The sequence below is a fragment of the Gallinula chloropus genome, assembly GCF_964237585.1.
Source record: "Gallinula chloropus genome assembly, chromosome: 4".
NCBI classification, from domain to species: Eukaryota; Metazoa; Chordata; class Aves; order Gruiformes; family Rallidae; genus Gallinula; species Gallinula chloropus.
In genome coordinates this window covers 16,564,275-16,708,453 of record NC_140088.1, presented here as the reverse complement: position 1 = coordinate 16,708,453, position 144,179 = coordinate 16,564,275, and the positions used below count along the sequence as shown (strand labels likewise).

The 144,179-nt window shown below is 45.8% G+C and overlaps 4 protein-coding genes across 6 annotated transcripts in view; 1 reads left to right on the top strand and 3 right to left on the bottom strand.

Annotated features, from left to right (window-relative positions):
* Positions 1-9,630, bottom strand: part of LOC311191908 (acyl-CoA (8-3)-desaturase-like) — a gene marked incomplete at both ends in the record, with an annotated part of 13,667 nt that extends 4,037 nt beyond the window's left edge. Inside the window, 6 exons of the mRNA XM_084264230.1 lie at positions 1,039-1,099; positions 2,638-2,766; positions 2,941-3,042; positions 3,411-3,608; positions 5,167-5,277; positions 8,971-9,630. Of these exons, the coding sequence (XP_084120356.1) occupies positions 1,039-1,099; positions 2,638-2,766; positions 2,941-3,042; positions 3,411-3,608; positions 5,167-5,277; positions 8,971-9,630 (1,261 nt within the window). The remainder of the gene's footprint in view (positions 1-1,038; positions 1,100-2,637; positions 2,767-2,940; positions 3,043-3,410; positions 3,609-5,166; positions 5,278-8,970) is intronic.
* Positions 9,631-27,758: 18,128 nt separating this feature from the next.
* SLC39A9 (solute carrier family 39 member 9) lies at positions 27,759-42,826 on the bottom strand (the record flags this gene model as incomplete). Of its 3 annotated transcripts, XM_084263734.1 has the most annotated exons (7): positions 27,759-28,128; positions 29,852-29,986; positions 31,605-31,690; positions 32,308-32,376; positions 34,706-34,897; positions 39,070-39,178; positions 42,725-42,826. In XM_084263734.1, the coding sequence occupies 7 exons, from the start codon at positions 42,818-42,820 to the stop codon at positions 27,898-27,900; spliced, it is 918 nt and encodes a 305-aa protein (XP_084119860.1). In that variant the 3' UTR covers positions 27,759-27,897. The 3 variants fall into 3 exon arrangements, with proteins under 3 accessions (XP_084119860.1, XP_084119858.1, XP_084119859.1); XM_084263732.1 differs by lacking the exon at positions 32,308-32,376 and having other exon boundaries at positions 42,725-42,820; XM_084263733.1 differs by lacking the exon at positions 34,706-34,897 and having other exon boundaries at positions 42,725-42,820.
* Positions 42,827-43,663: 837 nt separating this feature from the next.
* On the top strand, positions 43,664-52,827 carry ERH (ERH mRNA splicing and mitosis factor). Its single transcript, XM_084262885.1, has 4 exons — positions 43,664-43,727; positions 47,437-47,524; positions 48,544-48,664; positions 51,079-52,827. The coding sequence occupies exons 1-4, from the start codon at positions 43,725-43,727 to the stop codon at positions 51,179-51,181; spliced, it is 315 nt and encodes a 104-aa protein (XP_084119011.1). The 5' UTR covers positions 43,664-43,724; the 3' UTR covers positions 51,182-52,827.
* Positions 52,828-68,651: 15,824 nt separating this feature from the next.
* GALNT16 (polypeptide N-acetylgalactosaminyltransferase 16) lies at positions 68,652-137,732 on the bottom strand (the record flags this gene model as incomplete). Its single annotated transcript, XM_084262676.1, has 15 exons — positions 68,652-68,789; positions 75,074-75,190; positions 76,549-76,690; positions 77,696-77,779; positions 78,764-78,856; positions 79,769-79,895; positions 84,041-84,144; positions 85,181-85,265; positions 86,215-86,302; positions 88,635-88,756; positions 89,830-89,895; positions 92,599-92,666; positions 99,328-99,426; positions 103,029-103,204; positions 137,523-137,732. The coding sequence occupies 15 exons, from the start codon at positions 137,730-137,732 to the stop codon at positions 68,652-68,654; spliced, it is 1,719 nt and encodes a 572-aa protein (XP_084118802.1).
* Between the last annotated feature and the right edge of the window lie 6,447 nt (positions 137,733-144,179).

The window sequence follows — 144,179 nt, the reverse complement described above, 5'->3', positions numbered from 1 at the left end:
TCTTCAGCAGGACAGCCTGCTACTATGTCACCTGTCAACACATGCAGTATTGCCTTCCGTTTCCTTACGGAGAGCTAGGACCATGGCTTCTTTTAGGAAAGAGTGAAAACAAAAAGGGATGTGGGGAGTCCCAAAAAATAACAAGGACAAGGCCCCAGAACCTTAATCATCCTTGGCAAGAAAATAACTAACTGATATGGGTTAGGATGCTGTATTAGCGGCTCTAGGTCTGTCCATTAATCTGATAGTGCTCCCAAACCTTAACTGACTCCCCATTCGATTGTCCAAAGGAACAACAGGAAAACATTAAAAATCCCTTGCCTACCAAGGATTTTAAGTCGCAAGAACTCAAACTCAACAAAATGGACAACTCCTTTAAAAAACCCAAACTAACAGAAAAGCAACACAACAAAACAACTGGAAAAAACCTCACAGACTGGTATTTAAATTTGGATACTACTGAAAGGTGTGGTACAACATTGTAACTCAGAGCCACTGTGGAGGACATCAAAGATCTGGAAGAGGATCACCTTCCTAAACATTGTAGAGTTGCATAGCTGAGATATGCACACCTGAAGGAACCCTGCTAGCTCTATCTAGTCACTTGAGAGATGCTTGATAGTTCCTGCCATCTGTGGAGGTCAAGGGGAGGGAAAAAAAAAAAAAAGAAAAAAAAAAAAAGAGGTAGGTCAAATTAGTAACACCTTGAAAGTACACCATACTACTTTTCTGCCCTGGAACAAGCTTAAGCCATTTGTCAAGAAGGGCACAGAAACCTAATCTCACATAGGATCCTATGATAATTCAGTCTGGAAAACTTCAGGAACTGAGAGTAGCATCAGCTATGAAGCCAGATCAAGTTACTTGGGGTTTTTATCCAATCAGTTCTTCAACTCATCCAAAAATCTAGATGCAGACTGATTATGATGTTCTCTGATGCAGGCACCTTAGTTCTGCTTAAGTCCTACAGCTCAGAAGTAAGATCTACAAGCCCCTTTAATACCCTTCATGGTATTGCAGGAGAATGGAGGTACTCACTGATGAAGAAATATTTGTGTTGGTGATTGTATGGCATGTATTTTTTCTTTTTGATCCCAAGCTGTAAAGAAAAAAGCAAAAAAATACTGAGTGGAAATGAAGCAATTTGCACGGGTAGCTTGCTGTTTCCCATTCCTTCTCACACACTTCCCATGACCCTCAGTCCTACTGTCTCCCTCTGATGTACCTGTCCTATTAGTTTACATACATAATATGCCTGTTGTATAAATCCTCATTCCATTCATGTATGGCTTTAGTGCTGTACAGCTTTGTAAAGGCCTTCAGAGATAAACCATTAAGGAACCATATGACTTTTCTCTAATAGGAGAAAATAAACTGATTGCTGAAAAGTAGTTCTAGATATAGTTAGGACAAGCCAGAAGAGAGGTAACAGCCTGTAAGAAAAACCTGCATTGGTATATAGAATTATACAATCACCTGGGTTGGAAAAGACCCTTTAGATCAAGTCCAACCATAGCCTAACCCTGACGAGTCCATCTCTAGACCATGTCCTTAAGTACTTCATATAGTAGGATATCTGCTGTTACGGATACCACCATTGGCTGAGTTGGAATGAAATGATGTAGTAAAAACTATATGAGAACATTTCACCCATTTAAAATATGGTGTGTTATGATAAAAAAATTATTTGAGGGTGGATACAGGTGAATTTTAGCTGTTGAACTTCCTTAGTTTTGTGTTCTTACCACATTCATAATTAATTTACTTAAGTCTTAGATGTTTCAATGCTAAGTTATGTCATCAGTCAAAAATAGCCATATGCATTTTCTCTTCCCCCTCCCCATTTCTTCTCCAATCCTGTACACTTAAATACAGCTTCATGATGGCAAACATCTTCCAAGGAGAAAAACATTTCATTTCTGTAACTGCTCTGACAGGGTCTGGAGAACTGATAGAGTTATAGAACAAGGGAAAGGGTTCAGTGTTCATCTCGGGTTGTCAGCCCTGGCAGTGGCCTAGCAACACAAGTTGAGAACATCCTGTGTGGTCAGATGCCTTCTGCCCACAAGAGAGACCTGCCAACAACCAGGCCTACAGAGCTCCAGGGACTGAATGATTATTCAATCCTGCTGTGCTGGCTGCCTTTCACAAGCAAGGCTTCTGCCTTCTCCTAGAAGTTATAGACATGTCAGAGACATCTGTATCTCTGAGCCTTGGACAGTATTACTAATGCAATAACCCCATGCCAACTGAAGACATTCTTTTTATTGATATTTAAAAGTTATCAAATAGTCATTAATTACTGAGCTGTTCTATTAAGTCATGAAGTTCCTATAACTATTAATAGTCTTTTTCCAGGTGGACTTTCCACACTATATATGATGTACACACATCACATCTCATTGATTTACAAACACTTTTCAACCATTCCAGAAATTCTGAAAGGAACTTCATGTGAACTATGACCTGCTGACAACAGCTGAAGGAAGTAGACACAGATGAAGATGACATTCCCTGAAAAAACATCATCAGTTCTCAGTTTTAGATCTTTAAGGTATGGAGTGATTTTTATTGACTAGGGTGTTGTTCCCAGTTCCTGGTATGTGAGCAGACACACATGCACATGCACATACTGACCTCCACAGAGAATTTCTTCCCCAAAGTAAACAAGAAAGGGTGCATGTCAATATCAGGATCTTTGTGGAAGCAGTTGGGTTTGGCATGGTGCCGGGAGTGCAGAAGAGTCCACCATTTGGCTGATGCCCCCTGTTTTGGTGAAGAACAAAGTGGGAAAAGTACAATGCTTTAAAAGCCAGAATCTCTCAAATTCCCCTTCCTCACCCAATGCTACACACAGTATCTTCCACAGAGTCTCTAGAACACACACTTTTACAGGAAAGCCATCAATTCCAATAAGTTTTTCCAGGGTCAGGTACTTACTATCAAATGGCACATCACAAACTTATGCAGCAAGTGGTTCCACTTGGTCTTCCTGAATACTGAAAGGTGTCCTAAATCGTGCTGAAACCATGAAGCCTGGACCTGGAAGAGGAAAAAGAAAACACTGCAGGGGAGAAGAGGAATAAGAGAACAGGACAGTGCCAAGATTTTTCTTGGACATCGCTCCAAAGTCCCAATCAGAAAGAAAGTATGAAATCCTGATATTCTTAAGGGTTCCCCTAGAATATATCTTGCTGAAAGAATCCCAGACTAGGCTTAGTGGGACCTGCCCACATGCAGAATTTCTTCTTGACCTCTTCTGTAAGCAGATGCCATATAGTGGTAGTTCTCTTATGACAAAGGAGAACTATGCCAAGTAAGGAAATGGAGGACTACAAAACTGCAATAGTATTCTGTGCATGGAAGTTGTTGCAAGTCCATGTGTATGTGCTGTGAACTTGGTTGCTTACCTGGGAAATGGTCAGCACCAACAGAGAGACAGTGAAGGGCATAACGGATGTCCCAAAGTAGAAGAGAATGAGCCAAGCAGCAGTATCCAACAGGAGGATGTGAGCGAGGTGCAGGAAGAAGAAGAGTTGATTTGGCTCCAGAAGTCCCATTTTCTCAGCAGTAGCACGCAACTCACGGAAGTCTTGCACCAGCATTTTCTGTGGAAAGCACCAGTGTTACATGTTCTCTGTTTCTAGAGTGTAGCACTGCAGCCTCAAAAGCCAAGGACCACTTTAGTGGCAGTAAGAGAGTGCAAAGGATCTGGACAAATGCAAAGAGCTGCACTTGCACACTCACAGATGTTTTCATTGCTCTCACACATCTTCTCTGTCTTTGCCCGATGAGGTTCACAGAACAGAGGAGCAGCAGCCACCACAGAATACAATGTCTGTACCTCCAGCCCCCAAGACTGTATCTTTAGTGTTTCCTCCAACATTTCTTGGCAGTAGCATAGGGCTCAAGTGGAAGTTTTGTACAGAGGAACCTGTGCTGTGTGTGCACGAGCATAGCCTGCCATCTTGTGGTAGGCCTTTCAGATGAACCAGTTCCAACAGATCACTCTATGTCTTCACTTTACCCTTTCCCAGATTAACAGGAGAGGGTAGATTACCTGCATGAAAAATGGCACCTACAGCCCAGCTGGCCTCAGGCTGGTGGGTACTGAGGAAAGAGGATGGAAGAAGAAAGGAGCAAAGCACAGGTGCTAGACCAACCCAGCTTTGTCCTTGCCAGCTCCACATATAAGAGCAAAGCCCAGTTCCTGTCTCTGTGCAACCCAGCCCACAAAGGAGCTTGCCAGCCTGCTTTCCCAGTCATTTAGGGGAAATGGAGTTTCCATGGAGCAAGGCTGTGGTGCAGGCCAGCTATTGGATCAAGTAGGCAAGGCAGGGCCACAGACAGGTAAGAGGGTTCATGAGGTTTCCACCTACACGGGAAGCATGGCCCTGCCATTCTGGGACAGACAGAGTGCTCCAGTTTGTGTTTGTAATGCCCGTTACATGGGGCCAGGCGTTGTCTTGCCCCCCTCCAGCATTGGACTATGCAAAGGAAAATTCAGGGCAGCCTAGAAGGAATGGGGAGAGCAGTCTTGGGTAGTGGGAAGCAATGAGGGCCATACAGCCCAGGGAATATTTGTAGTCCAAGACTATTCCCAGGCTGTTGCCTGTGCCTCTCTCAGGTTCTCTGACGTACCAGGTTGGTCACTCACAGCATCATCCACTGTGGTTCTGTGAACGATCATTCTCCAAATGGCCTTAAGACAGCTACAAGGAGGCTGTCCAAAAGGGCAATGCCAATACAGCTGGTGAAACTTAATTCAAGGCTAAAACATTCTACTTGCAGTCTCTCCCTACAAATCCCTACAACAGAAAATTTGCTATCAGCTGGAAAGGATTACTTTGGTTTTGATTAGTTGTTTCTCAAAGCAAGGGAATGAAGGTGATAGCTGTGGTATTCATGAGAGCAAAACAAGGCTCTGTTATTTATGTAGAGTTGCCGGGGTGAGAGGAAAAAAATCATCTTCAAGAATCCCATTCTCAACCACATGATGCAGATTTAGACTAATATTCATTATTGTTTCTAAGTAGTAGCATAAAAAATCGTGAAGAACCTGGATCCCATTGTTCCAAGAGCTACACTGAAACAGGTGTACAAGGTCTAACCTCAAAATATTTCCCTTTAATCTATCTTTGATCTGATTTACAAGCTTAGACTTACGTTTTTAGTGGGCTCAATACTGGGTTGATCTGGTGCCAGCTCCCCAATCTGCAGTGGCTTCAAGTACTTGCTCACCAGAACCTTGTCAACATGGAACGCTACAAAGGCATCCTGCAAATGCACAAGAGTAAAGGAAGTAGTAAGAAAAACAAGTGCTGTGGTACTAACCTCAATCCACTGTGCACACTAAGACATTCACTGAGGAGGAACCACAATGGCAATGATAGCATCTCCCCAAGTTTTTGTTGACCTTGTTCTTCTTATGTTTGTCCTATGCTCTTAAGTGAGATCTTATTTCAGCTGGGAAATGGAAGCGCTCTGACTTGCACTACTAATACAGGTATGCAGGCTCCATAACACAGAACTGAGTACAGTTGTATTACATACACCAATAGCAGAGTCTAGTTCCCTTCTCTTTCTTCTTCCCCCTTCTCTCAATCCCAGTATTAGTGACTCTTCCATCTTCCTAGACATCCAGGTATGCAAAAGACCTTTCCTAACAGCAGACCAGAACCTTCCTTGTTGTGCAAATGTTCAAAAGAGAAAACTGTCCTTTAAATCCAACAGCTTAGAAGAAAGGTGTGGTTCCTCTTATGCACGAACAGGAGGGATTTTCACCTTTCAGAAATATATCCTTTTCAGAGGCTGCATTCTTAATTTCTCCATAGTCATGCAAGAGAATCAAGGCTTCTCTTATATTAAAGATACATAATTACAGGAAATCTAACTACAAGAAGCCATAAAAGAAGGAAGAGAATAGGTGACAGTGATGAGAAGCCCACTTAAGGAGCAGAATCAGAACAATATGCCAACCAGCTCTAGGTAGAGAGCCCTACTCCCAAATTAACAAAGACAGGAAGCATTTCATCAAGGACCAAGCGACACAGAGAACTTTCTATTTTTCTCCAGTACTTGGAGGTATTCAGAAGGAAATGAATGGCAGGTCACAGTTCATGTGCTCCACATGGTTAGGTGTTACTGCTCTCTCAAAGACACGAGTGAGAAAAAGCAATGGTGGGATAGCCTCTAGGCAGGGTTGGGGACAGAAGGGACAGGATGCAGAAAAGCAGAGGAGACAACTGCACTGAACGCACACGAGGGGGGCATCTGGAGCCCTGAAGATGAGTTCTGCATTGGGTCCGTAGGAGAGGAACTTCTCCTGAATATTCTCCAGCCACAGAAAATTCCTGTTGTACATCCATGCCTTTGACGTCTTCATCTGCTTGCACGCCTGGTTTTGCACCATCTTTCATCCAGTTCAATTTAGTCACCCTAAACGGACCAGAATCGGTGCTTTACTGCCTTGCAGACCCAGAGGCACTCTGTGCAAACCTTTATTTCATCACACAACCATTCTTAATAAAGTGGTTTAGCTAATCTATCCGAGAAACTGCTACAGAGTTTCTGTCCTCGGTTCCAAAATGACATAGGTTGGGGCAACTGCATGACCGACATCTAGGCATATATGTAACATATGGTGGCTTTAAATTCCAGGCATATAATTTCTATCATTGATGAACCCCAAAATCTGCAAGCAGCGTCTCTGAGAAATTATCTACTGCAAGTACCTCGTTGTTTCACAATGGTGTAACACCGAACATTTTTAGAGTCTCCAAAATCAACCAGATTTTGCCAAATTCAGCCAAAAACTCCACTCTCAAGATTGTTGCTGCTGTTTTCTAAGTCAACCCCTTCCTTAACCCTGCTCTTCTACACTTTGTGAGAAAACACCACAACAGCACTAAAAGGACTCTGCAGTTTTGTGCAATGTCACCCTTACTAATATTGTGCCATTAATCACACTCATTTTTCCATCCCTCGGGTTTCTTTGCTGGACAAGAGTCTTCCATGTTTTTCATCTTCTCCCAAGTTGGCATCTTTCAAGGCTTTATGCTCTTGGTACAACCTTACATTCAAATTAAGATTATTTTTTTAAATTTTTCATGTTATACATCCAAAAGATTAAGCAAGTGACCCATTCCAACATGCACATACTTCACTAAAGTCTTATGGATTTACTTAATAAATGCTTCTTTCACCTTGCTTTGTCTCTGCCCCCTGGACTAACTAAAGAGCCTATTGAACTCACGCTGTCTCATGAAGCTGCTCTCCCTCAACAATGAGGAGCCACAATGTCCCGGGTTATTTTCCCCACTGCAGCTCAGCGTGGTTAGAGCCAAGGTTGCTCTACCTCAGCCTGTATGCACGTTACCAGGGTACACAGGAGAGTGCAGCTTGTTAGAGGCAGACTAGTGCCGACACGGCTGCCTCCACAGGGGATTACACAAACCTTCATCACAGTCACATCTACAGCACGTGTTCCACGTTTTACTCCCTTCCAAAGGCTTTGCTGATGTCAAGATGCACAGCTTGAAGGTGTGCAGAGTTCACACAGGGTGAGATTCTCCAGAATCACACCGCATGCACCAATGAGCCTTGGAAGAAATGCATATTCTGAATGTTGTGCCTTGTTAGAAGGGGATTATGCTGTTGTTATCTAAAAGAGCTGAGCTGATGAAGATTTATGTGTTGTTCTGCATGTCTGGAGCAAACTAAAACTCCTTATTAATTTCACTTACAGCCCTTGAGCTGGAACTTTATCATACATGCTTAAAAAGAGAGAGAGAAAATAACCAGGCATTTTTCCTTCATGGTACACAGACTATTTAATGTACTTCACGCTTGTGTTTGAAGGCAGTTGAGCTGGTGTCACACAGAACTGGCTGAAGTCTCGCAAGACTTAATGATTTGGGCATGGAACCAACCTATAAAAACTAGCTCAGATTGCAGAAACAAAATATTTGTCTTCTTCAAGTTCATTCGTCATCTGGGCTGAACAGCATCCTTAAAATGAAAGCAGCCTGACAGTGCTAACCAGAGCAATAAATGATGGGAAATACAGAATGCCAAGTTTAGCTAATACAGAATTTGAAATTTAAACTTAGTGAACTGAAAGTTACTTTTATTTCCACAAGTCTCAAACATCCCTTAGGTGTGGAAGATCAGGAAACTATATTTTTTCTTTCAAAATACCCAACAAGAAAAGACTCACATTTTTCACATCTGTGCACAGATGTTGCTTTACCACTATTTTCTCCCTTTCCTACATGTACCAGCAGGCAAGAACTCCAAGGAACTCACTGAAGGCTTTGGTGTGCGTTTACCACAGGTTTCCATGCCACCTGGAAATTGCAGTCTGGCTGGGAAACTCCACGAGCAGAAATCTTTTTGCCCACAGACCAGCTCGCCAGCAGCTCAACACTTGGCAACTGATTGTTTCAATTTGGATCATCTCAAGGGTCAAAGGGGCTAAACACGAGACCTACGGAAAGTTTTCTGGAAGGCTCAGCTGCCTTCCTTTGCCTCCCCTCCGGGTGCCGCTAATCCGGGTGGCATTTAGGGACACCTTTCCTAAGGGCACCTTTGTGGAAGCAGCTACCGGAGTTGCCGCAGGGCTTGCGGCGGCTTCTCCGCCCTACCCAGGCGACAAACAATCACCGCAGGTCGCTCTTATCTGGAGATAAGAGTGATCCTGAAGACTTCAGCTGGGTGAGCAGTTAGAGTCTGGCTTCCCCACGGGCTGAGCCCCTTTAATCGCCCGTTCCCAGGCAAAGCTCGAACGCGGCGGGTGACACGACATAGCCCCGACCCTGCCGCTTACCCCAAGCCCCACCAGCTCCCAGCGAAGTCACCTCCGAGCTCCCTCTGCACGATGCTCGCCGGATACCACTCCCCTCCTCCCCGCATCCCAAACCCAGCCCCGACCCCTCACCACCCGACCCTCCCCCCCGCCCCGCCGCTCACCGTGGCGTCCTGCCCGGCGTGGCTGCCGATGAGCCGGGCCCCTCCCGGGTGCCTGCGGTAGAAGCTGCTGATGTCGTACACCTTCCTCTCGATCACCAGCCAGCGCTCCTGCGGCCGCGGCCCCCGGCCGATCCGCTGCCCGATCTCCTCCCAGGTGAAGAGCCGCAGCGCCGGGCTCGTCGCCGAGCCCGGATCCCGGCCCCCATCCCGCTCCTCCCCGGACCCCCGCAGCGGTACCATCCTTCCTCGCCAGCCCCAGCAGCCTGCTCCCTCCACGGCATATAAAGGGTGCAACACGCCCACCCCACCCCTCAGCTCCCGCCCTCCTCCTTCGCCCATCCCCGGCAGGTCGACAGACAGGTTTCGGGAAAGGTGAGGGATGTCGGCAAAGATGCGGGTAGAGATCCTGCACAAGCTCCATCTGCTTTGGGTTTCGTCTCCCCCCACCCCCCGCCCAAGAGCGCTCCTTCGCGACCCCGGCCCTGGCAGCCACGGCGCAAGGGCGGCGTGCAAAGCTCGGGGTAGCCGCAGGTAAGGGCTCCCCGGCCGCCCAGGGACGTGGCTCGGTTGCTGGCCCTGCGCTGGGCTGGGACAGCCGGGGACAGTCCGCTTCGAATACGCCTCTGCTGAACCCGTTGGCAACCAGAAAAATCGCGTCATCCCGCGGCTTAGTTTAGATGTTACAGTCCCTGAATCTCTGTGGAAGAAATGAGTTAGGCACGTTCTTGTGCCCAATTAAACACAAAACAACCCAACCTCCCCTTCCCCCCAAAAAACCCAAACCAAGAACAGAAGTCAGTATTATATTTAGGGCCTGACAAAAACCCGGATTTCTGTCTTTCTAGTTCTCCGGCAATCACAAGAACGGAGCAGGGAGGGGGAAGGAGGCTTCCACAGGGCCCTTTATCGCAGCTATAGCCTCTCAGGGCTCTGCACTCGATGCTTGTTACCTTGGAGAAGCCTGGGATGGCACAAGCCAAATGTTATACCAGGTTCTGGTGGTAGGTTGTGAAACTGCTTTTTCTCTCCCCACACCCACTTCTTGTTTGTGAAATTATCAAGTAAATTATTGACTTGGAGACTCCAGGAAATCAGTATTAATTGCAAACCAACACCTAGTTCAGGTTTTCCTACCTTTCTGAACAGCTGCAGCACTCAATGTAATTCTCTCTCCTTTAAAACAGACCACGTGGTCTTGAAAATAATACAAAACTGTGACTGAGCTCATGATTTCTTTATTCCATAGAACACACATTTAAGCCCACATCAGCATCAGCCCAGATGGACAAGCACACAATTAGGATAGAGTTTTCAGAGCATGTGGTCAAAGCTGAAACTAATTTGTCTGAGTTACTTTTGATGGTTCACAATACATTGTGTGTATTCATTCCTATACATTTGTAGCGTATTTCTCACACATCTACTTGCATTTCCCCCCTTCCCCCCAATATTTATTTGATTTTGGAGTCTGCTTGGGCTTGTAAGGTTCTCGTTTGATAATAATTCTTCAGTCTGTATTTCAAGTTGTAAGTGCTGATGCAGAGAACCAGGAGCAATCTCATGCAGCTGTCACGGTCAATTGTTGGTTAAATAGTTTACGGATCTTCCCCCTCAGAAGAAAGTGTGAAAAGGCTAAAGCCCAAGTCTCAGCCCAGCTCCCAGTGACAGCCAACAAAACCAGATGCCTTAAGAAGGCGTTTGTCGTGACGGAGGGAAGACAAGGATATGCTCAATGTGAGTGATCAGCAAGCTTTGATTTATTATGGCTAATGGCTTTCTTTTATACTATCATTAATACATATTATAATTGTTACTAATGCATATTATAATTACCACAACTTGATTGGTTCTTGGCTAAAGGTTACATCACCCGCCTTGTGCTCTGAGAACTGTGCTTCCTTCTCATTCTCGGGAACAGCAGATCCTTGAAACATGCATCTTGTTTCTACTTCTTGTTACTGTGTAACACAGCTATGACCTTCCTTTCTATCCTTGGCGTCAGGATGGTACAAGGCCTACTCTTGCTATTAAGTTTCATAGGAAACTGATACTAAGTTACACAGGACACTGCTTGAACAATTGCTCCATAGAGCCATGGCCTTGCTTCTCATGTAGCCACTCTCCCACAGGCGTTTACAACCGTTATAGGTTATAATTATTATAAAGTTTATAGTCGCTGCAATCAATTTGTTTTTTTGCCTCTCCCATGGCACAAGAGGCAGTCAGGAAGCATCTTTCCCTTCTTATTCCTGTGCTTTGCCATCCCTTATGCTCATGTTCAGTACCTTTTTACAGAATACATTTTTATAACATTTGAGAGAAAGGAATCTCCAGTTCACCAGTACACACCTCTGGAGTACAGCAGGACTTGTCCCTTTTAGCCTCCTTCCTACACTGAATGCTCAACCTTGAATATTCAGTGGAAAAGGAGGAAGAATTCAGCCCTCCTTGTCCTGTGTTCCTGCACCCTCACCTGCTTTTTCTGACCCTAAAATCCCACACAAACCTAAATAGCTTTAACAGCATGGCTGCGACTTCTCCTATTTCATCCTTTTTTCACCTTTCTGAGGACAGTCAGATGGCCAAGGCAATCTGGCAGTACACAAGAGAAAGAAGTTCAAATCTCCCGAGATTTTACCTCCGCATCACCTTAGCTGGAGCTTTAGATTCTGAGAAGTGCCCTCAAGCCTCTGAAGAGGTAGCCAGGCTACTGAGTCCTGCCATGGATGGGTGTCAAACCCTCAGATAACTGAAGCTTTAGTTACCCAAGAATGAGCCACGTGGTCTGTTCAGAGGAGGAATTATATGTCACATGGGTGGTATGGCACTCGGGACAGTAATATCACATCAGCCTGGAGACATTACCCTGATAGAAACACTAATAATGGTAATAATAACAATAATCATATTTGCTATTGTATCTCCTGGTGCTTACAATGGAACAATATATTCGATAGCAAACGGCTCATTCATCTGAACCACAGACACTACATCAAGTTGCCAGCTACTCAGCTTTTTACTGGACACCCTCCCCCCACTCCCCGACGTGAATCTAAACATAGGCATCCCCAGTATTGCAGCACTCTGCTCCCATGTTTCACAACCTGTCTTTTCACAATGAAATATCTTAGATGCTAAAAAGATAAACCTAAAATTACAACTTGGTATCTATTTGAAATCTACTTGTTGTCTCATATATCCTGTGTTCTTGTGCTCTTGTAATGCGTTCTTCCTTTCCTTGTATCAGGGTGAAGTGGACCAAAACTGCATTATGATCCTTTCTGGAACTCCTGTGTTAATACATATGTCATCAACCAAAACAAGGGGGGGGGGGGGGGGGGTTGGGGGGTGGGGGGCAGGAGGGAGGGGAGAGGGGAGGGGAGGAAGAAAAACAAGGCAGGGCTGAATGGATCGTTGTACACAGGCTAAAAACTGAACGTTGATTTTTCCCAAACTGGTCTGTTACACCTCATAAGTAGTTCAGTTATTTGCTACCTCCAAAAGGAACTTTTTTAGTTCCATTTCTGCATGCCATGGACATGGCAGATTCTTGAACACCAGAGGAACATTAGCTAGCTGACTGACAGCAAAGCCGTGGGGAGGTCAAGCACCATCATATTTGTGTAAATGGGAACTTTTTCTCTCCTGGTGGCAGAACAGAAGAATTAATTTGAGTTGGAAGGGACCTGAATCAGAGAATGTGTTAGGTTGGAAGGGATCTTTAAAGGCCACCTAGTTCAAGCCCCTTGTAATAAGCAGGAACACGTTTAACTAGATCAGGTTGCTCAGAGCTTCATCAAACCTGACCTTGAATGTCTCCAGGGATGGGGCCTCCACCACCTCTCTGGGTAACCTGTGCCAGTGTCTCACTACCCTGAGTGAAGAACTTCTGCCTAATGTCTAATCTAAACCTCTCCTGCTGTCATTTAAAACCATTGCCCCTCATTCTGTCACTAAATACCCCTACAAACAGCCCCTCCCCAGCTTTCTGATAGGTCCCTTCAGGTACTGGAAGGCCACTATAAGGTGTCTCCGGAATCTTCTTCTGTTCAGGCTGAACAAGCCCAACTCTCTCAACCTGTCTTTGTAGGAGAGGTGCTCCAGCCCTCTGATCATCCTTGTTGCCCTCCTCTAGACCCGCTCCAAGAGGTCCATGTCCTTCTTGTGCTGAGGGCTCCCGAGCTGGACGCAATACTGCAGGTGGGGTTTCACCAGAGTGGAGTAGAGGGGAGAATCACCTCTCTTGATCTACTGGCCACACTTCTTTTGATGCAACCCAGGATGCAACTGGCCTTCTGGGCTGTGCTGAGGAACGCCGCTGGTGACTGGTTGCCATCCAACTGCAGCTTCAATTGATGGGTCTTCTTGTTGTAGGGTCATGAATCAACTGTAGGAGCCCATTTGTGTTTGAAGTATCACTACTCTTCTTCCATGGTTAAGGAAACTTGGCAGGGCGGGGTCACACACACGGGTGCCATGTGCATTTGGAAAACAGAATGCAAGGTGGTAGTTGTTTGAGAAAGTCTTTTGTGTGCCCATATAGGAGGCAGTATTGCTGCAGCCCCCCCTTAGCCTGCACAAGTGCTGAGTGGTCAGAGTGCAGCATTGCCACATGGAGCACAACCTCCATGCAGGGACTCTGCAACCAGTTCTGACACGTGGGAAATGCCCCAGTAAGAAAAAGAAAAGGAAAGACAAAAGGAAAAGGAAACAGAAAGGGAAATTGAAGTGGAAAAGGCAGCGTGCTGATTGAACAAGCCAGAACAAATTACAAATGGACAAAATAAAAATAAACAAACTAAAGCCTGATTTCTAACGCTGTGATACACAAGAGGAGAAGGTGAGCTGTATCCAGGAGCAATTAGTAACAGCCTGTAACTCCTGCTCTTTTTTTTTTTTTTTCCTTTTCTGAATCTTCTTGCTCGTGTGGTGCAACATGTTAGAGGAGTGAGAAGTAGAATCAGCTACTTCTTGGAGTTTACAGCAACAAGCAGGAAAGACTGCCATGGTAGGGACTTGAAAAGATCCCAGTGCTTGACTGAGGGATTTTTTTTATTATAAGGGTGATGAGACAGTAGAATAGGTGGCCCAGAAAAATTGTGGGTGCCCTATTGTTTTTGTTGGTCATTGGTCAAGCTGACAAATGTAAATAGTAATGGACTTGAGCACAAGAATAACAGAACATCTCTTACACTCTTTATAGCTTTCATCAAAGTTGGTTACTGAAGACTGCCAAAATCCTTAGAGGTGGCATGTCATGTGCACAGAAAACAAATCCTAAGCACACTGATCCATATTCCCCTCCAGTTCAAAATACTGCAGCTGTGGTTGCTTCCTGGGACTACTCAATGACCTTGAACTCTCCTCTTTTCCGCAATGAACTGAAGATCATATTTTAGGGGAAAGACAACCAGTGGCATGGAGCTTAATCCAAATACTTCCTCCAGAGCCACGCATCAGAGGCACATAATTGTAGCAACAATGGTGCTGGCAAGGACCTTTAGTACATCTTCAGAAATTCTTCATTGCACTGAAAAGATGCAGGTGAGCAAGGCTTTGATGGCTAATGTCTCAGTAGAGCAGCTGATGTGGCACAGAGCTGATGCTAACCATATTCTTTCCAGATGTTCCCCAATATTTGGGTGTGCTCCACTGGTAAATTAGCACTGTGTTCAAAGGTCCTCTTGTTAATGACACAGCAAAAGTCTCTCTGTGCTACTTTGCAGAAATTTCTGAAAAATTAAACAATGTATCCCAGTGGAGGTCAGTAAAGATAAAAAAACCCTCACTGCATTCTGGCTGAGACACTTCTTATGCTCAAGTCTAGTAGCTTTCTGGTGCACCCCACTCCTGGTGGTCCCATAAACAGTTGTGCTATGGCTGCAGCGTTCACATGGGACACCCATCCTGAAACTCAGCTATAGGGTTTTACAGTATGAATGGAAGGGTGGCATTGACAGAATTGCATCCTTGCATCTTCATATGATGTAATGTCTTCTCTCATTGTAACAGATCTTATCTACTGCCCCCCTAAAAGCATCGGTGTATGACTCAAGATTTGCAGCACAGACTTGCTGCAGAGAAAGAACGATGTAATCTCTGTTCTGTCATACCACGTTACGCCCTTTTTGGCTAGTACAGCTGATTATGCCCTGTTTTGGTGGTAACTGCACCCACAATCATGGGGTGGATACCTTAACCCATTGAACAAATTATGGAAACACACTGAAGCATTCTCCCACCAACTTTTCCTCACTATTAGCAAACTTAAACTCTTAAGAAAACCTCTCACTGTCCCTATTTACTTCATTACAACTTGTTTTTCAAATCAACTAATCACCGTACTACTATCTGAATCAGACCAGAAGTTCCTTGTCACAGGTTCAGTGCTGAAGAGGCACTAAGCATGTGGCTCTGCATGTCTGAACAAGTCACATAAGAATGTCAAGATGAAGGAGGAGCTTCCCAGAGCCATGGAAACTCAAAACATATTTGGAAGTCATGAAATACCATACCACAAGAATAGGGAAGAGAAGAACTTGAGCAAAATATACAAACATCATATATTCTTCATGGCATAGTAGTTTGTGGGAGCTATTACTACCTAATGTGAGTGGGGAAGGATAGCTCATTAAGTACCTGCAAAACTTGACTTAATTTTTTGAGTTTCTCTCCAATTGAGGCAACACAGCTTAAAAAACAGGCATACCCCTAACCCTCTGCTTCCCAGTGTATGTTAGCATGGTCCTGTCAGCAGGACAAGTGGAAGATAAGCTGAGAAAGGTGCTGAGTACAGAAGTTACGGAGACGTCTGTACTCACTTGCCTAAAGTTGCTGCGTAACAGATTTAGTAACATCAATGGGGAAGTGATTTCTCTCATCAGCCTTGTTTCCTACACCTCAAACTTTAGAATACATGACAGCCATTTCCTTGCTTTTGCGACAGAGAACAGAGAGGGAAGATGTAATAAAGGACCATGTACCACTTCTATGTAAAACCTACACATTGAATTTAGTGCACGACCATTTATTCCCACAGGAACCAGTACTCTCTTACTGGAACAGGTAGAAAAATCAGCAACTAAAAGCTTTATCAGTCTACATAATCTTCCCTTATGTTATCCTGCTCCTTGTAGAGACTCACTGTTCTACAAACCCAGACACCTGAAATGCAGGAAACAAAGTATTTCAAACTTGGTCACATGGAGAATTGAAAACAGGATTAAGGTTATGCCAAATCGTTACATTATTTGAATGAGGTCTAAGCTACCAGCCCCTCTCTCCCCCCAGACATGCAGGCATTCTTTCTTTATTCTGGAATTGCAGTGAATAGAATTTGTCTGTATTTTCCCAAATATTTAGGTTTAGATTCATCATAATTAACTTTAGGTGTTTAATTTCAGTTAAATGTCTATGTTAGGAGGCAAGATAGACTCCCCCTGGCCAGTGCAACGAGAGATCCTCTTTAAGTGAGTGACTCAACTTTTTGTGGCTGCAGCTTTCCCCATTCAGCTTACTGCCCCGTCTCAGAATTCAGATCCTTTAAGTCTTTTGGCCAGGATCCTGGCACTAGGCTTTACCTCAGTAACCCCCATGGCAAGAGCATCCCTGCTGCAGAATGGCTTGAGAAGCAAGGCCACGGGTCTATGGAGCAGTTGTTCAAGCAGTCGCCTGTGTAGCTCAGTAAGACCAGGCCCCACGCCGCCTCGGTGAGAACAGAAGGGTCAACAACCGGCCAGTGTATTCTTGTGTACCGTGCAGCAAGGCCACAAGATGTGGGAGCAGGAGGTGTGATAAGGATTCAGCGCTCCTGGGACTGAGAAAGAGACACGATTCCCAGACTGCAAGATGGGTGGGGTATGTAAATGTGACCTTTAGTTAAGAGCCAATTAGAGCATAGTGGGTGTGGCATGTGGTAGGAATAATATTAAAGGACGTGTGTGCTGCAATAAAGTTGAGGCTGCTTTATCAATCACATTGATTGTCTGCATCTTCCCTCTCGTCGCGTCAGGTGGCGCCCGAACAGCCTGGACAGGGCCCTGGCCAGGGGACCCGGAATGGACCGGGACCCGGAGCGGCGAGAGCTTGGGGAAGGCACCGGCAGCAGCGACCGGGGAGCAGATCAGCGAATGCCGGACATGTGCGTCTGGTCAAGTGCTTGAGACCGGCCCGGTAAGCAGGGGCTCGCCGTGCGACCGGCCCGGTAAGCAGGGGCTCGCCGTGAGACCGGCCCGACAGCGGGGGCTCGCCGTGAGACCGGCCCGACAGCGGGGGTTCGCCGTGAGACCGGCCCCACTGCAGGGGCTCGCCGTCCAAGGAAGGCTACAAACGCGGGAATGCTGCCCGAGCAGGAGCTGCCGGAGAGTCAGCATCCGGGAAGAGTCTCCATGGAGAGCGAGGTAGCCTTAAATTTACTATTGCGCTTTTTAGAAAAGCGGCAAGTAAAGGAAATCAACTTTAAGAACGAGTTAGGAGGTTTGGTAGCGTTTGGAAAAGCACAGGGGTTTTTCAAGGACACAGAGACATTGTTTCAAGTGTCAGAATGGCGGGACTATGGGGAAAAATTGTGGGACATGGTAATAGACGACAAAAAGGAAGCGAAAAAACTCATGAAGCCATGGCGAGCAGTTATAAATTGCATCAAACAGCACCAAGCAGAGAAGCACGTAGCAGCCGTGGCGCCTGTTCATTTGGACGGGCAGGGGGGTAAGCCAGGGAAGTTAGTTTTGGGGAGTGATTATGTGCCCACCCCCCCTACTGGCCTGTCGGTAAAGGTTGAGCCCCTTAAGACATCAGGGATTTGTGAGGGGCCAGTGCCCTCTCCTGACGACTCCCCGTCGGAAGGTGAGGAAGTTGAGTTGCTAGAGGAGGCAGCGGCCAGGCAAGTAGCGCCAGGGACAACGAGGGATAAGCCGGGGCATAGAGATAGACCTCGGGCGCGAATAAGCCGAGTGAATTGGCATGCAATTTCACGAATGGCAGTGGAACACCGGGACTATGACACATTAGACGCCCTGGGTGACCGCTTTGCCTTCCCTGTCGTGTATCGTGACGAGGGAGGAGGTAACATTACGGCAACGTATAGTCTACTGGATTGGGAACTGTTGACCCAATTGCGAAGTAGCATCAGTGAGTCTGGTCTCCACAGTGAGCCGACTAAACAGATGCTAAATTGCATCTGGGCCAGTGGCATATTGTGTCCTGAAGATATTAAAATCATCATGAGAATGATTATGTCGCCCTCACAGTTAATGCTGTGGCAATCCCATTGGAATAGGCTGTGTGACATCTTTGCACACACTCGTCCTCCCCAGGACCCTTTGTATGGCGTACAGCCGGGTCAGCTTATGGGGGTGGGGCGATACGCTACAGTGGAAGCCCAGGCTCGCCTGGGTCCAGAGATTCTCACCGAGTTGATGCGACTGGCTCGCGATGCTGTGTCTATGGTCAAAACTACGCCCCCTGCACCCTCGTATATGTCTATCAAACAAGGGAGAGGGGAGCCTTTTGCGCATTTTGTAGCGAAGGTCACCGAGGCCATCAACCAGTCGGACACGCAGGAGTGGATGAAAGGGGCCATGCTAAGGGAGTGTGTTATACAGAACTGCAATAACGCCACGTGCTCTGTGATAACAACACTGCCATGGGATGCCTCGGTAGAGGACATGTTAGAGAGGATGAGCCGAGTCCCGGTGGGGGCACAGGCAGTGCTGGCTGAGGCAGTCAGGGAGGCAGGGCAGCATCTTGTGCAAGCCCAGACTGCAGCCCCCGCAGCCCTCGCCCCTCTCCGCACGGAAGGAGCCCAGCAGGGGAACGGCACCCCTGAACCCAAAGACTCCACGTGTGTTCGCTGTGGACAGAAGGGTCGCACGAAACGAACTTGCCGACGACGAGTGCGGTGCCAGGGTTGCGGTGCCAATACCCACAGCACAGAAACCTGCGGGCAGCGGCCGGCAAACGGAACCGAGCGCGCGGAGCCGCGGCGCGCCGACCCCAGCCGCGCCTCACGCGGCGACAGCGCCACCTTGTGGCTGTAGCCGGCCGGCCAGCTGCAGCCCGCCACAAGAGGAAGCCTCGGCTGGGCCCTGGCAGCCGCAACAGACATTACGCTGCTCGACAGCCGCCCCCGGGAGATTCCTTCGGGAATTAAAGGCCCGCTGGTTCTAAATGGGCAACCTTCTGGCGCGTTATTGCTCGGCCGATCATCCAGCGGCCTAAGAGGTCTTTTTGTGTTGCCAGGCTTAATTGACAGCGACTACCAAGGTGAGAGCAGCGTAGTGGCTCAGACAAATTCTCCGCCGCCGCTGCACGTCAGAAAAGGGAGCAGAACTGCACAGTTTATTCCCTTGCAGCAGCTGGTCAATTCCGCTACTGCGCACTCCAGTCGTGAGAGAGGCCCAGGAGGGTTCGGCTGCGCCGGCGGCATGGCGTTGCTCACCGTACTGATGGCCTCTCCACCAGTAGTCCCCGCGGTCCTTCGACGTGAGAATCAGTCGTTGCAGTTGGACGTGTTGCTTGACACAGGTGCAGACCTAAGGATTGTGTCTAAGGCAGTTTGGCCTCGACACTGGCCACTCCAACAGGTGATGGGGAGTGTGGAAGGCGTCGGGGGGTCTGCTATGGTTCAAAGAAGCCAAACACAGGTGCAAATCACCTTGGATGGAAGGACAACTGCTGGTTTTGTCACCATCATGCCTTTGCCAGCCAAAGTTAATGCATTGGTTGGCCACGATGTACTGAATCAGCTTGGGGTAGTGTTAACCACTGATACACATTTTTAGTTGCGACCACTGCATGGACTTTCCCCGATTCCTTTAAGGTGGCTGACAGATCAGTGGCTGCTTGGACAGGAAAGTCTGCAACAAGCTCACGCTCTAGTATCAGAACAACTACAACAAGGACATATAAAACCTTCAATCAGTCCATGGAACACCCCTATTTTTGTTGTTAAGAAAAAATCAGGAAAGTACCGCTTGTTACATGGCTTACGAGCGGTAAACTTGCAAACGCAAGCTATGGGAGCATTGCAACCTGGTTTGCCTAACCCGGCAATGTTGCATGAAAACTGGCATCTTTAGATTGTAGATTTAAAGGACTGCTTTTTTACTATATTCTTACATCCAGATGATACTCAACGTTTTGCTTTTACCCTCCCCTCGATTAACTGAGAAGCTCTGTCGCCACGCTTTGAGTGGACAGTTTTGCCCCAAGGCATGAAGAACAGTCCCACGTTGTGTCAGCTCTTTGTAGACGCCGCGTTGCAACCTGTGTGCGCTGTGTGGCCACAAACCATGACCTATCATTATATGGATGATATTCTTTTGGCACAGGAGCAACCGTTCACTGTGGAGCAAGAAGCATTTCTTTCCAAACAACTGCTAGCTGATATGGACAGCCCTAGACATGCTCTACTACAGAAGCGTGCAGCAGTTGATTTTTTACTTCTGGCACAGGGTCATGGGTGGCAGGATTTTGAAGGAATGTGTTGTTTTAACCTTTCAGATCACAGCCAGTCTACACACAGTCAACTTCAATGGTTAAAAGAACATACTCAGAACATACAAGTAAACAAAGGTCCATTTGATGACTGGCCAAGGACAATGTTTGGGGATATAAACCCCTGGCTTGTAGGATTGATTAAGGAAGGTTTATGTTGGCTTTTAATCATTATAATTGTAATTATAATAGTATGCATAACATATAGATGTATTATAAGAGGAGTTGAAAAGGCAGCTAACCAGGCACTGCTTGTACAAAAAGGGGAAATTGTTGCAGAATGGCTTGAGAAGCAAGGCCATGGGTCTATGGAGCAGTTGTTCAAGCAGTCGCCTGTGTAGCTCAGTAAGACCAGGCCCCACGCCGTCTTGATGAAACTAGAAGGGTCAACAATCGGCCAGTGTATTCTTGTGTATCGTGCAGCAAGGCCACAAGATGTGGGAGCAGGAGGTGTGATAAGGATTCAGTGCTCCTGGGAATGAGAGAGACATGATTCCCAGACTGCAAGATGGGTGGAGTATGTAAATGTAACCTTTAGTTAAGAGTCAGTTAGAGTATAGTGAGTGTGGCATGTAGTAGCAATAATAAAAAAGGATGTGTGTGCTTGCAATAAAGTTGAGGCTGCTTTATCAATCACACTGATTGTCTGCAGCTTCCCTCTCGTCACGTCACATCCCTGTTTCCTGATACCATCTATGCAAACCAGCACAGACAGGAGGTATGGGTGAGTATTTGTAAGGAGACATGTACCACTGTCCTCTGTCCACAAAAGGGTCAGAGACAGGCTGGAATCCCATAGAGAGTGTAAGATCTTCTAGATGACCCTGTACCTCAGCATCACTAAACTGACCTCTCACTATCCAACTCATTAACTGCTTGTGCGTTATGTGTACCTGGAATATTCTCAGCTCACTTCCACTTCACACTGCCAATCTGTGAGGGAGGGAGGGATTAATATTGATTGCTTCTTGATTTCTCAGCCTTTGGTTTTCAGAAACATGTGATAATCCTGAGTACTTCCTTTCCTAATCTCCAGACAGTGATGTTCTGATGAAGATCCTGTGTGGACAGGCCAAAGTAAACAGCCAAGCAACAATAAATGTGATGTACCAAAACCAACAAAAGGCCTTGAAAGAAAAAGGGAAGGGAAGGGATCTCCATTGATATGGCATAGAAAGTGAAACATGGTTCACACTGGTGATGGACAGTCAGCAGAGACACTGCATAAGGGTAGTAATTACGTAGCTGTGACACCAGTGACAAGGATGTGGAAGTGAAGAAAAACCTGGAATCACTCATGATCTTAAAACAAACCTGGAGAGGAACTTGTGGTGGTGCCCACAATAGCCATACATATTCTCCTGGAGACACAGGCAAAGAGAAGGGTATTCCTCATGTGTGTGCCACTGCACCCTCTCCTTTTCCTGCACAGGACAGGATCTGTGAATTTCAAGAGAGCAAGCAGCCAGTAGTGATTTCCTGCACACCGAGCTTAGAGACAGCGCCCACACTCTGCACAGGCTCAAAGAAACCCTTGGTAGAAAGGTCTGTCTGTGTGAGCATTTGGAGAAACGTGGTTATTACAACTTGGCCCATTCGATAAAGATCGACCCAACCTTCCCACCTGAGGTATGTCAACAGGTACAGACAAGTTATATCAAACAGTGGGTGAAAACACATTGCACAACAGTGTTAATTATCTGGTACCATGGGAGCGGTACCACTGGTGGCTTACACCACTTTCAGGCTCTGCCAGAGCTCACTTTCAAAAATGGGGAACGTTCAGCAATAGCTCCCAAACAAAAGCTTCCAGCACTGAAGGATGTTCCTGGCCTGAAACCTCCCAAGGTAGCCAGCCCAACAGCAGCCCCGCTAACACTGGGGTTCAGGCCTTTCCTAGCCAAGAGAACTGTCCTAACAGTGCCTTAGGTCACCTCAAGAGCATACCAGTGCCAAAGTTCTAAACACATAAATGTCCAACAATAGCTCCCACACAAATGGTTCCAGGATGAGCATGTTGCTATTGCTAAATCTTCTGCATGTGGTTTGGATTCAGTTTAATCTGAAACAACTGCATAAGAATACCACTCTGAGATGTTTTTTTCTCCCAAGGCTTAATAGCCAGTGGTGGCACGGCATGTAGGAGAGTATGGGCAGGTGTCTAGATGTAGGTATCTCACCCCCAGAGATTTGGAACTTCATTCCCAAACAGCTACAGGACCCCGATAAAGTGGCAGAATATCTGAACAGAAAGTGGTGTAGCTGTTTCAAGGAAGCTTGACTTACTGCAGCGTGGTGGGCCTTGGCCACCATCTACCAAATGCTGCTCAACAGCAGGCAGCACCATCACAGGGAAGGGAAGGAAGAGCAACCCACAGGCACTGTGACTACTACAAACCCCATAATGGTCACTGTGGCTACCCAACCCATCTCGACAGTCAGCGCAGATGAGCCACAAAACCAACCTGTACCAGCCACCCCTATACAGCAGAAATACACAAGGAAATTGTCCGCTTCATGAAGGATGATGGGACCATCCCAAGAAGAGGAGGAAGAGATTGAACCAGAGACAATCACTTGATCCCTGTCCCTGAGTGAGCTGTGAGAGATGTGAACAGATTTCAGCTGCCAAAGGAAAGGGGCACTGACAAAGCAATAGGGAGTCACAAGCCCACAGCCTCTGGAGGTGACTCCTGTCAGGTGTGGGGGAAAGGTATCCCTGCAGTGAAGATGGCCTGGCACATCAGACCCCTAAGAGTACAAGGCTCTAGTGGACACCACATGTGTCATAAAGGCTACCACGTCATGAAGTCTCCACAAAGAATGGAAGGACTTAGTGTCCTGCAGTTTGGGTTTGGGGCCGACAGGATTGGTTTTGCTCTATCTTGTGCTCCCAGTTTTCTTAGTCCCAAGGTGTTCTCCAGCCTTTTAACAGTGGCCTGGAGCAAGCTTGAACCTATCATCTCCTTATGGCTCTCTAAAGAGGTCTCTGCCTTGCAAGCTTCAGAGACTTCCTTAGGAGTAGGTTGTGTGAAGAGAACTTGATTCAGGGCAATGCTAACTCCCTGACACTCTGTGGGAGCAGTCGCCATCAAATGCCACCTTCTAGCAGAGCTCTCAAGTGCTTTCTGTATTTCTATCTCCAAACCCATTCATGCCCATGTCCAAACTAACCTATTAAGCTGCCTCCCAACACGCAGTTTCACAGTTGAGGCTTCCAGGTGCTCTGGCATTATCAAGAAAAGCAGCAAAGGCACTAATAAAAAATAAGATGTACTGTCTGCACTGCCTGCATCCCCTTGAAGACTCATTTTTCTGTCAGTTGTCGCAAACCCTCATGCAGTAAATGACAAGCCAACTCCAAAGCATTGCACCTAGTAAAAATTTAATATAATAAAACAAATTGAAAACGGCAACATTATTTTAACCATTCACAATTAAAGTGGAAAAATTATAAGGCAGCCATTCATGGAATGATTTTGTGTACAAATGGTTTGGAAAAGGAGACATTAAAATTACAGTTTCGTACATGGGGTCAGGTAAACAGCAATGACCACGTGATGTTCTTCCCTGGAAAGACAAGGCTAAGAGATGTAATAAAAGGAAGCAAGAAAAAAATATTTTTAAAAGAAGTTTGAGGTGAACAGGAATCTGAAATTCATCATGAACTTTCTCACCATACCACAACTGCTCCTCCTCCTTCCACCCCCAAAAGAATGGAACACACTTCCCTCATCTTCCCACATCCCAGTGCAGAAGCAGCATTTATTCAACAAGATCTGTCTCCTGTTCTGCATAGAGCTGATACCACACAGACATAACTGCTACTGTCAGAAGTTCCTTGAAAGCTCTAGTTCCTGAATCACCAGTAGTTTTCCTAGCTCTTCTGGACAGCACTAGCCTTTTACACAATCCACCTGGAAATGGTTCTCCAGCATAACCTGGGGTTCTGTGTTTAGTACCCAGCCATCTGACACACCACAGCTATCAGGAATTCCTATCTTGGTGTGACAGCTCTGCCATCCTCACTTCAGTTAAAGCTTCTGCATCTGTCATCAAGTGCTGAAAAAGAACTATCTCCCTTCATTAGGTAAGGAACAATAAAGGAATCTGAATGGTATGGAAAGCATCTGAATATGCCGGGATCAATGGGAACTGCTTTAATCCAATTCCTACTGCCAATTAAGAAATCATTAACTGAAATTAACAGCTGGTAAGACTATAGATTGCCTAGATGGACTTACAGAAGGAAAGAGGGACATGCCTGGCACTTGGTTAAAGCGTTACCTGCTAGACCTGCTGCCACCTACCTCACAGTAGAAAACACAGGCAGAGATGGCTGTTACAGAGTAATAGGAATTTGTCTGCACCAAGGTCCCCTGAGGAGTAGAAAATGATACCAGATGGCCCCGACTACATGCAGCGCTTGGATTTACTGCAACAGATGGGGTGACAGGTAAAAAAGGGGATACTACAAAATGGATAGTTTAACTCATTAGGATACTCTGCCTCAAGTTCATAATTCTCCATAGCGATTTTGAAAGGTTTGATCAGTTAAAATTAAAATAAAAAGCTTCTTTAGTCACTGCAGTTTCAGCTACAGAATTGAAAATAGTATTTGACTCAGAGATAAGAGAGGCAGCCAAACCAAAATGCTGTTACTACTTCTAAATGGGTACCAGGAAGCAAAAAGAAAAAAGAAAACCCCACAAAAGTCTTCTATGACTTGACCAAGGGCCAAACCAAGAAGCGTGTTATCTGTATTTTTGTGCCTATGTTTTCATTTAAAATCCCTCACAGGCTACTATAACTCAGCCCTCACAGTTTATGAATCATTAAACTATCACTATTTCTGGTGGCTACCCCAGAAACACGACTGGAAGGACAGGAGAAAAGGCAGATGACAGGACCTCCTCTCAGCAGCAGCACCTCTTATGATTAACATGCCAGAGGTTGCATCAGCAGTGAAAAGGCTTGTTGTCCCATCCTCATCCATACACTCTTCCATGGGAGATGGTTCTATCCACATGCTCCAGTACTAAAGCAAAGCCTGTGAAACATGACCATACCCACGTACCACCCTAACCGCTGCAGTTGTTACACCCACAGAATGATGCTGAAGCAGAGCAGTCGGGGTGCCAGCTTAGCTGGGGGGTGGGGCACACACACAAGTGACAGGTGATACTTTAAAGAAAAAAAAAAAAACCCAGCCCTACACTGGTTTACAAAACATCAGCATCTGGTGCTGCATGAAGCTATAGCCTACTCCTGCTGCAGATCTTCCAGCTCTGGGAAACAGTGTTATGGAAAGGTTAAGCAAGGTAGAACTGTGAGGCTATCAAGGGAGAAGGTAAGGAGGGGGTAATCAGTAAGAAAACCGGGAGCTCTGCTGTGCATCATTCTCATGCATGGGGAGCCTGCATCACTTCAGTCTTTTAAACAGTAACTTACTAGCTGTGTGTCTATGTTTAAAAAAAGGGTTTAAGAATGTGCAGGAGAGGATCTCATCCATGTCACTAATTTTGCAGTGACTTTTCAGAACTGAATTAACATTTGACGATTTACTGTCAAAAACACTTGTGCTGGTCTGATGCATTAATTCCAGCTGAAGATACTGTCTTGTGAGAAAAGATTATTCCTTATAGTTTCACAGGCATTTTTTAAATTTGCCAATTATATAGTAAAACATTCACATGAACAAGCACTCCTGGGGATCAACACTAGGTTCAACCTCAGGTCACACCCATGTTGTTACAAAGCCAGGCCATGCCCACCACTGGACTAGCAGACAAACAGGACAATGACAAAAACTTAAAGAAGTTTAGAGACACAACTGCCTGTGTTGGGTAAGTAATAGATGCCATGAAAAACAGACACACTCATCCAAATGGAAATAAGAAGCACTTCAGTTAAGAAGATATTTCAAGCCTTCAAAATCCATTTCAAAAGGAAAGACAAATACGTATTTGGCAATGTTACCTTTAAAAAGTGCAGAGTATAGCTTAAAAAGGGTACGGCGTTAAAAAGTTTTCCCCTAAGGAAAGGATTTTATGTTGAGTCTGTGCATGTTAAGCATTCCTGACTTTTCAAGGCACTACAGTTATTAGAGTATAATATATTTTGCATAAGAGAAATGGTGCCTGACAATAAAAGGCTGTGCCTTGGAAAGGCAGGGATCTTTCATCACTGTTCTGCAGTGAGAGGCATCAGCAGTTGGCAAGACATCCTCCAGTATATCCACCAAAACTAATGCTTATGGGTAAGAGGAATGCACTATTCCCAAAGGAAAAGCAAAATGCCCAACAGGTCTGCTGGGAACTCACCAGTGTGGGGTTTTTTTGTTTGTTTGTTCTGGTTTTCTTAGAACTGCTTTAGAAACACTGTAGTCTACCTGCAGCATAAATATTTAACTAAACATCTAGTCTGTTAGCCTTAATACCTTTTATTCAATGAAAAATAAAAAAACCCAAAACACATCCCACTGATTTCAGCAGTTCACTTATGAAAACAAGCTAGTAAAGCACTCTGGTCCCTCCACAGCTGTCTCCATCAGATTTCTACTCCTCAGAGCCCAGAACAGCTCAATTGCAAAGGATGCTATGGCTATCTCTCTCAAGAGTAGCAGTAGTGTAATCGCAGTACCAAACACCTGCTCACAGTTTTGGTGCCTACGCCTTACTGACTCAGCAAAAGACCATCTCCCAAGAAATACTGCCTTTTAAAAATTTATCAAAAATTGTAAGATCAAAACAATACTCTCCCTGCTTCTATCTTTTTCTTAAATAATGGAATACACAGCAAAATGCTTGCACTTGCTCAACCATTTGATTTCCTACTCTAATGCTATACTTTGTCTCTATAATCTCATTCCGAACAGTGACACTTCTGTGACAAGAGCAGTATTGTCTGGAATGCCAAGTGTAGCCCATTTCTGCAATACAATTAGTGACAAACATTACATGGACCAGTTGTGTTGTCAGGACAACAGAGAACCCATGGGGGAGACCCTCCCCCTTCTTCCTTAGTAAGACTTCAAACTCTCACAAGGGAGTCATCCTTTGTCTTTGCTCTCAGCTGTGAAAGCTGAATTGCAGGATACTTTGGTGATTGCAATTTCATGATGAGTCGCTATGTTCTTCCCCGCTCACCCTTCTTAAACTCCAAACTCCATCTTCCCTGAGAATAGGGCCAGAAGTAACAATAAAAATAGCAAATGTCTTCAGAAAATAAAGTTACAAGAATTTATGTCCGGCTGCCAAAGTACATTTTGCTACACTATAAACTTTCCCAGTATTCTTCATTTTGCAATCAACGTTCCCTCTGAACTCCATAAAGTGGATGGGATGGATGATGGGTAAGAGACAATGATAAAGGGAGCAGCCAACTTTCACTGCTCATGTCAGATCGAGGAGAACAGTAAAATCCGAGCATTTAGTGATGGTGTCCAATGGACAAAACTAGAGGAATAAGGCATCCTAATACTAGGGCTGCCACCTCCAGGCGACTGAGTCCTTTTCCTCCAGTTGATTCAGGTTTGTGGCTATGAGCAATACCTCCTACTTCTGGGAGGACATGAACTGTGGCAACGTAAAGAAAAGTCCCAGCAGAGAACAGCATCGCAACTCCGGTGGCATTGACTTCCGAGAGGGCTTCTTTGCTGCTCTGAAATGGAAAAAAACCAGTTAAAATAAATGGAAAGAGCAAAACTATGAGGATAAGCATAAGTTTCTTAATCAATAATTAAAAAAAAAAAAACCCAAAACACTCTAAGTATCCGGACAAAGTCAGATTTCTATCAACTCTTGCCTTCTCACAATGACAACTGCTTAACATGCTGGTTTGCGTCTTGCACATTACGGGTAGCAACTATGTCCTAAGGTTGATGTGGGGGGCAGAAAACCACCTCTCATCCTAATTATTTCACCACAGCCTTCTAGGAACCTCTACATAAAAGGCAGTCTGGGCACAAGCCATTTCACAGCAACACATAAGATGTCAAAAGGACAAAGTGTGCATAAAAAATATTCAGATTACAAACCCACAAATTTTAGGAAGGATACTCGACAACTGACTTTCTTTTTCCCCCCTCTATTCCTAAACAAAGAGTTCAAGTAAGATGTTAGCCTTTAAATATCTGGTGCCCTGTTGGTCAGAGCAAGACTTGCTAGATTTAAGTCCCAAATCATTACTCTTCCAATTTTTCATTTGTTCGTACAAATAAACATCTAAAACTTTTCCAGAATTTCCATGCAAGCTGCACAAAGAAATGCATCTTCTGGATCAAAACTGAGCACCTCTTCACTTCCATGCTAGGGCTAAGGTCAGGCTACACATCACTAAATGTAATGAAATGCAAACCCACTCATATGAGTCTCAAAATGGTTATTGAACAGTTTCCAACTCAAGTGTGACCTTAGTTATCTGGCATATGCTCAGGTTATTTTTCCAAAGAGCCGAGATGCATCTCTCCTGCTCTGAAACCACTGTGACAGCCCTAATGCCTTATCAATTATCTGTTCTTTCTGAAGTTTAAAATGCAAAACCCACTCTTAGTGAGCCTACATCAACAAAAATGCCATTTCTGTTTACAAACACAACCCTTTCTGATGTTTCCTGTACTGCAGTGTCATGTAACTCCTTTCCAGCAAGTAAAGCCATTAGCCTGGATGGTTTGCTTGGTCTTTCATGCCTTGAGTTCCAGGAGATCAGGATCGATTCTTTATGACACAGCACTGAACTGTGTCACCAGCATGGCTCACAGCAGCTTGAGATACAGGAGTGTCATAGGAAATGCCATGAGAATCCAGAACATTTCATTTGGCCAGAGAGGATAAACTCATGCGCAGTGGCCCACTTCACAGGCTGTTTGTTGCATAGAGCCAAGGCAGGACTATGCTTTAAGGAGTGTGAGAGGAAAAAGATTGTTCTAGCTGAGGCTTCAGCTTCTGACACAGCCTAAAGACGACTTTGAACACACAGGACCAGTTCTAGGATGGTGGGGGGAAACTAGCGAAGAGTGCTTTCTACCTGCACATTAAAATGGGAATGCATGCAGCAACACTGTCAATTACTCTGCTATGTAGTCATCAGAGAAAATCTGGCATAGGCATACACTGTTACCTTCTCAGCAGGAAGCAAGTAGGAAGGAGTAACCACAGAAATCAACCTTCTAACACGAGTTTTAAAGAAACCTCTACAGGGGGGGTTGTATCATTGATTCTGATGGAAATCATGGGCTATTTCACACATTCCTATTGCTACCTTTTTATCTGTTTTAAAAAAAAATATCTCCATTCTGCTAAATTTTTCATGCAGTTTCAAAGAACCTTCTATATATTCCTTCCCCCAGACTCCACCACAGAACAGAACAAAGTGGCAGACCTACCTTGCTTAGCCCTAGGTATGTCACCATGGACATAACAGGTGCTGCCAACGCAAAGACCAGCAAGTGTTTTCTAATTCGGTTCCGTTCCAGCCCAGCGTGCATCAGGAAGGAAACCAGGCCAAAGGCAGCTGGTGCCTGCAAAATCCAATAGTTACTGGTAATACAATACCTTCTAAACCCCCCCTGAAATCTGAGATGAAGTCTAAGTATGACTTAGTACATCGAAACACACTGAATGGTAAGAAATGCAGAGAGAGCACCGGTATGTCACAGTTAACCCAAATCAGCAGGATTCTGCAGACTGCCCTAACTTAGTAACAGTACCTAGTGGAAACCCCAGTCCTGGCTATCACAGTACACATTTTTGTAGTCATCATAAATACTACAATGTTCATTCTGATTTGAGTCAGTGCTACAATCTGTAAGTCTCCATTTACTTATGTTATTTACTTTTTCACCCTAATACTACTGTGCATCTTTAGAAGGACAGTTTCTTTATCTACAACAGGAAAAAATCTACAATGAAAACAGAGGGGGGAGAAAAATTCCCCAAAAGAACTCAGGCTCCATATGAATAAATACTTCAAAGTTCTTTTGATTAGTTCATCATTCAGTTTCATTTCTATCCCACTGGGAAGCAAGCATGTATTTCCTCCTTCTCCCTCTGCTGGTATCCAGTTTACTATCCACAAGGCATAGCTATCCTACTGGTCACAGAATTTACTTTATCATTGCTCACAGACAACAGCATTCCACCCTGACATTTTTGAGATAAGACACACTAAAATATATTAAGTACTTTTTATAAACAGAATCCTTTGGGGATTTAGTTGGTTTGTAAACCTAGAAATAAGGAAACCATCTGTGAAGGGAAAGACATGGACAAAGACAAAAGCATCAATAAGGATCAAAAGCAAAAAAACAAACCACCAGGGAAGAAATACATTTCTCTTTCAATACCAAATATTTATCTTTCATAGGAAAAATTTTTCTCTTTGATATTGTAGAATTTTGAACATGCAATTTTATGCAAGCAAGATTTTGGATGAGTGTATGACCACTCACTGTAACAAATATATGTGCTACCGTAAGTCAAACATACTTGCACAAATATTTTTAGAACCCAGATAGCTAATAGATCTCTTTGCAAAAACATTAAGGAAAAAGAGATCTTCCCATCTTCAAGAGCCATTGTTTGCTTGTTACCATCAGAAAAACATTTATGTTTTTTTCCCTGCAGAAAACAGTCAAAAGTGCTGTTGTAACTGGTATAAAACTGCTTTTCCTACTTGAACACACTAGCATATACTTCTGTCTTCACCCTCCAGAACTTCTCTGAACACATCTCTCATGCCACTAAGAATCTTAGGGGAGTAAGTTTGTTTTTAAACAAAATCACACCACCACACTAGCTTCAGAAAAAGTCAGCGTGAAGTTGTCATGTTTCTTCATGAACTGTCCTTCTCTATCTCTACTTTTGGGAGACTTTTCCCAGCCACTGCAACCACAGCAGGCAGTAGGTAGTCAGAATTCTCTTATTCATACACCATTCAGGCTTAGCATCCACCATGTGCTGTTGTGTCACGCATCAAACCAGGGCTTTTTGGTCCTTGAAGCTGAACTGCCACCCTGTTCATTTTGATGACATCATATATTTCCAGATTACATCATAAAGAAAACTTACAATCTTTAATTTCTGCACACTCTACCAGCCTTTTAAAAAACATATAAGGTTTTTTTAATGATGACTTACCTTGTGCAACATAATTGCAACAAACACTATCAACTGGACACTAATCTGAGAAGTAGAAGCTGCTGCGCCCAATGCGACACCATCAGCTGAAAGAGGAGCACAAATTCGTGGATTATTCATCTCTTTCTGCCTTCCCACGCCCTCAATGGGTGACAGCACAAAACATGCTGATTTCAGAAGCCCTATTACTCAAAACACCAATAACAATTCCAACCCAACACATGATTCATTCCCCTTGGTTTCTTAACCCACAACTTCAGGATTTCAGGCAACCCTCAACAGGAGTTGTGTCTCATTTCCCAAGACCATAAAACCACACTGAGAAACTATTCAGTACTGAACCAAGTAACAAGTTTATTTTAGTCTTCCATAGTAAAGGTGGTCTCCTGTCTGAATTCAAAGAAATAATCTGCTTTAGATTCTAAGCATAAAAAGAATTTTAATTATTACCCTTTAAACAATTTTTCAAATATAAATACTATAGAAAATACTTTTTTTTAACCATTTATCATAAACATATTGTCTAAATTAAATAGGAAATGGATCCTGTATTAATCCCTAATATATACATGCTTTGGTTAGGGAAGAAAAATCCTAAAATGTTGATAAAAAAAGATCAATCTAGGCCGTAACTTTCAGGGGGAGATATTAAAAAGTTTCATATACACATATATAGCAAAGAATTGCAAGAGGAACAGGGTACCTGCAGCATGGACTACTAGTCCCAGTGTCGTGGTGATTTTGGAGTTGCCTGATCTTGCCGCTTCTGGATCTGAAATGGTCACAAGGAATGTCAGCAGAAAGAGAGCAAATATATGAATTACGCTGAAAGAAAAATTCTAAGCATCACTGCACAGTCTCTACCAGCTGCTCAGGCAGTTATATTCACAGCTATCAGCTTCTGTAGTTCTGCATTAGATTCACTGTAAAATAATCTGTTACCTAACACCTTAAAACCACGTGAAGTTCTGCTAACAAACAAGTGACAGAATCACAGACCATTCTTTGCAACTTACAGGGCCACTGATACGGGCAGAAGCAATCGTTTTTCTTAACCTCCTGAAAGCAATGATAAAGTTCCATGCTACCAAGGGGAAAAGCTAGTTCTGCATCCCCAAAATCCAGAGCTGCTCCAAGAGTCTGGGTAATCTTTCCCCATGTAGCCCAATGTTGGTATTTTCCATCTAGGGCTGGCTCTCTTGTGCTGATTCTCCTGTAATCCCTATTGAGCAATAAAACCTTTCTGTCACAGAAGCAGCAGCAAAGACTTCCCTCCAACATTATACACTACATAGGAGAGAAGCAGCCAATGCTGCTTGAGATCCAGTGTTTTGACTGCAACTGTTTGACAACTACTCTGAGGATATTTGCAGGTTAGCTCATTACAGAGCACAACAGGGCGATATCCACCACTGTGCGATCGATGGTGAAACTGTTAGAGAGTCACTGCAATTTAACAGAGCAGATAGGCCTTACACCAGTATAGAAACGTCTTATTATTCAACTGTTTCCAAACAGCCCTGATGTAACTGTACTAGCTGTCAGAAAGTTGACCAGATGCACACTTACACAGCTGCTTTAGTAATTCCACAGTGCCACCAAAATGGAAAGTCCAGACCTGTTCCTTTCCTCTTGCCCGTTCCCCCACCCTCCAGTCTCCCTCTTTGTGCCCAGGCAATCACGCTGTGAGTCCAATCAGGGAACTGAGCTGGCTAAAACTGACGTATTCTCTTTGGTCAGATTGATCTGAATTCAAGAAGAGGCTGCCTGTGCAATTAATTGCATAAGCTGCATTTGCATGACTGTGATGCTATACTCGTGCCAAATAGGAAGAGATATTCACAAAGAACAGTTCCTTTGACCTCCATTCTGGCCTACAAATTTTTTTCTAGTGCAAAGTAACATCTAGCCACCTGGGAGATAACAAAGCTACCAGACATTCATTCAAATGAGAAAAATGGGTTTCTTTGGTAGCTTTAAAAAAATAACAAAAACACTACTACATTTCCTGTGACAAGTGCACAGATTAGATAAAACTTTATTAATGCACACTATAAAATAGGGTATCTCTAACACAGACTATAGTCAATTTTCTCTTGGTATCTGCTCTGATCAGACACATAGCAAAGGGTCATAACCTGTACAAAGCAAGGATACACCTGGAAGTTGCTCACCTGCATCCCCGTCATCCTCACTGCCACTGTTTCCTTTGAAAAGATCGAAGAATCAGCTGGCCATGGCAAAGCTCCATTTACACTTCTCCAGGAACACAAAGGTGACACAGCCCCTGCTCTGGTCTTCCATCTGTCCCATCACACTAACCCCATGCAAGCATTTGCGCAGCTGCACTGTGAACTGCCACGGATCCAACTAAAACACGTCCCCCCTCGTTTCTGTTCTTCTTTCCTTCAAGATCAATTCCTTAATTTTTGAGGGCCAAATTCCACCATCAGAGAAGATTAAGTGGGGGAAAATGAGCAGCCAAAGGCAATAAAATTCCCTTTCAGACGACAAAACACCTTCGATGCATTTCAAGCTACAGTATGCATGAAGCTACAGACAGGAAACAACGACAGTGGAGAAATCTTTGGACTAAGCAGGATGTAATTTCAAGTAAGTGAGGCTCTAGACTAGTGTGGAAGTCGAGCTGTGCAGTTAGTGAGGGACCAGAGCTTACATCTAGTCATTTCTGCAGTCTTACTGAAGATTACCTTTTGTTCTTTGCAAATTTTACCTATGGCAACTAAGTAGGAAAAACAAAGACAAGACTAATTTGATATTTTATAAAAAGTCAAATAAATCCCCTATGGGTGATACTGTAAAACAGACAATAACTCAGGTGGTCCAGTCACCCTCCACCCCAAAACCATACGTGCTCATACAGTTATTTCATGTTGGCAAAGCAAGCCCTCAAATTATGCTGAATTCCAGTACAGATTTCCAGCAAAGACATGGCACACAGACCTTGCTTTATGTTTGTAAAGCACCCATTGAAACTCTGGACACGGTTGGTCAAATTAAATCCCAGTAGCCTTAAAAAAAATTTCAACTTGCTAACTAAAACTAATTAGCAAGTCTAATTGAAGGCAATCTTTACTTACCATCTGTAGAGTGCACATGAGAGCTGCCTATCTGATCCACCAACAGCATGAAGACAAAGCCGAGGACAAGGGATACCCCAATGTAGGCATGCAACCTGGAGTGGTCGTGGCCGTACTCGTGTACAGCCGGGATTTCCGCTGCCTTCTCAGACTCAATCACACGCTGCATCTCACTGGCTGGGTGATGCTTCCCTGTGGTGGGCAAGCAGACAGGTCAGGAGATGGGGGCACTGAACAGGGCACAGTCCCTTTTCTCCTCCTCTGCTGAAAGCATTCCTTGCGCTTTCTTGGACAACACAAAAGTCCTCATTTAAGGTCAGTCTTAGAGCATTTACTTAGAGAAGTGCACATTTGTCTGGATGGCCTCTACCCATACATTTTCAGCATGGGAAACCAAGGAAAGTATTAATACTTGATAAGCCAGTCTACTTTGCTTAAATGCTGCATTTTAAATACAATTCTATGGATTATAAATTGCTGAATAATTCCTTTTTCTAACTGAAGCTGCCAGTTTGGTCAGTACAGCAATACTGTCAAGAAGTTAAGTCATAGCCTTCAGTTAAGTGAGAAAATACAGAATAAGGAAATAAAATAGGTTCCATGCACTAAGAGATCTAATTCACCCCTTAAGATCATGAACTTTCTATCTCAACACATCAGTCTGTAGTTAAACAAGTCAGCATTGATACATCCCATTGTTAGGACTAGAACAACAGTTAAGTCAGCACCCTGTCCTACAAATGTCAGTACTATCTAGAAACATTAAGCCCAAGCCCTGGGGTTGAATGTTGCGTGGTTACTCCCTTTCCCTATGCAAGCTTTAATTCCATAGCCACCCCAAGACATTTACTTTGTCTCACTAAGCTACCCTGAAATTAGGTGAGCTCAGAATGACTCTAAAAATCTGAGAAGAGGAAAGACAATGGTTGGACAGATTTTTAGTTAAATCTGGTATAAAATACTTTATTTGGTGCACAGTCGATAGTTTAAGAACAGTTTCAAATATTGCAGAGATTAGTAAGTGACAAATATCTCTACCTACAACAGCTTTTAGAAAGCAGAGATGCAGTATAACTTTACCAACTTCAACAGGTTGCCATTTGCTCAGCACGATCTTTATCACAAGTAAACACTCACCATACACAAAATTCCCACAACTTTCAACAGAAATTCCACCAGTCTCACTTTGAATTAACACAGGCTTAGAGAAAGCAGGTCTTCCCAGCACATGCATTTAACATTCCCAGTAGTCTTTGGCCTTAGCAGGCCCCAAGATGGATCCTTGAGACCTCCCAACCTTGCTCACAACCACAGGAAATTACTGGTCCTGCAATCCCACCTGACACAGAGGGCAAGCAATGTCCAGAAGTACAGAGCTTTTTTCAGTACTGGCACCAAAGTTTGGCAAGAGTTACCTCAGTATATTTATGTGAAAGAAATTTAATAAAGCTAATTCTAGCAAAATTCTAGGCATTGTTTCCAGCTGATCTAATCAAAGAATCTTGTCTAAGCCTCTTTTCCCAACAGCATACAGATATACACTGTTAAAAACATACAAATAAAGGTCAGGAATAGGGAATTTTGAATATAGTTCCCAACTACCATACAGAGCACAGTAAACATCTGACCTCTTTGCTTCTGTGCTCACCTGAATCATATATCCTTTCTTTTTTTATTTGTCCCTTACAGCCCTTAGCAGAGACAAGGCAACAGGCTAGAAAGACCTTTGGATGATGCAGAAGAGGCATTTAATGCTCCTCAGCACACTTCTTGCTATAAACAGCTGCACTTCCACAGCAGGCAAGGCACTTTATGCACAGTAAGTATTACTCAAATGTTTTAAATGGGAGAACACACCCAGTAAATCTGCTTCCACATCTGATACCTTGACTAAGTCAGATGCTTGAGTGGCATGCTATACTCCAAGGCCCTGAACTACCTACCGTTCAGTACCAGTTGCCACCATTCCAGGACACGGCCAACACTTACAATGATGTTTGGTGGGTTCAATTAATTTTGTAAACCTCTTTAGCCTTCTACTATGAAAACATTTCTTCCTCTATGTTTCTCTGCTAGATCCAATCTCTCATTGATATTATTTTTTTAATGTCTCCCATTTTAGACCACACAAGATTGTTGCCATCCATATTAAAAATTCAACTTTGCTTTGGATCATTTCAAGCCACGAAACAGGTAACTCAGGGCAATCTTTCTGACAGCAGTTATGCCATTTCAGTCAAAACAAAGGACTGACACATCACCAAAGGGCTTTCGTTTGCTGCAATATGCAAATCAAGGTTTTACCACAGACATACATAGATTTATGATCAAATAATCTGCATGATTCACTCTCAGCCTACAAGGTCAAAAATTCAAAGTTAGTTATTCTGCAGCCTGTGGGAAAGATACAGAAGTGAATTACTTTTGTTTCAATAACAAACACCTGTATCAATAACAAACACTTGACTCAGTAACAAGCAACCAGTCCCTGGGTTAAATTATACTTGGAACTGGAAACACGGACACATCTTCACTCTACTTTTTTTTTCCCAGTTATATGAACAAACCTCAATGTTTCCTTAGGCAGCTTTCCAGATTTAATTACACAATGGGTGAAGTTGGGGGAAAAAATACTGAAGGCTGTTAAAATTCTGAGAACTTAACTTGGAATATTCTAAAAACTAGAAATAGGTTTTGTAGTTATATGTGTAATACCCATGAATTTTGCCTCTCTGCAGTACTAGAAAAATCTTTAGAGACAGACTGGCCTTAGTCATGACACCGTGAGTTAGGAGCTGAGTCTGAATTCATTCATAGAACAGATTCTTCTTCCCTAGGTAAACACTTCTGATATTACTACTGTAGTTATGCAAAGTGCCTTTTCTCCACACACTACACTAAGTTATATAGCATATGGCTCTAAACAGCAGGCAGTAGGTATCATACATGAACAGTTTGTCCTATTTAGTAAAAAAAGGAAAGAAAAAAAAAAGACATTCACAGCAATTGTATTTACTGCCCACCTTATTACAAGAAAAATTTAGTCTACTTTAAATTTGAACGGAAAGCAAACCCACTACAGCTCAGAGTGCACAAATTACAGTAGAGTATAAAAAGCATAAACAGAGTTTCTTTCACTTCCTGCTAAATAATGTTTTATATATATTTTCTGTTTACTTCAAATCTAAGCAGAACAACATAATTTTAGTAGAAACTAAAACAGGGTAAATTAAAGCCTATTACTAAAAAGAAATGTGTAACAGTGTAGAAACAAAAATAAAAACAACCCAGTAGTACAGGGAAAGCAGAGTGTGACAATCATCTCTCAATCCCAGAGTAGTGACAGCAGTGTATCAGAAACTTGCAAAGTTCTCTACAGCCTCAACTTTACAGTCCTTTCTCCTGTGACTAAGTTGCTGTTACCCACATTCAGACAAATTTCTGATTCTGAACATTCTGGAAAAATCTTGTACATGCAATAGTAATGTAACAGCACAAGACTCCAAGCTAAAGCAAGATTGAAAGTGCTCTCCAAACAGAGGTAACATGACCTGACTACTTAAAATCACGTCATAACCTCAAACTGATATTTCCTAAGACTTTTTTGGGTGCAAGATGTGCTCCATACTCATGGCCCTACAAGACATAACACTGCTGTTTGCTTTGAGCTATTCATTAGAGCCTGTGAGCTTCTGAAGGCCGGTGACAACAGACTAGAACTGGATTCTTGAACTTGGGACCACACATAGACATCTACATGTGATGCACACACCACCACCCAAGAAAGAAATGCCCCCTACTCTGTGAATTAGCCCTATACAACCATAATTTTCACTGAGTGCATTAAGGTAACTTAATTCCAAGATGCTCTTCAGCTTCATGAAAATCCTTATGAGGGCAAGTGCATATAGATATACACAACACTTCCTGTGATTGTTTTAATGAGAAGCAATCTAAACTACAAAAAGCAAATGGTAAATAGTCTAAAATTCCATTCTCTGCCAAAGGCATCCTTACACTTCCTTTGAAGCTCCAGGGAAAGTTAAACTTTAACTCTTCCCAGAACAACGAACATTACAGGTGACTTGGCACAAAAGGCTGTGGTTCCATTAACAGTCACGGTACCTGGACCAGCAAACAGCTGGGTTACTCATCAAGTCATCTGATCCACAGCCTGATCACGTCCCCTCTTGTCAAATCACTTTAAACAGGCAATAACATGTGATTCTGTGCTGGCTTTATGTCACACTGCTGTGAAACCCTCCCACCAATCTAATTTTAAAAGCCCTAGAAACAAGCCCCAGGGCATTTTAAGACCATGACCCAAGTTATCTTGAACAAGGCCATCTGGGTTTGGTTCTTACCCTCCAAAATGTCTTCATAAAGAGCATGAACTCCTTCTGGCACAATGACAGCCAAGGCAGTCCCACACAGGAGTCCAGCACCCAGAACAGTCACCAACTTTAATCTCTCCTGCAAGCAAAACCAAAACAAGTATTGTCTTTAAGAATGACAATGTCTTCATCATTAACAGGAGATGGGGAAGGGGGAAGAACAGACATTCTTTAAAAACAAAAAAAAAACCCAGATAGGCATAAAAATATTTAAGATAAAGATACTTCTTCTCTAACTGAAAGATCTGATGGTGTGTTCCATGTATTAAAAAATAAAAATAGCATGTGTGTTAAAGCTTTAAAACTACACTATCAGACTACTTGCAGAATGTTATGTTTCTACAAATTCTAGGACTGAATCCCTAAAATAGGGCTAAACTCAGAATTAAAAAAGATCATTTTAAAAGGTTCACTCAAACCAGCGTCTGAATGAGGGAACTGCACCAGTCAGACTGGTAACTGCTGCTCATTTCATGTCTCTGTTTTTTTTCTTTTTCATCTGATTAGGAGATCCATAAATGCAGACAGGTGCTTATTGTTTCTGCAATCAATTCCAAACCTTCCACTAGCATTTTAAAGGGAGATAAAGACTGTAATGAGATTTAGGGCAATAGAAATTATATTCTACTCTTCAGGTAATTACAGACACAGAAAAACCCTTTTCCCCTCTGCAAAGACATGAAACAAACCAGACTCTAAATTAAGACAACTTGCAGAGGCTGTGTCACATCATTTCTTTAACAGCCCTTATCATATTATATGTAGCAGCCCTGGGACTTTAGATCCTCATAACGACTGCACAGCCAACATTTTATGGAGAAACACCATCTTTTTCCATGCACAATGAGATGCCTGGGTCCTACCAAAATACAAACATTAAGTACTGAGAACTGGGACACAGAGGTCAGTGTTTAAGTAACGGGAATCCACTTGCTGCATACCCTTATTATGCCACCCATTCTCCTTCAGGCATCACAGCGACACCCACTGTTTAATCTCACTGAAATAAGCAACTCTTGCCTAGAAGAAAGAGGGGGCTCTAGAGAGACGCACAGGTAGCTTTCTGAAAGCCAGCTGAATGTGGCCATAGGGAAATAACTGGAACATTACTGGGGAAAGCACCTGTAAAGTTTCCACAAACATGCACTTTACACTGGCATATATACCAACTACACATGGCAAGCTGGTATACAGTGGCAATCTACATGAAGAGGGAGGGAGAAATCACAGTAACAGGGCTTTTCAGCCAAACACACAAAACTGACAATATGCAAACCACACGACTCAGAGCCATCCCAAAGCTGGACCATCCCCAAACCACACATTCTCCCCCTCCCCAGCCCCTCTTTATGCTGAGCATGGCATCACTGATATGTAATAGCCCCTTTGCCCAGTTTAGGTCATTCGTTCTGGCTGTGTCCCCTCACAGCTTCCTGAAGACAGTCTTAAGAATGATTCCAGACCAAACAGAGCACTGTAAATCAGGATTAAGCTGAAAGGGTACCTCTGCATACAGAAATAAAGTTCTGTTCGTGTACCTTTTTACCACCAATGCTCAGTTATACATGGCTTTGGTGCAGTTTTATGTTTTCAAGAATATCCAAGTCTAATTACAAGACTGGAAACCAGTATGAGTTCAGAACACAACCTGTAAATTCCACACGGGCAAAAAAGCCAAACAAAAAAACAAAGCCAAAAAACTAATCTGAAGAAATGTATTAACACTAATAAATAATTTTATTGTTCTCCAGCATCTACGACATATTATGTAAGCATTCATTGTGGTTTCTAACTGTCCTAAGTGGCCAGCAGGAAGTATTTTTCCCCACCACAGCCACCTACAGAACTTTTTGTAGATGACAGAGTGCACAGTCCAGTCATTTCAGTTTGCAACTGTCCATGTTGCAGAGGCCTAAGCAATAATTTTTAATCAAAGCAATTCTAACCTTTAATTCCACACTTCCAGAGTTAGCCAGCATTTGCACATAATTTGCAGAGAGAATCAGCTCATCTCTTAAAGTATCTGATTTCAATGTAAAACTGAATCAAGGCTTTCTGAGAGTTTGATACCACATAAAACTCGATTGCCCATGCCTAGACTGCTGGTAAAACACCACACAGAAAAGACTAATAAATGTGTGGTTACTGCTTATGCAGAGTGCTATAGTTTTGGATCCACAATAGATCTCTATTCCTGCAGCTGGTGGGAGCTCCAAAAGTTTCAGGAGCCCCCTGATTTGACTTTATAAATAAACCACACAAACACAGGTCAAGCGCTCTACCCCTGAACACCACCAAATACAATGTCAGAGACAAGTGGCTACCAAGCACGTCCGTGAGGAAAGGCAAACTTAAAAAAAGAGGCCGTGCTAGCCAGTGCTCTCAGCACATCTGCAAGTAAACCCTTTATAGGTGTCCCAGCAAAAGCAAGTTTTGAAGGCCCAGACAGTGGAACCAACAGCACTGAAGGGGAGGTCCATCAAAGCATCAGATGAAGCACCACAAAAAACAGAACTATGCTAATGTTTATGTAAAGATTTCAGAATATGTCCATATAGTATGTGTGTGTATATATATATATATATATACAAGGCTGCGTTTTAATCCACCCGGCTGAAATGTACTTTCATCAACAGGAACAGCGTGCATTTTGCTCATTCCATGCTGTTAAGAATCTGCTGCTCCCAAAGCCCCTTCGTAATAAAGGGGCCAAAGGCCAGGTGCAATCAACTCTGTGACTTGATGGAAGAACAAGTCACATGTCTCTTCCAGCACTTGGCTTTCCAAAAGCAGAAATGGAAAACTTCTCTTAGGAGCTCTTATGACCTCAGAACAACTAAACTCTCGCTACACCACATGTGTATGCAACAATCCTCATTTAGAAATGAAAAAAAACCCAACCTTAGGCACCAGAGTGTATTAGGAGGCTTCCAGAGACTGTAAAAATCATCATCACCTCAACAACCACCTCTCAGAAGCACCTCAATAATCCTAACTTCTGAACTCCTGTACCACTCAGAAACTCAGCCTGCAAAAGCATCCCTCTTCTGTAACACCACTTTACACACCCAAGATATTTTTCCCAAAGAATGTCTTGAGTTCCTTGAGAACCTGAAGTTCTGTAGTAATCAAAGAGCAAAGGTTTAAATTTCAGCAGCAGTACCTGTGAACAAAATTGTGAACCAACATAGAAGTTTTCTGAGAACATTATCAGAGTCGTTTTTAAAAGCTCTAATCTGAGCAGCTCATAGTCACAAAACAGTTAACCTTTGGTAGTTTCTGACACAAGCTTCTAAGAATAACCACACCCAGCTGCTATCACGTTCTTCTACTACACGCTGAGACTTTGCTTCACCTTATAGCTGAGCTGCCTGGATCAAACGCAGCACATTTAAATGGCTTTTATACACAATGTCGAATAAGCACAATTTCACAGCGCGATTTTGAATGAAAACGAATATCGCGTTCACAACTTCCCTAAAAAAACGTCCTGGAGTTTCATGGCTCCTAACGGCACTGCCGTACTTGAGAGGGGCCAGCGCTAACTCCTCCTGCTCGATCCCTCCGCCGAGTTTCTGCTGTTCTCCCTTAGCAACCGGCTAGCAGTTCGGCGAAGCTGTCTTACCTCGGAAAAATTAACTGCCAAAGGTATAATCCCTGCCACATAGCAGGCGACCAGCATGGCCAGAGACAGCAGGCAGATGGAGCGGAAGTCATCCATTTCGCTGCTTTCTGTCCGGTCCCTTAAAGTGAAATTCAACAGCAACTTTTCCACCTCGCCCCGCACGCCTTAACCCGTGCAGACTCCGAGCTCCCAGGAGAGGCTTTCAGCCATGTCTGTCCTGCCCGGGGGCTCCGGACGGCTCGGCACGCAGCGGCGGCCCCTCCGGGCCCGGCGTACGGCAGCCGCTCTCTCTGGGGCCGCCAGACACCGCTGGGCGGGGCGGGGGCAGGGATCCCCGGCGCGGCCGGGAAGGGAGAGGGAGCGGCCCAGCCTTGGGGCAGGCCCGGCCCTCACCTGAGGCAGCGGGACCTTCGCCTGCGCCCCGCTGCCCCCGGGGGGGAGGCGGGGAAGGAAAGCAGCGGGTGCCGAGACGGCTCCTCGCGGCCTGACGCGGGCCGCGTCCGCGGGCCGAGGGCGCGGGGGACCCGCGGGGCCGATGCGTGCCTGCTCTCACCCACCCACCCCCACCGTTGCCTCAGAGGCCAAGTGGAAGCTCCGCGGCGCGGCGCTTCCCCTTCCGGGACAGGGCCCTGCTTCCCTCCCTCCCGCTGACCCACGCGGTTCCCAACTTCGAGATGGCGGGCGAGGCCGCCCAACCCCCACGGCGCAAGCCTCGGCGGGAAGGAGCGGCTCCCTCATCAAAGATGGCCGCGCGCCCCAGCTCCCGCCCACCCTGGCGCCGCCGGCCGCTCCCGGCGTCCCCAGCGCCCCGCCGTGTGGCACCGCGCGCCCGGGCGCCGGCCCTGGGCCTGCGCGCGCGCGTGCGCGGGCGGCACTCTGGCGCCACCGCCTCTATGGTCGGGCGCCGTTAGAGCAGCGTTTCCGGCGGGCGCGGGGGGTTGTGGGGGGAAGCTCGTCGCGCGCCTGTTCTCCGCGGCGGTGCTGAGGAGCGGCAGCCGTGATGGTGAGCGGCGCGGGCGGCGGGCTCGGCCCCCTGCCGCCTAGCGCCCCCCGCCTCTGCCGGGGGCGGAGGGCCCCGGGGAGCGGCGCCGGGCCGCTCCCCCTTCTCGCTGAGGGCGCGAGGTGGTCGCCGCACCGCGGGCGGGAAGGCGCGGCGGGGAAGGCCATGGCCGCCGCTGCGGGCCAGGGTGGGCGGCAGCACGTGCTGCCCGCAGCGGCGGCCTCGCCGAGTGCCGCCTCGGCGCACGGGCTGTTCCCGGGGAGGGCGGGGGGAAGCCTGTGGGCCCGGGCGCGGAGCAGGCTCGCCCGGGAAACTTGAGCCCCTTTTTCAGGGCGCCGCTGGAAGCGCAGCGCTTCCTCGCGGGCGCAGGCGTCGCGGCCCCGGTAATGGCTGGTGCGCGCTGCTGGAAGCTGCCTTGGCCCGAGCCGCTCTCCCCGCGCCTCCCCGGCCCTGGGGGAGGGACAGGCGGTAGGTTGAGCTGGTGGGCTGCCCGGATGGCAGGCACAAAGGCCTGCCGCTCGTTACGAACTTGAGTACGCAGGAGCAAGTTTCTGCCGGGTGGCGGAAGGGCGAGTGCTGCGGGGTTCGCGGCGGAACTCCGCGTCTGCCCGGCCCTTGCTCAAAAGCAGTCAGCTCCGGGCAGGATGAGCAGCTGCCAGCCCCTGTCGCCTGAAGTGAAAGACTGCATTGAAACCGGGGGGGGTTTGCCTAGTAGAAGTAGCTGAAAGCCGTTTAGGTGTATGCAGTGTGCGCCTTGTATTTATAATGGGCCACTCCGGTTTGCATCACTGCACATCTTATGATGCCTGTTTGTTTTCTTTTGTTAATTGGGTTTTTTACTTTACTGTTGAGTAGACTGTACAACTGACAGAAGTCTGGTTTTGGCAGGTGCTGCCTTGCGCCTGAGCCCTGGTGGTTTGGCTGTCGGTGCTGCCTTAACCGTTCTTACAGGGTCTTGTCTTAAGTAAATGTGGCGCTTTCTAAAGCGCTCTTAGAAGTTCAAAGTTGGTGTAATATAAACCATGTGATATCTTGCTCAGTGCCTTGCTTAACAGTAGCAAGTACAACTTTATTTTTAAATAAAAAGCAAGAAAACCTAATAGATGCATTAGAATATTAAGAATCTGTGTGGGGCGCTTCCAGACAACCTGGTACTAATGCATGAAGGTTTATAGATCTCTTCTGGTTTTGGCTTTCTTAAGATTTATACCTGTAGGAAAATGTAATGGCTATTAATCACACTGTTGGGGTATTTTTGTCTGGTCAGCTAAGCATATATTCAGTAGGGCAGGTAATAGTTGGAGAGGATTTCTTTCTCAGCCTTCTGAACTTGCTACTTTTTGCATTTCTGTGGTACAAAAGGAGGCACAATTTTATCAAACCAGGCAATTTATTTTTTCTCTTGAGGTAAAATAATAAGAAACATTTGAGATGTAATGCATTAATTCTACAATTCTACAGATGGTACTGAGGGCATTAGTTTTAATGGTTCTGAGCCAGTATCTGGGATGAGTGGTTGAAGCAATTAAAATTATTTAAACTCAGAAGCCCAAACAATTTCTACCTTAAAGTTCAAAAAGAGTTGGCTGGCCTATCTGGTTCACTGGGGGGGGGGGGTGGTTTAATATATAATCTGATTATTGGGATCATTTCAGAATATATACATCCTTGTAACACTCCAGGAATGGGACAGCCTGGGTACTTATAGTCCAGAAAGTTTAAAATGATTCCCCAGCAAGATTCCTGGAGACTGAATAAAGAATTTGCTGAAATTTGATACAGTTCTGTAACTCCAGGTCAGTTTGGTCTTATCTGTGCTCTCTTAGGTTTTGTCAAATAGACCAAACGTTTTTAATACTGAGTTTAGTTGAAAGAGACATATTTGTGTGTGTATACGTGTTTATATGTATACACACACACACACTATTGGATACCACAGATGTAGTTTGCAAGACATTCTGATGCTGAAGTAGCACAGCTTTTTTAAAACACACTGACTGATGCACCTCATCCTTAGTCAAATGCTGCCAGGAAGTCAGAGTTGCAACCCCTGGAACCAAGCTTTGTCACCAGTGCCCAGCAAGTGAAAATGCTGGTGCTGCAAAGTGTACGTTGTTATAAAGTTTGGCAGCATCATTTGGGCTCCGTAGTCAGACTGTGCCTGTTCAAGCACAGTGCACTTGGGAACAGCCAGATAATACCACACACCCCACCTTGGGGAATTTCTTTAAAATCTAGTGTTTTCTAGAGTACAAGTAAGTGTACTTCAATGGTGTAGGCTCCCTTGTATGTTTTTTGTTACAGTGTGTAGTTCTGAGTTCACCTCTTCTTCCATTTCTGATTGGGAAAAGTCTTGCTGCTGCTGGTTCTCTGTGTAACTTTTCCTGGGCTTCTCTGCACCACCTCCTACAGTGTTACTTGAGACAGTTTTTACAGGCCTGAAAACTATATTCCAAGCATGGGAACACTATCAGTCATGGTACAAAAATTTACACTCTTTCCTTACGTGCTCCTTGTAAATTCTAGAAATTGCCATTCTTTCTTTTTTTGTCACTGCATTTGAACACTGAACTGGTGTCTTCAGTAAGATGTCTGAAGTGTGGGTCAGGATTTTTCTATACCAGCAGCTGATAAATTTAAGCCTGGTAATACGTTTTGGTGTTTGTTTCCAGTGTGTGTTGCTCTGCGGTTGCCCCTGTGAATGTTACATGTTCTGTGCTCGCCTCGTATGGCGTTGAAGATGTTGGAGCCAATTAGCCACACTGGAAATGGCATTTTGCAGCGTGCTTGCAAACTCTCTGTGCTGTGGCACCTGTTAGTTAGATCACAGATTCTGTACACTTCAAAGATCTTCCTGCTGCTTTTCTCAAATTACTTGCTGTACCCAAGTGAAAAAATATTACAGAAATAATGCAAGCCACAAGCTGTACAGTCACCTCAGTCTTCCCTGCAGAAGAGCAAGCTTACAGGCTCTGACGTTTGGAACAGCTCTGTGCCATAACTGCAGGCTCACCAAAGCACAGAACAGCAGCGAAATCCTGAATATTAAGTGCAGATTTGTCGTATAATTTGTGTTCCCTTGAAGCTGAATGATTAACTCAAAATAGCTATTAGAGGTAAAATCTTTAAGGTGAGATTGACAGTGAAGTTAAGCTGGATTCCCTCCTTGCTCTTTAATTGGGGTATTTGAAACCACACTAACAGCTTGCATTTGGCATTAGATAAGTACACGCACTAATGGCATAGCTTTTATGCATTGACTTTGTTGCTTTTGTTCTGTTCAAACAGAAGCTGCTATTTCTGTGGGGTTTTTTCCAATGCAGTAGCTGCTTTGCTGCTGATTTTACGCTTTTTAAACATAGAATCATAGGGGTTGGAAGGGACCTCGAGAGATCATCGGGTCCAACCCCCCTGCCAAAGCAGCTCCCTAGCTCATAATAGAATCATAGAATCATAGGGGTTGGAAGGGACCTTGAGAAATCCTTACATATGTAAGGATTGATAGGCCTGATTGGAAACAAACATTATTAACACAACTTACTTGAACAGTAAGTACTTTTTGGGAAATGTCTGTGTCCTTGGATTGCTGGTTCTGTGTTTTAATATTACCCAGCTTTTTAGTGCTTTGTTCAGATAAATAACTTGATTCAAACAGAAAAGTCATTCCAGTTTCGCAGGTAACCTGTTTTCTTTGTTTTGGTTTGTTTTTCAGTCTCACACAATTCTACTTGTCCAGCCTACCAAGAGGCCAGAAGGCAGAACATACGCTGATTATGAATCAGTGAATGAGTGCATGGAAGGTGGGTGCAAACACAGCAGACAAAATCTCTTGCTAAACCACCCCCCCCCCCTTTTTTTTAACATATTCTCAAACTTAGCAAGAAATTAATGATTTTCATAGTGAATGTCTCTTCTGACTTAAGTAGACTGAGCCACGTTCACCTTGTGAAATTAGGTGGCATTCTTGGTGGGGCCATGCAGCAGTCTTGCCTGAATGCATTTCATTGCAGCATCAGAGCCTAATCCTCGCTGATTTTTGTGCTAGCCCTGTAAAGGAAAGATTGCTACTGGAAATAATACACAAAATACAGTGCACCATGCATGCAGTGGATACAGGATCTGCAGCCTTGTGGCATGCATGCCAGAGAAAAAATCCTACGTGAATGTGAGACACACAGTGAGCTTGAAAAGACGAAATAGTACGGCTGGGTGATTTAAACGTGGAAACTGACTTAACATTAATAGTTCTCGTTCCCAGAAGTTTTGTGGAGCAAGCAAAAGCATGGTGAAGACCATGTAAAGCATCTGTGCTCGCGTTAGTAGTATGTTCTTCTCAAATGTATCAGAATTGTTTATAGGCTATCTTAAATAAAACTGATCTCAGTTCATCTACAGGCTTGTGCTGTCATTCTTACCTCAGCAGCCCTTTGACTCTCTTGTTGCTCTTCTTAGGTGCCTGTATAATAGGAATATATGTTGCAATCACTGTCCTAAAATTATTAGAAGGAATTTCAACTTTCCCTTAGAGCTTACTGCATGGAAAGTTCCATCACTGACAACTAAAATCTTTTTGTCTCTGTTATGATAATGCTTCACTCCATGCATTTTACCTGATTTCTTAGTATTGCATTTCAATGCAAATAGCTAGAACAAAAGCATTTAAAGGGCAAAATCTAAGAAGCTTATGGTATCTGCTTTCATGGTAGCCACCTCTCAACTCTCCTGATATCTGTGGTTCAGTATCTGAGGAAGGTTCAACAAATAGAGTTGGTTGGGGTTTTCTTTTAATGATTGCATTGTTAATCTTATTTCTCTGTAGGAGTCTGTAAAATGTATGAAGAGCATCTGAAGAGAATGAATCCCAACAGTCCATCCATTACATATGATATCAGCCAGTTGTTCGACTTCATTGATGACTTGGCAGACCTCAGCTGTCTTGTGTAAGTGCAGTTGTACATTTCCATTTTGGTGACAGAGAAGTCAGGAGTCTTCCATGTAAACTCTTATGTGTTTTAAATGAAATCAGGAAAAGTTCTGGGGGTTTTGGAGTAACTTACCAATAAGGCAGCAGTGTTGCAGCTGGCATGCCATGTTGCCCACTCCAATTACCTGCATCAAATAAAGTATTTCTAAAGAAAGCTTAGAAACAGATGGTTCAGCTTGGATTTTAGTCACATTGAAGTTCCCCATATTTCAAATACTGAAGTCCAGCAGTTCAACAGCTGCATATTAATGCTAGAATCTGTTTGAATTGAGGCTGTAACTGCCTTTCTGCAGCTGGTCTGATTCTTAGGGAGGCACAATGATTACAGAATTTTATTCACCTGAGAACTGTACTAGTGGTACGGTAGAAGTCTGTAGAAGTGCATTGCAGCCAGCTGCTTATTTTGATCAAGGTACAGCAAGATGGAAGTTTCTGTAAATCCTAATGAAGGGATTGGGGAGCAGAGCAGTCCTCTGGGAAGCCCTAGCTAACTGTTTGAGTAGTTCTGGTAACTACATTTCCAGTTACCATCTGTGTGTTGAAGTTGTGGGCGAGCAAAGGTGGTCTTGTGTGCTTTCCAGTCTCACTATTCAGAACTAAATCACTTAGTCCAGATCATGAGTATTTTCTTTGCCATAAATTTCAAGGTAATGGTTTCATATGAGTGTTACCAACTTTGCAGAAATTCTGTAGGAATAAGAATACAAATCTCACACTCGACAGACACAGTATTTGGCTTTCTAAGCTCAAAATTCCAGAAACTTTTCAAGCTGGTGAGTATGTGGTGTGGATACTCCTGCACTGGAATCCCACTGCACGTGCTTGAGCAGCTGCACAGTGAAGAACCTTTGCCAGTTAATTCCTGTTTAAAATAAAACCCATTTTTTAACAAAATGGAGCATCAGGTTGCTTCCCTTTACATTCTGATGTACAGACAGGATCTGTGTTACTGATGGGGACTTTCTGCAAATGCCATTTACCAAAGTTTTCAGTAGAGTAAGTAACATGGCTTTACAATTTCTGCAGTTGCCTTGTTTGTAGGCATTATGCCACTTCTGATTTTTGGGTGTCCCCATGCTGGGCTGACAGTTTGAAAGACACACCTTGTTTTAGTTTATGTAACAGACTGAAGCTGGCCATGCTTGAAGAGGTAGTTACTGTTTTCTAGGACAGTTTTGTGCTTTTCTTAATTGCATTTGAAAACTCTGTCCCCTGCCAAATTCTACTTCAGCTGACAGTTTCCCACCAGATGGCACACACAGCCCGTAGTGTACCAGACATATCTTGTGTTCTCCTGGATTCCTATAGTACTCCCTTTCTGGTCTTGTCAGTGTAACATCATGGGTGGACTGGGGCAGGGGCAGAAATTAGCAACCCTTCCATTTATTACACTGCGCTGGAACTACTGTTACCTATGGCCTTATCAATATATACTGAAACTCAGTCCTGTGGCCCTGAACCAGCCATGCTGGGTTTTAAATAACAAGGCTGTCTTAGGTTTTTCCCTTTAGGTAAGAACTCTGGATATAGTTAACTCTGGATTTTTGCTTAGCTTTTTACCAGTGACTGTTTTGCCCTTTAGCTACTAAGAGGGAAAGGAGGGTATGAATCTACACATACCATTTCACACACCCTGTTTTTATGTTTTGGTCTAATTCTGCTCCAAATCAACAGTGTCTTGAGTAACTGAGTTCTCTGGCCCTAGCAAAAAAGTGTTAGTTGGACTACTTTTATCAACTATACTTGAGTAGTGAAGAAAATGCATCTGTGGGTTCTTGTTTTTCAGTTTCTTTTTTGTGAAGAGTTCTTGCTTGTTACATGTAAGCTTGCTGTCACTGCCAACTGGCAAGAATCTTTTCTTATCCATCACTGAGTATACCTTTGCTCCTGGAAAATTGTGCTTTTCTTAAGCACAAAAAGAAGTGGAACACTAAACTTAAATGAAGTAAAAACTTGGGTGAGAACTTGAGTAGTGTTAAAGAAGAGTTTGGCTCATTAACACAGATTAGATTCTGTCACAGAAACTGTTTCCTGGTGAAACTGTTCTTCATTCTCCAGAATATTAAGGTGCTCCATTTGTTGTCTGTAATGATATTAATGAATTAAAATACAGACCACAGTGTGATGCAATCACTGAGTAGTCCTTGGAGCAGGTAGCTTTATTTTGGATTCTTACTGATTTGTTGGGTAACTGGTATTAGGGAGCAGGATAAATGAGAGTGGCAGTTCCCATCTACTCCCGATACTGCTTGCATTCTGCTATGCATCTTTCTGCCTCATACTTAAAGACGCTTAATTGTCTGTGAAGCTCTTCTGGTAGAGGTACTGCACAGCAGACTGATACTGCATTCATTCTTTTTCTCTTTCTAGTTACCGTGCTGATACTCAGACATACCAGCCATACAATAAAGACTGGATAAAGGAGAAGATCTACGTCCTCCTTCGCAGGCAGGCCCAGCAAGCAAGCAAATAATGGGGACACCATCATCACAAGGGTTTGGGGGAGGGCTTGGACAGCAGGTGTGTACAGAGTGTAGTAGTGAACGTTTGTATTATAGTCATCCTGTTGCCATCTTGTTAAGCTCTTTAGCCAGGACTGAATGTATTGTTAGAGATACAAGGATTTGCCTTTTTTCAGTGTAAATGGAGAAGAAAGTGCAACATCTTCAGCAGCGTTTTAATTTGTCTTTTTTTTTTCCTCTGGTTAGCTAATGGTCCTACCTTGTTTGACCCCCTGGGGCTGTTCACATTGTACTTCGCCACATTCACTGTATGTGCCCTTCTGTGGGGTTTCCAACATTTAGTTATGTCCTTGAGACTGTCTTAATGGGGAATAAAAACCTATCCTTTAGTTAAACCTGAAGTGCTGAATTCTTTGGCTTTTGCCAGACAACAAATGGACTCTTGCCTGTTTGACAAAGAACAGGGCTTGAAGGGTTATGTGGACTTGAACCAACACCTGTTTGCTGTATTACAGAGTGGCTCAAATTCTGACCTACCGAGTTAACTTCTCTGGTCTAGTCTTCCCTGGGGATCTTGTGGAAACACAGCAACCCTCTGGCACTCTAAACTTGATGTTTCTACCAGGCATGTATATTTGGGTACATTTGTCTGCTCTAGAGTAGGTGACAGGTAAGAGCGGGCTGAATATGTCACATCATCACAGACCCCGTGAATTAGTCTATTTCCAACCTTCCCCTGAGGAGTGAATAGGCAAAGCAAATAGTTTTGATGGCAGTCTGCCCCAAACTGCATTTTCCCTTTACAGAGGGCTTAACTGCTTGCACGTGCTGGAAAACTATCTGCCCCTGGGTATCCTGAACACTGATGTCTCTCATTTTGCTCTACTTCAGAAGTTTGGGTTGGACGACACTGGGCCAAAAATACAGTGGGTAGAAAAGCAAGTACTTTGTGCCTTTGGGTTAGCCTAGAGCTTGTCTACTATAGGTGCAGGTCTGAGTCTTGGTCTGTACGGATATATTCAACCAGGAGCAGTTCCAGAATTAACAGAGAAGTGAAATTCTCTCCAGTGCACTTAACTTCCTGATGCACATCAGTGGTTTCTGATGGACCTGAGAGCAAATGGATTGGCTTAAAAGCATTTAAAAGGATATGTCAAATTGACTGTAGTAAAGCTTTAATGAAAATAGCTTCACTTAAGTGATAAGTAATAGCTCCTGAAGACTTGGAATCGAATTACTGAGGAGATGGAAATTCTTAGAAAGGTATTGGGAAGGGGTGTTAAACTTTTTTTCCCAACATGAATACAAAGTGCAGATGGGACCTACTGGCTGGGCAATTGTGCTGACCAGGAATCGATCCAATCTGTTAACATCAAAGCATTCTTCCTTTGTCATAAATAGTCATTTTCAAAACATAGTATGTCTATTAATCCACTTAAGGTTACTTAATCTCTGAACACTTCTGTAGGAAGCTTTATATTCAAATGCAGCTTGACACAGTAAGTAAAATTAATGAAATATGCTGTTGACCCATATAAGAAGATCCAGGTTTCATATAAGCAATGTTATATTTAATCAGCCAGCATGTAAAATAACATCCATCCTAACATGTTTGAAGTTTATCACTGGCAAATGTTTACAGGGCTTTTGATAAAAATTCCAGTATTTTCATGGTGAATCATTCTAGGAGTTAAGTAGGATGAAATTTTGCAGTTGTTAAATGAAGGCAAATAAACAATGCCTCTTATTAAAAATACTGATTCAGTATGTTCCTCATTCTACCAGCTTGTTTTCAACTTAAAGCGAACCAGCCATGTGGGCTCTTTCCTGGTTGTGAAAATTGCAGGGGACATGCCAAATCTCTACTCATCAGGAACATGGGATCTAACATGGCTCTTCCTTCATTGATAACCTAACATTTGGTCTAGGATAAAACATTTTTCCTTTTTCTTGGGTTTGGTTCTGGTATAGTAAATACAAAATGAAGGCCAGTAAACAGTAAGTAATTTCTCCTGTAGAGCAGAAAATGGGTGGAAGGTGCCTTAGAGCAGGCAGTAATAAATGTTTCTCCTTTATGAAAGGGACTGTGTGAAGGTACACTTTTGGGGAAGTAAAAGGTAAATGAGCTTTAACTTCAAGGTTAATTCACATGAAAGTTTGGGGATTTTTTAACACTTCAGTGGTCATGTCTGTAGTAGAAGTTTTCATGGAACTGGAAAATGTGAGTAAATGTTTCTGTATACCTCTGGGGTATACAGGTAAGATTGCCTTCTGCTGGTAGAATGATGCTGTTTGCAGACCACTTTAAGAGAAGGGATTGGGCATCATATTTTCCCTTTGTCACCCAGCTTCAAGTCTTGGGATATTTTTTCCCCTTGAAATAAGTTACTAGTTAAAACTCTCTAGGGCATAGTTCCTGAGTGCATAGTTCTCCATCTTCCTTTAGAGTTGCCAATCACTTTATTAACTATTCATGAAGCAACAGGTAGTCCGGAAGGAACAGAAAATGCTGCAGCATCTACCTGATGTGGAATTGATTAGCAAGAAGACTCTGGACATGTCTGTCCATCTAATCACTGCCTTCAGAAATACTGTGAGGAGGGTTATGAGCACTGAAACATAGAAAGTGGTAGTAGATAGTCTACTAGCACTATAGAAACACTGCTCTAGCAGGCCAGGTGACAAATTACTTTGCAGTTTGCTTCTTGGCTCCCTTCCAGCCAAGGATGGCAGTGGTGTGTTTAGGACTTTCTCCAGTTGCACCTATCCAGCACTTCTACTAAAGAGGTCCCAAACATTTGCCTGCCTTCAGCTACTTTCAATGTGAGTTTTGTCGGCAGCATTTTGCAGGTAAAACCATAAACAAATGGCGTGAGTACAGGAAGTATTGGAAATGAATCTGTCATCCTGTCCATGCTTCCTTCATAAAGAATAGGTGTAAGTAGCAGCCTTGGTCATACCTACTACAGTAAGGGAATAAATGTTAAAGTAGATTCCATTGGCTGTCTCTGCAGTGGAGCAGTACGGCCCTGTAAAACAGGGATACCGAATGCAGTCCAGAGAGACAGGATTTTTTTAAAGCAAGTCCATGAAACAAACCTCACCTCGGTTCAGTGGGATGTACGAGCCCCCATCCACCACCAGGAGTGCAGAGCAGCCCCAGTGCTTGCCCAACTTCAGCTTGGCTTGTGGAGCCATCAACTGCTGCACCGTTTCTAATCATGGAATAGGCAAGTCTTCCTGTGGTCTCTGGGCTGCCTGCTGCTCGTTGCAAGTTGTGGTATGACCAGAATGGTACAACTCCTTCCTTGACGTGGCTGTTTGCTGAGTAGTAGGGTGAAGTTCTGAGAGATGACTGAACTGATCTACCAGGTCTGTGCTTTTGGAAAGCATTGTGCTGCTCTGCACTATGTACAGAAGACAGGTGTTGTGGGGAGTGGGAGAACAGGACTGCTGAGCAGCACCAGCAAGCAGAAGAGCTGGTCACTTGAAAAGAATCTGAGGTTTTGAGAACAAGGTCAAGTGCCCTAGATGCTGCTGGAGAAAACAGGAGAGAGAGAGAGAGAAAGTGTGTGTGGGGGTGGGGCAGGGGGGGAGAGAGAGACCAATTTTACCTACCATTGCATGCTTCTGCCAGTCAGTAATGCACTTGGTTTAATTAATCCTTTGGTACAAAATCTTGCAGCCAGCTGAAGGACCTAGGTCTGCTGTAACCCCACAGGGATTAGAATTTGAGTTGTATTCAACACCACAGTAACTGGGTCCCTCTCCTACAGGACTCTCACTCTGCAGCCTCCTTCAGTGTGCTGAAAGCGATTGTGAAAAGCAATTTGGTTCTGTATTTCTGCTTTGAGAGCCAGGTAGTTAAAATAGCAGCTGCAGTTTCTTCCATCATCATGTTCTTTTAAAATAGACTGAAATCATGACATCCATCACAACACATCATAAGCAAAGCAGGGAAGTAGCAGCCCTGTCATTACATCAATCTGTTCTCGTGTTTACTGTGCCATAGACAGCAGGGGACAAAGTAGTAGCCAAGACCACCTTGTTATCTTTGATGGTAACTAGTACGTGTGCTTTAAGAAAAATGTTTGCCAGGAATGGAGACTTCACAACTCGCAGTATTTTTCAGACTGAAGGAACCACCAGATTTTCCATTTAAGAAAGGTAAGAAAGGTGCAAAATTGCTGATTGTGATCCCACTACTGTATGTCAAGCAATGAGCTTGAGGGATGCTCCTTAGGATGCCTTACTCCCAGAGGGGAGGAGGAAATGCTACAGCTGCTTTGCTTTCAAGTACGTAAACAGTTAGGCACATCTGCAGTTCCCAGTGCGCAATGGCCTGATTGTACTGGAACTCAGCTGTGTTGGAAACACACACAATCCATCAAGAACTTCACTAAACAGTGAAAGAACAAGGGTAGCTGGATTACAAGTATGAAGTAATTTCAAGCTCTTGTTTTTTCAATTGCTACAAAACCATTAAGTGTCTGCTCTTCCATTTTCTCCCCAGACACATGGTTTGGGTCACTGATGGACACAGGCTCGTGGGCTAGGTGTCACTTTGATCTGATACACACAAGTGGTCTATGTGTGGGTTGTTTTGTTGGCTTGGTTTTTTTTGTTGGGGTGTTGTTGTGGAGTTAGTTTTGGGGTTTTTTTTCTTCCTACTTGAGTGATGTTTTCAATGGGTGTTTTGCAGGGAAGTTCAAAGTGTCTGTGCAGACCTCAGGTAGATCAGGAGGTGCAATAATCAGCATCTTTCTCCACTGCATTTTCCTCATTGTTTCCACTAGTTTGGTGCTTTGGGCATGGTGTCATGAGAAGAGGACTAGAGATGATGTAACTAGCACATAGAGTTACTGTTTAGGAGTGGTTTACTCATGGGCTTCATCAATACCCACAAAACACTTGCCCCAGAACACAAGTGGTACCACAAATTACTTGAAATATCTACTTCATGGCACTGAGTGGTTGCTAAAGTTTTAAAGTTAAATGCAGTTAATAATACTGATTTTGCCACATCCATGTTTTGTTGAAGTCCAGTGCTTCAGCACTCTTGCAATTCCTTCTCCAGATGAGTTGTAGAGACCTTGGCAACTGCTTGCTGCTGCTATTTTGATCCTATGCCCTAGGAGTATAAACTCATTTATACAAACTCCATCTGAGTCCATTTAGAGAACTATATTGAGAGCCCTTGCAATAAAGCCCAATTAGAAATGAGAGCACAGAGAGTATTGATCCCCTTAAAACCTTTTACAGCTTTCAGGCTCTGCTTGGTCACTCATTGCTACAGCAGGCACCGAGCCTTTCCTGCCAGGTCCCTTTCATTAGCTTGCTGGGATTATGGTCAGATTAAGATGTGACTGAACAGATCAACTGGTGGGGGTGCCTGGGGAATGAGGGAGAGCCCCCCAAATAACCCTTGTCACATATGCTCACAGTCCTCTGGGTCAAGTTTTATTACTAATTCAGAGGAAATTTCTATGGCAGTGCTTGCTGCTTCTCTGAGCAACACCAAAAGGACCCCAAAAACAACCCTTTGAGATTTTGAAATCACTGTTACTAATGGACATGGTGTCTGGAGGCCCTGCGTTCACAGAGGTCACAGATGATGGCATCACCACACATAGCACACCTGCAAAAGGGTCCCATGACCCTAACTCAAGACCCTCCACCCTGTTTGCAGTATATTACAGGCTAAGGAATCCCTGTTGTAACGAAGGACATGTTATGCAAATGAAACATCTGAATAAGAACTTTGGGAAGTGTGCACCAGGAAGAACGAATGGCACCCCAGCCAAAATATGGGGCTCAAAGTCAGGCGATTTCAAACTCTTTTCCAGACTGTATCCTAGAGGGTGTATGGTGTCCAGAAGCCCAGATCCAAAGGGTGGAGGTGGGATTTGAATCATTAGATTTTGCACTGGAATCTAAAAAAAGACTATTCAGCTGTAGTCCAAGGCCAGATTCACCACAAAGACATCAGCTCCATCTTCACAATTCAAGATCTGCTCCAACACCCATCCAGAAGCCCTTCAGTCTCAGCTGTGCTCAGACCATCTCTGAATAAATGCGAAGAAAGCTCACAAACAGGGTGTTTCCCCATTCCCCTAGATTTGGTAAGCCCTCCCACAGCACAGTCACTGCAAATAAACATAACAACAAAAGGCCAGTCACTGCTTTCTCTGTTTCACCAAGCCATACAGGCTTGGCTGAGGCTGGCAGGAGGGATTAGAGGGCACTCTAACACTGACCATCTTGAAATCCCTGCTGTGGAGTATCTGAGGACAACCTGCACCAGAGGGAAAGTAATTACAGTTTTCCAGCAGCAGCTGGGATATTTGCATGGCAGGAAGGTCCTGCATTCTAGGCGCTGCTCCAAAGGCTGTTTATGAACTTGAAATTAAATAGTTACGGAGTAAAAATGCAAAGTAATTCCTGAAGCAATCTCAGGCTCCAGGCCTTGCTCCAAAGATGGAAAGCTTTTGAACCACTAGGCTGGAATCATTCATCATCTGTCCAAATTAAGGTTTATTATCATGTGAGGCATAAAGTAGAGCAGCTTCAGGAGGCAGAGCTAAGAACAGCTCCATCTTGAGCAACCCCAGTTTCCCAGGAGGTCTCTTCTTTCCTTACCATATCACGTTGGTACGAGGGCGGGAGTGATTCCTGACAGCCACGTGAGGTGCAGCAAGCAGACCCCATCCTATGGATTTCCCTTAGCAGGAGGCTTCACTTGCTGCAGGAAGGCTGCTATAACAACCCCATGGGGTTCATAGTTCAGCCTGTGCTAAAGACATTCCTGGGCAAAGGGTCTACAGCTGTGCTGGCAGCTGCTGGTCCTGACAAGGGCTCTTGGATGCTGCAAGCAGCTACCAGTGACTCAGCTGGGTCCTTTTTTGACTGGGAAAGAGATGCTGCAAGGATAGTTTAAAGCCAGCTTTTCTACCATCCTGCCCCTCTCAAACTCAGTGCTAAGCTCATCTCCAGTTTGGGAACCCTGCTTAGGTCGGTGCCATGATAGTGTCATTCGGTGACACTATTTATTTTTAATGTCATCAAAATGAAGCTGGGAGGAGGGGAAAAAAAGGGAATAGTTTTGCCCTTCTCACTCAGGACAAAAGATTTGTGCTCAAGAAACCTCCCCTAGATCTTCAGCACTTCCAGACACCTGACAAACTCCTGTCAAAAAAGTTTAGAGTAAACAGAAGTGATGTGTGACAGGTTAAGTATTGCTAATGAACATCAGGTGTTTGCAGAGAAAATGGCTCCTCGTCTTGGATATGGTAATTATTTTAAAAATCTATTTAGCATTTAGATTGCTTACGGGGAGAAGAGCTTGGAGCAGCTGATTGCCTTGAAAAAATGTACTGGCATTAAGTGGGTCTCTTTGAACGTTGCTTTCATCTTCTCAGACAGAAAGCAGAGGTGATGCTTCAGCTTGGAATAATTGGAAGGACTTTGACATCATTTGGTTATCCTTATAATGCGTAGCCTCTAGTTAAAAATAAGAAACAACCAACCAGCCAAACAAATAAAACCCACCAACCCAAACCCAAACCTCACACAGCAGCATCTAAGAGAGTTAAAATACAAAAGGTTAAAGGTGCTGCACCGAAGCCTTGAGAGGAGCCAAGAAAGAGCCACCCCAAGCAGCAGACCCTGCGGTACGCTTTTAGACTCAGCTACATCTGTCGCATTTTTAATGCCCATTTTCATCAACAGATACAGCACCATCAGCTCTCACAGGCTGATTTAGGCTAAACAAAACTCTGCACTGTGCCAGCCTGTGCCAGTGAGCCTGGTCTAGGGGATGGTTTAAAACTATGCAGGGCTGTCCGAAAGGACAAAGCAGCCTGTAAGCCTAATACACCAGGCTGAGCAATTTGGAATCAAGCCTCTGCTATAGTTTGCTATGTTTCCTCACAAATCAGAGAAACAACCTAGAAATAAGGACGTCTGCCTCAGAGAGGTCCCTCCATGCCCACATTGCTGCAGCATCATTTACATTCCTCCTGCCCCACAGCACATTCAGCATCAGAGGCAGTCCAGATGGAGCCCGCTCAGTCAAGCCTTCAGTGACACAGCAGCTGTCGGTGGGCTGGTTTTAGCAGGGGGAAGTATGGGTGTATTGAGCAGCATCGTGGATACACAGTCTGCAGGGTGTTTAAAAGAGAAGAGAGGTGATGCTAGACGCAGAGGGAGGATGGGTGCTGAGCATCCCCTGAGCACTGCCAGTACAGAAGGCAGACCTGCTCTATTTCTCACCTTCCCTGTAGCCATTTCAAGGTTGAAATGATGTATGTTGCTGCAGGAAAACAAAGCAGGATAGCCACCGAGCTCCCCACTAGCCCTCGTTCTCACCTGCTTCAGGCCAGCTCTCTACTGCAGCTTCTGCCACAAAGCCTGTGACTGCTGACTGGCAGCGTTCTGCCCGCCACTCACGCTTCTCAAAGCCAACTGTAGCAAAATGCACATTCAGACATTTAGCCCAGGCAGAAACAATGGCTTAGGCTGAGTCTGTTTCCCAAATCAGGCTAGTGTACACACTAATGGGTAACACTCCCTCCAGCCCCGCAAAGAGGGAAGAAAAAATGCAGCCATTGAAACCAGCCATTGATTTCTGCTAAGAGAAATGCTTCTCTGTTCCAGCTCCTCACCTGCAAAGCCTGCTTCAAGACCAGAAGGGAGGAAAGCAGAAGTAAAGTGAAGCTGATGGCAAAACAAAATACAGCAACACTTTCACTCTCATTTTCCTGCCTGGCTGGGACGGCCAGGTAGGACAGGACGTGTGGGCTCACACTCCAGCTGCAGGGTGGTCACTGCTGTGGACAGCAGAGCAAAGGAATCAGCACAGGCAAACCAGCCCAGCATGGGCACAGTGGCTTAGGCAGCTTGTGCAGCCCACCCTGAGCTCCAGGCAGCGCTGGCTGCATTGCAATTGCTTGCTGAGCCCAGTGCCTGAGGAAGGGAGGGAGGGCCTGTGCCTCTCACGCCACAACGCAAACACTGCAAACTCAGATTGCTCAAGGAAAGAAAACAAATAAACAAAAAAAACCCTTAAACAACTTTCAGGAGAAGATGGATTAGGAAACACCAATAACAAAAACTGTTCCTGTTTGCCATGGAAGAAAGTGCTTTTCTAAGGTGGCTGAATTAAACATCACTTCCTGTGGCAGCCAGATGGAACCATTCCCAGTTTGGAGAAGGCAAGGGAGCACTGGGAGTTGATGTGATTGGTTTGCAGTCATGAAGGATCACACCTGAGCACATAACACATCCTTTTTGCGCAGTCCCTTGGTAAGATGAGGCAAAACATGTAATTAACTGTCCCCATTATGTGTTCTCCACTGGATTTCCAGCCATAGCACTGGTGGCTCTTGTGTTTATTTTAAAAAGGAAGGAGTCACTGGGATGAAGGATGGAAAATATCTTCTAGGTCAGGTCTGGTCAGACTTGGTCTGATCCTGAATGAGGTCCTGACTTGGGAACCATGTTTCAGAGAAAGCCAAGGAAAGAAGCAGGTGGAGGTGTGGCTGAGTTCAACATCTGAGCTGGGACATCAGCCTCAGCTCACCCTGGTGCCTCACATTCTGCTTCAACCTGAAATACACAGACCCCCTCATAGCAGTGCAGCCCTGCTGCTGACTGTGTAACATCCCTCAGGTGGGAGTCAGGCTTGACAGTCGCAGCCTCAGCACCCTTCCTCCACGTCCCGCTGGCTGGCACAGGCCAAGCTGTCCCCTAAAATCAGAAGGGGGACAGCTTGCAGAAGGTCTGAGGGCATCAGGGATTAGAAATGAGAGACAGGTCTGCGTTGTCTTCAGAGCCTGACCACAGCTGCCTTGTCCTAGAAACACCCTAGCCATCACAGGAAGGCTCTGGCTCCTTTCACACCCCTTTCTTTTTTACCCTTTTGCTCCACTGCTGTGAGGGCTCACAGGCACTCATCAGCCATCTTCCCATTTTTTCTACTCTGGAAACCGTGGCCACATTTGAGTACCCTCACACCTAGCTCAGCACCTCCCCTTCCACTGCTTTTCTGTGTGCAGCACACTGGGAACACCACCGCTGCTCCTTCTTAGCAAGGGCAATATTCAAACTGTTACCTTGAAAATACACCCACATTGACATGATTTCAGGTTTGTCCTCATTATGTGTTGGGAGGACGGGAGAACCAGGCATTTTGGTGGGTGAAGAAATCCAAACTGACTCTAGGGGAACATAGAAAGAAAGATGTCATCTCTTCAAATAAGCTGCTTTCTCTACAGAAAGATGCCCTACTTCTTTGCAACAGCAGCATGTCTGCAGGTTAAAACTAAACGACCATCAGGAGATCCCACAGCGGCCCCACAGGGCACTGACATGTGCCAGGATGAAGAGGGATCTCAAGAGCTGCAGTGAAGGCCTTGAGCGCTCATGACCACTCTGGGAACCAGCATTCACCACGTTTACAGGGAGCTCAGGAGATACAGAGATCCAGAGTCAATTGAGACAAGACGGGGAGAAGTTGAGACAGGCGAAGAGGTGTGGAGGGACCCATGGGTGGATTTTTTTGGTCAGTAACCTCATTTTGTTCAGTTCATGCTCACAAATTTGAGCATCCCCCCTAGGCACCAGCCAGCTCATCACTCAGTGCACGGCCACTGTCACTGCCAAGCTCAGCCCCGCTGCAGGCAGGGGTAAGCAGCATTGCTATACTAGTTTCCATGGAAATCATAACCAGAGAAGCTGTTTTCCACCAAAATTACATTAAAATAGAATTTTTGTCCCCAATGGATTATTTTGTTACTGTTTTCTCTCATTCTTCTTTTCACACCGTGCGGGTGACTCTGGGTTTATGTTGATGGTGCAGATTTGCAAGGCGCAAGTTTCATCGATGCGTCGAGCAGAAACCACCGTTTCCATTCAGATGGGATGTGCCTGGCTGGGAGACAGGCAGGTCTGAACACTTACCCAGTGTCATGTCCAGGACAGAGGTACCACCCTGCTCCACTGGTCAGTGACAGGTGGGATCGAAGCGGCGTTTCTCCAGCAGAGACAGGTCAGTCAGAAAAGTGAAGTACAGTGCCCCCCACACCCAGCCTCCCATCGCCCAGCAGCACGCTGCGGCTCAGCAACACTTTTCACAAGGCTATGGACTGTTTCACAGGTGTTTGCAACCCCCCTTTCAGAAACAAAGCCCTAGGAATGTGGATGACAGCCCCTCTGCCTTGTGCCCATGCTGCAGAGTGGCAGGGGGTGATGCCTCCTGCCCACACGTGTGCAGAGAGCTCTCCACTGGAGAAGCAGAGCCAGAAGCATGCTGCAAACACCCCATTTGTTTTCATGGGGCAGAGCAGGGCTGGTTTTTTGCTACCATAGCAGCAAAACAAACACACTGAAGACAGGTTTTGTTTCAGGTAGATCTAAACATCTAATTTCAACATTTGCAGTTCTCTGGGCTTCTCTGCTTCTGTTTGAAATGCTCACAAGTCACAGTGAAGGACTGTCGTGGTTTAACCCCAGCCAGCAGCTGAGCACCACACGGCTGCTCGCTCACTCACTCCCAGTGGGATGGGGGAGAGAATTGGAAGAGGAAAAGTGAGAAAACTTGTGGGCTGAGATAAAGACAGTTTAACAAGTAACACAAAAGCTGCATACACAAGCAAAGCAAATCAAGGGATATGAATATGTTTATTGATAAAACACAAAGGGTGCAAGGGTGTTTGATAATTAACACGACAGTGATTAAGGTTCACTGGTAAGGTAATCTTATTTAGTGCATAGAGAATAGGGTCAGATGGAGCTGTCTGGGAGACCCTCCCATTGAATCATGAGGTTCAGAAAGGATGCCCTTGCTTTCTAAAGTCCTACTCAGAGAGGAGCCTAGGTGTGGCTGGATCCAGTCCTAGTCCCAGACTTGGCCAATGGTTTATGTCCAAAGGATTATATATGCACAGTCGATCCTTTATACTTCTCAGCTAACATCCCAAAGTTTAATGCACTTATTCCCAACTCACTGGATCTGTTGTGGCAAGGATTCTCTTGACCTCCAGGAGTAACCTTGAGAGGCATCCTTTTCAAGGGGAGATCCTGATGTGCAGCCCGCTGTCGTCTCAGGAGAGCTCAGAGGGCTCTTGGGCTGCTCAATATTTATGGAGTAAGATGATTGGCTCAGAGTCATATTTACATACCACCCTCAGGTGCCAGTGGGCACTGACCAGCACTCTGTCCAGGTGGGCACATTAGCATAGACAGCCCTTGGCTATTGTGTTGTTATCTGTCTTCCCCAAATCACTGTGAGACAGATGCAGACATCACAATCACCACCAATGGTTATCAATTAATCCAGATTTACGGGAAAAAGTCAGGCAAAGGTGGGAGCAGTGGGGGAAGCATACCATCACAGTCCCCTCACAACTCCCTGTGCACCCCCAGCCGTCCTGCTGGTGGGGTGAGAGGAGCAGAAAAGACCTTGACTTATTGCTCAGCAGGGATGCAGTCATCTCCCTGTGATCAACACTGCTTTCAGCAAAAATCCAAGTCACAGCCCCATACCAGTTACTGTGAAGAAAATTAACTCTATCTCAGCCAAAACCAGGACCGTCCCCTAAGAGGAAGGGATACAGGAGCTCTTCAGCTGTGGTGGCCAAGTACAAAACAAAAGAGAAAGGATGCAGTAAGTGTATTTAGGTAGGATGCTTGCTCCAGGGAAGTCAGGTTTCCCAGCTTCTGCAATTAGCATGTAATTCTGAAGTGCTGAAGAGGTCTGGTTAGAGGAACAGAGAGAGAGATCCACTGCAGCACCCCTCACAGCCCAACAGCACAGGCTTTTGAGAACGAAGAGACACTCATGTAAGGTCTTTGTATGAAGCAAGTCCCTTTCAGTAGGCTGCAGAAAAAGGAGACCTCTAAGCACCTAATTTCTTACTGAACAGTCTGGAGAACATCGCTGTTTCTAAGAAAATCATCTGCTTTCTAAGTGCTAAAAATGAACTATTTGAGTACTTAAAAAACCAAATTGAATCCAAACAACACTTGATTTGCCTTTTGGGACAAAGCATTTACTGATTTGACCCAACTGTGTGACCACTGTGGATGTGGTGCTTGTTTTTAACCTCCTGCAAAGAAATTACTTTACTGTACTTTGAGGCAACTGTTTCTACTCCAAATTCTTCTCTACCTCATAACATGGGAGATCACTGCGTGTCTGACCCTATCCTCCTCAGAGAGGAACCCATTCCTCACTCACCTTTCCCCCTCCCCCCCATTGGGCTCTTCAGAAGACCAGTATTCTGTTTTCTGAGACAAGACTAATTAAAAGACAGGTATAGTTACAGCTGAGAGTCTCCTGGTTTCTAGGGCACTAGTAATCATCACTCAGGATGCATGTGGTGGGACTCCAGGGACACTGCCCAACTGATGTCCTGCTACAGGAGCAGTGCTGAGAGAAAGCCCCAACTCTTCTTTTGATTGCACACAAACACCAGACACCAGGTATCTGTTACCAGGCAGCACAGGAAAGCATTAGCTCTCCCCACCCCAGCCAACTTCCAACACACCTTCACCCTCCTCCCCTCCCTGGTGCAGCTGCATTCTGTAGAGGCACACCCACCTGATCCTAGTTTGAAAAAGCCTCTGTAGGTCAACTAGCAGACAGGTAAACCCTGATTTTAAACTCAAAGCTTCCAAATTGACATTGCTGGCTGGGTTTCTGTTTTGTTGTGTGGTTGGGTTTTTTTAAACATAAGGTAAGATTAGGAAAGCTTACCAGCCTGCTTGGGAAATCACAGTACTTGAGGCTCAGCAAGGTATACAGATAGGAGGAAGCTGTGGTGCTTCCCTGCCCTCAAGCTAGAGGCAGAAGAACGACCTTTGGGAGGCTTAGCAAGGAGTAGGCAGGCTGATAGCCTGAAGAAAAGATCAAGGAAAGAGTTACAGGAAGAACTACTTCCCCCAACTCCCAGCATTTTCTTTCAGCATGTAAAAGCCAGTCCATTAGCTGCTCTTACCTTTTGTCAGGAAGGGTGCTTACCTGCTGAGGCAGCTGAGGAGAGCTTCTTCTGTCATCTCCAACCACTATGCCATGGTATCCTAGAAAACTCTCTCCCAGGTCCTGTGGTATCCCTCTAGAACCAACCCAGGAACCCATGCAAAGAACTGGGGTACAAACCCTGTGAGAGACAGAGGTAGGGACCAGGCAATAACGCACGGAGGCTCTTTTCTGATGGGAAGTTGAGTGGGAACAAGAACAGGCTGAAACACTTGTTTCAAAGTGGATTTTATTCCAGGCATTAAACAGATTCTGGCACATGCTTTCTTCAAGAAAAGGGAAAACAAATCTGGGCTCCACATTAATTACATCTGGCAAAGTGCAACTTACGAGTGAGTGGGGAAAATAAGCCTTCTGAAATTGGTTTCTGTACAACAGCAGTTTCAGCTCCTCTTAACTAACCCCCCTTGGTTCAAAGCACATGAAATTACACTGGGTGATCTGATACAATAACAGCTTTCTTAAAAGGTGTTGCCAAGGCAAATGCTCTGTCTTGACAGTCCAGGGGGCTGTTTAAAGTAAACAGGAAAACAAGGGTGAGCAGCTGCTTGTTCCGACTGTTCAGGAAACAAATCACTGGGCCAAATTGGAGGGCTCAGTCAGTTTGCTTTCAAAAAACCCACCAGAGTCCAGTTCTGCAACATGGCACTGCGTGAACCTTGGAGGGGGAAAAGACATGGATAAAATTGTTTCTCCTTCCCTTCAGTGCAAGGGAAATGGAAAGTATGCTGATACTGAATTTGGACAAGGCTTCATTTATTCTGAGGAGAAGTTTCGTTTGCCCACTCTTGAAAGGAGCCTTTTGTAAAGTACCTCCTTCTCAGCAACTGCAACACCTATTGGAAACCAACGGCTCCCAAGAGGACGTACAGAGAGGTCTGCACTGGGCCTGCAGGAAGGTCCTGTGGGCAGTGCTTTAGCTGACAGCAGAGTGAGCAATGGGGAGGTGACCTCAGGAGCACGTGTCCAACACTGGGTAAAGTTAGGGCCCTGGTAGCGTCTAACTGTAGGGGTAATTCAAGTTACCGACTCAATGCAATATTAAGCACATTGCCCACCTTTTTCCCTTTTCCCCCTCTGGCCAGGGCACCTGAAGACAGAGAGTGTGCCATCTTCATCTGCCCCAGCTGACAGCCCCAAACAGATGCCAGTTCACACCCTGACAGGGGGTGAGCAGTAGGAAGAGAGGCACAAATCGACATGGGCAGCCCAGGTACCTCTGCTCCGGGAGCGGTCAGTCACCTCCAACGCTGGAGCCAAGCACAAAGTCAAGGGCAGCAGCCGGCACACTGACAAGAGCCCTTTGAAGCAGGGCTGGCCCAAAGCTTGGAGACTCTATATAAGCAGGGCTCCTGTGGTCTGCAGCAGTCAGGAAAATTGTTTGTAGAGGAGCTGGGTCCTCGTCCCAGTACGGTTATGAAGAAGGAACTGCAAGAAAGCTGCACACAGACAGCGGGAGCAAGAAGGAAGGAAGCAGTACCAGGTAGAGGAGTGAACAAACGTGCTGCTACCAGCAACTCTTATGCTGCTGGAGAGTGAAATGGAGGAAGCTCAGATGGTCCATTTAGGATGCATTTTGATGAAATAACTCAATCCTTTAGCACTTCACTGTATACAGAGCTTATGTGCAGTACCTACGTTTTGCCAGGTATGTGAGAACTTGATGTTCCTGTCTCCTACTGCCAAATGATGCTGTTCTGGAAATAGCATCTCCTGCACATTCTTGTTTTAAAAAGCTATTGCTATCAGGATGGCATCTCTTTCCCCCTGACACGTCTGCCTGTCCTGCCCCCTTTCTGCTCCTAGGCTGTTTTCTTTCCACTCTCCACTCTTTCCTGTCGACAGTGGCTCAGGCCCAAAGCATCTTGATTATTGAAAGAGAAATCTCTGAGGAGTCAGCGTCCCCATTCCCACATAGAAGTGTAGCTGCACCATGCTATAAACTTGAGACTAAAGCAAACTGCCTCCTGAGTTTTTACAGTGAAGGCAGGTCATTCATCTAGGTAAACAGTGTTGAGATGGTGAGCTGATGTCCAAGCGAAGGGGGAAACAGGAAAAGAGCTCCTGCCACCTGGCTGATTTAATTTTTTAAATAAAAGAACTGAGAACAGAAAACAAATCATCTGTTTCTCACACAAGCACTGTTGAGAACATGCAGTATCTGTTCTTTTGTCAACTGTTTGGGCTAATACTAAGGTAGAAGAAAGAATTAAAAAGGGATACAAGCATAATCAAAAGCTGACAGCTGTTTAAAATCCAAATGAACACCAGATCAGAAAGGATCCAGGCAAACAATTGCCTACTGAAGGTGGCTTCACCACCTGGTTCCCCTGTCTGGTTCTTGGAGAGGAAGGTTGGTTTAAAAAGCCTAGTTCCAATAAGAAAATGTAATAGATTTATTAGGAAAAGGTAATGTTGTGAGGATTATTTATTTTTATTTGAATAGGTAAGCTTCCTGTGGCAGGTCTGAAAACTCACACTCAGCTACAACTGACTGGCAGCTGGGAGCAGGTCTGGGATGCTAGCTAGAGACACCAGCTGTCTTCTCTATTTCCAGAACACCAAGGAGAGATCCCTCAGCACAGGCCTGTACTGTGGCAGCATTTGTGCAGGGGGCAGTTTCAGCTTCACCAACTCACCTCCCCAAGGTGCCCACCAGGAGGAAACCCAGGAGGTCAGCTGGGCGACGCAAGTGGCACAGGCCCAGGTCTTTCCACCTCCTCCTTCTTCGGGGAGAGAGGGGGAAAAGCAACTAGACGGAGGGGCTGAGTGGCTTGTCATGCCAGGCTGTGTTCACAAGGGCCATGCAGAGCTGGAAAGACAGCAAGAGGGCTGTGCACCTACCAGGGGCAGCAGCAAGCCTGCCATGATGTAGGGGGCTGCATCCCTTCTGCCTCCTGTGGTGGGTAACTGGGTGGGCTCCTGCCACAGGCCTGAGCCAAGTGCAGTGGCACTGTCAGCCTGTGCTGCCCACAGAGCTCCATGCTTCTCCTTCAGGGTGGGGTGCAGCACAGGAAGAGTGTAAAGCCAGGGATGCCAAAGAGCTACCAATGTTTGTGTAAGCATTGTTCAAGCTGTTGGACCGAAGGCTGTGGGCTCTGAATGCACAGAAAGGAGTGGATGAGGAGAGCTGCAGCGCAGCTGTAGTCACTGTAGTATTGGCCTGGGTCCTTCCCCATCTCTGGGTGCAGCTGTGCACACACATCAGCCACAAAGGAGAAGTTAAGAAAACAGATGGGAAGATTTCAACAAGTCTCCCCTCTCTCACCTCCAGCGTCTTCTCTGAAAAGCTCATGAACACCAAGTGCTCAGCTGAAATGGCAGCTTGCAGATGGGCACAATGAAAACATTTAGGGTCAGACATACAAAACCATTCCTCCCTTCCCAATCCTCTTCTGTTCCCCAAGTCTCATGCACAAAGAAACAAGATCTCTGTGCTACCATCATGTTGCTTGTAGCAGTTCCCACTGTTGGCCAGGTACATCTGCTTGGCAAGGGTTCGTCACCACTCTCCCAATCTGGTTTTCCAGGCAGAGACCACTGACGAAGTGCTGAATGAAAGTGCCTTTCATCTTCCACTTCTGTGAGAAGACAGAGGAGAAACATGCCATTACCTATATTCCACCAGGGAACTGTGGGACCAAGCTGGAGGAGAAGGGCTGAGCATAAACCTCAAGTAATCCCCAGCAACTGAGGAGAATGAAAATCTGCCTTCCCAAAGCACTGGTTTCCTGTATGAACAATACCTGGAGTTTGAGTTTAGCTGAATTATAGGGCCAGATATTCAGAAGCATCTCAAAGGCAAACAACACAAAGATCCGCAATTAGTGGCATTTTCCAAAGCACATTATATTCACAATTCCCCTGCCTTTCTTTGTCCTGCATCTCTAGGCATCCAGATACCTGTCAAAACCTGAAACCCTCCTATGGTTTCTTTGCAATCCACAGAAAGGAAAGCACCAGAAGTTCTCCCAACACCGAAAGCAATCCATCCACAGAAAGCAAATATGACACTTATTGCTGCTTGAGATAGATCATATCTCTCTCTCTCTTCCATGTCCCCTCATCTCTCCCCTTGTAATATTCAAGATTTTTATCAGCACTACAGCGAAAGCTCTTCATAGCCCTGCGCCCTTCTCAGCTGGCTTTTCTTCATAATCTTATCTGTCCTGCCAACATTTCAGTTTGTAAGTGTCCATTTGATAGCTTCTTGGTACATATTGCTCTGCTTCCTGCAGTGCTGTCCTCTGGGTCTGCTCCCCTCAGAGCATATCCTCAAGGTCCCACATGTAACCCCTTCGAGGAAGGTCCACTTTGGTTGTGCTGCCTTCCAGGAAACAAAGCACACATGTTTGAATTGCAACATCTGCTGGGAAAGGGCTGTACCTTCCATTCCTGCTGGAAAGAACTGGGACCATTGTGGCTGATACTGAAGAGGAAAAAAGCAGAACCGAGTTTGTGGACTTGGGATCTCCCAGGTGAGGCCATGCCATTTCCCTCCAGTGGGGCACAGCTCAGATCAGCAGGTTATTGGATTGAGGGCTCCAGGGATTTTCCCACCACTCTCTTCAATCACACAGATGACCCAGTCAGAACTAGAGCCTGGGTGCTCAGTCAGTAAACAACTTAGGAATACTATGAGGATGAGACTGATGTGGAAAAAGAAACAGCTTGACAGCACTGATGGACCTCAAGGCTGTTGCAGAAATGGTATGAAAAGGGAATAAAAAATTCCTGCAATATCCAGACAATGTCAAAACTTAACAATATTTTAACTCTTGGGTAATACAGCAAACAGATTGCCACATGCTGCATGGTTTAAGATGTCTAGTTATGCTCACGTATTGCTCACAGCTCTCCTCCAAATCTGTGTGTCGGTTATGTTTCTTGGAGGGCATGGCAGTCTCAAAGCCCAGAGTAATCTGTTGCTCCTGCATCACATATTCCTTCAAGACTAAATACCAGAGGCAGGATCACACTGCCAGTACTGCTAGCCCTGTCTGACAGGATACCACGAAAGGAGAGCATTTTGCAGCAGGAAGAAGCTGGCTTTAATAGGCCAGGGGGCATAGGAAGCTAGTGATGATGGACCTGCTGCAACCCAACACCTACACAGGTCCCAGAGCCATCTGGCTCTCACCTGGCAGAAGTCTCTATGCAAACAGCCATGGAAGAGTTAATACCACAAAGCAGTAGCTGTAATGAGGGAGTGGAAGGCAGGAGGTCTTCTCCCCTGGAAAGCAGAATACTGTGCCTACCTGCTGCGATCTGCACAACAGCCTCCCCACCAGGAAGACTTCCCAGGGTCACAGACACCTCAGTGAAGAGCCTCTTGACCTTCTTCAAAGCACACCTACTGCAGAAAGGGAACCCTCTTCCTTTCCCTGCACCCTCCCCCTAACTTGTGAATTCCCAGCCTCCTCCTTTGCCTTCCTGCATGCATGTGCTAGAGAGCTCCGGCCAGCTGTCTCTCCCACGTACCCCGTAGCTCACCAGAAGACCGTGCTGTGAAGGAAGATGCTGTTAGGAGATCTGCAATGGAGGACAAGGGCAATTACCAAAAGACACTGGTTTTCTTCAGGAGAAAACTAGCACCACTGGGACACTCACTTGTATTATTCCTCCAGATCAGAGACCTGCTGCTGTGTCATCTCTCTGTCATCTGTGATTCCTGTAGGGAGAGTCTACAGCGACAGACACAGCAGGACACCAGCTGTGTCTCCAGCACTCTCACCAGAGCACATTTTCTGCTGCTAACAACCTACACCAAATCAACCAGTTTCTCAAGGAATCACACCACTGGAAAAGTCCAGTGCTTTAAGTCACCCCAGATCCCTATATTCAACAGAAAATGGGTCAAAGATGGGGAAAAGGGAAAAGAAACGCTCCAAAGGTGACAGAGTTGAATAGAAAGCTCATCTGGGCTGCAGAGAGGTGCAACATACATGGAGCTATTCTAAAGCGTACTGACAGTAAGAGCCAAAGTCGGGCTCCTCATCTCACATGGAAGTGGTGTTTTCCAAATGATGGATTCTACCCGTTCTGGCCAGAAATGGCGCTTTGCTGCCCCCTGTGAGGCACCAGAGCACCTTCTCTGACTTCACCTGAACCTCTCACAGGACCCCCCTGCCTGACTGCTAGAGCACAGGATTACCAAGGGCAGCCCAACATCGTATCTCAGACCCTTTGCTGTGGTTTAGCCCCAGGTGGCACTTGCTCACCCTCTTCCCGATAGGATGGGGAGAACATGAAGACAGAGGTAAAATGTCTGGCTTGGGATAAGGACGGCAAAGGGAGAGGGGAATAACATCAGTACTTGGAACATACTAAGTGAGTCATAGGCAATGAATTTGCTCACCACCAGAGCCAATGACCAGCCCATCCCAAACAGCTGCCCCCCATCCCAGGCCAGCTCCCTTTATATACTGAGCATAATGTCATATGGGATGGAATACCCCTTTAGCTAGTTTGGGTCTGCTGCCCTGACTGTGTCCCCTCTCAGCTTGCTGTGAAAATTAACTCTGTCCCAGCCCTATCCCTGAGGGGCCTGGGCAGTAGGAATGGGTGGAAACAGGAGATAGAGCGCTGTCTCACACTGCCAACCACCTCAGAGCTGGGCATCTTAGTCTAAACTGGTCACCTAGAAACATACTTAAGCAGGGGTCCAAGGTACATGCACCTCCTGGGAGGGCCCAGCTTTCTCCACAGACCACAACAGGAGCCCAGACAGCAAACTTTTAAATGACAGTGATGATGCCCATCTTTAGGAAAAACAAAGAAAGCAGAAACCTCTGCAAAGGCAGCCAAACATTACAGGGAGATCTGTCCTCTCCTACAGCCAGACATCATCACTGTCCTGAACTTGGCAGGAAAGCTTTTAGAAGATTTAAGCATTGCACAATCTGAAAAATTTTGGCTTGACAATCTTCCTTGGTCTTCCTCTCTTGTGCAGATGGAGATAATACAGTTTACCAGTCACAGCAGGGTTGGAGATGGAAAAATAAGAATCCATATCTTCTTTGAAATATTGTCTCTTGATTCTCTTCCCCAGTGTCAACCAAATATTTCCTCACGCTTTCATAAAGCTCTCTCTCCATCTCTGTTATCTACCGTTGTGAAGTATTTTGAGGTGGCTGGATGGAACCACTCCAGGTGTAACTACTAAGAGAAAAGTCAGAAAGAGCCAGTCCTCTTCTACCCAATATATATGAGAGCTGAAAGTGTTTACACTGGGGTAATTTTTCAGGGTGATCAAAGTCAGGTACTTTGAGAACAGACAGGTTTCCACTCCTCTTTTCTGATAATCTTTATAAAGTTGCATTTGTCTGCACTTCAGGTAATATGATACACTGGGAATCAAGGTGGGAAAAATTTTCCAATCATGTCCAAAGGCACACAGCACTTCAAATACTGTTTGTCCCACAAGAAAGCCTAGTGTCCTCATTTTCAGGCTGAGGTCATATTCCTTCAGCACACTGTAATGAAATATGGCTGTTTAATAGGATTTCTCAGCATGCTTCTTGTTCTGTTGGGAAATACTGTGCCAGTGTTTCTCATTTTCATTCTCTTGTTTTAGTGCCTGACTCTCACTTTGCCTTCTATTTGTCCTCACTCTAGTACAAATTAGAACACCACTCCCACTGTCAGTCAGAGCCAAACCCAAAGCTAAAGGCAGTAACTTATTGTGTATTCAACTAAAAAATGCTATTCTCCAAATAACATTATGGATGACATCCATCTGGTTGGAAATCCAGTTCTGATTATGCAGAATAGCTCTTGGCTGGTTTTCTGCTAGCAGTGCCAGCTGTTGCTGTTGAATGATCAACGGGATCATGGTGCCAAACACATTTTGGTCCTGGTTCCTCCCAACCCAAGGGAGAATAGTCTGACAGAACCAAAAACCATCTAAATTTTGACTTATTTTGAAGTAATATTCTAGATACGGCTCATAATGTTGTAAAGCCTTTGCTTTAGGCTGACTGTTAGTTAGCACTCAATTTCAGTGTAACAACGTTTACTGTTGTGTTCATGGAAGGAAGGGACCACAACAACATTCCCCAAGAATTCCCACAACAAACTTGAGCATTGCAGGTAGAAGCAGCTGGGTAAGAAGAAATCTGAAATAAGAGTTTGGGGCTTCCAAAAAAGCCCCAACATTTCAGAGCATTTCAGCCCAAATTAGATTAAAAATCCGAACACACGGCTCTCACCTCGTCCATTCAGCCACAAGGTGGTATGGAATGGCATTTTGAAATGCTTAAACAAAATCCTCACTCACAGTCAATTGGCTAAATCATCTGCTAGGTCAAGTCTTTGATTTAAGTGCAGTTTGTTCACATAAGGTAATGGAAAACAACAGTTCACAACCTTAAGCGTGTGTGCATGTCTCTATAACGAGCCTATATATAATCAACACATCAAGGCTCAATAAATCATATTCCAGCAGCAGAATGAGCCTGCTTGTGTTAGTGTGGATTAATCTCTCTTCTGGCTGATAGGGCTTGCGCTGCACCCCCTTTCAGGGGACCCTTGTCTTCCATGACAGGGAAGGCGGGGAAAGACAGCTGATTTTGGCAGCTGCTAGAGTCCTCTGCTGCCAGGGAGGAAAATGCTGCAAGGCACCCAAGGGGAAGCTAAGTGACCTAATTACACAGCGAGGGGGTGAGTGATTACAAACAAGAAAAAGGAGCAGGCGAGCACAGCCCACCTGAGATATCCTTGCAAGGCTAATCCGAGTTTTCCCAGCGTATTCACAATGACAACTCTGCAAGACATTTCTGCATTAACCAACCCCCCAGAGGAAAGTCTACACATGCCTTCCATAAATGGGCAAGACTGGATTTCAGTGCTTTCTTTCAGGAAGAACTAAATTCAGAGATTCATACAGCATTAAAAAGTACTGACAAAAGAGGATGCTGACAAGGACTGGTAGAAAGCTGAGCCCTCTCCTACTTTTGGGCTAACAAAACAATAGATGTGTCAGAAAACACAGAAACAGCATAGCCTTACATGACAGATGACAGAAAATGTGTTCTGTCTCGGTGCAGAGGGAAGCATGGGAATCAAGGATGAAACAAGCCCAGTCCACTGTCTACCAGCGCTGCGTTGTCACCTGTGGTGTTTTGCCCAGGTCTGATAAGAAGGCACGTGACATCTCTGCAAGGGCACCCTGAGCACTGCAGAGGCGATCTCTTACCTTGTGCTGTAAGGCAAAGTGACTTATGTGTCCTGAGAGATCAGGGATGCGCATCTTGGCAACAGCATGAGAGTCACAGAGCTGCATTTGGTTGGGAGCACTGCATTTTGTTTGGGACTCTACTGCTGTGTGTTTTTCCTCAGGGAGCCGTTTGGGTGGAACACACGGTGCTTTATGTCAGTCAGGATTTCTCAAATGAGTTGCACACACTAATTTTAAAGGTTGTTCACATGTCCAAAGACAGCACAAAGAACAGTTCTCTCACTTCTAAATAAGTAAACAAACAATAGCACACACTGCCCTTCCCTTGAGTATCTCCAAGCATTCACTGGTTACCAACCCCTCTGATGCTGTGCTCTATCCATACACCCATCTGGCTGAACACAAATGTATCCATGGAGTGAGGCTGGGGCACTGGAGGTAACCATGTGGCTGAGAGCCCCAGGCAGTGCAGATATCCACATACTAGTGTGTTCTGTGGTCCCCACTTTGGGTGTGGGCAGTCGTATGCATTTGAGCTTATGAAATACACCAGAGAGGGACAGATGGAAGAGGGAAGAGACTTTTGGACACTTTGGTAGTACTGGCTTTGCCCCTGTGTACTGCACTGATGTAGGAACACTGGTATGTGGCAATGGAGGGGTTAAAAACAGGTACACAGTTACCTACCTGTCTACTGTCTTTTTGATTGCAGGCTTCCAGTGTGATTTGAGAGCCAGTAGAGAAGGATGTAATGGAAAGACACTTGTCCTGCTGTCTAATTAGAGGGTCACTGAATACCCACTCCTTTAGCATAAGAAAAAGAAAGATTCCATTAGGATCATAATGGCAAACAAATGGGGGAGAAAGAGTTTTTTCTCTTAGGTATTTCAAAAACTTGTATCCTTTGTTCAGCTCCTACCAATGGCTCCCTGGGAAGACTTCACCCGTTCAGAAGCTGATGCTCAGGCTTGATGCGTCACAACTATTTCAAAGCCTGCAGCTGGCTCCCCTGACCATCTGAGCTGCCTGATTAACCTTGGATTCCATGTAACTCCCTGCTCTGCAGCTTTACTGATTCAGGCCTACAAAGCAGGGGACTCCAAACCCTGATTTACATGACATGCAGCTGCTTCTGCATATTTTACGTAGCAGACATGTTCTGTAATAGGTATCTGGGTCCTATAGATTGTCAAGTGAAGCAAAACACATATAAGCATATCCATGGGCTAACACATATCACCGACACACAGAATGCAGAAGCCACTTCCTTCTTCCCTCCTCTCACTAGATGGATACCCCACCCAATAAACTATTATTTTTATCTTTTCCTCAAGAAGGAAATACAAAATGCAGTACGTTTCAGAGATATTAAATGGTAGTGACATGGAACTATGAGTCAGATTAAATGGCATGCTGAACCCTGGCTGCAAACTGGTTTCCAACACTTAACAGATGTGAATATGCATTTTCTGGCATAAAATATCCTACTGTCACCCTTGACCTTCTCAAGCTGCTTCCCTGCTGCTTTCGGTCACCAAAAGAAGAGGCTCAGCTGGTATAAACCAGCACAGCTCCAGTGCAGTTAGGAGGGCTGCACTGAATTACTGCAGCTGGGGGCTTGGCTATTTAGATCCTATTTGGGCTTCATACCGAAACGCGTCGGTAGAGCTGCACAATTCACGTCATCTGCAGCTACAGCCAAACTGGCAGACCAAGGAGTGTTTCTGATCTTCAGAAAATCTCTTACCCATGTGCCAGGGTACTATGAAAGCACACCCCAGGACTGGTTCTCATGGGTTGGATGATGAAGCAGAGCACACCCAAGCAACAGCCCGAGTGGGAACAGCTACATGACTCAAACCCTGGTTGCACGCCTACTGCACAGACTAGTCACACCCCTGAGCATTCAAGCACTACCTGTTGCCTTTGAGTGATGAAAACCTTCCCACTCTTGCGTCTGGCTGCTGGGTCTGTTGAGCCAACAGAGCTCTAGGAGATGGGTACAGTTTCTTTTTCTGCTTACCATGAAAATCATTAACAGGGCCAAATTCTTCCTTCATTCACTTTTGTACAAACCCACCAGGGCCAGAGATGCCTTTCCATTCACAGATGATAAAAAGGGCAGAAGGAGGAGCAAAGCACCAAACTGAAGCCTGCCTTACCTGAGTGACAGGTGGATTGTTCACTGTTCCTTTACACATTCCCATCCCAGCCAATGTATTCCCTGTGGTGTCCTGTGCCCGAGACTCCAGGCAGTTTCTTCCTTGTTTAATTATTCCTGGAATTAGCTCCTTTTCAGGAACCCTTGAAGTAAAATGACAGTTGCATGGCACTTCATATACAGAAATGTCCAAAGTGCACACCTATTTAGTAGGGTGTAACTGGCCCCTTCTGAAACCTTCTGTCTCCTTTATTTACAGAAAATGAATGATGATCATGCTACCTGTCCACTAGAAATGCCTGAAGGAGGCAAAAGTCAGTGGAGAACTTGGTCAGAGGGCTGATATCCTTTTGTCTCAAAAGGTGTAAGGTGCTTTAGGTGCACCCCAAGTGGTTCAGTGTAATGTCTCTTCAGAAAAAGGCCATATATGCACTGATTTATCCTGCTTCAGCCTCCCCAGTTTCCCAGAGTGCTAGCACATATTCACTGGCTCACTGATACAGGAAAGATCTGTCAAGGCCAGACTACAGCTGGATGTTTCAGCCTCGACCCATGTTAGCCACAGACCTTGCTGGACTGAGCTGTAAAGATGAGTTATCAGGCAAGTCCTAAGGACACGGCTCTACCCAGGCTGCCTCCCAGAGAGGCAATGCCACAGCACTACTGCATCCTCACCCGAGGGTGGGCAGGGGAAGCCACAGGCACAGCTGGTTCTGGCATTCACTGGGGCTTTCTCTGAACCACCCACAACTCTGGACTGAGACTGTCCATCTCTACTTGGGTCAACTACCTCCAGTCTGAGCATCCAGCAGGCAGAGGCAAGCCTTAACAGGGAGGGATGTAGTGCTCTGGCACTTGTCTACACCCCGCATCTCCCAAAACACTACTGCTGCACACCTCTGAGGGGCAGCTGTATGGGGCAGAGCAGAAGGCTCCCAGAGGCAGGAGCAACAAACTTTCCGCATAGTTGTTGTGACAACACAAGCCAGGAAAACACAGGACTTCATTTCTCACCAAAAAGAACAACAGAGGAAAACCTTTTCCAAGCATAAGTCTTTCTTTTGTCTTCTCCTGCCAAGGCTCAGCTTTTTATTGTGACCCTCCTCCCAGATCCCACAGAAATTTCTGCAAGCAGAGAACTGACTCACTTGAGCTCAGGGTAGACATTCTCCAGATACCACTGGAAGGATTTACAGTTCAGTTTGCGCCGCTGCTCAACTCGGTCTGCAACACTGGAAACATGGCAGGGTGTTGAAGATAAGGTAGTGAGCAGGAGGGAGGGGAACAGTGAAGATCAGCCAGAAAGCTTGAGGGAGACTATGTCACTTTTCTCTGTTACTCATTCTCCCACCTAGTTGTTGCTCAGTTTAGAGCACTAGGAGTGACTTGAGGTGCAAAGGAGGAGAGAGTGGCAGGTAACAGAAAAGGAAATTGCCTTCAGAGAGCAATTCTTGCACTTCCTCTGGCTCAAAACAATGGCAAGGCCAAGGTCCTATAGTGTTAAATAATAGACTGCAGAAAAACTACTGTAGGATCATGAAAGCATTTCTGTCTTATCCCAGGTTTTGATGTCCATCACTGATTTCTGGGTCACAAAGAACACTTAAGCCCTTCACAGTAAATCCTGTGTGGTCTGGAGACAGCTTCAGCAATGGTGCTGTAAGAAGCACAGTTCTGCAGAGAAGTGGGCTCAGCAGGTGCTAGAGACAAGTTATAACCAGTTTGTGCTTCTAAATGAGATGTCTCACCATTGGCCATGCTCTCTCCTGCCCCACAAACCAGGCAAACTACCCATTCACTCATCAGGAAAGAGGGGAGTTATCTACCCCATACACCAGCTAGCAGTGTTTGTCCCAGGACTCTGTGTTCATGCAGGGACCCTAGTAACAGCATAGCTCACATTTCCAGAGCAGCTGCAAACTGTGTTAGAAAATATTCTTATCTATCCACTTAAAATGTCTGGCCTTTTAACTTCATTACAGACCCCTGCAGCCTTCTGCTAACAAATGATCTATGACGGGTTACTGAGCAAAAAATAGAGTGACTTAGAAGCAAACCTTGCTAGCCAGATACTCAAGCTGCAAACCTCCCTCTCAAGCCAGCCATCCAAACCCTCTTTGTTTCCCACACCTAGCTCCAGAGAAGATTCAAAACCTATTTCTTGCTAGTGAGGTGTTGACCAGAAGCCCTCCTACTGAGGTCTGGGGGCAGCTTACCTTCCAAAGGACTTCCCAATGGCAGATGGCCGAGCCTCATAGTAGTACTGCTTGTACTCATCCATCCACACCTCTGCTGTGCGCTTGGTGTTCCTGCATGGGGATAAGGAGTTGCTTTGCTAAGTGCTGCTGGAAAATCTGCCCTCACAGAGAGCAGGCACTGGGTGGGCAGACCCAGGCCTGTCTGCTGAGACAGAGCAAGGGATGGTCCCAAACATGTGTTGCAGCACAGATGGAAGTAAATTGAACATGTTAAATCTACAAAGCCTTGCAAGGATGCTTCACTTCAGAAGTTAAAATTTGAACAGCCATAGTTTACTATGATTTTTTCACATACATTCCCTCTGCAGACACTGAACTGACTGTCATCATCAGCCTGATTTACAGTATCCCAACCCCCAGATTAGACTACCACAGATTAATTGAATTTAGAAAGCACCTCTGGGTATCACCTGGTTCAGCCTCCTGCCCAAAGAACTAGCTTCAGGTTAGGTCGCATTGTTCAGGGTCTTGTCTCCAAGGATGGAGATTTCACACCTCTCTGGGGCCCTGTGCCAGCGCTTAACTGCTCTCATTGCAAAGCAATTTCATCATCTTTTTTCTCTTCCCATCTGTCCTGCTGTGGAAGCCATCCTTAGGGCTTGTCTCCAAGCACATACAGCTCAGTAGGATTTCTGTACTCAAAAGCAGCTAAGAGACAACCAACAGCTGAGAGATGACTAATGACTGCTGATGTACAAGCACATGTCACAGGGCAACATCCACAAATGGACAGGGTTTCTCACTGGGGTACTGCTCACCCCCTCCACTGCAGACTGAAGAACAAGATGCACTAATAGAAGCAACAGAGAAAGGAACAGGTTTTGTTCACAGAAAACAGAAACTCATTCTTCCCTTGAGAACAGATGCTCAGCCACAAGCTATTCTCCTCTGCCATCAGGTTTCTCTAGACATGCCCCAACTTAAAGGTGACTGGGCTGCTACCACGAACTACCCAACACTTACTTGATGTAAGTCAGTGCATTGCCCTCAGGGAAGTCATAGGGATGGCGCTTCCTGAACACGTGTCCCACCCGGCTGCAGGGAACGATCTCCAGGCTGCCACCGCACATCCACACTCGGAAAGAGAGCTCTGGAAGACACCCCAAGAGTCATACAGCTGCAGGCAGACTGCCAGCATATCCAAGAAGGGCCACTTAAGCAGTGTGCCTGAAAACCTTGCCCCTCTGCTTTAGACGTGTGGCCTGCAGCAGCAAAACCAGGAAAAGCGGTGCCATGGTAACAGTGGAGACACCATCCTTCCTTTGCTAAAACTGAGGCAACCCTTGCGACTCACAGACTGCCTACCCTTGAGTCTCACTCCTGTCTTTGGCCCCCCAAGTGAGACACATTTCCTTTTGACTAGAACCTTGTGGTTGCTGTCAGGCCTTCAGGGTGGCTCTTGGCAACATACTGAGACCACCCCGACACCCGTTTGTTTTGGACTTCTGTAACTCTTCAGCCCTGCACATGGATGGAAATAAACAAAATAAGAATTCACCATGTAAAGCAAATCATATGAGGAAGAAAGGTAGTTTAGGAGACAAGCAGAAAGAAGAGAACAAGATGAGGGCATAGGAAGTAAATCAATGTCTAGAGCAGAATTGTCTCCCTCATGCCTCCACGTTATCTATCCTACAACATCTTGTTGTTCTGCTTGGCTCTGTTAATTAAAAAAAAAATGAAAAAAGAAAACCCCAGGTGGATGACTGTTGCCCTTTGTCACCAGTTGCCTCTGCTGGAGGAGCTACTGAGAGCAGAAATCAGTCTAACAATATGCCCATTAAAACATAGAAAGAACCCTGCTACTTGAAGAAATCCAGCTGGTCCTGAAGCTAAATTCAACATTTTGTTAAAGAATTAGAAGAACATGGAGCTTTGATGTATAGGTGCTTGTTTGCATCACAGGAGAGATGTGACCTCGCTCAAGCTTACAGGTCCATCTTCACAAGTTTAATCACTGCTGCACCAGAGGGGTTTTCCACTTAGGGCTCATGTGGCAGTGAGAAGAGAGGAAGGAAGGAGGCAAGTGAAAATTAGCCCAGTATTTTGGAGTCCTTACCAAAAGGGCTTCAGACTCTATAGACTGATTACTTCAAAAACTTCATTCAGTTGGGATCTCCCTCCAGCAATGCCTAAATTACGGGGCGCTGATGTTTAGAAAATAAAATTATGTATCCAGATCTAATGGCTGTTTCAAAGCATGTACACACACTAACATCTTCCCAACCTTCAGCTTTGTCCATAGCTTTCCTCTCCAGTCCCCCAGAAATGTTTAAACAGTGTATTTTGGAGGGGAGCAGGAAATGGTGTATTTAATCTAGCCTCTAAGTAAAAACCCACTTTATTAAACTGGTTTTTGTAGCATTTCTTACTAGTTCTTGCCTCTCCCTGACTCCTTCCTAGACCTTATTATTTTCAGTCTCTTTTCAACAGGGAGTTTCAGCTTCGAAGAGAGGAAGGGTGTTTAAAAAACAAAAAAAAAAAAGGCCAAGACATAAGTTTCTGTCTGGTGGTGTGTCCAGCTGGCATTCGCTTTCCTGGAAAGAGGTTCTGGCTCATTCCAACCTATAACAAAAACAAAACTATCAATCTAGCATATGTAACTTAGAGTGGTGCTCATTTCCCAAGAGAGGATTCCTCATGCCATACTGATATCTTTGGCACACAGACAGGCTGCACGTCCAGGTCTGCAAATGGCAGAATTCTTTAAAGCAGGGGTGAAAGAATGCAGATCTGGGGCACAGGAGAGAAAATTGAGATCAAACATAGCTTATTAAGGACTTTTCATCCATCCTCAGATGGAAAGCATAGGAGAACTTTTTACTGTGTATTTTCCAGGAGGTGACCTATTCTGTATGTGCTTTAAATGAATTAGTCACTATGGCTTTTCCCCATCACAGTGGGGGAGAAAGGGATTCACCAGCTCACATCCAGCTGGAAGAGTATTTAGCCAGACAGTAATTGCTGCCTGAACATTTCTGTGTGTCTGTGCTTTGCATAGAGCTTGTCCAGCTCAATGCCCTTCCCATAAATTCTCTTTCCTCACAGGAAAAAAAAAACAACCTTTCAAATAAATAGTCCATTGAAAATGGCCTTCATGGGCAGGGAATGGCCCATCTCACCCACCCAGACTAGTCAGAACCAGTCTCCCACCTCACCTGCAAATGGTGAACTTATTCAAACAGTTCCTTTCTACTCAAAATTGTAATTTGTAGTTAAAACAGTGTTTTGGAACATTTATCAACATTTTTTCTTGATCATAAAAATCTGATTTTCAATTCAGCAAGGGAGACTTTTTTTAAGAGGCTAAATTAACCACTCTGAACACTTCAAGGAAATGTAATATTTTTTGTTGTCAAATACAGGCTGGTTTCTATCCCTTTGCCATGCAGCAGCAACAGGCTTGATGTAGAAGCCACTGGTTGATTTGTTATCATGCACATTACGCTTAAGAGGTGAGCAAAAGTTGGCTTTATTAAAGAAAAGTAGACCGTTTTGTTTTGATGTGTTGCCTTCCCATTGCCATCATCAGAGCAGTGGTGCAGCAACACAACCCAGGGACAGGCCCTGTTAAACAGAGCACAGTGCACTTAGCTTTGCCCTCTTAAGTGAAGAGTGGAGATGCAGGAGCAGAGACAAGTGATGGAAGACAACGAATTTAAAAGGAAAACACATGATAAGGCAAAACTGGGAAGCCCTGTATGCCTGGCCTGGTCCCACACAGCCTGGCCTAGCTGCTGCCAGCCTTTACAAGAGCAATTTGAAGGAAAATGAAGCAATTCTGTGGAGGTTTTGATCAGCTCTATGTGCAGGTAATTTACTGCCACTTAGGGCAGAGAACTTTGCTTAGCATCAAGCTACTGACATACACACTAAACAACAACCCTGGGTCCCAGGTGGGCAGAAGCAGACAACCAAAGACCTAAAGAAATATTCTTTCTCCATCTTTAGGGTTTACAGCTTTTACACAGTTGCAGATCAGAGGCTGGCAGGATGGCCAAGTGGCTGGCTCTGCATCTGGAACAGGACTAGTGACAGCAAGAAGCTGAGTTTGGCTATGCAGAGGAGTTTGAGGAACACAAAGAGAGGGGTCTTAGGCTTGGGTAAAGGCTGCCTGTTATTTCTGCCTACAGTGCTTAGCTGATGCTACTAGTACTGCTGAGATCCCAATGCAGTCCCAATTTAATATCTCTTTTTAATACTATGAATATCATAAAACTGGAGCAAGACAGAAAACAGAGACCACAAGCACTCATTATTAGGTACTTTGTTTTAAAACAACAGTACCTCAATATTCTGTTATTGACCAAAAATATTATTTCCTGGTTTCAGAGCATTTCAGAAAGAGGCAACTCTACCAGCTATGTTCACATAAACAAAAGTTTCCTTTTCCTAACTCTTTCTTTCTAATTGGTACTCCAGGTGCTAGAAAACTCTGTGTAAATCCTTCTTAAAAGGATTTATTTGCAAATCTGTGACATTTATGTGGAAACAGAATAAATTTTTTGGCAGCAATAGCTGCAGAAAAGTCTATTTAAGTTGACTGCAAAACAGAGTAAGGTGTTTATCTCTTCAGCTCCACCTGCATAATTTCTAAATTAATGCCCTGAATACTTGAAGTCTCTGAGAACCTCTTTTCAATACTCTTCTTCCTTTTGTCACTAACACCTGGTGACATTGCAGCGTCCCTTCACATGGGGCAAAGAAAGGTGCCTGGAACATGAAGCACAGGGAGATGTGTTTCAGCACCATTCCCCATAAGATAACGGCACTTGAGTGGACAGACTACCCTGGGCCCCTGAATTCCTCAGATGTTTGTGAGGATCTAGTCTAAATGTTTGCATTCTGAATCTATTTGTACCCACTTACAAAGAGGTTTGTTTTATCAGGAAAAACACTCTTCACCTATCAAGCTGGGAGAGCAACTCATTTATCTGGGGAAGAGGAACAGGTATAAGAAGAAAGTGTATGAGTGACTGTCAACTTCAAAGCTGGGGCAACAGAGGAGGATTGGAGGAATGTTCTTCAAAAACAAACAACAATTAAAATATCAGGAGGTCCTTTTCCTTCTTTTTACGGTAGAAGCACCTGTATAATGCTGCATATGCATGGCAGAGATAGCCCTAGCCTTACAACAACATGCAGATCAGAGCACTCAAAAGCAAAGTAGGCAATGAAGACTGGGAAGTGGTTCCATGTTAAGTATGTCATTCCCCTGAACCACCTTAAACTTACCAAAATTTTCTCCGCCCCAGATGTCCATTTGAGTATCATATTTTCCCAGGTGGTTAAACCATGACTTGTCAATCACAAAGATGCCTCCTGCTATGACAGGGGTTCTGGAAAAGAAAGCAAATGCCCCCACAAAATAATTACATGTGTATGTAGTGCAACCGCCTTCATTTTAGAGGGGGGACAATTTGTCCAGGCCTGACAAATTGTAGCTCATTTAAAAGAGGAAATTAGTAGAGCTGGGATGTGAACGTGCAGTAGGCTTCTGATTCCCCTTCCCTGGATCCTTCTCCAGACTTTGTTAGATGTTCCTGCAAGCCCTACATGAGTACCTCTGTGTCTTTTGTGTCTACACAAATGCTCAGTGTGAAGGAGTGACAGGGACACTGTCTGAGGGCTGCGATCACTAAGTAGACACAGTGCAAGAGACTGCTGAACGTACTGCTCCACTGCTAAGCAAGCTGGTGCTCCTGGAGTACAAAGGAGAGGCCCAAAAATTACACAGAGGAACTGAACAACACTTTTATGTTACAAAGAGAGCTGTCTGCCTGCACAGACAAGCACTGTGACTTTTTATATCAGAATTTGTCACATTCTACATTCCTCAGAGCTAGGTACACAGCAACAAGGCTGGCAATATCTGTTCTAGACAGCAGAGTCTGTTTTGTCTAAGGACATGCATATTTAGGAAGGGAGGATAACTCTGTGCCCAAATTACTAGGTGAGATTCAGTTCCTAGGTCTGCTTTACACTTCCTGGCTGACTGTTTAGCTGCTTCATTCTTTAATTGTTCAACTGGAAGATGGAGGCAATTAAAACTACCTAAAGGGGCTTCTGAGGCATTCAGAGTGCTGAGTGAGACCAGAAAAACAAACATCTAGAAGAAGAGGTGGCTTGCAGAGGTGTCTGCAAGCCTCAGATAGTATATAATTACTATTCTAACAATATTCAGGGATTAATACTCTCAGAGTTATGATATAGACCTCAATGAGTTCAGAAAATAATATAAAGAGTTTGTCATCGAGGAAACACTCTGGCACTTTGCCCTCAGCCAGGCAGTCCCTGTGTACTCCCTGCCCTACATAGGTAAAGGCTTAGTAAAGGCATTTAGAGGACTTTACATAGTCCATCAGAGACAGCTACCTTATAGACTGAGTTGGGTCTGTTCTGGACATCTTCTGCTCTATAGGAATCTGCTCCCACTTAAAGTGAAGGCTCCAGTCAAACCCTGAGAAGGAGAAAAAACATGTCAGGTAGGTTTTGTTACTGTTTTTCTAGTAGCTTAAGCGATAGTGTCCACCTTTATGTCACAGGCTATGCCTACTTTCCTTCCTTGACCTCCCCTCATGAACTATTCAAAATGGCAAGAGTCTATCCTAATATAGTTAAGAAGTCACCAACTTCTTACAGATCTCTGCTCCATTCCACTCCATATATTCAGGACAGTGTTTTTAGTGTGAGATGTAATTGCATTTTGGCCAGTCTGTCTTACACTTCCCTGTCTGCCAAAGTTATGAGTCTTTAATCAAAGGACTTTGTGGGATGTGACATATTCTGGGAACAAAGGTCTGCACATCATTGTAGCCATCACCTCATTCTAGCCTATCATTTATTTGCAGTTGGCCTGTGGTGGGTAGTTGAGCACAACACAGTCATTAACTTTATACCATTGTTAAGGGTAGGTATGGAACAAGTAGTCTTTGTCAGGGAAGTAGTGAGGCAGCAATCCCCAGCCACAGAAGAGGGAGAAGAGCACCAGGCACTGTGGATGACCACAGGAACAGCTGCAAGGGGGCTCAGCTGCCAGGAGAGAAGTGAAAGTGCTCTTCAGAAAATGCCATGAGATAGCCTGACAGATAGGGGCAGCAACTGGAAATGCTGGTTGGATTCCAGTGTACATGTAGTGTAGGGAGGGCATGGTGCTGTTTAATCAATTAACTAAGCCCTGAAATTGCAAAATGTTGTGACAGTGATGGCAAGCTCAAGAGGAAAACACTAGTTGGGCTTTGATTTATCTCTGTAGAAGATATGACTTTGCAAGTTACAGGAAAAAGAGGACAAAGAACCCATCAGGAAAGGTCATCACTCTGTTTTCTTAGAAAGCTGAAGAGACCATCAGTTATTTTTCATGCACTATCCCTCACACCTAACTTATACAAGCCATTCATTACACCCACCTCCCCTCAGATCTGCTGATGCTGCCAGGTAGGCAAAATTATCCAGGCTGATAACATCAATGATTGGACTCACCACTCGGGTATAATCCTGAGGGAAAGAGAGAGAAGGGGAGGGGGGGAGGGGGAAGAGTCAGGCTTTTCTTGAATGCCTGGCAAAGCTGCCAGAGATCAGAAAACACAAAGCTGTACATGTAAATCTTTGACTGGCTCTCCAGTATGGTTTTGGCAGATGAGCAAGGGATCTGTGGCCACTACATTAAAACATGGAGAAAGTGGGTATTAGCCAGCTGTGTGCCATGGATGTGGGGAATGGAGCCTGGGACCCCAACTCCCAGGAGTGCTGTGAAGGAACAACCTTATATTTCCTGCCCAAGTCACCATCTCAAAGGTTTTGTGCTTGTTTTTGATACCTACTGGCAGCCAATCTTCTGCTCAGCCCAACTCACTAATACATTATCATTCTAGCAAGTACTATGAAGACCCCACACTTAAGAATCACAGTGCAAACTGGAAAAAACATAACAGAATATTAAGATATTGGGGGTATTTTAATGGCGTTAAGCAGCACAGACACTTATAGTTTTCTTTTGAAATTCTTGTATTAAGTAGAAGTTGAGATTATAATTTTTCAACATCACAAGACAAGGCATTGACAGTCTTGTGATAACTGAAATATATGAAGAAACAGAGAGCTGGCAATGCCAGAAACAGCATATTGTTACTGGACAGCTGCCAGCCTCCATGCCTTTCCTATCAAACCTTCATTTTAGGCCTTGCAATAGCTTCTCCTGCTGTTGGCCACACTTGGCCAGGATGGCACATCCTAGGTGAGAGCTATCATTCATGTTTATTCCTCTCTGTGCTGCAACAGCTGCACAGTGAGAGTATATCTGCCCAGCTTGAGCTCCCCCAGCACCTACCAGGCAGTCTGGTGCTCCAGCCACTACCCCAACCAATGCTCAGACTGGGCAGAGCAGGACTGAAATCTTAACTATGATGTACATCAGAAATGCAGGAGGTAGTTCAGAAATAGGCTGACTTGAAATCTGCTCAGTAAATTAATAGTGGAGCCAGCACCCAAGCTTTTGCAACTTAGATCCTTCCCTGAAGAAACTAGTGAGGTCCTTTCTGCTTAGGAACCCCTATGCTGCTGCTGCAGCTTGACTTAAAAGAGCAGTAGTAAAGTAAACATTTATGGGCTTCCAAGATAGAGGATTTATTGAGCAGGAATAAAAAGCAGAAGCTTCTAAGTCATTAATCCTGAAGTTTCACCTTCTGCTCCTTCATATTAAGCCAAGCAGACATGAATATAAGGCGGCATTAGAGCCTCCATCCCTTCTCCCAGGGCCCATTTCCACATGATATTCTCTCTTCAGAGGAGGGGATCAATCCCTGCCACTTGCCAGCAAGACTGTAACTTCTCCCATCACCTCTCCCCAGTTTGCAGAGCCATCTGTATCCCCCTCCAGCCCTACAGTGCAGTCAGGGTGTCAGCTGCTGATATTCCTGTCTAACTTTCACTCTTCCAGAGTCATGTCAATCCTTTCCCAAGTGAACCAGTGAAGAGACATCCCTGCACTCACAGACCCCTCCCCTATGCTAGGAAGCTGCCTGCATGCAGGTGGTGTGTGCTGGCAGCTCAGCAGGAACTGAAAGAAAAGTTTTGGCAGTGACTAGGCAGAGGGGAAGACCCAGCAGCAAGAAGGGAGATGGCAGCCATGGAAAAGCTGCACAGTGTGTGCTGCCATATTATTCTATGTACAGGTGGACAGGGCTAGGAAGGCATAAGTTAGTGGTTCAAGTGTTCATCATTGCCTCCCATCACTGAGCACCTCCTGCCCTGCCACATCAGCAGAAGACTGTAAAAGCCAGTTGGGGATCTCTTGCCCATCTAGCTCAGCTCTGTGACAGCCTGCCTGAGGAGCACCTGGGAATGCTGTCCTCACTGGCACTGCTGATGTCATGTGAGGGCAGAGGATCCACCAGCACAGGACAGGTCAGCCCCATCCATTCCAGAGGAAGATAGAATCATAAAATGGCTTGTGTTGGAAGGGACCTTAAAGATCAACAAGGCCCAACTCCCCTGCCATGGGCAGGGACACCTCTCACTAAACCAAGCTCCTCAAGATCCCATCCAACCTGGCCTTGAACACTGCCAGGAAGGGGGCAGCCACCACCTCTCTATGCAACCTGCTCCAGTGTCTCACCACCCTTGTAGTGAGGAATTTCTTCCTAATATCCAATCTAAATCTACCCCCTTCCAGTTTAGAATCATTCCCCCTTGTCCTATCACTGCATGCTCTTCTAAAAAGTCCCTTCCCCACCTCCTTGTAGGCCCCTTTCAGGTACTAGAAGGCCACTATAAGGTCTCCCCTGAGGCTCCTCTTCTCCAGCTCTCTCAGCCTTGAGACAGTGCTCACCTCTTTCACTCTCTGAAGCATTGGCTGCAGCCACTCGCTGTTGACTTCACAGTGACTGTCCAAGAAGGTGAGGATGTCAGCGGCAGCCACTTCTGCTCCTCGCACCCGAGAGCGAATCAGCCCTACAATGGGAAAAGCACAGCAGGCAATCAGGAACATTAGAAAAGGGAACAGCTGAGCCTCCTTCAGAACACAAAATACTTGGCAAGGCCATCACAGGAGAAGAGCAGGTGGTTCTCCTGTACCACACCTCCCTCAGAAGCAGACAGCAGCTTTTGTAGGGCATCCCCTGGGGGGACACATTGCCAGCTGAGCCCTCCCAGCAGACACAGAATGACCTCACCTGTCACTTCTGTCCACACCATTGGGCTTTCTTCTGGTTCTTGCCCTGATGACATCATCCTGCACTTCCAGCTCTCCCCACAGGTACCGTGCTGCTACCTGCTCAGTGTCTCTCCCAGAGCACCCCAGTGCCTCTCTCACCATTTTCATGGGACAAAGCTCTCCTCTCTGCTGTTGCCTTTCTTATTGCTTATCTGGTTTATTTCCACTTTTCCTTTATTCTGCCCTGCAGTCAGAGGTGTCAATCTGACTCCCAGATGTTTCTATACTTTCTTACAGATCATCCCACTACCTGGGATGCCCTTTAAGAACCGAGCAGTGACTCCTGTATCTCCTTCCAGGTCCTCACTCCAGGCCTGCTGTGCACTGACAGGTTTAGAAATAAGCCAGCACATGTGAGTCAAACTGAAGAGCAGCTGGGAAAGTCAGCATTACCATTTATGCACATAGGAGATATACAAGAAATAACTTTCCTTAATTGTATCTATTTATGATAGATACATGATTGTTTCCCTTTCCCACATCTCCAAGATGGCCTGTTATCTTGCACTCTCAGTTTAAAAAGGGTAAGACTTCCATCTGCATCTATATAGGTAAAGATCTTAAACTGCAGTCGTTGCTCTAGCCAGGGCCTCTGGCTCTCATCATTTAAAGTACAAAATGAGAGCCCTGAAGCCAGAGAGTTGATAAGCCAGGTTGTCCCTCTACAAAGACTCCAAACTAGGACACCAAACTCATACTGAAAAACCCAAACTGTAACCATAAGAAACAACATGTAGTCAGCTGGCAAGCAAACAGGGCCTTGTAGGAAAATCTGAAAACTCTTTGTACCTACAGAGCTTTGCACACTCACCTTCTCGACGGGTGTTTCGTAGACACTTGACCTTGGGGATCTTGGTAAGGAGCTGGCAGTCCTCAGCTTAGGGAAGGCAAAAAAAAAAACATTTGGCACACATGCATGAATTATTTGGCTTCATCAGAGAGCTCCAATTAACTGTTCTCCTGCTTCTCCACGGGCGAGGAAACTCTGCTTTCACTTATCACGTTTATAAGGGAGTGTAGTGATAGGACAGGGTGTAATGGCTTTAAACTAAAAAAGGGGAGATTTAGATTAGATATTAGGAAGAAGCTCTTTGCTGTGAGGGTGGTGAGAGACTGGAACAGGTTGCACAGAGGTGATAGATACCCCCTCCCTGGAGGTGTTCAAGGTCAGGTTGGATGGGGCTTTGGACAACCTGGGCTACTGGAGGGTGTCCCTGCCCAGAGCAGGGGTTTGGAACTAGATGGTCGGTAAGATCCCTTCCAAGCCAAACCAGTCTGTGATTCTGTGATTAATCAGCCTGATGGCGTTAATCCTGTCATCTAAAGAGTACACAGAAGAGTACTACTGCTTGCTTGCTGTCCTCCTCAGACAGCTGAGCCTGTGTTTCCTGATGCTCTGAGCAGCCAGGTCTTTGCCCTCCCATGCTCAGTGTTTCACAAGAACAGTGGGACATGCGCTGGCAATTTGGCACTGAGCACAGACAGAATGGAGGGACCACGGGGACCCAGGGCTGCAAATCACCAAAAGTGCCAAGTAAAAGAGAGTCCTGTCATATAAAGAGATCTCATAGGCTCTATTTGCCTTCAGCAGCTCATCTGGGCACTTCCTACCATTTGTTCTTGGTGCGCTTGTTGCTTGGTTTTATTTGATAAAGGCTACAGAGATGTCACCCGCTTCCCTGGAGACACCGTTACATTAACACATGGATGCCTAACCAAAGGCCTCGCTGGCAGCTTGCCAGAAGCTCATGCCCTCCCTGATTTACACAGTCCAAGAAAGATGACAAAGAGGAACAGCTATCGGCTCCAGTCCAGCTGTACCAATGAGCGCTGCATCTTTAGTTCTCTAATATCCTCTCTCTACACCTGCCCTAGCAGAGGTCACAGGAATAACCATTTCTAACTCACTTTTTTCCCTTACTCCACAAAGTCCACACCAATTTCCATGTTTATTGCTCATTTCTTTCCACATCTCACACCTCCCCTTTCCCTCTGTCATCCCACCACTGACTGAGTGCTCCAGGGAGAATGCAAACGTGTGTTTCTTGGCATGTTCCTGTAGGAGCATTTCTATTTTCAAGGACACACGTGTCCTGAAATACCACTCTTTTGTGGGCACTTTGGCAGCTACTGCTGCACCATCCAAGTGGAGTGGCAGGTACTCTTAGTTAAAGAGTGCAAAGATTTTTTGCTGGACATCAGCTACAAAACAACACTCATCTTGGTCAAGTCACAACTTCAGGTAAGTATGAGAATCCTTATCAAGTCATTCACTCTCCAGGAGTGGAGCAGATCACTCTGACTGTAACTACTTCCCAGAGCTTACAAACTCTCTGCATCTTTGGAGATAATGAGGTGGATATTAAAGCAAAGTGTCAGACCTCAAACATGCACTAAAGTGTCTCCATGCAGGTGCCTCAGGGGAGTAGCTGTATCCACAAATATCCAGCTGCCAGTAAGAAAAATGAGAGCTGTCAGAGGATACGGCTTTTTTTAAATCTTTCCATTTACCTAGGAGCCTAAATGGGAATTTCTGGCTGAGCCCTGTGCTGTACAGGTCCCAGAGATCCATCACTGTTGACCTCATACACTTTGGCCACTGAGAATTAAATGTCTACATGCCAAATAGGGGACATGTAGGACTGTTTGTTGGAAGTGCTCAGAAACACCCAACTCCAACAGCTGGGCACATCTCAGTCCTTATCCAAATCACACTGCAAAGCTCTCACAAAGTTAAATCCCTAATCTCAGCATCCACCTTTAAATTATTTTTTCTTTCACCAAAGCTATGTAAGTATTTATCTGCAAAATGAAAGAGCAATGCTTCCTTACCTCAGCAGGCCAAGGTGGGTATTCTCAGCTATCTGTAAAGTGTTCTGAAGGAGTAATTATCGATTATTATAAGTGGCACACAACTAGACTGTTCTTGAATCTAGTGCACATCACGGGAGAAGCAAGAAGTCGTCTGTCCCCACCACCTCACACTACACAACAACCAGGAGCAAGAGCAACTGTGTAGATGGAAAGAGTCCATATACTCATGCAGAAGACACTCCATCCCTATGCCAAGCTGAAGGAGAAGCTATGGCACTGCCCAAAGCAATAGCCCTTCCATGGCTTCCCACAGGGACACCTGGGATCCCACACACCCCAAGGCAGGCAGATAGTCTCACCCCAGTCTGCCTGCAGGAACCCAGGGAGGAATTTTCTCTAGGTTCCATTGCATCCTCTTGCTCTCTCTTGGTTTGTAATCACCCTCTCTGCTCATGTACACCATTGCTACATACCTACCTCTGCTCACAAAACGGTGGATAATGGAACTCAACAGAGAGCTCTGTCAACCTGGCCAAAACTGCCAAGCTGACAGAAAGGGAAGAGCCAATGGAAAGAGAAAAAGAGGAGGAAGTTCTGACCTCTGCCATGCACAGACATAAACTGAACACAGAAAAACTTCCTCCCTTTTCATCTTGCATAGAGACAACAGGGAGTCTCTGTGAGGGAACTGGGCTGAACAAAGCAAACAAAAAGAGGGAAAACAGAAGGAAAGAAACAAGTGCAAGGGAAATAGGTCCATACTTACGATCTGAGCTGAAGTCATCTACCAAAATGATCTCCTGGATGAGGCTGGAAGGGGTGCGGTTCAGGACGCTGCAAGGATCCAGGGAGAAAAGAGACAATCTTTGTCAGATGCCATAATAACAATGGTAGGACTGATACAAATCTGCTACGCTGTGCATTACAGCAGGAATACCAAAATTCAGTAGTGTGGAAGAGGCAACTTTGCCCTTGTACCAGGGTTCATTGACAGGAGACAAACTGCAAGCAGGAATATCCCAGAGAGCTTTGGCATCCAAGACAGATGTTACGAGCACCCACAGCCAGGAAGCTGACTGCAGGACCTGCCTGGAGGCAGCTAGCAAAGGATGCTGCAAAATGCTCTCTGCCTCTAAACAGAGAGGCAAAGAGAAAAGCTCCACCTGTCCAGAAGGAGCCAGGAGTTCCCATCTGCCTGGCTCTGGGCAAAGCTCATTACTGCTGGGGAGTGGAGAGCTGCTACTCTCCCCAGCAAGGAGCTCTGTCTCAATGCCACAAATAAGACCTGCTGGGGCCTTCTCACCCCTTTCCTTTCTTTGGGAGGAAGGACATTTTCTTTGGCAATGTTCTGGACTCTTCTTTTTTTTTTTTTGCTAGTTACTTATCTTTCTTTCAAACTGGTTGAGAGCATCCCACTTTCCTCAGGCTGGTCACAACATACCCCACAATACCTTGGGACTACAATGGGTTTGAACACAGGGACAGGCCCTTTCACACACAGGGAGAGGGAAAAAAATCTGCCCTCCTCAGAGGATGATGCACTCTGGTACCCTTGTGTCAGAGTTGTCTGATTCTGACCTCTTTGTTCCTCTATTTTGTTTAAGATATGTGAACTAATTTTCTATTACCTTCTTAAAGTGTCACCCCTGACTCTACTACAACAACACAGACACTTCCCTTTCAATCCTCCTTCTCCAATGCCTTTATGGCACAGGCAGATCCTCACTCCCTTCAATGAGATTGCTCAGTGGCATTTAGTCACCCCAGTGATGCACATATCTATGAAAACATTAATATAAAAAAAAGAGGTAAACACTGTCATCTCAGTTCTAGCAACCTGTATAAAGGAGGAGGTAAACACTGTCCTCTTGGTTCAACCACGTGTTTCATTTGTGTGGACCTTGCTCTTCTGATTTTCAGCAAATCTGCAGAAAGATTGTTGGCTATTTTGGGGGGAGGGAGGGTTGGGTTTGTTTGGGGGTTTTTTTGTTTGGTTGGTTGGTTTGTTTGGTTCGGTTTTGCTTTATATGATAAACAGACAAGAAAAGTAATCCCGTACTCCCAGGAATGGAGCCTGTAGAGAAATAAATTACCATCTTGCTAAGTAGCATCACTGATGGCTTTGCATACAGAGATAAAGTTTCCTCAATTTGGGATCGTTTTCTTCTATCTCACACAGCAAAAAACTGACTGCTCTGCTGCTCAGTACCACGTCCTACTCTATTTCAGATTTATGCTGCTTCATATGTCCCTGAGAGTATTTGTATTTTGAGCTTATATGTCCCTAGATGACTGAGCTTGCATTTTTTAAAGCTGAATCTCATTTACTTTTCTTGGCTCATACGTCTCTGGATCCTCTAGCATGGTGGGGTGGGAGGTGGGGGATGTTTCTCTTTGTATTTATAAGTGCAACTTCTCCCAGCATAACCATTATCTGCATATTTTACAGACAAGGTTGCCCTGCACAGAAATTCTTGCCTGTGTGAACTCAATGCAAAACATAAGCAATCCAGACAGGCTGCATCCTGCAGTGTAACAGCTGTAAAATGGTATTCCAATGGTATTCTGCCCCCTTTCCCAGTAGCCTGACTGCTAGCAATGCTCACATTTTCTCTATACATTTCAGGTCTTCCAATTCAACATAACTGGGGGGGGGGGGGGGGGAAGCAAACTCCTAGGTCCCTCATCCTCACCTGTCCACTGATTCCCCAGTAGAGAGGAAGCACACCTTGAGGAGTTCACAGCTCATTGTTCAATGTCCAGTTCTGCTCTCAGCCCTGCAATAATTTGTTGTGGATCCTTGGAAAAGGTACTTAATCTTCGTTGTCTTGTCTGTCTTTTTAACAAGGAATACAGTAATCCTAGTATTTGCCTCCAGTTAGGTGCAGAGACTGGCACAATACTTGACTACTTTTGAGGCACAAAATATATTATTAGGATTCCAAAATCCAAATGACAATTGCCTTTTACAGCAGAAACACAGCCTGTGTTCCCCTCAACTCACAGATTCCCTCCCTCCTTTGTCTTTTCCTTCTTCCAGTATCAGTGTCCTTACTGTCACATGTCACCACATCAGGACTGCCAATGAGCTTCTCTGTCCATCCCTCATCAGCTCACAGATAATCTCTTTTTATTTTGGATGCTGGCAGAGGAGAATCTCAGGGGTTTTTTCCTTAGCTTTAAAATAATCTCCCCCTTTTGCCATTATTTAAATATTGTCATTGTCATGACAATGACAATTTGATATAGATTACTACACCCAATGTTCAAGCATCACAAGAGCATCCTTTTTATCAGAACTTATACAGGCACTCTGCATAGGCACCAAACCACTGGCAGCTGTTTGAGTCCATTGCCTTAAAGACCAACTATTCACTTTCACACTTGCATCCGAGGCAAACTGTACCCACAATAATGACTGAAACCAGAAATAAAGAGAAAGAAAGGGATCACACAACAAAACTCTTGATTTTCCCTTCTGCAAGAACGGTCACTGCAGCAGAAGTGATGGTATTGCTTAGTGACTGATCAGGCATAGACATCAATTACACAAAATGCCTTTTGAGTGACAGCTATTTCTGAGGGAGAGCAGGATGCCAAGCTGGTTAACTGATTTGAGAGGGACAGCTGTATCTTGCTGAGGAAGAGATAATCACACAGGCAAGCAACTCCTGACTGACACACATCTCCTGCAGGACCAAGGATGCCAGCAGCAAGCCATTTGAACATTCGGCACGTTCACAGGTTCTGGAGGATAGTCCATTTCCCATTTTTTTCCCCACTTACCCTCTTAGTCTCTTGCTGGGTATTTTTAACCAATTTCCTCCCTCTATACTCAAAACAAATGAACAAAATTTGTCCTGCATAGGACCCCATAAGCATTTGGGGCAGCATGGCCTATTGGTGCACTGGCCTGGCTCCCCTGGCAGCTTGCAGGCTGGGCAGCAGGTCCAGCTTCCAGTTGCCTTTACCTAGGGCAGAGGAGGAAAATGGCCGGAGCCCACAGCAGCAGGCAGGCCCACGCTGCCTCTGCGGACCAGAAGGGACAAGCGTCAGCGTGCTGGAGGGAAGAAGTTATTCCTCCCCACAGTCACTAATCTATTTTCCCCTCTCCCTCATACACAAACATTTCTCCCATCCTCAAGCGGCCCCAACAGCACATCACTCCCATTGCATCGACCCACCAGCAACAGAGATCCCAGGGGCAGCAGGGAGAGCCTGGTAACTACTGAGCTGCCAAGCTACCTGGTTAGCTTGTACAAGACCATGTGTGCACACATGCAGGAATGGTTAGCAAGACAGGTCTGGAGAGCAGGATCTGGTCCCTACAGCTGCACATTCGATCACCTTGAAATAAACCATAATGCAGGAGTCTCATCCCTGGGTCATTTCTCAAGACCTTTCAGCACCAGCATTGCCACCCAGCTGAATTACTCTGCACAGCTGTGAGAACAACACAGTAAGACGGTATCTGGTTCAGGGGAGCACACTTAGGCACCCTCTAGTTTCAATTTAAGCTTTGTTCAATGCCAGTGTCCTTTTCATATATTTCTTCCTAGAATTTCCCAAAATTTTACAGTGCCCAAATTCAGGCACTCACCAGCCAGGTTTGCAAAGATCTCAGGTATGAAAACTTCAACTGGTGGTACACATTCTACTCACCTCTAAAGAATGGTCTTCTAAATTTTTTTAGCCATAGAAAATCTTGCTCTTCGTGCTGCTTATTTCTATCAGTTGTCCTCTTCCACCCCCACTTAGCTTACAGCATCCCCATGGTGTAATTATGATAACTCAAGTTGGGAAAAGGCCCATAATAACAGTCAAATCATATTTAACTTTCACCAGGTGCATCTCAAATGGTTAATTCTAATTACCTAAATAATTGTGCTCTACCTGACTTAAGAGAGCTCTTCTAGATTGAGAAATAATGCCAGCCTGCAAGCCTGGCTAGTCAGCAGGTAAACAGGCAGCACAATTTTATGCCTCCTGTTGCTTAATATCACTGTGGTTCTCTGCACACTAACAGCCAGGTCACAAACCAAACAGAACAGTCCTGTCTCTCTGATTGATCCCAAAATGCTGCACAGTAATAGCTACCACAGCATTTGGTGCACTGGGTGTGTATGCAAACTGAGTGACAATTACACTCGCAGCAGTAACTCAGCCTGCACATTCAGATATGGTTCGCTGAAAGACAGGACTCTTGGGTTGCCAAAGAGGCCTTGAAGAGCACTGTGAAATCTTCAATTCCCTTGATAATACCAGTGTCAACCTGCAAGTGGGACTCAGCCCTGCACCTCTTCTAACACTGAAGTCACGACCTCAGCCTTCACCCCTGTGTACAGCTGTCAAACCTCCCTGGCCTCAAAGATAAAGCTACTGGTCAATACTTGGCTGTGTGACACTGCAAACACTGTAAAGCCCAAGAAGAATTTGGCCTGCGGGTTCCTTCATCAGACAGGGATAAATCATGGATACTTCTGACATTTGACATAAACAAGGAATAAATCAATCATATGCGCTGGCTGTAAACCATCTGGCAATGAAGACTCCAGATGTATCCAGAGGTCTGGGAGGAAATGCCATCCACCCCACCATTCACAGCAGAATTCAGCCCGTGCCTTACAATAGCACTCCTCCAGTAGCAGCAGGATTGCAGGGACTAGTATGGGTCATCTGTATTTCAAGGTCTTTGCTGGGGGCTCTGGGTTGCAGAAGACCACATCTGAGAGACTGGCAATACCCTATCTTGAGTGCTGTGTCCAGCTCTGGGCTTCCCAGGACAAGAAAAAGAGGTACATGCTGAAGCAGGTCAGTGAAACACAACTAAGGTAATTAAGGGCCAAGCGTATCAGACATTTGAGGTTGAAAGAACTGAAGTTGTTTAGCTTTAAGAAGAGAATACTCAGAGAAGTTGCAGAATCTCTGTCCTTGGAGATACTATAAACTGACCGTACACAGCCCTGAACAACCTACTCTAGCTGACCTTGCCTTGAGCAGGCCTGGCCTGTTAATGCACTAGCAACACTCATCTGCTCATTAGTACACTTCACCTCCATAGGCTCTGGATATCAATTTCTCCCTCTATGCATTACCATTGCTTCGAATCTCAACTACTCTTCATTTTAACTATCATGCCATCTGGCTATTTCATTGGCTGCCCTGAGATTTTCTTAAGGATCATACTACCATGGTTTCTGAGCACCCAACCATTGACTGTCTGACCTATGATGTAATCAGGGGAAATCTCCTGCTGTTGCCCTAGCAGCACTGTGATTCTGAGCAATTCTGCTTATTTTCTGAGCAGTGATTCTGTAGAACTCATTTTATGGTTCAAATGAAAAGGAAACGATAGCGGTAAAAATGCAAAATGTGTTAATGCAATACATACAAGTCTCTGGAAACACAGTGGCACCAAACCTGGCAGAAAGAAATCCAGCCTCCTAGCCACGAGGCCAACTTTAAAGAGCTTGTTATTTATTCACAAAGCACATTTCTCTAAGCCCAGCAGATCTGACGGGGAAGAAGCGGTGGTGATGATGATGAATAATGCATTCCTGTTAGTGATACCATCAGTTCAACCTTCTATCCATACAATTCACTCTTCCTTCAGCCTCTACAAGTTGTTCCTGGACCTGCCTACAGGCTTCAGAGGCCCTTTGTGAAACAGCTTGGTAACTTAGAGAGAGCAGAGGGCATTTTTTGTGTAAAAAACGTATAAAGAGAAGAGCCTTCCTGGTTTCTGCAGGGGCGATGGGGAAAGGAGGGAGCAGCTGGAACATTGCTTTGTGCTATGCTCCCATTTACTGGAGGATGCTGACAGGCCCTATGCCACCTATTTACCTGGTTAGATTTGGCCACTGCTGGTGATACTCAGATATGAGGAGACACTGGTTCAAGACAACTGTCCTGAAGGTTCATCAGGGTCTGTGCACAAAGGCCCAGGAAGGAGCTGGTGGGCCACTGGGTTCAGCAACTGTTTACCAGCAAGTGACTCTGAGCACCTGCTCAGACCTATACAGGTTCAGTCTCCACAAGACTTCATCACCTTCTCCTTGAAAGGCTTGCAAGCTGTGTCCTCTGCCCTCACAGAGCTGGCTTCTGATTCCTATTTATGAAACACAGTCCCTCCCATAGCCCTTCGCTCAGCTGCATCTAGAAACCCACAGCATGCCCTTTGGTCCCCCCTCACTCTTCCAAACCAGCAAGGTTCCCACCTGCAGATGCAGACCCTGAAACCCTTTTCCTGCTGCTAATGATCCCCCCCACAAGGTCTATATAGCAGCTAACTGCAGATGTATTTTATCTTCGAAGATACGCCCACACTGCCAATCAAAGTGCCTGACCTGTCCTACTGAGCTAGCTCAAGGGCAGATCACAAGCACTTGGGGGACTACAGCCACCCTGCACCTTTAACTGCTGGAAAATGCCTAACCCTCCATCACCACCCTTCCAGGCACCATTGTTTGGGCCCAGCACCCCTTGCTGAACTCACCTCTTCACTGTGCGGAGCAGGGTGGAGCGTGCCTCATTGTGGAAGGTGATGATGAGGCTGGTAGCTGGCAAGTCTGCATCATAATGTACAGAAGTGCACCTGCAACACGAGAGAGCAGATGTGTAAGCCAAATATCAGTCAGTAGCAGCCACTGCAACAGTAAGGAAGTGTAAGGAAGGAGAGAATAATATGATAAAACCAAAACCAGCACAATTGAGCTGCAGGGAGGGAGGCCCCAGCAGCCCCTGCACCGAGGCTGCAGAGCTTAAAAACAACTGTGCCTGTTGAACGGCAAGGCTTTGAGGCAGTGATGCCTAAGCTCTCAATGTTGCATGCTGAGGAGGGCACATGGGTTTCATGGGGAATAAAGATTTGACATTGGGGACTCTAGTCCCAGACTCCCCAGTCATTCATGTAAAATCTTGTTTACTCATGCATAGGACATGCTAAAGATGCACGGAGCTGGTACACCCAGGCAACGCCGTGTACAGCACTTCAAATTCTTCTGACACTGGGCTTTACAGAAATGAAAACACTAGCTAATGCTGTGATCTGTCTGCATTAGGGAGCTGCTGAGGTTCAACACTAATAGCTCAGCTGTCAATGGAAAGCAATTCCTCCCATCTTCTCATCTGACTTTGTAATGTTAGGTACGTATTATCACTCTCATACACCGAACCAAAGATTAACTCAGGATCAGCTTGCATCAGGGCTGCTCATACCCTGTGGAGAATAGGGATTCTTGGAGGAGAACAACTCCTCACAGACACGAATCCTGGATCCAATTCTGACAAATACTAGGAATGGCAGATTTGAGCTGATCTGCTTCTCCAGAGCATCTGCCTTCTTAACTACCAGCCAATGTCAAACAGCGGTCAGTTTGCTAATTCCCTGTTCAAGAACCAACACCTGAAATTGTGGCATTGTGTTTTTAACAACTCAAGGCCACGTACAGACTGAATCCATCCTGGGAAAAAAAAATAATTCAGATCTTACAGGCACTACTTGTGCTTCCACATTTACTTACATTTCTTTTATAGCCATTACTAAACTGTTACTGGTTTTATCGTTGCATTCAATCCTACTGGCTTATAACTTTTTTTCATTGCAATATCTTATTAAGGGGACAGGAGCTTCTTACAGCAATTTTCAAACATATAAAGAAACCTTGATAAAGAGTAAAGTGAGACCAGAAAGGAGACATACCACATTTATTATTGTTTCGGAATAACTCCATGATGTAATGCATATAAAATGTATTAAGGCATCAGGAAGTGGAAAAGCAGCAGAGATTAATGTTTGTTCTATCTGGGGAAGTCTTCCCAAGATCTGAGCATTATTACAAGATGTGGTGGTTTAACCCTGACTGGAGGCCAGATGCCCACCAAAGCCGCTCTACCACTCCTCAGTTGGACAGGGGAGAAAATACATATTGAGAGGCTTAGGAGTCGAGATAAGGACAGGGAGAGATCATTCCACAATGAATCTCACAGGCAAAACAGACTCAATGTGGAATAAAATGCAACTCGTTTACTACCACCCACACACACACCCTTCCCCAAGAAAGTCCATAATAAAAACAGAGTAAAATAGCGAGAAAGAAAATCAAATCTTAAAACACTTCCCCCAGCCCTTCCTTCTTGCTGGGCTGAGCTGTATTTATGATTTCTCTCCCTTCCTCCCCCCTCTTCCCAGGTGGTACAGAGGAGAAGGGGAATGGTGGCTTCGGTCAGTTCCTCACAAGTTGTTTTCCTTCCTAGCGGGGGTGGGAGAGGAGGACATTCTTCACACTCTTCCCCTGCTCCAGTGTGGGGTCCCACCCACAAGAGACAGTGCTCCATGAACTTCTCCAATGTGAGTCCTTTCCCACAGGGCTTCAAGCTCTCCCTTACCTGCTCCAGTGCGGGTCCCTTCCATGGGGTGCAGACCTTCAGGAACAGAATGCTCCAGCATGGTCCCCCATGGGGTCACAATTCTCGCTAGCAAACCTGAAATGGGCCCCTCTCTCCACAGGCTGCACATCCTGCCAGGAGCTTGCTCCAACATGGGCTTCCCACCGGGTCATAGCATCCTTCATGAATCCCCACCTGTTTGAGTTTGGGATTGGTCCTCCATGGGCTGCAGGTGGGATCTCTACTCCCTGTTATCTTCCATAGGCAGTAGGGGGACAACCTGCTCCACCATGGTCTTCTCCACGGGCTGCAGCAGAATCTCTCTTCTGGCACCTGCAGCACCTCCTCTTCCTCCTTCTTCACTGACCTTGATGTCTGCAAAGTTTCTCACATCTTCTCACTCCCTCCTCTGGTGGAAAAAAGTGGCCATTTGCAGGGTTTTTTTCCTCCTTAAATATGTTATCCCAGAGGCATTACCACCGTTACTGATTGGCTCAGCCTTGGTCAGCAGCGGGTCCATCCTTGAGCCAGCTCGTATGGGCTCTGTCAGACCCTAGGGGAAGCTTCTAGTAGCTTCTTGGAGGAGCCACTCCTGCAGCACCCCTCTACCACCACCAAAACCTTGCCATGCAACTCACAACACAACATCACAGCGGACAAGGACAAAGTTTGGGCTTGAAAAGCAGCCCTCTCTTTGCTTTGGATCAGAAAATACAGCTACTTGATAGGTCAGAAGGAGCCTGTAGGATGTGGAGTCAAGCAGGTCCAAGCCCTGCTTGGGTGCCTGAAGAAGTGACATGTTAATGACCTGTTGACGCCCCCACCCACTTCTTAAACAGGGAACCAGGTCCATTTGAGACACAAGAATGGGCTTTCCTCAAACCACAGTCTAACTTGTATCAGCTGAAGTAAGTCCTCATCCTAAATTGCCATCCCAGCAACTGCTCCAATATTGTTGCAAGACAAGGTACTCAAACACAGGTCCCTCATTCCCAAACTGCTTCCTCTGCAAAGGGAAGGAACATGGAAATACATTTATCTGCCCTGACTATACACTGCTTTGGACTCCCCACTGCTGATGGGAATCTCCACTGCAAACTTGGGGCTGAAACGTTCATACATTTCCAGGGAATCACATATATGTTGTTCTTCAGACTGGAGCCCATAGACAAGGTTTTTCACAATAAACATGTTCTGCATGCTACCACAGATCAAAGTAACAATAATTCACCTTTGAAGTGAGCTGGCTTCAGGCCAGAACATGACAACATAAACAGAAAACAGCAATTCTGAATAGCAGGAAGACTTGTCAGTAATGCAGGCCATGGCACCGCTGCCTCTGAGTCACCAGAAAGCCAACCCTGAGTACTGTGCTGGGAAATGAGAGCACAAGATTTTCATCTCACTACTGCTTGCATTCACAAAGCACCCTGATGATTGTCAGTGCTGGTGGGCTTGCAAAGCTCCATGTCTCACTGAGAAGAGCCATGAGTGTGAGGGGTTTTGTGCAAAAAAAACCTGTCACAGGAGCAACCTGAGCTGCAACGGATGGCTGTGCTCAAACAAGATGATGCTTGGACCTGGGAGAAGAGATGCTAGAAAAGCAACAAGCTGGGTCTGAATTAGTCAAGGGTCTGTGCACATTTGAGACCTTTCCAGGTTAACCATGAAACCCAGTGGAGTAACAGACCGACACTGGTGAAGAAAAACCCAAACCATCCTTTGTCAATAATGCAGAACTACACAGGAAGGCAGTGGACTCCCCACACCAAGAAGCAGCCATGGTTTGGAGCAAGGGCTGCACTGTACCTGTAGTGCCTGGTGTCCCGAATGGGCCGGTCGCTGCTGAGTTTGTCGCTCTCTAGCTGATTAAAAGCATGCTGGCGGTAGGGGTCTTCTCCGGCCTTCAGCAGCTTTGAGGACAAGTAAGCCTTTTCATCAAAACCCCTCTGGCTGTTCTTCTCTCCTTGGGGAGCCCTTGTCATCTAGAGCAGAGACAAGCATCAGAGCATCAGGGAGAGCAGCTGACTCATGTTTAGACACAAGCAATCAGTTCAGACCCACGTATGCTGAGGCAGTTTGTTTGCTACACATCTGGAAGTCATTTGGGTATGGGGGAAGGCAGGACAGACAAGAGCTTGGAAAGGAAAGTGGCAAACCCTTACAGATACGGTGTTAGAACTGACTTTTCCAAGGAAAACTGCAGGCCTTGCTATCCTTACCAACTCAGCCTGGGATGAAAGCTCCTGTTCCTGCCAGCACAGGTGGAGCCAAATTCCCTTTAGCATTTGTTACATAGAGTGTGTGAGGCTGCAGGCGTTTGGAAACCCTTCCACGCAATACGGGTTTGCAAGCAGCCTCCAGCCAACGTGGCTGAAACACAGTATTTTGAGGAAAAACATTTTCAGCCTTTTGGCAATTGGTCTCACAAACAAACACGAGGGCAGCTGATCTAACAGGTTCCCTACTGTGCCTTGCCCAAATCTCACAAAAATCCATGATTGTTGGAAGCTGTATGTGATGACTGTGTACCCAGTCCCATGCAAGAGCTCTACCTGGTCATTGAACCAATGCAACACCAGCACCTGAAGACCATTCAACTAGGGCCACTGGGATGGAGGAGAGAAACAGCTCTAGCCCATGCTGAACTCTTAGAAACAAGATTTTGCTTGGACACAACCTTGAAACTGTAAAATAGCACCTTATAAAGCAATCAGGATTGTTTATACTATAAAAGTAATTTAATGAATTGTCTATAATAGCCATTTGACAGACTAAATCATGAGGAAGCCACAAAATGTTCCCAGCCTTGTACAAAGGAGTGTTGGAGCTACCTAAAACTGCTGGAAAAGGCAGATTTTGACTCTCATCCAAAGCACCAGATAGTCCTGAGACATTGAGATCCTTCTGTGTAAAAGAGTTTGGATACCCTCTAACACTAGGCATGATCACATTTTTCTCTCTACTGTAAGGCTCCTAAAAGGAGTTTAGGAGGGCAAGAGACCAGGGACCGGTCCTGAGCATCACACAGTGTTTTGGTTGGGCCATCTTAGTAGGTTGGGAAACAATTCAAGAGACCCAGCACAACAGCAAATGCCTTAAGCAGGAGAGCGCTTAGAAGAACAAACATCTCTGCACTTTTCTCCAGGAAGAGGTACACTGCAGTCCAGAAAGCCCCAGGTGAACCAAAGAGGTGGGTAAGATGATGGCAAATGAAATTCAGTGTAGAAAAGTGCAAGATAATGAACATTACAAGAAATAAATTGAAATACTCATACACATGGATGGATTTCAAATGAACTGTAACCACTCAGGTTACAGATTTGAGTGTCCCTATGGACAGCTCAATGAAACCCTGCACTCAGCCTATGGAGATGGGAAATCAAGCTAATTGAGTGCACTGCAAATAGGACAGAGAAAAAGGAAACCATCATGAATACTGTTATACCAAAACAGTGACATCTTGGCAGCTGTAACCAAAGCACAAGTTTTGTCAAACTGGTCTCTGGAAGGAAGCTACTGGAGGGTGAAGATAAATTAAAGGTTAGGACTATTTCATTCAGAGAGAAGATTAATTAAGTGAGAAAAAAAAATGAAGGTGGCCATAAAGTTGTGTGTCATACAGGTCAGATTGATGCTGAGATTTTCCTTTCTTACCATACAAGAACAAGGGAAATGTCTTTTAACAGGAAAAGAAAAAAGAGAGTCACTACTGGCAGTTTCAAAGAAAATAATTCAACCACTGCACAATCAAGCTGTTGCATACAATTTACCGTACTGCAGGAATCTCATAGGCATACTTTGGCAAGTAAATCTGCCTTCATCCAGCCCCTCCATGCAGCAAACATCCTGCCTTGCCGGCCCTGCAGCCCCCCGCAAGGGATGCCATGTTCCCTGTTGTCCCCCACCGCACCCGCTGCTGCAGCACCAGCTGGGCACGGCTCTGTGTTAGGGCAACAGCTCCATTAGCTGTACAGCTGCTTTCACAGCCTGCTGCCTACACTCTCACTTGAAATTATATTTTCAGTACGAGAAGGAAAACAGTTACTTTAGTACCTCTAGGAATGGAAATGTTTCCTTCCTCTAATTCATACTAGCTGTTTGGGCAAATTTAGCTTCCATTTCTCTTCTTCCTCTTGCCCAGAACACACTGATTCGTAGCAAACGCCCAGCTTCTCATGCACCTTCTCATATTTTGTGGTCACTCACTTGCCCTTTAGTATTTATCTCTGTCTCCCCAAGACCTGGAAAAATAACACCTGGGTTTGGTTTATATTACCTCCAACGTTTTGCAAAAATCTGGAAGCAGCAACTTCAGGATTCATTCAGGATGACTTCAGGAGTCATTTTGTCAGGGCACTTCCAGAGCCAGGGTCTGCTCATGACAAGGCTTAGGGCAGGACCTGGCAGCCAGGGATCTTCACACCCTCCAGCCAGAAGCAGCACAGTTGGCGAGGAGGGGGGCAGGCACAGGGCATCTCCCTGGGGATAGGCATCTCCCTGAGCATCTCCCTGGGGATCAGCACCATGCTGCTGGCCAGGCAGGGCAGAGGTGTGGGGAGCTGGAGATTGGCCCTTCTTTCACATTGCTGGGGCTGGGATGGACTGTTCCCAGGGGAAGGATCCCCAGGGGGGTCTGAAATGGAGTCCTAGGCCATAGGCAGAGTCAGGTGGAGCCCTGGCAGGGACAGGTAGGCCCATTATTGCCCTCAGGGCCATGACACATTTAAACTTAACTGTTAGAGGTAATTCCTCTAGATACTACGGTTCTCACATACACATCAAATTTAAAAAGTGGTAAAAGAGCAGTGGGAATTAATGGTCATAAATAAATAAAATTTATCATTTTTATCTCAGCCAGTATCTCTTTGTGCCCTCTTCATAGAGGGAAAGGGAGTGGGACAGCTCAGAGGACCTAGCCTCAGCTTCCAGACAGACAGCTAATCAACAGGTAATCAACAAGTAATCAAACAACTGATCTGTGATCTCCCAGAGGACTGCAAGGTAATAAATAGGAGCCAACTGAAATTTGTCAAGAGCACATCATGTCAGACCAACCTAATTTTCCCCTGTGATGGAGCAATCAGTCTTAAGGGTGTGGAGAAGCAGTAGATAGATACCTCATGACTCAGTAAGATTTTTAATAGGTGCTGTTAAGTCATTTTCATCTAGACTATTCTTGCTAATGACAACTAATGCAGAATGGGGGAAGCTAGTTGGAAAGCCACAGTCAAAGCAGAATTAGCAGCTGTCAGCAGAGGGGCTGTGCTGAGAGCAGGTCTTAGGGGTTTGTTCTGGATCCAGTGCTACTCAGTACTTCCAAAACCACTTTGGATATTGAGACAGAGTACACTTACCAAATCCATAAAAAGTCCAGCAAAAGTGTCAGACACACTACGGAAACAGGATTAGAGTTCAAAATTATGTCAAGAAATGGGAAAAAAAAATCTGAAAATAATAAATACAATTCAATAAGGCCCTATAGACCGCTATGGTCCATCTGGTCTGTGCTAACACATAACATGGAAGAAACAGCAAGGTAGCCTCAGAAAAACCATAGATACTACAGCTCATTACAAAGCATACAACAGCAAAACCCAACAAAGAGAAGGGAGCAACCACAATCCTGAGTGGGGCCCAGACAGCTATGAACAAGCCTGGCAAAGTGAACATAGAGTTTAAGGACTGTCTTGCTTTATCAGATTCTCTTCATAGAATATAGATGTTCGACTAGAGGACATTTTTCACTGTTAATTGAAAACACACTTGTCAGGAACAGCACAGGTTCTCTATGAAATAGTAGTCAGTCCCCTGCCAAACCCTCTGAGGAGGGCGGACTGATGTCCACCCCCTCTTTCCCTTCATATTAACATCTCTCACTTCAGGAAGAAGGCAATGTAAGCACATATAAACTTGGGGCATATTAAAGGCACACCCCCTCTTTCCTCTCCCTTCACATTAACATCTCTCACTTCAGGAAGAAGGCAATGTAAGCACATATAAACTCGGGGCATATTAAAGGCACAGTACCTACAGCTTAGCACAGAGTTAAGACTTTTACCACATCAACAGGACAGTTCATACCTGCCTCTATGCTGCTACGCACCCTGTATCCCTATACTTGAGGCTGGAACAGGCGGGAGTTATGAGGGCAGAAGAGCCCAGCTTCTTCTGACTGATATTCTGTGATAGACCAAAAAAAATTTGCCAGATGAAAACAGAAATAAAGATGAATAGGCACTGGAAATGTGAATGTCTAGACTAGGGATTAGCAAAACAGTTTGCACAAATTAAGGTTTGTCCCAAATGTTGCTGAGACCTCCAACACAAGTCGCATGCTGACATGTCAGGAAATACTGTAAACCTTCCCATCTCATCTTTTCATACATTCACGTATGCTTTTCCCTTTCAATAACAGAGTGGCCTGAGTTGGTCTTCTGCTGTTGGAAGCACATTCGTATTTGTGTTTTGACACGGTTCAAGAGACCAGAAACTATTTAAGTAGTGAAATTAACTTTGTCAGCAAGGGATTAAGGGAAAGGAATTAATGCTGTGAAAACTTGTGAGGCTTGTTTCTCACCTAGGACAGCAATATTCCTCTCTAGGCCTAATCCCTTGTGAAACAGTAAGGCTATAATACAGGCAATGCCACTCACCTTTGTGTGTTGTCATTGTCAGCCACCAGACACAGGTCCGTCAGCTCTAGTATTGTGCAAACAGCCACTAAAAGCAGAGCTGCTGGGGACTTTAGGGGCCCAAGATAGATTTTTTGTAACAGCAGGAGGCTTGGACAAATTCAAGAAGAATACCCATACTCCAAGGGCTCATGAGGAATCACTACTTAACTAGAGTAAGGTACGAAAATCCCTCAAAGGTAAGTACAATTAATCATTTTACAGTTACCATGAAGTTAGACCAATGGCAGCTTTATATGACAGACAAATGCTCTGCAGCTTTGCATATCTTGCTTACAAGTGTTTAGTGCTAGTACAACAAACGGAGCAGGGGCCACCATGCTTTCCTTTTGTTTTAAGCTTATTTTCATTATTATGTCAGCTCTGTCAAATCCCAGAACGTAAAAGCATCATTCACAAGCCATCCCCAGTTAGTGTCTTTCTCTGGAAGAACTAACTGACCAGGAAGTTCTAGCTGATGAATATGGACACAAAGCAAGCCAGGGAGTAACAACCTCACCACAACTTCCTCCTTCTTGAAGCTCCCCTTTGATTTATTCCCCTGCCACAACCTCACACGCTGTTACTGCCATGATCCCCAACCCTGCCAGCACCTCCCTCCCACCAGCCCTGCAAAGGTTTCCACTCTGAACTGGTTTAATGCCAGCTCCAGCCCACTGGGTTGAGATAAAACCTTGCTGGCTGAACAAATCCTCTTCCCTCAGAGCAAAGGCCAGGGCCAAGTCACCTTGGCCTCCACACATGGAGCTGCTGGGGCCTGCACGGTGTGGAATTTTTCTCCATGGGCTCACTTCACTTGCTCCATATACTGTCCCAGTGACCTGAAGACAAGTCTCAGAGAGGATAGGACAGTACAGCACCATCAGCAGCAAGTAGATGCTGGGGAGCACAGCAGTGCTTCGGGATGCTACAAAGAACATGCTGACATGTGGATGGGCTATGAATGGCAGAGAGGGTAGGACGAAGCTGCAGCAACTCCCAAGAAAAATTGTCAGGACATCCTACTGGCCCAGAGAGCAAGCTACACTTGATGAGCTGAACCTACAAGATATCACCTCTTGAATACCTATTGCCAACAGCACGTTTTTTGATGGTGGGTTGTATTTCCAGTTGGGTTTTAGAATCCCAGTTGCACATGGCTCTTCTTGTATCTCATGAAATAGTCCATATATTTCTCTGAAAATTGCTCAAAATACTTTAAGAGAAAAGGCTGTGCCTGCCAGAACATGGCCTATTTTATTCATACTTTGTTCAACTGTGTAAAACGTTTTAAATGTGGTTTAGGAACCATGCTCTTATGGAACTTCTGTAATGAAATATTAATAAAAATTACCACAGTTAAATAGGACCATCTCTGTTCTTTGAGAAGTGCAAGTGCTGACAGAGGAGCTCATAGAATGATTTGAATGTTTTGTTTGTGGTTTGCACAAACTGGAGTAACCAAGGGAACCAGTAAAGCAACTTGAATCGATCAGTTCCCACAACAGCTAATTGGTCACTGGAGATTTTCTACTGCCATCAGCAATGGATAATCTTGAAACCTGCTGCCAGTTCCAAATTGGGCTGAAGAGACCACTGGCGGGACCCCAACAGAGGTGATTTTCAATGCCCTCTGAGAAGAGGCCATGGTTTCCAGTTCATAGGGTTTCTCCAGGACCTGCAACAGAGCTGTTGTCACCAAGGGATGGTGAGCAAGAAAAGCAGGGACAGTTTGCTGGGCCTCACTTTGCAGCACTGCTGCTTGCCCAAGGTGTCTTTCCACCTCCCTATTTTTTTCCCCTCACTGTCTCTTGGTATTTATTGCCTTCTGTGCATGCAAAGGCAAATCTCTGCCAGCTGTGCAAGACTATCTCTGCTCTTCTGTTTTAGCCTAAGAAACCCTTTCTCTCTGTCTTTGCCTCATGGCTAGGAAGTTCTAGGAGTCCAAACATTTTCTATTTTTCTCCTCTTCCCTCACAGTTTTGCCAGACATTCAGCTATTGACAAGGAAAGTGTCCTCAGGCCTGAAAAGGCTAGAAAGGGTGGAAATCCTGTATAAGGCAAGAAAAGAGAAGCAATTTTGTTCCCATGTTTGGTTTCCACAGCAATGTTCTCCCCACACCCACCAATTTTTGGATTTTACTTTCAGAGCCTCCTCCAAGAGACACAGAAGACGGCACACTGTTTCCCATGTTATTGCCACAGCCTGGTGAGGTGAACATCACACTCTCCTATGTCAACTGTCACAAGCAGACAAGCTTTTAGTGTTTTAGAGTTTAGAAACGGGATATTGTTGACTTGCAGGTCACAACATTGTGTTGATAGATAAGGCTTGCCACTACCTTTTCAAGCAGACTTGCCATGGTTTGACAGCTGGTCTTTTGGGCAATTCTGGGGAAGAAAGTAGGCACTATGAGAGAAAAAGAGTGTGGGGGAAGTTTAGGGGGGGGGGGATTAAATAAATCAAAACCCAAGAGCAATTAAGTTACTACCTCTGCCCATCATGAACGGTTCTTCTCTGACAGCTTCACACATCAACATGCTCATCCAACTTCTCAGCAATTGGAAAGGTAGTATGTATCCTATTACGGTCCTAACTCCTTAATTTCATGTCTGAGAACTCACAATCTGGATTCCGAGGCAGCCACACAGCCTCTGCCTAGTGATCCTTCTTAGCCTCTTTAGGGGCTCCGTGAGGAAGCATCTTTCTTGTGCTATTTCATCCTGATTCTGCATGTCCTTGTCTACAGAAGGGAGGGATGCTTCCAGGAAGCACATCTTGATCGCTTTGCCCAGGCCTCAAAGGTCTGCAAAGCAGCATGGGTTGACAACTGGAGGACAGCCAAAAGTAGCACTCTGTGCACAAGCACCATTACTACAACACACACCAGTCTGGTTTATTTTGCAGACAGCAGCCCTAAGGGGTGCTGGATACTCACTGCCATGCTGGATATATGACTTCAGCATCACACTGCATGCAAACCAGTCATTTCCACATGCACTCTATAGAGTACACCCATCTTTGACCCAGCTATGTAACCCTGAATCCTCCAGCACTTAGCAAGGGATGGATCCTGCAAAGTTTTCTGGCCCAGCTGCCCAGAGGCAGAAGGACATTGTCCTTAACTGGAGGGAGAGCACATGATGCCCTGGGGCATCCTTCTAGTGCTTTGTTTTCAGGAGCGTTGAATAAAGTGAAGCAGGGAAGCCAAAAGGGCTTTAAAGACAGATGCCTTAGGGCACTCTCTGGCGCTGAGGAAATGAGCCTGCTCAGTACTGTGGAAAACCAGACCCCAGATGAGGTGAAGCAGTTGCCAAGGTTATTTCTTCCCTCAATTTTAAGCCTAATGCATAAAAATGTCCATTATGCAAAATACAAACAATATATTACAATAATATTTTTTAATATATTTATGATGTCCACATACATTGATTTAGCATACACACCCACATGTCCAGACACACATACATCTGGCTTCCATGTTCATTTGATCTTTATCTCATTCCTGGAGTAAAGCCTTTCCCTCCCCCCCGCCCCCCCAAAATTGGCAAATTTTGTTTTGACATGAACACATCCATCTATGCTTTTATAGTTCTCTCCAGGAGAAAAACCATGTTGGGAAACCCCTGAAAAATAGTGAGGGGATGGTCTTAAAAATTATTGAGCACCAGCATGAGAGAAGAGTATGAGTTCTGTGAGGTATTTTTTCCATGAAATAACACTTGTTTTCCAAGCACACCTCTCTCTATCCATAAATAATCATGACAACATCTGGTGTCAGGAAGAAGACAGACATGACAGCACACTCTTCGATTACCTAAGGGACTAGGCAGTTCATGCTGGCACCCCCACCTAATCAACAGCATTGTCAGAAAGAGCTCCCAGTGGGTAGCTGGGGACTGAGTACTTCTGGGAATGAAGGTTTTGTCCAGAGAAAGCTGTCTGCATTCAGACATCTGTTTAGTATCACATACCAAGCCTCTTCATCAAAAGTCAACTAGGTTACTTACTCTATATAGGAGTGGCTCTGCTAACGGCTATGCATACAGAGTTTGAAATACAGAGTTTGAATACAAAGCATCGTTTGAGGTCCTTCAGAGTGAAAAAAAGACCTTATAAGAAGTTGCGCTTTTTCTTCTGGAAAAATATTCTGGTCTTCCTAGATATTTAAAAATGTACAGAATGTTCCTGCTTTCTAAGTGATTTTCAATTACTTAAATAAAGAAGAAAAAGGTGCAATGCTTTGTTATCTGTCTTCTGTTGGCCATTTAGACACTACCTGAACCCTGATTTATAGAATCTGTCTCATGACTGACACTCTGTATCGAGTCACAGGATCCCCTCATGATTACCTGGTAGCACCTCTGAAGCCAGTAAGACAGTTCAATCGAGGGTGGTCTAGGTCTTCCCTAAATATATCAGTCACATAAACTGTGTCTCTACAACCACTCCTGCACATATGTTGTTGGCACGGATACAACGTGTACATGTGTATGTGCCTCCTGAGCTGATGTACTAATCTATTCCTGTTGAACTCAAGTGACCTACATTCAGTCTTTTTCTCCCAGTGAAGCACAACTGTCTAGAGTGACAGATGCTGACATGGATATTTCACAGAGGAGAAAGCAACTTTAGGCCTCATAAGCTGCTAATGTAGTCAGCAGTGAACCAGTTATCTAAGAGATGAACAGAGGTCTTTTAGCATCAAAGAGTGGGCACTGCTCACCCAAAGCATTTAAGTATTTAATTATGTTAAGCTTGGGGCACATTTTCTTTGCCTTCAAGATCATGCTGTAGGGGGTTCTTGCTAAGGCTAGAGAAAGGAAGTTGGAGTACCTTTTTAATCATTAAAATTGTGTGGGTTTGCAGCTAGCCAGCACTCACACACTGCAGAAATACTGTGCACACCCACAGCTGAGCCAGAAAGACAAGGGGACATTTCACACCCCCACCAGGGACAAAGCCAGCCCCACAGCAGGAGCTGGGAATTTCTCCCTCCCCATCTTCCAGCAAGGAAAGATTCTTCCCTAAAATGCTTTTTCTTTAGTGGGTCTTGCTCAGTCAGTCATGACTTTGAATGTTACCAAATTCCGCACAAACTCTCTCCCCTTTCCCCAGAGTTAATCACCAGATAGATCTCGTTACAGCCTCCTGCAGATAGCTGCACAGCGCAGGCAGGAAGCACAGCACATCCTGCAGACCAAGCAGGATGACAGACTGGCCTCAGGGAGCCACTCTCCTGCCTTTGTGCCAGCTGGGGTACCATGCTGCTCCTGGAGGCTGGCCCACAGCCCCAGAGCTGGCATGCAGCTTGCCCTCCTGTATCACCTGGATGGGACTTGACCTTGATGAGTCAGGTAATTTACCATGATGCTCCACTCAGCTGTTCCTCACATTAGAGTTGAACGTTGCACAGAAAAGCTCTTGGCAGGACCCACTGGTTGCGAGTCAGCCAGGCCCAATATGAAAACACAACTTGTCTGTAAACCAACCACCACGCTGGTGTTTAAGAGAGTGACTTACAACTCCTCATGTCGCTATTGAATCATGGCCTGGTTTCACAGAGAAGTTCAAGAAAGACCTTCAGCTCACAACATGGACTTGCACTGCAGAGGTTTGAAGCCGTAAGATCTATCCCCAGGGACTGCACTGATACTCTTTCTGTAGTGACAATAGCATGGTGCATATGCATCCATGATTTATTACAAAGATGAGTCCTTCCACACAAGACCTTATTCACTCAGATACGTTCTGTGCCATGCATTCAGCCCTGCGGCATGCAACATTGTCTTCTAATAGTGGAAAAACTCATTGTCTATTTGTCAGTAAAGATCTGAGAGTATCAGGCTGTTGGCATTTTGTTTAGGAGCCAAATGATATTCCATTTTAATTGATTAATTTTTCAGTTACTGCATTGCTCCAATTCCAGGGCTCAGCAATCAATTTGAACTGACAAGACCCTCAGAGCCGCACTCTACTCCTGCTTGGCTCTCCATCTGCAAAGGCTTATTAAGTTCACCTCCCCAATAGCAAATTTAATCAAGGATGGTGCATACCAATGAAGAATTATGAAATGGGCTCATATATGCCTGTCACCCCTGTGTTACGCTGTGCAGGCCCCTGTCATTCTAGACTTCAATCACGTTATTAATAGAGGCCTCCTCCACAGCCTCTCTGCTCTGCCATTTAATCACTGTCAACTAAGAAAGAGCTGGGCATATAAGGAGCAGAGCCACTGAGGTGGGCATCACAAAAATGGAGGCACCTGACAGGCTTGAAATACTGTCAGGACAGGTACGGCCAAAACCACTGCTCATGGAAACACAGGTCTCCCCTGGCACAAAGCAACATGGTCCCTCACACGGCCGTTCGTCTCATCTGCAGGTACAAACTGCAGCAAAATAAAGTCAATGATTGCAGTGACCAGTGAGGCTCTTTAAAATCCATCACCGACAATCAGAATTGAATACAAAGGGCAGCCATCACCTGACTCTGCACATACAGTGCTCACAGTTCTGATACGAGTCTCATATTGTAAGGTTGTCTCGTAAAGATACAACTTCTGGGTTTTTAGGAGAACTCACGGCTTTTCTTTAGAAAGAATAATATTTCTGCCTTGATAGTCACGGAAGACAAAAAGGTAGTTACCTAGAAATGCAAAACCCAGACAGTGAAGGCAAAGGGCACAATTTTCAACTTTGGAAAGCTCCCAGAGCCCTGCAGTCCAGTCCCACATCACACCACAGAAGGACTGCACTTCTGACAGTCCTGTCCCCATCCATGCCTGCTGGCTGGCTCACAAGCCCAGTCACCAGCTCAGTCACAGCTCCCCAGTTTCCACTCCACGAGCAAATTTTCAAACTAAGAGTTCATGCATGTGTTACAAGAAAAATGTGGGTGTCTGGTTTTGATAGCTGGGACTGTGCCCCTCACCATCTGCTTCCCCAAGGAATGTTGCGTGAGTGTAACTGATGGTGTCAAGGAAGACAGTTTTCCCATCTCAAGATTTATTGGATGCATTTTGGAGACGCTTATTGGTCTTGGGCTTCTTTAGCCTGGACAAGAGAAGGCTCCTAGTTTCAGCATGCCAATACTTCAAAGGGGTCCTACAGAAAAGTGGGAGAGGGACTGTTCGCCAGGCACTGTAGTGACAGGACAAAGGGGAATGGCTTCAAGCTGCAAGAGGGTAGATTTAGATTAGATGTTAAGAAGAAATTCTTTACTATGAGGGTGGTGAGGCACTGGAATATGTTGCCCTGAGAGGTTGTGGAAGTCCCATCCCTGGAAGCATTTAAGGACAGGTTAGATGGGGCTTAGGCCAACCTGGTCTAGTGGAGGGTGTCCCTGTCCAAGGCAGAGGGGTCTGAACTAGATGATCTTTGAGGTCCCCTCCAACCCAAAGTGTTCTATGATTCTGTGATTTGCTTCTTCCAAAGTCTGACAGCCAAGTATAACCAGTAGGACTCAGTGAACTCCGTTCACATCTTTGGGCAGCAAAACAGCCCAGCTACCTCCCATTGCCTAGGAGCACCAAGCAGGCACATTTTACACCACATAGATTTCTATCACTAAAGAGAGAGCACAGCTCCAAAAAGTCACCAGTGCTGGGATGGTCAAAGAATCTAGCCTGGGCCTTCAGCAGCCTTCCTAAATATGAATGAAAAATAAAACGTAGATACATTCAGTCATGTCCCAGGTCCATGAAAACCACAGAGTTGCTCACGACAATGAGCTCTGCTCTGCCAGGTCTGTTTGCTCCTCTCTGCAGAGAGCAGCATGAAACACAGAGGCACTGCCTGCATTCAGAAGAACACAATGTAAAAATCTGAGCGTGCTGTAAATTACTAGTGAAATCCAGTGGCAAAATTCCCAGGGCAGGATTTCAGCCACAACAAAAACACAAGCAGAGAGAAACAAACACACACACACACAGAGTACTCACGCTCATGACTTCATTACGCTCTATTGGAAAAACCAAACCGTTTAACAGACTGAAGTTCCCCTTCTTCCAAACCTTTACTCACCCTGGAAAACAGCTTGTGTTTAGAAACCATTCTAACTCATATGTTGTTAAATTGCCTTCATTACCCAGAAGACAAATAACGTATACATTTCTAGCTGGAGGTTGCGATGGCAAGGTAAAGGTTAAGTGCAATACAGCTTGTTAGAGACATGGAGTCTGTAATGCAATTCATTTTCTCCCAAACAGAAAAAGATGTTGAGACATTCTTCACATTTCTGGCTTGCTCTTACTGGGTTTTAGCATCTCTGGCTCCAGAAAGGAACATGGACATGAACAAACACGAACAAAGGAAAAGTGCTGACATGTTTGTTTAAAAAAAAATTAACAAAACCAAAAGCACAGCTGTGTTTGCAAGCATGGGGACAGACAGCACCAAATGTATCACGAAATAAACTTTAAAAAACACAAATTAGAGAACCAACCACCAAAAATCTTGAAAGAACTGTTAGAGAGGGAGCAAGATGCAGGAGACCTACCCTTAAATGTCAAAAGGTGAATGTGAAAGGGGAATTAAACCTTTAACTCTGCATGACAGAGTCTCGAATGTGCATTTCTTACTGTAGCTGGTTGGATGTAAAAAGCGTTCTACAGAATGAGTTGTTACGTGGCAGGACTGCACCCAGGCAGCGCATTCACCCACGTACCCAGTACGGCGGCAGTCTATCCCTGCCACCATAATTAACAGATGTTTATGCAACATGAGTTGCTCTGGCGCTCTGAAACCAGTAATGAGAGATCTACCAGACTTTTACAGGAAGGAGCATGCCCTTCAGGATTTTGTCTACCTTAGTTGAAGGGCACTTCTCTGTCTATCTACACGTTACTTCATCAAGCTCTCTCCCTTGCCCCCTATACTCCAAACCAGTATCAAAAAACATACTTAAGGTTGTAGAGTCAAGCACTCAGCACAGAGGTCAATCCTGAATTACAGGTGTCAGCACAAAGCTAGTTTTACCATACATGTCACTACCAGCATTAATTGGTAACTACAAGCTGACATGTTCCCTGACACAGGAGGCTGAGCTCCCTGGAGTTCTTCTCTTGCTTCCTTGCAGTCACATGCAAACTAGAACAGAAACAAGTGGCATGCCAAAAGCATCCAGATCAAGTCCCCAGTGGTATCTCATACTCAGTAGCTTCAACTAATTTGAAGGCAGAAATGGTAGTCAGGAAGAATCAGCCTGAAACTTGGTCCCAAGGGAGCCGGAGCAGCAGTGAGATGAAGAAATCCTTGCGTTACAAGAGGCAGCTTCCTTTTCACATGACAGGATCCTTTCAGAATTATCCCTCAGGGAGGGTTGCAGGGAAACAAGACCTCTCCTAGGAGGCATCATTTTGAGGTCTTTCCTCGTCTTCAAAGCCAGGCCTCATCAGGACAGGCAGTCTTCTCTCCTAACATCAACCTCCGTGATTATAGTGGGGTCCCCTACACCTCCATAACTGCCCTGGTAGAAGATCCTTCCCCTTATTCCCTATTGCCCAACGCTGACATGTTACGGGTGATGTTCATGGAGAAGATGCCTGAGTTACCAGGACACCCCATGTTTTAGGGATGCTTTGGAGGAACCCGCTCCATGTAGCCAGAAACTAAAAGCTCTGTGCTACTGGTACCTTCCCTCCTTCTTCACTGATTTTAATGCTGCCCGTTAACAGAGTGAAAATGGTAAACCAGAATGAAAATAAAGCAAAATCCAGAACCTCTACACACAGAACTAAACACCATGCCAGGGAAGAAGCTGATCTCCCTGCCTTCTCCCAGGCCCGTCGCTGAATGTGCTGCTGGAAGCTGCAAATGATACCCTATATGCAAAATGCATTTGTCACCTCCAGCTAGTGAAAGTCCCCCCAAAAACCTGATGAGACGCCAATATGGTCTCTAACTCCAAATTTGGGAGATTCCAATGCTGGTCCCATAATCAGCCATTTCTGCTCAGCCCTAACAGTGCTGTGAAGTGCATTTGGCCCCTCAGTTCTGATTGCCTGGGCATGACAGATGCGTACCAACAGCCTGCAACTGCTTCTAGCCTGCCTCAGAGGGAGCAGTAGTAGGTCCTCATTTGGAAGGATCCCAAGGTATCATAAACCTGCTTCTGTTTTCCCTTTACAGCATCATTTCTGTCTCCAATTGCATATGCAATTGCTGGGGCACAGGCTGTAAAGCCCAAGCCTGCAGTTGATACACAGAACTGGCTGCATTTCTAGGTGTTTGTTACCATAGCGATACCATAGTAATTTTTAGCTTGTTTTGTTGCTTTTGGGTGTTTTTAAAGCTAGGTTCTTACCCAGTGCAAACAGAACCAGTTCCCAGTTATGAGAGAAGAATATTAATAGTCACAGTATGTGGCAGACATGGCAGGACCTGCTACCTGGGAGCAGAGTGCTGAGAGGAGATGCTCAGCTCCTGCCTCACACCCCTCTGCAATTGCAGGGCTCTGCCCACTTCATTCACCAAAGCCATTTCTGATGCCTGCACCCAGCACAGTGCTGCTACCCTACCCACACTGATGAGTACCACGCTACTGTGCCTCCTTCCCACCTCAGGGAGCTCCTGTGATTAGGTTTTCTCAGAACAATCACCACATTACTACCAGAAGTCACTTTCAGCTTCTCCCCTAAACAGCTCAGCCAAAAGCAGCTTACAAGATCAGCATAAGAGGCTGCTTCCCAGGTCTGATAGTGACCTACTGAAACCTTAATACAACTAACATAAGGGTGTCTTCCAGAACTGCCACATCAACACATACTAGTCAATGGTTTGGTCATCATCATGTCATTCATCAACTACTCCAAGGAATCTGGAAAAGATGAAAGAAGTAGATTGCCAGACATTTACCCCACTGAATATAATTGTGGTCATGTTCAGAGTCAAGGTTATGCAAGGGAGAATCCTCCCAGAAGTAGAAAGGTAGCCTTTTGCCAGAAGCCTTTTTTTTTTTAAAGAAAAGAAAAAAGAGCCAAACACTTGGCACATTTGGGTAGCAGAGGAAAGCTGACCTCTAAACAATCAGTGCCCCAACGAGGTGGAGCGGAAGAGCTTAGCGACACACTCCTCATCAGGAACTAGCAGAGAAGTTAAACAGCAGAGAACTGCCTCACAGCATCGAATCTTTGTAAGGTATATCCAACACGAAGTGGAGCAATTTTTGCAAACCCACCCTCCTGCTTTACTAGGGCTGCACTCCACCCATTTCTGTGTGCCAGTTCACATCAGCAGCTGCCTGGTTCTGTTCCTGCAAATATGTCCTTAAACACAGGCAGGAGAGGTTTGCACGGTGATGCTCAAGGCCTGTGGCAGATGTGTGTCAGTCGTGCAGAACAACAAATGAATCATTTTGTTAGAGGGAACTAGAAAGATATCTTTCAAAAGTCCACTGATCTTTAACCACAGATCAGGGAAGAAATTACGCTTCTTTCTGCAAAAAAGCGATCTTCCTCACCAAAATATAATTGTAGTGTGGGATGGACTGCTTCAAAAATGTCTGTCTTAGAGAGAGACAACTGACACAGACCACACTCCACAGCAAAGGTAATGAATAGCAATTTATCTCTCTGCATTAACCAGTGTGTCACAGTTCAAAACCTACCGTGACAGCTCTGAGATGTAATGATAGCTGTCAAGAGAAAGAGAGATACCTATCTCAAGGAAGCTCATTGTCCTGGGAACATTGAAATATATAACAAAACCTCATGGGTCGAGACACTACAACTTCAGTGAACCACCACACACAAATGCTCATTTAACCAGCACTTTTAACCAGCGGCGTTGAAAGTGCTTCACTAATGGGAGCCTCTGCTGCAGGTCTCTGGCATCACCTCCAGCTAAACAAGACTTGGACCTGTTGCAAGTCACTGCTGCCTTGGTGACTTCATCAGAAGATGCACACATGAGCCACCCAGTCTTGGGCAAGGGGACCCTCACACAGGAGGGGGCTGCAACCTGGCTTGTCCTGAGCTTTTGGATGCCTCAAGTCCTGCTTAGGGATGCACCAGACACAAGAAACCAGAGAGGAAGGAATGCACCAGCCCTTTCTGCAGGTGGGCTCTGAGACTTTCAAACTAGAGGTATCCAAGATGGACTTACGTCTGCTTGGTGGGGATAGAAGCACACCAGCCAAACCAATCAGGTTTGGTCTCTCATTAGGCAGATATGTCAGTTCCCTTGGCAGATACAAGCAGGCATGCCTTTGACCTTCAATGATTTTGCTCAGGAGTTCAAATGTCTCATCACTACTTTGTTTGCATTACCCAGAGCAGTAAGAGAAACACTAGATCTGAATTACTGCTTTAAATAAGACAGGAAAATAAGTACAGAGATTATTAAAAACCTCTGTACTGAAAAAGTCTCCAGAAGTTATCACAATTAAAATATCACTACAGTATGCAGGCATAGCTGGGCTTCCACAAGAACCTCAAGGATGTCAATATGCACCCACAGAACTAACAACTCCATTCAGAAACTGTGCATAGCCACACCTCAAGTTTACTAAAACATTACTGCCACTTTCCTTCCTCATCTACAAGTGAGGAAACTCTACGGGGATGTTTAAACAGATACTGTTCTCTGCAGCCTAGAGTGCAGAGGAAAAAAGCAAAAGGAGATCAAGTTGGTCCTGTCTTGCCACGTAGCAAAATACTTTCTGTCCACATGAACTTTATCCTTTCTTCCTGCCCATCCTCCCCCCCGCCCTCAGGCTGTCACTCCATGCACTGAGTTAGAGGCTGTAAGACTTTCCTAGTTCCAGGTTAGTATTCACTGCCTGGGTTATGGAGCCAGATTTCAGGCTAGTTGCTCAAAACACAAGGTTCTCTCTAGCAAGGCTGCTGCAGCAGCCCACGGAGCTGAACTGAGGGCTCCAAGTCCAAACAGCACCTTTCATCACAGAACCTCCACTCAGTGCTGAACTGCAGCTGGGGGAGTAGCAAGCACCCCAGCAAATGGCCTTCCTTAAGCTGGTAACATATTAACAGATAAAGCTCATACACCCTCATACACTCCAGCACCCATCAGATAAACCTTTAACAGACCCCTCGTATTATTACGAAGAGGAACATACCACAACCAATTCCCAATAAACTGGAGAGAAGCAGTGAGTGGGAAAAGTATATACAGAGAACTCATCCCCGTCCTCTGTTTCCCACACGTTTAGCCCTCCGATCTCTTCCCAGACCACCATCTTTGTAAGAAGGAACAAGTTTTAAAGCAAGAGGGAAAGGAACTCCCTCAACTTTTTTTATTTCATTACAACTTAATGTCACCCTCCACTGCACACTTCCATGATACCGGGCAAGTGACAGAACTGTCATCCCTCTCAGCCCCTAGCTCATACCAAGCTATAAGAATTTTGTAGTCAACCTATCTGAAGCAAAATGTTCCCAGAATGGTGTCTTCACCTCTGCCCAAGTGCTTTAACCTTGAGTAAAATCAATGGCAATAGAGCAAAAATGCTTTTTCTCAGGGACCACAGCCAGCATCTGCTGGAGACCAACTTGGCCTTTGTTCCTCCTGTTTCCTCCCCACTCCTTCCAAACAGACCTCACATCCCTCAGCGTCTTCTCAGGCCAGTTACTGGAAAATGACCTCTCTGCCCCCAGGCCTTTTACAACTTAGCAGAGCCCCCATCTACTACTGGTGTGGGGCTGCACTGGCTCAGCCTCCGCTTCTTTCACAGCTCAAAAAGGAAGCAGTACACAGGGACAAGGAAATACAAGCATCACTTGCAGACAGACGGAGGGATGTCTTGGTAAAACTAGTTCCTCCTGTGTTTCTTGCCCTCCCAAGCACTGTCCCTACCGGCAGCTAGCAAAATCTGGAGGAATGGCACAGTTGTTCATGGTAACCTGCAGAGCAAAATGCAAGATTAGTGCCTTAAAAGACCAAGATGAACAGTAATAAGTGCCTGCAGGCTCTTAAATCAAATAATCTCTCTTCTTTCAGCAAGCTACCACAGCTGCCCATCCCTTCTTCCAGCTGCATGGCCCCAGCAAGATCTTTTGGAGGACACAATCAATGATGTTCACAAGACCGCAGCGATGCCTTGCGGAGCCCTTGAGAAGTGATTAACACCACCTTGTCCTCTCAGCTCCAAGGCAGAACTGCAAAGCGGCAAACAGCTGCAGAAAGAAATCCAGATTCCAGCTCTACCCAAGTCCTTAACCTGAAAGACCTTGCAAATCTCATACCCAAAGTGTTTATTTTAATTCACTGCTCCAATTCACCATGAAGATAGAGAAGACTCGGATTCACTTTTTCTCCCTTAATATTGTCCCTTAATTAAAAGTGGGGTATCAGTGTTCTCTGCCTAGCAACGGCCACTTTAAACTCTTATTTTTACGCTTTTTTGAGTCAGTAAGGCAATTTTACATTACTCACGTCTTACAGAATAAAATTTTTTAGTGAGAGTTTAACCAGTTAACCCTCACCACAAGGTTTTACACAGAGGAATCCAATAAGCTATGGACTGTCAGGAAATTCTCATGGATTGTCAGTAAATTCTCTTTTAACTAAATTCTTATCTGTTCTAAGGGTCTGTAGCTCTGGTCTTCAGATATGCATCAGATTTTAAAATCATTCATGTCTGGGCCCTCAAACTGCAAGCTGGACATTTTTAAAAACTGCACAGAAATTGAGTGGGGGAGTTCTGGACAGAGAAGACACCCCATACCTACAGGTCAGTGACTCTTCAAGCACCTTAACAGCTCCACAAGCCTGTTCCTCTTGCAAGAGAGCGATAGGCACTGCACACTTAAGATCTCAAGGACAGGCGGAAATGCTTTTTCTGCCCTCCTTAATTTTGAGATATTTCTTTAAATTTCAACTTAATGTCCACTTAAACTTGAAAAAACCTCATACTCAAGTAAATAAAATCTTCCAGGCAAGACCCTCCATCAGATCCCGTTTGGTAGAGGAGGCCCTTTCACCCACGACTCACGACTCGAGAGTACAGAATAAAAAGGGAAAAACTTTTAAAGATTTTAATCCCATAAAAAAGTGGAAGAAGTGTGCAGAGAGTGTCTGCAATAAAGCACTCACTGAAGAGCAGTTCTTATTTAAACAGATGGACCAATACTTGCCTCCTCTCTAGTAATACCCTTGATCTCCTCACATTTGTGTTTAGAGGACAGAAGCAGCTGAAAATGACAACTTCCATCTCCTGCAGAGTTAGAGTGGGATTTGGCCCAGCACACTCTAGGAGTGTACCCAGCTGCTACAACACCAATCTCCTCAAAACACACTTTGTTGTTCCTGCAGACCATCTATGTGGGCTCTGCCTGCCATGCTGGCATTGCTCCCCAAGGCTCCTGGGGTGAGAGCAAAGTCTTTGCCAAGCTAAGAGAGGCCTCAAAACTTGTCTCTGTGAGACAGCTTCCACACGTTCACTTCCTTTTTAGGCAGGGGAAGCAAATAGTTCTCCTTAGCAACCTGTTTATACCATGATCTCCATGTGAGGAAGAAGAAAGGAGACAAACCAACTAAAAGAAAATGTCCCTGAGGAGATAGATGAAGATTATTGGCTAGAAAAAAAAAACATGAAAACCAACTCTCCAGTGATCCAATTGTTCCTGTTAGCTTCAGAGGAGAGCCTTGCTACACCCCACTGACAAGCATTTCAAATGATGCTTACATGCTTTGTTCCTGCATCATTCCCTCTGAGAGACACAGACCCTTCAAAACCTGAATATAAGTCGTTAATCCTTGGTGTTGGAATCTAGGTTTCACACAGAAGAACCCAACAAGCAAGTTTAATCTCCAGTTCTTGAGCTCTGCCCAGCCAATGGATTTTCTCTTTTTCAGACACTTTCAAAATTAGATCCCTTGGCCAGCTAAACTGGAGGGGGTGGGAGGACAGAGGAGAGAGAAACGGGATGCAAGATGTACTTGTGCCCCAAACTGTTAGTTATCATAGTGAATGACCTCCTTGCACTCTCTCTCCTTTTGCTTGTGGCAGTATGGGAGAGGAGAGCAGAGATATTTTAGGAGAAGGCTGCTATTAAAAATTTAAGCATGCCATGATTTTCCCCCTCTATCACTGCAGATCTAGGAATTTTTGAATGTGCAAGTTTTAAGCATCTCCTGATCAGCAGGTAGCAAGCCTTGTGGAGCTACCTCAACTCAAAACTCAGTAATTCACTAAATAATTAAAAGAATAGTAGTGGAGGTACAGCAATATCATATGGAACTTCACCTCTGTAGACACCAAGGACATTTCACAGAAATAGTAAGCAACAGCCAAGTCCTTGCTGATGTAGTTAATCTCTACTCCCCAACATATTAACAAGAGGAAGATTCCCATGTTTATGATGAAATCTTCTAATCAAGAACCCTGTGCAAGTGGCATGTATCTCATCCGAGGGATTTTATCTTAGCCAGGACTCCAGTTTATGGATAAAATTCAGTTGCATAGCCTGGTAAGCACAAATCACAGCAACGCTTTTCCTTCTGCTAGGTGGGAGCCAGTGAAGCATCCCTGGACAACTGGTTACTGTGTGCCTCATTCCAGCCACTCATTACAAAGGCATTCACCCTGCATCACTGCAAGATGCCACACGTGCAAACAGACACCTGAGCACTTGATGCTTCATCCCAAAGACACCCCAAGAGGAGAAGCGTCCTCCTTGGCAGGCAATGCACACTGGCACTGTGCATCAGTGGGGTGTATTTACCTCGCTCTTCCTTGATCCACCTCCCTCTCTGCAAAACAGCCTTGACTATTTGCACATGCACTGAAGCTCTACGGAAAGGGATGTCAGTCAAATCCCTGGTGGGAAAGACATTCAAAGAGGAAGTCAATGGAGCCTGAGCAATCAGTGTAAATCAAGACTTTAACCTTTCTGGAGCCTCCCTCAGACCCTTGATCTGTAAAAGAAGATGCTTAAGCACTTCTGAGGAGTCAAGTGCACCAGATGCATCAACGCAAAAAGTGTTTATTACCAAAAGTACCAATTGAAGTGTCTCAATCTCACCATCTCTGGACTGTTTCCCCTGTAAAAATGATTGGGCAGAACAGATGCCACTACAAATCTGTTTAATGTAGAAATAGGGATTCACTTTCAGCCTGTACATCTCTGGTAGACTGATCCTTCGCTGGTTCCAATAGCTAAATCCTAACTAATCTGACACCAGGAAGTAAGTCGTAACTATAGCAGCCAGTACTCCAGTTTCTGGTGCACAAATTTGTTTATTGACCACCAGAGAGAAATCTGGCTGCCTAGCAGCTGAATCAAATGGGGGCTGCCCCTTTCCCATGCAGCAAAGAAAATAATCAAGAAAAATCATCCTCTTATCTGCTGCTTTCTGCAGTAACACCATTAGGCCATGACATACAGCCAGCTCTCTTAATATACTAGGAAAATTTAACAGACTCATAGAATCTACTGAGTTGGAAGGAACCCATAAGGATCATTGAGTCCAACTCCTGGCTCCGCACAGGACCAGCCAAGTCAGAGTTGCTTGCAGTTGTTAGGACCCTTCTTGGTCTTTACCTCTCTGATCAGGAAGGATGGTCTCCAGCTTCCCTTGCAGAGCGAGTTGCCCAACTCAGGCACAGGCTATACCCTGGGGGCCTCATGCTTTAGACCACTAGAATTCCTCCTGCCTCCATTACAGGATTACTAGCAGCAGGTATTACCCAGTATCACTTGCCAAAACAGTGGGGACAAAGGCCTAGTCATCCATTTGTAACTTTCCATCATCCAACTGATGTTATTCAGACTGCTAGTGTGTCACCTACCCCTTCTGGACATCTGCAGCAGCGAATGCCCTACGTTCAGACTCCTGTCTTGGGGAGAAATTGATACAACTATCTGAATTCGTCCTTGTAAAATTCTACTCCTACAAAAGTAGATGTTGCTGCTTCTGTGTGCATTTGACTATTAATGACTCGTGGCAAAAAGGCCATATGCCCAGTCAGATGGTATTGCCCGTTACAACTTGCACCACATGCCACTGGACAGGAATATTAGCTCTTCATCACGCAGGCACTCACTGCCTGCTTCCAGAACTTTGTAGTAAGGCAAAAAACACTTACATACCACAAATGCCAGGAGCATGTTCCCAGGTGCAAATACAGACAGTGCCTACAGTGTATTTTTTCCTCTCAAGAGCAGCAAACCACACAGGCTATTGGTCTGAGCACAGAATTTGAATCCAGACACAAATATTACTCAGCATTAAAAACAACTTCTGTGACACGGGGAACCTCACTTTGCCCTGATAAATTTGAGAATTTAACTCTCCAAAGCCAGACTTAAGACTGAAGAAGCAGCAGCATCCCCAAGGAGCCCTGCTGTCATGCCGGCTGCCACCACAGCCCACCAAAGAGCATTTAAACACCATTAAGTAGTAGGGCTCAGGTGGGAGAGGCAGAAGTCCAGCTCCCAGAGCTCAGCAAACACCCTGAGATGTATTCCTGTTCAGCCCAAAGGGACAGCATCTGACTCTCAAGGGCCACCAACTGACAGACAAAGATAAAAATGCATCCAAGTTTACCCACATCAAATATGGGACAATGACAGTGACATGGGAATTTACCTTGGGCAGAAAAATAAGAAATTGGTGATTTAAAGCAAAGTCTGATCTAGGTGAAAGTATTTTCCGTTCAGATTCCACTCACCTACTCCAGACTAGAAAGATATGAATTGCCTTGAATGATTCAAAATAACCTTCTGGCAACATGCTTCATGGCTGTTCTTGCCAGAGAGAATGGTGCAGGCCACAGTTAAAGCTTCACACGAGGCCAGCAAGATAAATATAGCAGTGGGAGGTATGTTTCTAGTAGCATCATAAAAGCATTAACAGCAAGTTGGACAAGAAAATTTACTTAGTCTTAACAAATCTGTCACAAGACTCAGTTTAGCAAATTCCTGGACTTTTAATGAATGTTGTGCATGGCATTATTTCCTAATTTCTTAGATTCATTGCTATTTTAACTAGGGAGTTCAAATGGTCACCATGCATTTGTGCTAACACTGTAAAGGATTCTTCCACTGTGAACCACCTCGCTCAACCACCCACCCCCCAAAAAAGTCAAGATATTTAATTTAAACTTTAAATGTTACTGTTCTGGACTCTGCTGAAAGCCCAATCAAAGGAACTGAGTGCATCTGCATATTGAGTTTTCTGAATCCACGGGCAGCAACATGTTCCTTTTGCACACTCTTGAGCTGGGGAACAAGAATAATGCCTTAGAGAGTTCCTAAGGTACAGGAGGAACACCAGAATAAGAAGGGGATTCCCCCTTCATACACCCCATTCCCACCAGCACTCTCCCTACCTGCAGCTGCTGCTGCCCAGCTGACTGCCAGAAGTCCCCGCTCTTGCATATCTGGGGAGACAGACTAATGCCACTACACCAGGGAGCTGCCCCCACTCAGGAGGCCACAGAGCATCCCATGCAAGAAGGCAGATGTGAAAGGACAGGGAGAATTTTCTCACCCCCTCTTCAGCACTGGCAGAGATGCTAATAACTGTTTATCCACTTCTGACCCTTCTTTATGATGCCTCTTAGGAGATTTGGGGAAAAGGCAGAAGAAAGATACAGCATTCCAATCCCCTCTAAGCTCAATGCAACAATTATAATCCTCTAACTAAAGAGGAGGAAAAATGAGATGGGCTGTGACAGGTTGGGAGGACTAAATCCCCGTTAACTAGGGCACCAAGATTTAAAGGGCTCAGCTTTGCACACATCATATGCCTCTAGCAAGGTCCCCACAGTATCCTGTCCCTGCTAGTTCCTCAAAGTTGGTGGGACCCACTACCCCAAGGAAGATGGCAAGGGTGAGAGGACTCTACTGTCAGGTTATCGTCATGCTGAGACTAATGTGTCTAAAACCATGGGGGTTTGGCAGGAGCACCCAGGTAGCCCCCTTGATTCACAAAGCAGCAAAAGTTAGAGTGGTACCAAGCACACTGGGCCGAGCTACACAATTGGCTGCAGAAAGGAGAATACACCAAATAACTTGTTTTTCATAGGATGCCAAGTCATTTATATCACCCCACCATGTTTCCCTTCAAATCCAGACCATCCTTCCTGAATGTCAGGCTTTGGGCCTCAGAAAATTAAGAAGTAAATAACTTATAACTAATAATTATTCTTAATAATGCTGTAAGCTAAGTGATGCAAGTAGATCAGCAGATTTCCCCTACTACTCAATCTGTAGCCTGCACTATAAGGACAGCATTGTTTACTTCCACTGTAAACCACCTCCTCCTGGCTCTCCTAACATGTAAGCATGAGATCTGTGTCTGCTCCAGAACCCAACCCAAGCCAGCAGTCCATCCACTGACTTAAAACCCTTTCACACTTGGCCAAATGGACCTTTTGACAGCTGCTCTCCAAGGCCAGACCTCACTTGGACGACGCATGTCATCACTGCCTGACCCGATGGCCCCTCTGTGCTAAGCACAGCTAGTGCTCAAGGAACATTGATGTCCCAGCCCTTCCCAAAATTTCTTTGGACCAGTGTGGTCTGGTTTTCCAAGCACAGACTGGAAATGCCCCACAGAGCTGCTTCAATAGCAGGCATAGCACAGCACAGCAATGGGGTATCTCAGGGCATGGCCCAACCACCCAAATGCAGAGAGGATGCAGAGAGATGCACATTTGTTCTGACTGCTCCAACAGATTTTGTGAAATTGTTACTTCATTAACCCTTCTGCTGCCAACCCAAGATCAGTATAAACACCACACTGGACTCCAAGCAAGGGGAAAAACATGACTGTGTTCATCCCAGCCTGGTACTGCCGGGGAGCCAGTTCTCAAACACAAACCCAAGAGCCTCAGCATCAAAGAAGTAAGTGTAGCACCAGTGGGGATGTGGCAACTCAGCATCCCTAGGCTGGGGGCAGGGTTATGCCCTACCTGTTTGTCACTGCCCCAGAGATCACCTTGGGAGGCTGTGCCCGACCTTTAAGGTATAATACGGGTACTTCAGCCAAACTGAGATGTCCCAAAAGGTTAGGAAACATTTACAGCACCTTAGTGTAACCATGATGATTTGTACCATGCAACTAGATCCAAAATGTCTCATGGAAAGGTACACAGAAAAAAACCAAACCAACACCACATTCATAATGTGGCACTTGGGAATTACAGCACCATCACCTCACCGAGCAACGCAGGGGCCTTCAGTGAGCACTTCAACAGCCACATTTCCCAACTCCGATACTTTACTATTAATTTTTACAATTTAAAAATGACTTTGGAAAACTACATTGGGAGGACAGAAAATTTTTGACTTCATTGTGTGGATGTGATGGTTCCCATTTGCACAGCTAGTGTATCCCTGTTCCCACACTCAGAGACTAACTCACCAATTACTCAAGGAGCTGCACTGCTTTTTGCAGCTCTTAGATGCCCTTGTTCCTCATTTATTATGCTTTTTATTGCGTACTTGATACCAAAAGGCACAAAGGTATAGCATGGCATTACTGAGCATGACAGTGTCTGGCACAAAATACTTTGTTTGGGGCACTCAGCATGCGAGCAGATGGAAAGCATCAGGGTTTTCCAATTTTAGTCTGCAGGAAGATTTTTTTCAGAGCAGCTCTGAAGACACCTTCATTGCATAAGAGCCCTTTTCCAACCAAGACCTGGCAGCTTCAGGATTCAGCCTGTCCAAAATAAGAAAGTCAAGAAAAATATTCGGATCTTTTTTTCCTCCTGGGACCACAAAACGACAAGTGCAGGTTTCAGCACAGCTCCTTCTCTCTCTGCTCCCTCCTCACAATGACCACAATTCAGTTTAAACAATGAGACATTTCAGAACTAGGAGAAAGAATCATTTTCATCATCTTTAGCCAAGTATCATCAGTGCCTGTGCTGTAACAGAGTCAGAAGTTGGAGCATTAACCCCGCCTGTCCATGGCAGCCCTGAATCCTGGACCATAAAGTCAACCCTGCAACTCCATCATGGCAGGACCACCAACTGAGCATCATAAGGCTGGTTAAAACAGCTTCCCAGCCCAGGGGCAGCCCCACGCAGCAGCCTGATTCACAGCCCAAAATGAGTCAGCACGGAGCTGACCCGCCAGCAGTGCTGCTGGACCTCCACTGCCACCACAGAAGGAGCTGGGGCAGGTCTCTGCAGGGATGATGCCCCTGAAGCAGCTCCAAAAAGAGAACCCTGCTGCCTACTCAGGCTCTACCAGCACTCAGAAATTACCCATATGCTCAACGCACACCACAAAGTGGTTAACTCCTCTGCAAAGATGGGGGCCAAAAACACTTCCCCACCCTGCCCTTTTTTAACACGCTCCTATATATCTTACTGTCTCCAGAGCCATAAGCACAATTTTGACCTGGAAATCTGATGAGAACAGTCCAGCTCCTCTTTTTAATCACTTTTATTTGATGCAAGAATACATGCTTATAAAAATACATTGAAAGACAGTGGCAGGTAGGACACAGCCTTTCGTCATAAATCCTGTTGGTCGGCACACAGAGCTCACCGTGCTGAGCCTTTGATGTCTTCCTCTTACAGCAGATCATTCCTGACCTGCATTTCTGCTAATCCCACTCCTGGTTCAAATGTCTTCAAAGGGTAAACACAACCAAATGTTTCGCTAAGGTTCTCTCACCTCCTGCCCTGCAAAGCCTCCCAGAAGTCCTGCGAAACAGACAAAAATCTCCAGTTTAGACTTTGGGGGAAACTGAGGCACTGAAGCCTGCAAGGAGGATGAGTTCACAGTTCAGTCAGTACAGCAGCTCGACTCCCAGTCTACAGGTCTCGTTTTAGTTGTGTCTTTACCTTAATGTGATAGTACGGGACATGCTGTAGATCATGGCCCCTGTGCTAGGTGCTGTACAGGCAGAACAAAGGCAATGAGCAACATGATGAGCCCCAAAGAGCCAATAACCCTGCTACAGGACATGGCAGGTAAGGCTGGAGGAACACAAGGGAGCAGTTTTCACCACTGAAGCACAAAAAAACCCCCAAGGCCCTGAAACTGTCACTAGGATGCTGCGGGGCAGGAACAACCAGCTGGCACACACACTTCATCCCCAGCACGTTCCCTGCCTTTTTATTTCATTGCCTTTGTGCTAAACTGCAGGTTTTTCTAACAGCAGTAAGTCATCTTTCAGCATTCCAACACAGCCAGTCCCAGTTTGGTGCCACTGGGACACAACTGGGTCTTCTCCCCTTGCCCTTCAAGTGACTCCCTACCTGCCCACCTCGGGATCAAGCACCTGGGCTGTGTTTCACCACAGCAAAGAGCAACCCAAGATGTGTCTCAAAGACTTCCTCTTCCAGCAAACACTGCCATGTTTTCAGCTCTCAAAGCTTAGGGCAGTTCTGTATAAGCAAAGACAGATCTAACTGGGGAAACAGCTGCACAATGGAAGAGCGCTTTCGCTCACTACAGCTTGCAGCTGCTTCACCCACTTATTTAATGGGAAGGCTCTGGTAACAAAAAAAAAAAACCACACACACAAAAAAAAAGCAACAAAAAAGCCCACCAAACATCCTCAGGAGGTCTGTGTTTCACCCACACACATCTCTACACACCGTCCCAGGTTGCCCAGACTGCCACGCTCCTCGAGCCCCAGCTACCTCGCAGTAGCTAACTCATCACTTTGATTAACAATTAAGGCAAGCTCTGCCAACTGGGTTTTATTAACGTTATTACTGTGAACCATTTATTTTATTTTTCTTTTATTTTTTTAATATGCCACCTGGGCCACTGGGACAAATGAAATATAAAATAATTTTCTGCCATTTAGGCAAACAGCATCCATTCCCCCCTTTTTAACACATAAACACTGTAAATAAAATATTAAGCTGTCACTGAATCCTCCTCCTACAGCAATATCCCCAGAGAAATTGTTACCAAGCCATCCTTTCCCAGGGAAAAGCACAGGCCTCTCACTTGGCATTTCTAAGAATCCCACAGAGATCAAAAAAACCCAAAATTGGTGTTGCAGGGATCTGGCCACTGCAGGAACAGCTGCCACCAATAACTGCCAAGCATTAAGGGCTGTGCCCACCACCCGAAAATTACCTGGGAAGAGCAGAAGCCATATAGGTGCAGCAGGTAGGAGCTGGGCAGGTGCTGGATTTTGGCCGGGGAATGAGCCTGGATGAACGGCACAGGCAAACCAGCACTTTGGAGAGGGCACCTTCCCCCTGTAAAAGTGCTGGGACTACAACCTGCAGCTTCTTTTCCATCTCGTTTCCAGCACCCTGAACATTTGCAGAGCCACAGGGAGCAGAGCTGCTCCGCAGGCTGGCGTGATGGAGGGCCCAGGTCCGCTCCACTTTTCCTTTCACGTGAAGGGAAGAAGATGTTATAAGGAAACAAGAGCATTTCAGAAGCTGTTAAACATGGAGGCCATGCCAGCTTGCTCACTGTGCCTCCCCAGGACTGGTTCCCTCTGCCCACATCTGAGGAAGTCTGTCTCACAGGCAGCACAGCAGCCCTGGGGAGAGCACGCAGCCACCCAGCCTAAGAACAGAAAGAAACCCATGTAGCCATGTTCCCAACCTTTGCCCCAAAAGGCAGGGCATTCAAGAGTGAGCAAGCTGGTAGGAGTCAAAAGGTAAGGAGGCTGTTGAAATGAGCTGTGGCATCTCATGAAATATTCTCTCCCATGGCACAGCAGGACATGAAACTTGTACTTCACAAGCCTGATGATATGCCAATGCAAGGAATTAGTGCTCTTCCCCCTCTTAGTTTGTTTTTTTTGTTTTGTTTTATTTTATTTATTTAGGATCCACCTCAGTTCCCAGAGTTACAGCCCTGAAGCTACAAGACCTGCCTGTGGGCTGTCATGCATGCAGGAATCCCATGGGATACAAGTCCCTGAAAAAGGGTATCACTTTATGATCCATGAAAGCTGCAGTTTATCCTAGTTGTGAGAGAAACAGCATCCCCTGAAAGCTATGCACAGAGGGATTGTGACAAGGGGACAGGAATACAATCATTCACAAACGGTGAACATCAGCTGGCACCTGCTCCGCAGGATTCAGATACCCACAGCCACAGGCAACAAAAACATAAATGCAAGAGCAGAGTGCACTGTTTGGCCAAGTTACTTAAGTCTACCAGGGTCTGAAAAGCAGTGGAAAAAACAGGCATGGGTAAACTTTCCAGTCCAGCTACTCAGAGAGGCAGGTAAACCTCAGCCACCACCTGTTTGCTGGCTGTAGAAGAGGGGGGAAAAAAATCAAACGATTGGCATCTTTCTTCATCAACGTGCTCAGTGCCTACAGACACTTCCCATCCTCAGCAGCACATCCCAGAGGAGTCTCCTGCTCGCTGCCTCACCCCAGGCAGCCGATGTTTGGTTCAGCAATCCTTGCAGAGCATTTAGAAACCCTTTGCTACAAGGGGAAAGGACACCCCAATCCAGGCTGAGCACAGAGGCAGTAAGCAGCGAGGAGAACTGAGCTCAGGCAACATCAGCCAGTACTACTATACTGGGTCTCTCAGCTGCCACATCATCTCTAGTGGAGGAGATACAGAGGTTACAGAAGTTGTCAGTACGAAGATAAGAGACAACATACCTGCTCCAAGGAGCAATCGAGCACCAGCCTAACACAGCCCAGAGCATTTAACTAACAACGCTCTTCTGTCTCCGCCTTCCACGCAGGTTGCTGCTTTCCTGCCACCCTAGAGAAGTCAGCAAGCTCAAGAAGTCCACAGGCAGTCTCACATCCAGCTTTCGACTGCGAAATAGGAGCAAGTACTTCCATCTTCAGCTCCCAGTTAGCCAAGAGCCAAATTCCCCTTTCTCAACTACCTACCAGCCACCCCTCTGACCACCAAGCTTTCCCCACATGACAGCGATGGCCTTGCTCTTTCCACTGAGGTGTGGGTACACTGGGCAGGCTTCCATAGTGAGGCAGGAAGATAAGAATCCAGAGGTCTGCCCATTGGCGCTGTGCTAAAGCAGACAAGCAGCACGTGGTGAATGATCAACCAGCTGTACACAACATGGAAATGATACCAAAGGCTCTCCAAAAGACGCACTGCACAGCCTCTGTCTTCAGAAAATTTCCTAAGAGCGGGAGGCAGGCTGCTGCCTGGGAGGGACAGAAAAGAGCCCAGGAAAGAAATCCATCCTCCAGAAAACACCCAACACACCAACTGACTGCCAGAGCTCCCAAGGCTCCTCCTAACTGATAGGAAACTATGCCACACTCCAGAGAGAAAATGCATTCCTAGGACTGTGGTACCCACGTGTGTTTCCACCCTGTGCGGCAGGTGGAAGGGGAAGCGCACAGGGGCTCGGTGCACCACTGAGCCAGCCCTGCCCTGTACTGATTTCTGCATCTTTCTCTCAGGCATCTGTAGGACCTGTTTGGGGAGAGGCTATTGCAGAGAGCCCACACATCAAGATTTTTGGCTATAACAAAGGAATCATTAACATATGAGCTGTTTCTGGGACACTGATCTCTGACAGCTCCCCCCGCAACTTTAATTTCCAAAGATGTCTCTAGCAGTCAGACATACACATTTTAAAGTTGTGCTAATAAACATAAATCAACAAACAAGTTTCAAGCTGAGACTTGCAACTGACTTTACTTTTTACCTGAGGTGGTTTTTTATTCTTTCCATTGGGAGGGAACAAAGAAAATAATCACAAGCCCAGAATGCAGTCAGTTTTTAAAAATCATGCAATTCACCTTAATTTGCCCAAGATTTGAAATCTCACAGCATAGATGCAAGAGCAGAACTATTGGATTTCCTCACCCAAAAGACAAGATTTTTTTGTCCCAGTCAGAAAACCAGCCAATTTTAGAAAATCGAAAAAGTATTTTCCAGAGACCCATAGATCACGAGTCACCCTTATTTGCAGATGAACCCAAACCTGAACTCCAATACCATCACTCAGAGCAGAAGAATCCCAAACCAGATCAAAACAGGCAGCTTGTCTCAGTGGTTCTGCAGAAGGCCAAGGGACAGGAGAAGCACACAGAGCACAGGCACGCCTCCTCTTACACAAGACTGCCATTATATAGTAAGTCAAGTAATCTGACTTCGCAGGGAATGAACTCGGGGTTGAGGGCTCCGTGCTGCAGAAGGACAGCCATTTTTCTCCTGCAGGGAGGTTGAAACAGCATGTTTTCTGTGCTGGCTGGGAGAGGCCGGTGGGCAGTGCCACAGCCCCCACACCACGCACCCAGAAGCTGGGGTCAGGATGGGTGCTGAGGACCACTTTGCACAGACTGACTGCCCAGACCTCAGCTAGATGGGACCCTCCCTCTGCACCCCTGTGGGGTGGTGCTGTGCCCAGGCCCAAGACCTTCCTGCCCGGTGCCAGCCTGCAGTCACTTCCCTGCTCCTGCCCTAGCAGCGCAGGCAGAGGCTGTGGACGGGACAGTGTGTGTTTCACCTCGCACCGCAGCAAAGCCAGCGAGGCTGTCACATGCCCATCCTGCTGTGCAGTTTCAGCAGCACACATAGCACATTTTACCAGCTTGCCTCTCACAGTAACCCAACAAACCCTTGGGAAAAATCACTCCACACACATGAGGGGAAGCTCAAACACCACAAACCCCTCCTGTCTCCCCTTCTCCATGCAAACAGATGGCAGCAGGTCAGGATGTGGTGTTTCCACCATGCCCTGCTCTGTCAGGTGCCTCAAGAGAGGGTTCCCCTTCATCCCAGCTGCTGCCTGCCAGGGTGAACCTGCCCATCGTGGGACCCCAGTTAGAGAGGGACAGGAAAGGCAGAGGATGGTTATTTTTACCCGCTAAGGCATTTCAGGTGTGGAGCAGAGCTGGGATGCTTTATGCCGTTCTGCACGCAGGACCAGATTTGGCACAGCTGTTGCACCGTACAGTAGCTTGTAATGACAGGTTTTGCAGTTAGCCATGAGTGCACATCACCCTCCCCCCAAAGAGCAGCAATTTAACAGTGTGTGACACTGGCACAGCATCATCCTCCAGAGGATCTTAAGGTGCCGGGCAGACAATATGGATTCACGTAACCCCACAAGCCCTCTAAGAGGGAGTAAAGGAAATGCAACCAAACAAAAAAGGAAGGGATAAGCAGGGGAATGGAGAAATAAAACACAGCAGCATGTTCAAGCATGCGCAAGAAATCAGGGTCTCAGGGGCAGCCCTCCCCCTGCTAAGGGTAAATCCAACAAGGAGCAGTGCTCCAAATCCTCTGCTCGGTCAGGTCAGCCCTGGCAAGGCTGTGCACCCTTTCGAGCATGTGGCGAAGAGCGAGGGCAGTAACAGCACTTGCACAGAGTTCCTTGCCTGGGAGACACTGCATTCTGGCTCCCTAAGGGGGTCTCACAGCAGAGCAGCCCAAAGTGCTGGCAGCCCCCAGCCTTAATGAGAGGCAAGTAACATCTTCACTCTGCCCAAGAGACTCAGTTTTGACTTTTGAGTTTCAGCAGCCGCAAGTGATGGCTGAGGGTCTTGGCAGGATGATTTCCACTCTGCTGCCCAAGGGGGCTGCTCTGACAGCATTTTCCAAACATTAACGAGGCTTCCTAAACACTTAATGAGCCACACACACACACACACACACCTGCCACCCCCACTTTACAGGCGGAGAAAGGAGTCACGGGCCAAAAATGCCAGCATCGTTTGAGGAGGAAAGTAGAGAGTCCCAGTACTCAGCCCCTGTTCCTACTCCAACCAGGATGTTGCTTTTGTTTGCTTCCATGTGTGTGCAACGGACTGACAAATGGATTCACAGCCAGAGTGACACACAGTGCAGTTCCTGAACGGCTTCAGCTGGATCACTCCTGGGAACAGTATTGCTGGGCCATTTTTGCTCCAGGGGCTGATTTATTTTTTTATTAAGCTATTGCGTAGAGTTGAGAGAGCTTTACTGATGCTATTATACAGGCTGAACAAGGACAAACCTCCTCTGGAGACAGAGCAGAAAGGTCTGCATCATCCTCAACTCAGCAGCTCGATTTTATCACCCTACTGAGCCCCCAGATACCCAGGGAGGGCAGAGTGTGGGGCTCTGAAAGCAGTTCTGAAGCAGCATATCGGGGTACCGCCACTACCCTTACTTGGGCTAGCAAGGAACCCCGAGGGCTCCCCTATCTCCCAAACCCTAGCCTGAGCCCCCGACTCGCGGGCTGCCGCCTCCGGCTTAAAACTCGGGAGCTGCGCCCAGGTCCCCCATTTGGCAGCGAAGCAGCGGGAGCCGAGGCAGAGGCTGGTACCAGCCGCACCGGTCCCAAGTGCCGCTTGTGTCTCATGGCCCAACGCCCTCCCGGCTGGCCGGAGGAAGGGCTTGGGAGCGATCGCGGCTCTTATCTGGTCCTAACAGGAAAAAACTGGGACACTATATATATATATATATATATTTAAATGTATTCACGCGTGTGCTTCCTGAAGGAAAACCAAAAACCTTCCAGCCGTTTCGGCCACCCTCTCTCCCTCAGCCGAGGGCAGCGGCTCTCAGCCCGAGGAGCAGAGCCTGGGCAGCCGGCGAGACAACTCGCACACACTTTCCCCACGGCATTACTCTATTCCCCGGAGGTCTGCCCGCCCGGCTCCCCGGCTGTAGCGGCTGCCATGGTGACAGGCACCAATGCTAAAAGAAATACAAAAGCCACCCAAAGGCAAAGCGAATCCCTCCTCGCGCCCCTTCCTCTGCCCCGTTCCCCCTCCGCCCGCGGCTCACTCACGATGAGGGGGATGGTCCTCTCCTCCCGGCGGAGCTCCAGCCTGCCGGCCGCCCTCTGCCCGCTCCGGGCGCTGCCGCTACCGCCGCCGCTGCCGGCGGACCTGCCGGCGGCCGCCGAGCGGGGCTTGTTGTCCTGCCATAAGTAGTAGAAAGTGCCCAGGATCCAGGCGACGGTCAGGATGGCGATTACATTGGCCCTGATCCTCCTCATGCCGAGCGCCCCGGGGGAGCCTGGGAGCACTGCCGCCTCGACGGGCAGGGGCGGCTGCGGGAAGGAGGAGAGAGGAGGCGGCGGCGGCGGCAGCAGCAGCAGCACGGCGGCTCTCCCCGCACCGCTCCGGCCCCGCACCGCCTAGCCCAGCCCAGCCGCCGCCGGGTCCTAACGCCTCGCCTTCCCCCGCTCCGCCGCAGGGGGCGGAGGGCTTCGCGCCGCCTCCTCCACAGCGGGGAGAGCAGCCGACCGGCACTGGGAGCCGGGGCCGGCCGTCTGCCTGCGAGCGGGCCGCGGTGGATGCCGGACCGTGCAGAGGGTGACAGCCCTGGAAAGGGGGAGCTCCGAAGCGGCCGGGAGCGAGTGACGTGAGCTCATCCCCGCGAGGCAGCTGCCGGGACTCGGGGGGCACAGCAGCCTACCCGCCCCCAGCACCACTAGCCCCGCTCCCTGCCCTCGGCGGCCCCAGTGCCACAGGGTACTCTGTCATACAGCATTTGGCCAACGAGGGCACGCCAGAGGCACCCCATGGCACGTGGGATCTGGGCACCTGCTTCATGGAGATGGGTGCATCCCAGAGGCGTCCCGTATTGAAGCCATAGGGACTCATGAAAGCTCATGGGCTGGCACGCTGGACCTGCCCGAGCACCTGGACAGCAGTCACACAGCAGTCACAGAGGGTGGCACAAGGGCGGCTGGCTGCCTCCCAAGGGCCGCAGCCACAAGGCCACCCAGCCCTGTGGAAAGGAAACATGGCAACTGAGGGGCAACAGCAATACAAACCCCCATTGCAAGGTGCTGCCGAAACTGTAGCGGGCAGAAGCTCTCCTGATGTAGCCCTGTGAGCAGCTCAGGCTGTAGATGAGCCGGCAGCTTGCAAGACCGACTGTGTTTTGGCAGAGAGCAGCCACTGTGCCACTAGGACTTACGGCTTTGAGAGCAGGAGGAAGTACCAAGAAAACTACCTGTGAAGGAAGAGTAGTGCATAGACAACGGGGGTGCCTCTGAGGCATCTGGGGAGGGGATTAGGGGATTTGAATTACAGTACGGAAAATGGCAGCGAGGCGTCTAAATGACTATTTGCCTCCCTTCCTCTGGCCAATTCCCTCTAAATGTAATTACAGCCTGCCCTGCTAAATTGCTCTTTCAGGTTTACCTGCCCACTGCTCGTTTCCTGAAGCACGGCACAGCACAAAACATACCTACCAGACCTGGACTGTGCTAGCACTCAGGGCAGAAAGCTAAATCTAGGGCCACCACATCTCAAGGCTGCAGCTTGGCTTCACATAAACCTCTCTGCAAAGGACACCACACACCTGGTGCACAAAGGTGTTAAAAAACATCCTGCATCCTCCTGGGTGCCTTTCCCAAATTCCTAAACTGCCCGAAATACTCTGCTTATCTGAAAAAGCTTTGTCATGTTGGTCAGAGGGTGTGGGTACGTGTGTGGGCTTCTGAAAATCTGTGTTGCTCTGTCTCAGGTCATACATCACCCTCGACATCCTTGGCCTCTGTCACCACTGGGAAACTTCTAGGTGTGCTGGAAGTCCAACAGCTTATCTTGATCACACCGTGCCTTGAGCTAGATACTGCCTAGGCAGGCTCCAGCCCTTCACCACCAACACCAGGGCCACTGGCACTGTAGAACAGCCAAACAGACAAAATCACTCCCCCAGGAGTGGCTCCATTCTTTATCCTGATGCCTAATCGGAAGAGGCACGGAGGACAGATGCCAAGGTTTTCTGCATTTAACAGAAGATATATGCCTTGGGTGGCATATATGCTTACCAGGACGGAAATCCCTCCTGGCTCACTGCTTCTGGCCAGCATTCAAACAACAAGGTGGCAGAGGGGAATGCCTCGGGGCAAAGTTAAGGCAAACAGCATATAGCTAACAGGGAAGTAGGATTTTGGTTGCTTTAAAGAGGAAGTTCAGCCACACAATTAAGTGCTCTTTAAGGTCACTGTAACTTTAATGTTGTTTTCACAAACATTTTTCTTAATGAAAATGAGAGCATAGAGAAGAATTCCCAATAAGCTGTAATTAACCACATTGCACTTGCGCTTTTCAAGCCCAGTGAGAAAATCATCTGCCGTAAGACTAACAGTGGCAAGATGAATCTCCTTGGACAGCACAGAGGAGCCAGGACAGTCTTCAGAAATCTTTACCTGGGATCCAGGGCACCCCACTTCCCCTGTGGGAGACAGTGCTGCTGACCCTCTCTGAGCCAGGTAACCCACCCATCCACCGCCACAGAAACTGTCCATCACCGCAAGATTAGGTGCAGCCTTAATGAAGAGTGAAGCTATGAGGCAGGAGCTATCAACAGCACCAAAAAGTGCTCTAAATTGATGCACCCATTGTGCAGTCTTCTAAAAGCACAGAAACAGAATATTTCAGTAGTAATAATTACATATTAATACAACTTAATAACTTAAAGATCCACCTAAAATCAACCCGATTCACTTTATGAGCTCGATATGAATTTTCACTCCTTCCTACCACCTTTCTTACCTCCTTTTCTCACCCCAAATCATTTGCCTCTCTTCCTTGCTGCATCTTTTCTAGGAGATGGATTCATTTCCCACCTTTGTGGTAAAGCGCATAGCGCTTTGTCTGGTGCTCAGAATTAATTAACAATAAAATCTTTTTATTATGATCCAATGACAGTTTGCTCTCCTTTATTGGCAGCACATCACAGCCCTGACTGTGACCTGAACTGCAATTTAATCCTCATAGAAATTGAAAGCTTTTATAGCTGAACGCAGCTACCAGGTTAGTGCTCCTAACAGTCCTCTTGGCTGCAAAGCTGAAGCAGCTTGAAATGCTCATCTGGCAAAATGATGAAACACCCGTCTTCTGCTACAGAAGAATTCCATGCAAAAACACGCCAATCTGGGAAATAACCTGTGAAAAATATCCTAACCAGTTTCTCACGCATCTCATAGAAGTGGCTTGCACCCTGCACCACAGACCCTGCTCGAGTGCAGTGAAAAAATGTTTAACTTTCCTAAAACTCACAGCAATGGATTTATTTTTGAAGATCCATCACTCAAAATAGCTCAGGCAATTGATGGTAAATTTTCCAAAACATTCCAGCCCTGGCACTAAGCGTGAGAAACTCCAGGCTGAGGAGAGGCCAGAAACAGGATCCATGGATCTGCCAACTCCAGAGACACTGCAGTGGCCCTGCAGCGAGTCTGGTTCCATAATCTCTGCCTGCCGGGATCTAGACCCATTTCCAGGTGGCAACTGGAACACAGGGGAAAAACAGGGAAGATATCGGAGTCCAGATGACATCCAGCATCCCTGTAATGTCCCTACTCACATTCCAGGCTGATCAACACAATGCTGAAGATTTATCGGGTTCTACCTTTTCCGTCTGCATTATATCGGAACACCTTTATTCCCAGGGAGGTGGGAGAGGGGGGTTTCAAGGACAGCAGGAATATTTACTGAAATTATAGCCCTGGCAAAACTACAGTCAGTAAAAACTGCTGACCTGTGGCAAAGGGTTACATCAGCCTGGAAGCCACCAGGGCATTCCACGGGGCAATGCACAAACAACTCCATCAATAAGGCACCGTTTCTGATTTAAGAAGAAGGTGTAGTACAGTCAGAGCCTGGCAGCGTTCTGTTCCATTGCAACTGCTTTAAATAATGACCCAGATATTACTAAGCTTCTACAAACGTAGCACTCATTTTTTTGAAGCTCTTGGAGAGACAGAGCTGCTGTCCTCTCATGACTTCATAAAGTCATCCAGCATGAAAACCCCTTGCACCGGGATCATGCAGGTCAAGTCACTTTGGATGAGAAACTCTCAGCAGTGCCAGCTCTGCCTGGCCAGACTTGGCAATCAAATCCCTCCAGCCAGAGGTGGGACAAGTCAGCAGCCCGTGTGTCACATATGGAGCCCTCCTCGCTTGGCCCTCATTCATTTGGTATTGGCATTTATTGTTTCTCTCCTGCCTTGGAGAGACCACCAAGGCAGCAAGGAGGGTGAGAAAGCCAGGCTGACCCACGCCACATCACAAGCCAAAATCAACAACCAGCTCACACGGTGATGAAGCACAAAATTATATGGGACAAATCCATCTCGTGCATCCCCCCTACAGAGATGCTGTCAGAAACATGTGAGTTTTCTTCAGCAGATTGTACGTGCACCAGACATGAGGGAGCCATGAGGAAGGACTGCAACACAACAAGAGAAGGTGGACTGAGTTATGAACAGACAGCTGGAGAAGGATGGAGGTTTGCAGACCAAGACAGAGGACAACAACCACGCTCAGGAGAGTAAAAGCCCCAGTTCTTAATGGGGAAGGAGAAGGAAATGGTCCACTTCTTCCCATCCCCCTCCTCCTGCCTTTGTCTCCTTCAGGTTCTTTCTAGTGCCTGTATCAAAAAAACCCAAACAAATGGAGCTAAGAATAAGCAAGGTGAGGATGTAATCAACATCAAAGGATGGGAAGCATTTTCTGCTTGCTGGCAAAAATCTAGCCCTGTTGTTAAGTAACACAGGCTGACAGCCTTCTGTGACGTGAGGAAGTGGGAAATGAAAGGTCTGAGCCACTAAAGCTGAGAATGGCCAATGGGAACCACAATGGAAAATGTCTGTCAGGTCTGGAAAATAAAGTCCAACCTCATGGGGTCCCAGAGAGACCACTTGCCAGAGGAGCAATTCTGGGGAAAGCCAGCAATTCCTCCACACCCATGGGATCTGGGTGTTCCTTTTATGGGTACACTCAACACTGCCCTGGCTGCTCCAGGACAAGCCTGCTGGAAAGCACCATATCCATCTGAAAAATGAAAATATTTTCAATAACCTGCAACAGAAATTATTTGTCAGGGTATCAGACCATTAGGTCATTTCCCATTCATCATGAACTGGGTCCCACCCAAATTTCCACGCAGTTAGGCTCCTGGCCACCACAGTATAAATCACAAAGCTTGCAGTTCATTTTTGGCTTAGATATGTTTCTTTCACTAATAAAACACTGAAATGAGCAACCTGGCACTGCCTTCCATGGGCTGGACTGAGGTTGACTCTGCACATTTGTCCAGGTGCCCATTTTTTGTACCTAGAGGAGCAAAAGTCAATAAATGAGCTGCAGCCAGTGAGGTGAGATTTAGAAGGGTTTCCAGGTAGTTCTGATTTGGTGCCTCTGATGATTTTGTCATTTCTTTACCTCAGCCCACGTGTCATACCTTGCTGTGGATTTATTGGAGTCAAGTGTTCACAGCTTGGAGCAAGAGAAGATAGGTTATGGGTGCCAGGGAGGTCACAAATGAAGAAGTAGGACAGATGGACACACCTTAAGGAAAGCACTTTCCTCCCTCCTCTGACAAGCATCAGCTGCAGCTCTGAAACCCCTGTTCAGGAGCCTGGTCTCCTTAAAATCCCCCACTGTTTCTGTGGGGGGTTTTCTCCTCCTGCACCACTGCCCCCCCCCCCCCAAAAAAACCCCAACAAACAAACAAAAAAAAACCACAAAAAAACCCCACAAAATAAAACAACCCACCCACCCCATTTTTCTGCATCTAGGAACCATTTTTTCCCCAACACTGTTACACTATTTTCAGCCACACTGTGCATGACCTGCAATGCCCTACCACCACCCCACCTGCTAAAGCATGAGTTCAGCTCCTGGGATAACATCAGCCCTTTGTAGGGATTTGAGGCTTTAGGAAAGAGGCATTTGAGCCCTGTGACAAGAAGAGACTTCCCCACGGGAGCTGTCTGAAGGAGCAGGGACACGTTTCCCTGTTCATCACGTGTTTTGGGTCCCCTTGATGCAAAAGTAACAGGGAGCAGAAGCAAAAGGTGAGATTGTGAGGTCCGTAATGAGTGAAGTGAGAGATGGAGGAGCTCCGTTCCCTCTTACTCCTTTGCTCCTGAGGCAGGCTGACCCCCAGTGCTGTGATGAGCTCCGACCCCATTTCAGTGGCACCCGTGCCCAGCTCCTCAGCAAGCTCCTTTGTACAGGTCTGATGGGTCCGAGGTGCGAGCAGCGCACAACTGCCCCTAGCCAGGAGTGTGAGGCAGACACACACATATTTAATGCCTTTTATTCTCCGGTGATGGGGGGTGGGACAGGTGGAGAGGAGGTTATTTACTCACTAGATGTTTTCATTTGTCCTTTTTTGAAGCATTTGACTGGAAGAGCAAAGCGTGATGCTAACACACAGTGCGAGGAGCGAAGGGGAGGGAACACGTGCCAAGGTCACCTCCTCAGCGGTAGCAATGGCAGGCTTCACAGCAGTAATATAAAACCTCCCTCTGATAGAAGATACCACTCACAGCTTCTTTTTAAGAGCTATAAAAATCCAGAGCAGGCACACATTAATTAAATCAGTTCAGAGAGAAGCGCCGTGTGTCAGTCTTGGCAGTGGGTGACTGAAGGGCATGTAGCGTGCATGGGAGCGGGATGCCCACGGACAGAGCTAG

What these genes read in the sequence shown, in the direction of transcription:
- ERH (XM_084262885.1), top strand. An exon ending in AGTGAATGAGTGCATGGAAG is followed by an intron (nt 47,525 to 48,543) that starts GTGGGTGCAAAC and finishes ATTTCTCTGTAG; the next exon opens with GAGTCTGTAAAATGTATGAA. An exon ending in GCAGACCTCAGCTGTCTTGT is followed by an intron (nt 48,665 to 51,078) that starts GTAAGTGCAGTT and finishes TTCTCTTTCTAG; the next exon opens with TTACCGTGCTGATACTCAGA.